The sequence below is a fragment of the Empidonax traillii genome, unplaced genomic scaffold (genome assembly GCF_003031625.1).
Source record: "Empidonax traillii isolate 1590-97213 ecotype Southwest subspecies unplaced genomic scaffold, ASM303162v1 scaffold479:size629863, whole genome shotgun sequence".
NCBI lineage: Eukaryota > Metazoa > Chordata > Aves > Passeriformes > Tyrannidae > Empidonax > Empidonax traillii.
In genome coordinates this window covers 115,371-259,549 of record NW_020955672.1, presented here as the reverse complement: position 1 = coordinate 259,549, position 144,179 = coordinate 115,371, and the positions used below count along the sequence as shown (strand labels likewise).

The following is a 144,179-nucleotide window of genomic DNA, read 5'->3' as shown; positions in this document are numbered from 1 at the left end:
GTCTAGTAGTTACCAGTCTGGATGCCCTTTGAAAATAAGTAAACTTTGATAATTCATGTGAACAGTTTAGGATAAGGGCATTCTGCAGTCCTCATAAAATATCTCTATTCTATTTCTTTAAATTTACAGGGAGAAAAAAAAAAAAAAAAAGAGAGACCTCTTTTCTTGCTTTCATTTTCCCAAGCTTTTGTCAGTGCTTTCAGAATGCATCAGCACTCTAAGACAACACCCTGTCCTCATTTCTACACATTGTTTGTGTACCAGGCTCAGAACTGCCATTTCAAATCACAGTACATTGATTTTTAATGTTCCTTTAATTTAGGCTAAAGATGCAGAAATCTTAGTTCAGTCAGGCTGTATGCTGACCTGCATTTGAACTTCTTACCAGCTGCTTTTAGGTCTCTGACAACAATTCTGTTTTTAAAACCACAATTAAAAACCATGAAATGATATTATAGGCTGTTTTTAATTATGTTTTTACATTATTTTTGTTCAGTGACTTACAAATATGTGCTTTCAGAATGGTTGTAAGGGACACAGGATTTAAACAGATGTAATAATCTCACTTACTTCTGTCTCATTCGCTCTTTAGATCTATTGCTGTTATCTGATTTACTAAGACATAGCAGCTGGTATCGCCTTTTTGAGCTTGTTTTGCAAGATTAAATTCTACCACCTTGACCTAGCATAAATATTGAGAAGTGGCACAGCCCAGGTTCATCATGGGATCTGGTGCATGAAATTAATACTGGAAAGTAGGATAACAGAATGACAGTGACAGGGATGTGTTGGTCTGGATAATCCTGGAGTTCTGGAAGAGGACAAAAGTTCAGTAAGAGAGCATTACCTTACTGAGTAGTGAAACAGAAAATAACACGTTCCCACATAAGCTGTTTGGGGTAGAGAAGAGTAGCAGGAATAGTATATTACCATATTTAGAAATTATTGATATACTCTGAAAAAGCACACTTAGGAAGTTTCTGCAGTCCTTTTTTCACCCTGATGCAACAGTTTGCAATTAGTTAGCAGATAGCAAAAGAAAATAAATGCTCCTGAAAAAGCTGGAACAGTGAAACTGGAAGCTCGTCCTGCAATATCAATAAATGAAGCTCCCTTCACTGGATATTTTAAGCAAGCATAGATTGCAGAAATAACTCAATCTTTCTTTTTTTTTTTAATTCCCTTTTTAACAGAAAGTATGACTAAAAATAAGGGTATTTTTAGAATACTTTTATTATTCTTTCTGAGCCAATTTTAGCTTAACCTTCTCTTTCTAAGGCACGTTGGAAAGCTGCAAAAACTGTTGTATTCTTGGTTTCATTCCCAACGGCATACTGGCATACTACTTTCACAAGACTGCCTTGAGCAGTATTCTGTAAACTAAATGATGATTATGCGTATATGAACACTGGGCCAATAAAGCGGAGAATTTGCTATTCACTTTTATAACTGCTGTGTGGCATCTCTTTCTGTTAAGGCAAGGAAAGCTTCCTTATATGTTAACATGCTGAAGAAAATAAAAATCTACTTGAAAACCTCTGTGCAAGAATATGCACACAAACAGAGTTTAAATCAATCATATATTCTTTGGTGGATGCAAGCAAAATAAATGATTTGGCTGGTTTGTTACTATAAATTTTAAGATACTAATTTATTTTCAAACTGGAATTTCTCTGTTTGTTCAAACTAGACACTGAAGCTCCTAATAAAATAATAATTTGGTCTGCAGTAAATGTCATTCTGTAGTAATGTTCAAAGCGTAGGCTTCTAAAGGGCAAAATCAACTCAATTTTAAAAAAGAAAATTTACAAAAAAACCCACCTATAACAGATGCTCTAGCATATGGTTAGGTTTTAAGTGAGTGCATAGTTGAGCACAGAAAATAAATAAGGGCATGACAAGACCCCCCCTCCTTCTTTTGCCCCATAGATACACTAATCACATGGTCACCAGATGGTATATACAGAACTTTGAATGCTGTACAATATTTATAGCCACCAATTTGCAGCCTTAAAGTCAGAATATTAAACTGTTTGTTTTATATGGCAGAAAAGAGGTACTTTAATGCTGTTTATTTTTTTTTGTCATTACTATTCAGAGCCCAGGAAAGAACTGCTTTGTGCAACTGCAGTGGGCAATCATGCCTTGCAATCGTCTCGGTGGTCTTGTGGTCTAGTGAAGATAGAAAAATTAGTCAGTAACCTCTACCACCTTGAGTAGAAAAACACTGGATTAATTCTGTTGGAAAGCTGGGCAAAGGTGATCAGGTCCCCACAGTGCCATAGGATCCCTGTAGGCAAGTATGGCAAGGCGGCTTTGCTCCTGACCCTGCCATCACCATTATCCCCCTCTCCCTCTCTGGTAGAGGGGATCCCATTGCACAGATGCCCCTCCAGTGCCAGCATAATGTCTGGATCCTATGACACTTTCCCCTGAAGTCTGGTTTTCTCCCTAATTATTACAGGAGCAACAGACGTGCTGGATGTCAAAACAATATCCTTTTTGCTCTTACTATCAGAGGCCACAAGAGGGAGAAGAAGATAACGAAGCCACAGCGTGAGTGGTTCCATGCTCCAAATCATCTTTCAGCTTCACAAAGTCAGTCTGCTCTTCCAGTTTCCTGGGTTCAAGTAAATAATCATTAAGCTTTCAAAAGCTGAACATCCAAAAATCACAACTTAAAGGTAAATGAAAATGACACTCGAGGAAGGTTCGCCTTCGTGCTGTACCATACCCTGACCAACAAGGACTGGATATTTCTACAAGAAATAATACTAAATACCTCATGGAAAAAAAAAATACTTTAGTACAAATAGAAATCCAATCAACTAGAACACATTTTCTTCCTTGAACACGTTTACAGCAAAATAGTGTGTAGGCTTTTCCTTGGTGGAAGAAGGTACTGCAGAAGCTTGCACTGACTTTGGGGGTTTTGAGCATTTATGAATTTAAAGATAAATATTCAGCTTCATTTGTGGATGTTGTTTTATCTCTCAAGAAACTGATGAATACTCTGCCTATTTTAAGGAAAATACTCATTAAAACAAGGAAAATACTCATTACTACAAAAATTTCTTAGATGCAGTTGTATTAAAAAAATAAATTATTGTTATGAATATATAGATTAGGAAAGCAAAATGTAGGAAATAGTGTTTCTACTAGACACTAAATCAGCACTGCTAGTATTAAGACATCCAAAATTATATAGATGTATTATCATCTTTGAGAGTGTTTACGTAACCATTCTTATGATTTCACACTGTCACACAGGGACCTTTAGTGAACATACTAGTGGTGAGCACACAGTAGTTTAACAGCATTACTGAAGAAAGTATGTAAAGATGATGGATAAAACATATTGTCCTGGGCTATAAAAGACCCTTTTCCTTTCTTCCTTTTGGTTTATGATTTGAATACTTTGTTGTTAATGTTATTTGAAGACCACCAGCAGACTGTGGCAATTCATAATATTGCAACACTGAAAATAATGTGTTTGATTTATTTTTAATGTGAACACAGTACTGATTTAGTTTGTCAGAAGCCATGGGGAACAAAGTTGAATATTATAAACTATCAGCTTCCACTTAATGCAATAGGAAGTAAAATTAGATCATAAGCAGAGGTATGATTTAAAAATGCACTCTTTTATGTTTAGTGAAACAATATTACAATATTCTGCTGTTATAAACCGAATCTGCATTTCTAGTAAAATTGTAAAGCTTCCATTTCAAAAAAAAAAAAAAAAAAAGAGTATGGAGAGGAGAGACAACAATTAGCATAAGCTACATTTTTTCACAGTAAATTTTACTCTGTTTCTGAACTGATTTTTTTTTTTTTCAATTAATTTATTTTCTCCACTTTCTTTTGCTGATAGAAAAAGAATGAGTGGCAAAAAGAAGAGAAAATAAATGGACAGAATAGCTTAATGATTTCAAAAGTTGTGCCTAATCTTGTGCAAGTACTAATGAAAGACCCCTTAAATTATATATGCAGATTTTTGTTAGAGGAAATCTAACCAGTTTAGTATTTAGTTGTGAACGACAGCATGCTCTTAAACTATATATTTTTCTCTTCTCTTTTTTCTGTTTTTGTTTTGTTTTGGTTTTGAAAATTTAATTTAATGTTACAAATTCCATTTATGACTTACAGAAGACAAAATATATACTTTCATCATTAAACTGTAGTTTTCTTTTCACCTCTTACTATGTCAATCCCATACTTTTCCTGTCATGTCCCCAGTGCGGATGGCTTAGAAGTTAGACAGTCAATTTCAAGAAAACAAGATAAAAATAACCTTGCTTTAATGCAACCAGAGCAGTAATTTTGTTTAAATTTGCTTGGACTTCAGAGTTTTTCTCTAAGTATGTTTTTGCTATTTGCTTTTTAGATTCAGACATCTTTTACAGATCTAGGAATTAAAGTTTTCAAACTCATACATTACATTTTATAATTAGCTATTGAGATAAACAAATAAAGAGTCCTCTTCCTTCAGTTTTCCCACTTCTTATGTCTTCAGGTCATGGTGCAGTTCACCATTTTGCTATAGCCGTTATTTCAGCTTTCTTAGTAGCCCTATCATGGTGAGATTTATTCAAAAACTATACAGAGCAGGTGTACAGAAATGTGCCTTTTGTTGATGTTGTTGCTTTGGTTTTAGGTTTGGGATTTTTGTTGGTTTGGTTTTGGTGGGTTGTGTTTGTTTGTTTTGTTATTTGTTTTGCTTAGTTTCATGTTTTTTCTTTTACTGCAGGGGTTACAAAACCGTGCTGGAAACTCTAAACCAATCCCAGGGTACAACAAACAGTAAGTGTCACTGCTTACTGACTGACAGATGCTTCACTGTTGTGACAGAAGTCGTTGTGTGGGCCACCTGCAAGACTAAAGACCACCACTAACTTGCAAGCCACTGTCATAAAATATCCTTGATTTACCATCTGCTTTTATGAAATGTCCCTGAAATTAAATATCTTAATGGAAACAAGGAATGGGGTGGTTCCGTGTGAAACTTTGTCTGTTTGTGAGTTCAGTGAAGGAATAAACTATAGCTGCTCTGTGTATGTTATGCTTTTATGGTTTTTAAAACCTGTACTCTGCCTTTTTGCCTGTAACAAATTCAATTTACAGTGGATGTCATCTTTTATAGTATCATGATGCATTTTTATGCACTATTATTTTTTCTTAACAAAATAGGTTTTAGCTCTCAGAAATTACAAATATATTGCTCAAAATGTTAGTCTTCATATAATGTCAAATAATACAATTTTATTATATAAATCTACAGGAAAATAAGCTATTAATTTGAGTACAGACACGTGTGTGTTTCCTAGATCAGATTTATATTACTGTAATAGGTTTCTCTATATAGAACTTGTTTTATATCAATTTATAGAGACAGTTGTTTACACGCAAGTCTTCTGTAAGGAGTTATGTAGGAGAAGCTTAAACTAAAAAAATATATTTCCAGAGAATTCTTAAATGAACAAGAAAGAAGTTGGCAAGAATATTTTTATGCATATGTCATTACGAAAAGGTTTTAAATTATGTAAGGGAAATATTCACTTTTTTATTAAATTTTATGATTTATAAACTCCATGGATTTGCTCTATGACCAACAAAAGTGTGTTTCATTCATAATATAGATGATAGGATCTTCCAAAGAGTACTCATGTGAACAAAGATTTGAAAGACAGCAGTGAATAGATTTGCTAAATGCTAAGGGTAGCAAGACAGATGTGAACATTATAGTATTGGTAACTGCAATGTGTGCAGGTGAGGTCCATTTTTATGCATCATCTGAGCTTGTCGCTTGTCTTTATAGACACAGTTAATATTTAGAAAGTTTTTTATTTGCTTGTCATTATCAAAATCTTTCCATTCTATCTGTTGTTGGATTTGTCGTTATTTGTCTTTTGTGGTTTTGTTTGTTTATTTTGGTTTGGTTTGTTGAGGTGGTAGTTGGTTTTTTTCTTCTTTTCCCTTTTTTTTTTTTTTTAAACACTTAAATTCTATGCAAAGAGATATACAATGTTTTGTATATGTATTTGTGTGAGCATTTGTGGAGAATTTCTATCTGCAGTGGATGAAGCAGGATCTATAGGGAGAAAGAGTTGGTGACCAAAAAATTCGTTTGCAAAGAATACTGGCTGGAAGCAGTTCCCAGTCTGATGTGCCTGAGCTGGTTGAAGACTGGAAAGGCAGAGATGCTCTTGCTAGAGTTCAGCAGCAGACACAAAGCCACATCCAAGAGGCATACCCAGGAGTTGAAAAGTTCAGGGTAGGTCTTAAGCATTCCAGTATTTTTGCAGAGGAAAGATTATTCGTGTAAAAGAGTCACTGTAAAAAATATGACTGCTATGGAGAATATAATGACAACGGATGCTGATTTTCCTTTCTCAGTTGGTTTTTTTGCTTCTCAGATTTTTTCATATGTTTTAATTCTATTCCAAGTTCATTTATACAATGTAGTTAGGGAAAGACCTACACTTTTAAAAGCCACAACTTTACCTGGGTTGTGGAAATTAGAAGGAAAGCTTTGTGTGAGATAAAAGACTGTTTTTGCACAATCACAGAGTAAGAAATAAGGTAATTTTTTTTTTCTTTATAGAATGGCTTATTTGTGTAAACTATCACAAGGGATACCACACAGAAATATTCTTTCAATTATTAAATAAAGGGCTTCATAACATTATATAGAAAATCATGTAATGCTTTTTATTTTAACTCAATCCTTAAGTGGTGAAAACAGCTATGCCTTTTCCTGCTTCAGTTTGTAAGAGAATATTAAACTCATGACATGGCCACCTACTTTTATGTGGGATTTTTTTCCCTTTTCCATTTAATAATTTATCTTTTTTAAGATAATTCCTATTACTATAAAGCTTTATAGAAAGAATTTTTTTCTATTAATATTTTGTGTGCTAGACATTTATGTAGGTTAAAATGCCTTAAATCTGTACCCTCAATAACATCTAATTAAGGAATAGATGGAGGGTTGTGTTTGTGAGTGTATCAGAACTAAGCCCAAAGGTGGTACAACTTCTAAATGCCATTCAGTGTAATTTTAAAACAGCATTTTACAAATGTGATGATGTGATAGTATGTGGCTAAATATGAGTGAAAACAAAACCCAAAGAACAGTAAAAACTTGTAATTGCTAGCAAAATAGGAATAAACTGCTTTTGTTTATAGTTTCTCCAGAACAAAAACTAACAACTGTAAGTTATTCACAGTTACATCCCGGATTCCTGTGAAAATGGAAAGCATTCTGTAGGGTATAAAACACCTGCTATTACACACACATCGACAGACACAAATATATACATTTAAAGAAACTTTGATTCAGACTTCCCATTCTTCAAGTAAACTAAATTTAAAAATAATATTCTCTCTTTAGACAGTGACAATAATGAATCAAGTTAAATATGGTAATGGAAGGAATTATAAGATGTGATATATTTAGTCCCATCATGGAGACTGAGAAAAATAGAGGAGGAAAAGAAGTATTGTCCTTTTCATATAAAATTTTGTTGGACAAAATGTTGGTAAAGTTCCACAGAAGACTAAGGGATCTTTCCCTACATGTAAAATCAACTTTTCTATTGCAGAAAGATACACTCACCTCTGAGACCACTGTGGTCACAAAGAGTGCAATAGGGGTTGGCAGAACATGAACTTATTATGGAAATGGCAAAGAGCCTTGGCCTTTCATTTTCCTGAGGTCTTGACATGTTTAGCAAGGTTTGCAGTCCCACGTTAAGTAACATAGACACACATGCACATCTAATTAGATATTTAATAGAGTCATCTTTGGGCTTGGCTCTGCTTTGTAGCCCCAAAGTACATAAGCAGTGTTTTTTTTCCCAGTTCACTTTGTGGCTCTCACTTACAGTATGTTTTTAGAGTCAGTCGACAGCCCTTGAACAACCCTCTGAATGATGTACGTCCAAGTGGAATTTTGATGAGATGATGGTGTAGAAATTAGATGGACCATTTTTTATTTCTAAAGTGGTCTGCAAATATTAAAGGTCATTAAAATGAAATAAAAATAAATTTGTCTTTACAGATTGCAGCTCCTTTATGTCCCATCTTGCAAACAGCTGAAGGTAGATAGACAATTTCGGTTAAGTACAGATTGTTTGCTGACTTCTTGCAAGATTATAGATTTCAACAATGTGAAAATGTCAATACACAGATCTTGCTTTTACTTTGGAAATTATTTTTTTTCAGTCAAAGCAATTATTTACTTTTTTTTTTTTTTTTTTTTTTAACAGAAGCGTAAAACTGACTCTTTGTGCTCATAAGTGGAGTTGTCAAATTATGCTACTTACTTTGGTGAAACTTCTACATGAAGAGAAAGACATATGAAGCACTCCCCAAGAGTACTATGATGAGTACTATGAGTGGAGTCAGAGGACACTGTACCAGATCACTTTTTTCTCTACTGTTGTTTTCAGTGAAAAATGCAGAGACATTTCACTATTCACTTTTTACTTTCAATAAAATATTTATTCAAGGAAGACAAGGGGAAAAGTGAAGTATTTTGCTACCACATTCCTAAGGGAACCTTTCATGGTTTGAAATTATTTGTGGCTATACCATTCCTAAAAAAATTTCTGTTCAGTGCCCATCATCTAAACCCACCCATAAATAGAATAAAGACCCATAGTACTCCCTGATACTCCTCTGACTTCAGAAGTTCCAGGGCCCACAGAACTATTTGGTTTTTATAAGTTTGGTAGATATACATGGCTGAAATTTTCTTGCTCACTGTCTACTGCCAATAATATTTCGTAAAAGTTTCATAGATTTTCATTTTACGTATTTATCCTACTATGAATGAGAAACAGAATATATATAGTCTTTAAATATAATGAGGGAGATAAAGTTCACTGTCTGCATATAATTAAAGTCAGCTTTATTTTTGCTCAAATATTTCCATCCCAAGGAAAAGAAATTTGTTTTTATTAGGTGGTGTTTATAATTCAAAGCAGTTTGTTAAGAAGTGAGTATAGAAGAAGAGAGAAGGAGACAGAGGAGAGATAACACATTGATATATTTTTTTATGTATTTTGATATATATACATATAAAAATATATACATTCATATATTTGACTCAGCAGAAATTCAGCCTGTTATTCCAAACAATTTTTTGTCTGGTGAATGAGTTTACTTATCTGAATGGCAGGCACTCCAACTAGTGCCAAAGGTTTGAGGCGAACACTTGTGTTTCACTCCATTAGTGAATGCTGACATTTTTAATGGCAGTGTTCTGCCATTTCTGTTCAACAGGGAGTACTTCAGTACCTCCTCTCCAGTGCTAACAGCCCTCAGCAACTCCTCAGTACTTGTGTGCCGAAATGGTCTCTGCCCTCTTCCCATGAGCAGAAGGGAAAGCACTGAAAGTGAGCCTTATAAATCATCCACTGTTTAGCCTATTAACACCCATGCTGGTGTATTCCTATATGTTAACTATATATAGTAAATTCTATTTAAAATTTATTTACCAAATCTCTTAAAATCATTTCTATTAGTGTTTATGTCAGCACATCAGACTCTCCCTTGCTAGGAAGCTAATAGGTTTTACCAGTATAATATCCTTGGCTTCCTGACTGTACTGTTCAACATCTCTTTTTTTTTTTTTCTTTTTTTTTTTTTTTTTTTTTTTTTTTTTTTTTTTTTTTTTTTTTTTTTTATGTTTTACAGAGCTGACAGAACATAGAAATAGTTCAGATTAATCAAAGAAACTTAATGCATCTCTATGGCTTAAAAGAATGTTTAAGACTTCAGCACTTTCCTTCTTATGTTTAGGAAATGAAGACTTATATTTATTTTTCTTTAAAAGTTAGATGAAGTTCTTCAGTTTCTGTCTCGGTTTTCCACATAGGATTTTTTGTTTGTTTGTTTTCTACCCTTCTGAAGCATAGTGAAATCTAGCCCTTAGGAAATTAGCTTCTTTCTCACAGTCTTCTACACAGAGTATATTTTGTCTTAAAAATCTGACTTTACTATTACTCCAGTAAGTAGAGGTTTATATCCACACTTTCAACTGAATAAAATCAGTTTAAAAAGCAATTGTCTTTAATAATTTTATTTCTGGAGGAGTTGTACAAAACCATAATGGTAATTTGTGTTACATATGTTCAATTTTACTATGACAGAACTATTTATTGTATGTCTGTGAAAGCTTTAGAAATGTACAGTAGTGTGTTAAGTGTTTAAAAAGCTACTTTAATCCAACCTATTCTATTAACAAAATGGATTCTCTTTAGATTTCAACTCTTAAAAATTAAGGAAAAAAAAAAAAAGCAGCTCATTGTTGGTACCCACTTTCCCAAACTTTTCAAATGGGAATTTTTTTATAGTTTTCATACTGAATCAAATTCTCTGTAGATAGTCATGAGTTTCCAGGGAAATAAATGCATATCATTCTTGAGACTCATCAAATATTTTTTTCTCCTTCACCATCTCAGGTTCCAAAAATGTTTTAGAAGCATGTATCGCATTATGTCAGCTTCCAACTACATAGTAATTTTGGTTTCTATGGTTGTTATTTCTGAAATTATGAGAAGGAAAAAGGACTTCAAATCAGTCAGTAGCCTGATCTAAAATGTTTTAAACAAGTAGAAAACCTTGCAGTTTCTGAAAACAGTTTTGAAACAAACCAGGACTGAATGTTTTTTTCTTTTAGAGTTTAATTTAACTATGTGTACTTCTTGTCTCTTTTCCATTTAATTTCAACTTGTCTATGCAGGTTTTTTATATGAAAAATAGAGATGGGAATTGCTGGAACAATATCCAGGAGCTGTTGTCTTGGATTTAAAAAAAAAAATCCAACAAAACAAATTTCTTCCAAGCTTAGCAATTATTAACAGTTATTTAATGTTAATGTTTAGAAGTAAATGGTATATTGCCAATAGTGGAGGAAGTCAGGGAATGCTGTTGTATTTAATCCCATAGTTATTAGGAAAAATAAGGATACTACCACTGAGTAAAAGGACCAATGATCCAAGCTGTTGTCCTCTCTGACTTCCTTTTGTGTCCAAGTGATTTTTGAACTCTAGAGCACAGTTAAACTGTTTCTACAATACGATGCTATTTAAACTCTTAGTCTTCATATTTTTATTGCATCTCATTCAAATGATCTTTTGCACCTGGATTTTTAATTTGATAAGCCATGACTAGCAGGAAGATTTTTTACTGTGTTTAAAGACATTTACCCCCTCTTAACATGATTAAGAATAAGACATTTTGCCTTTGCCCTCTCCAAGTTGTGCTGGAAGCAGATGTTAATATTTTATATACAATTTTCCTTAACCCATAATTGGCAATAAAGACAAAATAATGTTATGTTTCAAGATTCCTCAGTATTAACTAATTAAACCAGCAGCAGGCCTCGAGCATGGGACAATGGCAAACTTTCAGATGAATTAATTTTATGGAAGACCAGCTGAGTAATTGGACTCCAATTACAGGCTGTTTAGCTCCCTCATCACCTTCACATATAATTAAATTCAATTGGTTGATACAGCTTCTATTTTTATGAGGCCACTTACAAGCTTTTTGAACCCCACTGTGACTTTGGATCTAGGCCAATCAATTATTACTCATTTCTCTTTCAAATGGAAATTCTCTAGATTAGTCATATCTTCTGTAATGTATTACTCGCATTTAAAAGGTACATTGCAGCTGAGACAGGGATGAAGAGAAAGCTTTATAGACATTTTTGTTCTACAAAAATATATAGTATGCAATTGTATGTTTTTAATGGGTATTGATGAACGGAGGTGTTTTTATGACTTGTCTTGAGAGCTGCGATGAGGTACACAGTGGGTTTTATTTACTGTATGGTATTTGCAAATGCCATTCTTGTTGATGTTGAAAATTATTACTGAAATTGCTTATTAGACCTAAAATTGTCTTTCTTTACATGTAAAAAGTAAGTCATTATGTATAGCTAGCTGAGAATTCCTTAGTTGTCCAGTTTTCCTTCTTTAAATTATTTTCAAATTAAATTAAACCATTGTTATTAATATTTTAAAAAACAATGAAACAACTAAACCCCCTAAATTACTGTTTATTGAAAGAAAAAATTAACACCCCCTGACTTTTGAACAGATTCATAGGTTAAGTAGTTTGAACTAAAAGAAACAAAATACATTTTTATTTTGAGAATGCTAGAACAATTTCTATTTTAAAGCACTTGGCTTTCAATTAGTACATTTCCAAGCGCGAACAGAAAATGAATTCATTAGTGTGATTATAACATTTCACACATAACTAGTCTATAAGGAGATTAAACAAATGACTAGAACTATTACTGCACTTTTGCCTGCTTTTAGTATATTGGTTCCAGTGTATTTATTTCCAAAGAAAGCAATATATCATTGCTGATGAAAGAGGAAGCAGAGAAGCAGTAGTGAAATCAGTGATCTTTTCCAGCTCTACTGAGTGATCAATAAAGAAAAAGGCATTGTCAAATATGAAATATTACTTTTCTTTAGACCTTTCAGTTAGGGAAATATCAAACCTATTTGTTTGATCCTTAAACTCTTGAATTTGAATGCAAGCCATTGATTAGCTATGTAAAAAGATGACATTGAGACATAACCAAATTACAGAAAAGTTTCAATGAAACTGTATTACTACTGATTGACTAGCAAAACAAAACATTAATGATTAATGGTGTCATAATAAATACCAGAAAAGTAGTGTTCACTGCCTTCTATTTTGAAGTACTGCCATCACAGAATGCAGATAGTATACAAGAGAAGGTGGCTACTTCAGATCTTGGTAAATTCTGCCTTTTTTAAATTACAGAATGTAACTAAAAAAAAAAATCCATATACTGAACAAAACCCCTCACCTTTTCTGTAGGCACATGATATATGAGGGGAAAAATAATATAAAAGATTCCTGAGGAAAATACTTCTTATTGTTTAACATGTGATGATCATATTAGATGTTATCAAAATACATTATTGATACTAGTTATTATTATTTTAGAATAAAATGATTGAAATGTCTGAATCACATCAAGTCCAGGTTTGTGGTTTGTTTGTTTGTTTCTTTGATTGTTTTTATTTCTTACTTGCTTTTCTTTCTGAATATTTAAGGAGAAACTTTAAAAGAAACTAAGGAAGTAATATTTTGACTTTTCTTATAAGAATGATGGCTTCATTACTACCGCTATTAATGTTGTAAGGAAGGATAGAAACCAATTTTTTCATAAATACCTTCTATTTCAGATCACAGATCCTTTCAGTCAGATTACAGAGGCTCTGATGATATATTCGGTTCCTGAGTTTAACATGTCCATCGTCCATTAATCCAGTTGCCCCTCTTGATGTCATCACATGTTTATTAATACTCACTTATTGCTAATAAGACACAACATTTATGCTATAAACAGCATAACTAATAAGATAGCACAAACCATTGCACTTCCAAGGGAGTGCAGAAAATTAGTAGTGCCATCACAGACCTAATATCAACTCAGTTGAGGAGGCAGTCAGGAAAGAACTCCCTCTAGGTATTATTTTTTTCCAAAGGTTAGATGCATTAAATCACAGCACTCATTAGACTTTGTCATCATTTTATCATTTTGCTTCATCAAGCCTCTAGTACCACATGTGTTTTCTTGAAGTCTTTTTTTTCTCCCTAGACAGGTTAAATGAGATCAGAAGGCACAACTGGCATTTCTTGTAGGGACATAGTCAGAATTGATTTAGTTTAGAAGACAAACTACACAGAGGGAAAAAAAGGAAAGACCTCATTCAGGGTATAATTTTACAAGATTTGTTATTCACAAGTGAATAGCCACCTTTTCATGGATTTTTTTCTGAATAATGACAAGAATTAAAAAGGAGTAAGTGTATTCACCGGTATTACACCTACTTAGGAAGGATAAACAGTTTTAATGAAAACACCATCAATCCCACCAGGAGAGAAAAGAAAAAAACAACCAACCAACCAACCAACAACAACAAAAAAACCCACAACTAACCAATCAAAAAAAAACCAAACCCAAACCAAAACCAAAACAAAAACCAAACAAAAAAACCCACCAAGATGAGAATTTTCCACTATTTTTAGAAAACTAGATTTCTGCTCTTGTGTGAAATGAAACCCAAAATGTTCATGATCAGTCTCTGGCATGTATTGGTCAAACCATAATTTTGTTAATGGTCCTCCTGCCAGAGTTTTTGTGTCCCATTTTTTTCCCTTCTTTCTATGATTCCTGACTGAGAACATATGCTGCATCTTGGGAAACACCTTCAAAAACAAGACAAAAAAAGTCAAATCAGAAAGGCAAATTCCTTGCCTCCACATTTGGTTTCTTTGGTGGTCAATAGGCAATACTTTGTTCCCTTAACAGTATTGCTGATCTTAAACGTTGACTCCCAATTCTGCACAGCTTTGAACAATGCTAAACTTAGAGGGTTAGAGAAGAAAATCAACACGTGACTGAAGCATGCACAATCTGTTTGTTTAGAAGCCAGTAGCTTTCTGTTATGTAAATAAAATGTACTTAGGTATGCGGGAAAAATGACCTTTTGTATTTTTTAATAGAATAGCTTTTAAGTCTAATCCCTGCAATACAGTGTGTTGGCAATGCAACATGTTGCTTCTGTGGCTTCGAAGACACTTAAACTCCTAATCGTTGATACTATCAGTGTTCCCCTCCAAAAACATTCCTCATACACAGTACAACAAAGAACAGTGTGTGCCCATGGCCTGAGCTTAACAAAGTGTATTGAGAAAGACGGCTTCCTGGGCAGAAAAGCACATCAATAACACAGTGGGAAGTGGCACCAACAGAAGGTAAACACGGGTCAGTCAGGGAAGGCTTAGTAGGTGGTGGGTCACAGATCTTCACATACAATGAAGGGAATGACATCAGAGAGATTCATCTTTGTGCTTGAATTCTCTGTTATTAACTAAGGCATAACATCATACAGGACAACAAAGGCACAGAATCAGCCAGTTTTTGACTGCCTCACAGATGGCACTTAAATGTAGGTTTCAGTGCTGCTGAGAGAATGACTGTGGCAATTGTGTTAGCTGAACTGTTCAGCTCTGGGAATACACAACAAAAAAAAAAAAAAAAAGTGATGCATTAATGTTCTGGTTAAGTAAATATTATTCAGACATGTAAGCCACTAGGCTTACCCAGTTCTCTGTCATTATTTATTAGGTATATGTGAATGGTGTGTAAGAGTTTCAAATTTCCAAGCATAATTTTTCTGTCAAGGATTGGCAAAAGAATAATTAAAAATGGCTGCTCAAAGTATGTAGCTCTTATATTTTTTAGTTGAGCAGGACATTTTTTTTGTTGTTATTTTTATTTTTGCTAAATTTAGCAAGAGATGAGTCTTTATTACAAAAGTGGCTTTTCTTCCCCGTGCTGCATTAAAGTGTATTCATCTCTAACCCTTTTTATTTCTGACCTTTTTCCTAGTAGAAAAATAATTAAGGAATAGGGAAAAATTTACATGCCACTCATATCAGGCAGGAAGATGATTTTTACAAACTGTTTGGATTATGGAGAGTGTTTATTTATGGAATTGTTCACAGATTTTCAACACACTATCTTGATTAGTGCTTTATATTTTATTGCAATTGTTAATTTGGCTCATAAAGTTTAGACAAAAGATTCCTATACATGAAACTCTTTGTACTTTTAAAACTTAGAATGGTTTTGTAAATGTCATGGATTCTTTATTTCAGTGGTCTCTAAACTTTTTGACTGTTTAATCCTATCAATAAAAAAATTAGGAGCATACACTCTCAAAATACTCACATTTATGTTTTTTTATAATTTATATACATGAACAATTCTACTAGCGTATTATGTACATTATAAAGCATGCATAAAATTGAGTGCACACACACCACTTTGGGGACCACTTCTTTGTTAACAATTTACCATCTAATAACTATCAGTTATAAAAATTTAAAACTCACTGTAGAAGGAATATTTTAGTAAAAATATGTAGAAGCTTTATAATTTTTATCTATATTTAAGTATTTTTCCAATTTTTTAAGTACTAGTTAAGTGAAAATTCCTGCAGAATCTAATTGACTTTGCAATGAGACCTTTGACCAAGTCAGGTATCCATAACTGCAAAAGGTTATGATTTTACAAGAACGGAAGAATGACATGGAAGAAATGGGGAAGTACATGCTGGAAAATGTGTTACTTAATTCTCAGCTTTGTAATAGTTCCAGTCAAGTAGTAAAAAGAGAAGTCAAAGTAGATTTCCAGACCTGGATTGTAAATCTAAAATTAGGTCACCTACATAAGTAATCATAGCTAGTCAGTCTTTTGCTCAGACAAGCAACATATGCTTTTCTAAGTGCCTTCACTTATCAGAATAAATTAGTTTGTTTATCCAAAAAGAGTTCAGGAAACCAACTGTTTTATTTTATATGGATTTTCAGATGACCACAATCTGGGACTGAAACTGGAGATCTGAGATATTTGATGAAGCAGACAAATGGGTAGAAATCTACTTCATAACTGCCTTTATGGAGTCTGTAATCCACTGTAGTGATGGCCTTTGCCAAATGAACAAAGTCCATGACTGAATGTTTCTGAAAAAGAATTGCATTTATCAAAACTTATCTTTAAAAAATGAGAATACAGTCCTACTGGTACTTATATTTATTTTGTGTATCTATTAAGTGTATATGACCATTATTTAAACAAACAAGCCAAATGACTCTATATAGAGAGGGTGCAATGAGAAACCATCACAAACAAAGCATCTAAAGGTTAGAAATCAATCTCTGGAGGATCCAGAGATTGTTATCTTTGATCCTCGTTTAGGTTGACCATGATGAGTAACTTTATAAAACTGTTGGTTTCTCATTTCAAAATACTACATTTCCTAGAATATTTCATTATTCATGGATGATATCCGGTGAAGGGTAAGGAGGAACTGGGATTAAAAGTAAAATACTCCGCCTAAGGAAAGTTAATGCAGCTAAAATGGCAGTAACTTTCCTAGAGATACTGTGTTCTGAGCATCTCCTTTGAGAATTATATAAGAATTTTTAAGTCATTGTATTTTCATGCCTTCAGATTCAGATGACTCAAAACTGGTTCACATTGGAAGAGAGTTTTTGTTATTTGTTTGCTGAGGAATTATTTCAGATGTGAAAAGTAAGCCAAGGAAAGGGTCTTTTGCTGCATATTAGAAGAAATGAATCCTACAAAATTCAAGAAAAGATGAAAAATGTTTATCTAAATCAGCCTCAGTAGCACAAGAAATGATGGCTATTCAAATACACCATTGTCTGTAATTTTTACTTGAAATGTCTATGGGAACAACATGTAGATATGCTGACTTAGTAAGGACATAAAGTGGAGACATAGAATTACCATCTTCATGAGATTCTGCGTGAACTACAATCAATCAGGAACACGTCAAAGCTACAGCATGTTCTCTTTGTCTATGCAAAGATATATATATTCCTGTTGCTGTCACTCTTCTCCATCTATGCATTTATTTTATCCTTATGTTTCAACTAGTCATTGTCAGCATAAAATTTCTGCAGAATGGAGACTGGTGGGGTTTTTTTAACTAAAAGTCGGGATTCAGCCTTGAGGGCTGAATAGGGCCACAGGTTGTTCTTGTGATACATGCCAAGAGAAAAAAAGCCCAACATGCTTTCTCAAGGTTAAGCTGTAAGTTTCCATAATCATAATTTGCATATATAGGTGGGGACATTTTAGAATCTATTGGTTTTACAAGACAGAGACCACTGGGGGAAACTCAAATGCCACCTAATGTTTCCATGATAAAGCACTGCCACCATTATTAGCTTAATCACATTTCTGTCTCCTCAGGGAAGCAGACAATACAAGTTGAATCCTTTTGTCAAGAAAATCATAAAACATTCATACCAAAGCACAGAAAACTCACGTTGGCTGCATAAATTGCTGTAAATAAAATAATATCTTATTTCTATTAAGTGGAAGCTATACTTTTATGGACTAACTAGCAATTCTGCCCAAGCAAAATATATGACTGACGGAAGAAAAAAATGTTAATAGGTTTTTCCCTTATGAACAAAAGGATAAGGTTGCCTGGAGAAGTATAAACCACTTGAAGAAAAATGCTGGATTTTTTTCCACTTTATTTCTCTCCCCTTTTTTTCTTCTCCCATTCCCACTTTCACCATGGGAACTTGCTCATGACGTGATTGCTCAAATACTTTTCAAAGAAAGAATTTTTATTTATCAGTTTTGATAAAACGTGGCAAAAAAGTGGATTTAAAACAACAAATACCCTTTTGTAATCTCAACCTCTTGTTTTGCTATAAAACTTTAACTTGCGGGAACACATAGCAAAGTCTGCTTAATGACAGAAGGTTGTTGAGAATAGTTGAATCTAAGTCTAGCTACAAATAGCTGTGGAAAGTTCAGACAGCACTGAATGAGGTAGTGATCAAATGAAGAGGTGATAAATTTGTAAATGCAATTACTTCCATGTGAAGTCATAATGAAATATAATGTTAACAGTATATGGACAATAGGAGACTCTAAATTAGTTCTAATTACAGATTAGAAAGTAGTTCTATGAGTCCTTGCAGATCTCCAAAATCATCAGCAATGGTCAGGAAAAGACTCTGTATAAATGTGTGCAGAGGAATGGCAAGTATGATTAGCTAGGAAACATTAAATAGATTAAGACTTTTTGTTTAGACAAGAACAACCAAGGAAAGGAAGCAATGCAATAACAGCTTCTTTTAAAAAAATGATACTTCTTTTTTTTTTATGAAGAATTGAAATCTGGAACTCACTGCCACAAGGTGACATAAGGGATGTTAAGGATAGTGCAGTATCATTAGATAGATTCACTCATCTGTCCAATAAAATGCTGAGATCCATATTCAGTTCAAATCTTTTACCTTTTGGGATTGAAAGGGTCTGTTAGGGAAGCAATCATCCTATTATTTTGTCCTCTCTCTCCCTTTCTCTCTTAGATGCTTGTTTGAGTTTTTTGGTTTGTAATTCTTTCCTTATATATCTGTTACTCATCACTGATATCAGAGATATGAGGTTGCTTAGGGGGATCCTTGTTCTGACCGAGTATTTCTATTGAAATTTTTGTGCATTTTGGTTTAGTTTTCTAAATATTTAAAAATTTCAAAAATTATTGCTGGTTTACTGTTGGTAGTAAATTTTGTACAAAATATTGCAGATCCTGTAGGGGAAGAAGGAATTTGTACAGACAAATATATTTTACTAGTACAGTTTATATCAGGTGTGTCTTCATCTATTTTGAATGAAATCAGCTAAAAATATGTAAAATACATTCTCTCTATACTGGTTCATCCTTAACTGCCCCTGCTATGCCTACAAAAATACTTAAGTTTAGACTGACTCTCAGCATCTGCTATTTTTTGTTCAAACTAGACTGATTTCATAATCACTTTAATGTATAAATACATATGTATGCACTTTGTACAGAATGTGTGTATGAATGTGTATTTAAGGAACACATGAACGTGTATATGTAAAATAAATGTTCTTTTACTGTAAGCGAAATATCTCTTTAATTGGCAGATTGTGCTGGTTTAAAAGTAAACCGGTGGGAGAAATGAACCCAACTGGAAAGATTATAAGTCAGAGTTACAATTTACTGAAAAGATTACAGTAAATACAATGATACAGAAAACATTAGTTTTAACCCCCTATACATCTGTTTTAAGATAGATGTATAAGCCAGCACTCTGGGACAAGAAGAGAACAGTGTTCGTGTGCCCCTGTGCCAAGGGGCCCTGTTTACTTTCCCTGGGGGCAAAGTTAAAGGAAAGGAAACCTGCTGGTCTGGGTGTTACTCGCAGTTCTGTTGAAGTGATGATTTGAGTTCTGTCAAGAGTGGCAGTCGCAGTCCTATTGGAGTTCTGATCCTCCTCTGGATCCGATGAGTGGTATCAGAAGTTCCAAAATCCCAAGATTATATACGCTCAGGTTCAGGTGGGAATGCCCAGTACCTCCCCTTCCCAGCTTGTAGGTGTCAGGTGTGCCCTGGGCAGCTGCTGCAAACAATCCATTATTAACAGTCCATCAGAAATAACATAGAGGGTGTAGAAGACACAGTTTTGGTTACACCCACATAGGTGTAACCAAATTACCAGGGTCCTGGCCCTTGTAACTAGGACACAGAGATAGGAGAAAAAACCCAAACATATTGATATCATGTTTAGTCAAAATAAACCTGTAACACTAGTAAAAAAGTTCTCAATTTGAAAGGTGATCATCAGAAACTTAGGCTTATGTTTATGAATAAGAATAAAACTGAGCTATTACTTCATATTAAATATTTAAAAAAAAACCAAAAAAATCCATGTGCCACTAATTGCATTATATTTCCAGTTAGACTTGCTGATACTTTGCATTAAAGATTTCTGGAACTCCTTGTCTAAGGAGCTCCAAGCCAGAAATTCTTTGGATTCAACACATCCCAGTTCTTTTCTGGAATCTGAAACATGGTTTGACTTTAATATTTGCTGTTAACATTTCAAATTTAGTGTTTTGGAAAAATCCAAACTAGTTTTGTTTTCCAGTGCACAATGCACTTGCCTCTCAGACTTTCAGCATCTCAGAAATATCAACCTCTCCGACAGTGGTTCATTGAAATTTCAACTAATGCAATTTTCAGAATACTATTGCACCAATAGTGTAGCTTTTCAGGAAGTGTTTTCTTTTTAAAGTGATATTTCTGGAACTCTTACAGTATTTTATTGCAGTAATTGCAGGTTAAGATTGTGAGACAAGGAGGGAAGTACCATATAGAGAGAAAATAATAAAGAAGAAAGAAAAATACTACAATATATTTTCCCAAAAAACTTTACCACAGGTGCATTTACATCCAAATTAAAACCATACTATTTTCTTGCATCCATAAAATTATACTTGTTAGTCTTGGCATCTATGGTCTTAAAGAAAATATGCTTCTCAGAAATACTATAGAGTAGCTAGTGGTTCTGGAAAAAGTAAAACATCAAGGGAACTTTCAACTTAATATATATTGGCACCTCATGACATTTTAGTCGGTACTGCTTATTCAAGGAGGTAAGGAGATTTTGAACGACCATTTAGCAAAAATCAGTCTGGTAGTGGATTTATAAACACAGTACCGTATAACTGTCTGACAGAAAGATAGAAATAATATCCCATTTGCCATCAAAGTTGCTCCAAGAAACAGAAGAGGAACAATTTTCTCTGGGTATGGCCAGTTTAAATTTGACAAATTCTCAGAGCTCATCAAATTGCCAAACGACACTGAGAAAGAACAGATACACCCCCTTCCTACCCCTCCTTTCTTTTCTTGATTCCTTAATATGTTGGACCTTTTTCATCTGTCAATTACACTGCAAAACATTGTTGCCATTGGCAATGCTCTCAAAGAGAAAGATTAAACAATTTGGGTTCAGAAGCACATTGCACTGTAAAAGTCAGACTTCCATGAAATAGTGTGTCTTTAAATATTTAGGGTGCTCACAGACCACTGGTGATTGAGCTCAATAATTTCATTCACTAATAAGTGTATATGGAGACAGACCTAACTGGACAGACATCTTTTGCAGCATCAATTTGGAATTCTTTCTACATATAAAGTAGTTCAGGGAAAATAAAATGAATGTTTGTTGGGATCTGAGAGCTGAAATAACTATAAGTGAGTTCTGTCTTCTCTTTATTGGTTAAATTTATCTAATGTGTTACTTTCTACTTACTGTACTTTGCACTTTGATTGTCATGGAGATGATGAAACTATTAGCCAGAAAGAAGAATAAGCATTAACATTTTACCAGATATTGAATCATTAGTTAGTAAATCAAAATGCAATTTCATTAGCAGAGATATTTCACCAAATCTAGTGTCATAGAGAAAAGCTCCATGTTCATGTGATGTTAATTTTTTTTCAATTTCTTTTTCCTAGATGACAATTTTTTTTTCAGTTCATTTTAATTTGTTTTGTAAATATCATCTTTCCCCTTCTTTCACAAAAATAGGCAAATAATTCGCTTGAAAACACATTTAGAGTTGAGACAAATATGATAACATTTTTTCTCTTTTTTTACGGTTTTAGAAAACTATAAATAACAACTCCATGTAATAGCATTAGAAAAATCAGGTATTAAAAGTTATATTTCCACAGACATTGTCACACATTTGATTTTATGCCTTGTTCATTTTACAGCAGTGTTTTTCAGAACTCTTATTCAGAAGTCGCCTCAAAGTTTCAGTTCATGGCTTTTAATCGCAAGGACTAAAAGATGCAAAGAATTCAGCCAGAGTTGAAACCTGGGAGGATCTATAAGTTCAGAGCAGACTTTCAAGAGACAGTCTCCTCTGGTTGTGCCAAAATTCCTCTCCCAGCAGTGGATTGATTATGCCCTGCTGAATAAGAGTTTCTCTTTTTATTGTCAGATCCATGAGAAGCAGCAACAGCATTTCAAAACCAGGGGAAAAAAAGACAAGAAAGACAAAAAAGAAGGAAGAGTCCTGGTCAGACTTCATATTCAATATTTCCAAGACTTTTGCGTTTTTTTTCATCATGTATTATAAAATTAAGTTATTTCTATTTATTTTTATGGAATTTTAAGGAATAAATATGAAGGGGTAAAGGGAAAAGGTGTGAAAAATTGAAAATCCAGGCTATAATGCATTAGTCTCTAGAATGGTAACACTAAGTGAAGTACATCTCCATTTTGCCTTGATAGCATAAGAAACAAGTCCTTGTACTAAAGGAAGCTTTGCAAACTATTGTCGAGACAAATAACAAAATAGGAATTTTTAAACGGATCACTGAAATGACTTCTATGTTGTGTAGCACTTATAGGTAATGGCATCCTTTGAGAAATTCAAGGTTTTTTTTGTTTTAATTTAACTATACTGTATTATGGGGTTTTTTTGGTTGGTTGTTTCGGTCCATTTGAGTGGTTCGGGAGGTTTTGTTTGTTTTTCTTACAAAGAAGCAAAATACCTTTTTTGAACTGCTCATTCATTTATATTCAGAGTGTCTCTTTTCTGGATGGTTATATGATTCAGCATCTCTTTTCTGAAGTTTTTTCTGGAATCTTCTGCTAAAATTTTCTCGTGTATGTAAAAGAATAAAGAAGATAAATGGGGAGAGGTTTGTAGATTACAGCTAACTTTTGCCTTAAATAATGGAGAAGGACAAAAATTTGAAATAAGTAGCATCTTCTTGTTTTTTAACCAAAGTAGCTAGTATGATTAGAAAACATACAGTACTTCTTGGCCACATAATCCCTTGTTCAGGGAATCAGACAAATATAATTGACAATGAAACAAAAAAGAATAGAATCTCATCCACTACTCAGAGAGCATATTTTATACTTGACCATAAAACCTTATTACAATAAATTAGGATCAATGCCCCATGGGATATGATCTTCATTCAAAATAATTTTTCTGATGGCATGCCTGTGCTGTTACATTGAGCATGCCTTTCTAAACCATGTTGCAATTGCTGAAAAGCAGTAGGAAGACAAGATCACAGTCAGTGTGACAATGCAGTTACATTTGTGAAGATGGATTTTTTCTTTTAATTTTCCCATCAGTTTGATTTCATTGTGTAGTAATTCTTATTCCAATATTATCACTTACTAAAAAGTTCTTTACTCCAATCTGTGTTAGGACATAGCTAAAAAGATTGGGTGGAATTCACCCCTGAGGCAACTCCATTAATTTCAACAGATATAAATTACAAGTTTGTCTAATGAAGATTTACTTAGCATAAGTGAATGAAACTGAAATATTTCCACAATTATAAATGCTGTTATCTTTGAAAAAATATTCTTAATGATACAGAAAAATCTTAACATATTTAGAAAAAACCTCCCCCACATATAAGTAACATATACACACATTCTTTCCAATAACGCTATATTCTTTAATTTTTACTTATATTAATTTTCATCAGATTTTAGGATTAGTCTTGTAGCTTGGAGCTGTGTTGCTCATTAATCAGGCTAAGAGAATGGCCCCTGATGGGCCACAAGCTACTCTACTACTTAATTCCTCCTTGCTTTTTGTCTGTTTTGGCCTGAAGAAAGCAAGGTCAGGCATTGTCCTCTGCAGACTGTGTGGGCCAGATCCCTCCACTCTGAGACAAGGAAAGAGACTGCCTTCAGAAACAGAGAAAAGACTCCCTTGTCCATTTTTCATGTTAGTACATACGTGATGTTTGTGGCCACTGAGAACCACACTTGGTAGAAGCCTGGTCATCATTAGCAAGGGCCAGTTTAGTGCTGCCATGATGTTAAATAAGCTTAAATTTAATGAATTTTACTCGGACCATAATGTGTTCAGGAACGTCCACAAACCTTTCCTTTCTGTCATCAAGTAAAGTGTTCCATGCTGCCTCTTGCCAACTGCAGAGGTGGAAGAAGCTACCCCTCCCATTTCAGTACAGAAATGAAGTTTAATGCAGCATTTGTGAAACTGGATATATTATAAAGATAAGATCTAGTGAAGATCTTGGGTTGTCTTCCTGTTGATTTTATAAAACTCTCATTTCAGTGAGGCTGTTCTTTGAGTGCTACCTACTGCTTTTTATCATTTACATTTGAAGTTGAGTGGCCTTTTATATGCAGATCCCTTCAGCATAAATTTTTATCACAATGGTTTATTGAATGGTTACCCTGTGTGTCTGTTTACCTATATTTTGCAGGTTTTTCCCACTCCTTTTACTCTGGAGACAGATTGGAAGGGAACTTAAGAGATCATCTAGATCCAACTCCCTGCCGTGGACACTCTAGTTGTTGTTAACTATTATATTTAGGACAGGGAAACAGAACTAGAGACCTGAAATGCAGGATATAACAAAATATAAGAAGTTAGGTCTTCTGTATTTTAATTTTTTTTGTACAATTTTTCTACAAATTTTTCTACATTAGATTCTTACAAGAAAAAATATGTATTTGAAACTGTCACATGAACAATGTCGACAGACAGAACTATTTAATTTAATTTAATTTAATTGTTGGAGGATGCAGCAAGGCTGTGGTGCCTAGCAGCATGGAAAAGAACGTAAATAAGAGGTGAACATCCAATCATACGTGAAGGCTAGTGGTAAATATAGATAGTAGAGCTAAGAATAGTGTTAGTATGTAAGATTCTAGGGAGACAGTGTGTGTGTGCAGCTGCCTAAAGACAAGATGTAATATTCTGGATGAAGAGAATAAAGCTGAATTTAGGCCATCATCATCAAGTGCCCAGTATTATTTACATGGCCATCCTCGTATTTAATACAACATTTAATTATTTTTATTTTAATTATTTTAATTTTCATTTTTATTTTTCAGGTTTGAAGTAGCTGTAAGAATTTGAAACATATTTGAGTAGGATGTCCTGAATGCTGTGAAATTCTGCCATAAGAAAAAACATGCTTTGACAAATGTTGAGGGTGGATATGGAGGGGAACTCCAGGCTAGAGGCTTTCCTTTTACCTCTAGTCCGGGAGAGGAACGGTGCTCCCTCCCCGCACCACGAGGCATCCCATGGCTCTTGCAGAGACCACAAGACAGCAGTGGGGAGAGAAGGCAGAGGGAGTTTATTGTTCTGGGTAATGACTTAAATACCTCCTGGGGGGATTACAAGGTAACCAGTGGGGGTTCCGAAGGTCTTATAACCAACCAATGACAATAAGGGGTTAACAAACCAATAGATGAGCTCTCAGTTATCTCTTAGACATTCCAAAAGTAGAGGTAAGAGTAAGGAAGGAACCTTGGGAAGAAGAAAAGGGGGGTTTACACAAAGAGTTACAAAGCCATTTTGGAAGCATGTTCACTTTAAACAACCTTAAAACTTCTACATCCTTTTATACATTGCATATACCCCAACAATGCTTAAAATTATATTTTAAAAAAATATTCTCTTCTCCATCATTTGCTGATGGAGGTTGTGAAAACTCACTTGATTCTTTACAGTTTGCCTTCTTTTTCCTTTCTGTTACAGAATTTTGATGGACTAGTAGCGAAGTTTGAGCTCACAGCTATTTGTTTGACTTTCTGAGAGTGATTGCCCATTGTTGAAAAAAGTATCTTAATTGATGATATAATACATACCTACAATGCGTTCTCATTCTGTTCACACATAACAGTGTATATATCCTGGAGAAATGTAAATGACAGAACCTCTGTTTCAGTGAAGTAATTACTGTTTTCACAGAGACTGGTAAATGTACAACTCTGTGCAAATGATAATAGTTATTGCTACTATTATTTGCTTCCAAAGCACATATGGTATAGGTCCTTAGGTGCTAAGAGAGACAGTTCAGATTAAGAAGCAAAATCTCCTTTTGCCTCTCTATTGACTACCCTTAAATTCAGATGTGCATTAGTGGATATTTTCTGGTTGGTTATATGTTGGCTGAAAGGGGAAGGTGGACAGGAACATGCCTGGAATTAAGATTCTACTTCTCAGCTAATATAATTGAGATGGTTTGATCAACAAATCTCCGTATTCACTTTTAAAGGATTGAGAGAGGAAAAAAAAGTTGTCTCAGAAAACTACCTTCCTCTTTCAGTTGATCTGCTACTTAGATTGCTTATGAACTTTTCCTAAGAAATTTTTCTTGCTGGTTAAAAAAAAAAAAAAAGTGTGAGCTTTGGTTAATGTCTGTTATCTTTTTTCTTCTGTACATCTTTATAGTTATTCTGATCATATAATAGTTTGTCTAAATCAGTCATCTGGTGGAAAATGCAGATAGGTAATGTATTTCAGGATTATATTTCTAATGTACTGATCGAAACAAATGAGCTCTCTCAGATCTGGTCATTGAGGCATAAAGCTTTATTAAAAATTACTGTTTGCCACTTTGTACTTTCCTTGTCTCTGCTCTCTTATGTTGTTGCCTCTAATTTTATGACATTGATCTCAGAGGTGTGTGGCCCTTTTCACTGAATCATAGAACCCCAGGTAAGAAAAGACCCTTAAGATCATTGAGTCCAACTGTAAGCCTCACACTGCCAAGTTCACCACTAAACCTTGTCCCTATTTTTAATTTCATTTTCCCCATTGCTCTTCCTGGAGAGGCATACTTTCTAGGACTGTTGTCATTCATTTGTGCACTACTGTCATGTACACAAAACAATGATCTCAAATATGCCATAAAAGTCGCAGTTCTATGGAAGTAAAACTAGCAGTAGCAATACTTTCATAATGAAATATGCTTAATCTTTTAATCTTGCACATCATCTATGAATTATTATTTTAATTCCTCACTGGAGAAAGTATTGCAGTAGTTTTATATTGATAGCACTGGCAACCTCTCTTCATTCAATGATGGTTAAAGGTAAGTGCAACAACTGCTATAGAAATTCTGTAAAATTTAGTCAGATTTCACAGAAAATTCTATTGCTTTACTGCGCAAAATGAAACTATAGACATGATGGTTCCAGTGTGATCGTGGTATGGAGTTTTATACCTCTATCTCACCCCAAATAAAAAGCTGTCAAATATTTTCCTGTGTCTGGATAATTCTCAGACACAGATGAGAGCAAGCTAGCTGAGTCTCATACAATTCAGACTTAAATGATTATTGTGGGATGTGGAAAGCAACAGGAGGCTTTGGATGAGGTTATATCATCTCCTCTGCTTTGAGTGTATGTGCCTGGTTTTTGTTCATGAAGTTCTCAACATAGGGATCTGATTAGATTTGCAGTTGCTTCTAGATGATCAAACAGTACAATAGTACTAAGCCTTCTTGCTTCACCTGCATCTGGTTAAGAGCTTGTGTGATTTCCTCCCTAAGCAGAGTCCTCCTCTGGTGACTTATAATTTTACTACCATAATGGTGGAGTACAGCAAAAAACAGGAGGACACCTTAAAGTCATGCTGAGGATATAAATGACAGAATACAGCTGCCCGTTTGATAGAAAGGAGTAATTTATAGTGAGCACAGTGATGGTTGCATGTAAGCATATATACTGATGGCCATTTGGCTTCTTTGTGGAATTCTGAGGTCCATTTTGACTCAAAAAATGTCCAGGTAACTTGGCAATAATCCATATGGGACACATTTTTCTCTCAGTAAAATGTGCAACCAAATGAAAGACAGAAGTACAGTCTGGAGTTCAAGGATATTTTTCCCTGGATTGCCCTGAAATAATTTGATATCTTTCTTTTCAGTTTTACAACTATAAGGATTGCAATACATATTTATAATCTAATGCACTTGTATGGATTTTGTCTGAGATAGAGCTAATCTTTTTCCTAGGAGCTTGTATGGTGTTATATTTTGAAGTTGTGATGAGGAGTGTGTTGATAACATAGGGACATTTTAGCTGCTGCTGCGTAGTGCTTACACAGAGTCAGGAGCTTTTCTGCCTCTCACCCCACCCCACTAGTGAGCAGACTGTGAGTGCACAATGAGCTGGGAAGGGGGCGCAGCTGGGACAGCTGATGCCAAATGGCCAAAGGATGTTGTTCATCATCCCATGCCGTATGGTGACATGCTCAGCATATAGCACTGAGGGAAGGTGAAGGAAAGGGGGGACATTCAGAGTGACGGCATTTGTCTTCCCAAGTCACTATTAGGTGTGCTGGATCCCCGCTTTCCTGGAGGTGGCTGAACACATGTTCGTCCATGGCAAATGGCGAATCAATTCCTTCTTTTGCTTTGCCTCTAGCTGTCTGCAAAAGCAGCTGTTGCTTTACCTATTAAACTGTCAACCTACAAATTTTCTCACTTTTACCCTTCTGATTTTTTTCCACTCCTAGCAGGGAGGAGTGAGTGAGCAGTTGTGTGGGGCTGAGTTGCCAGCTGGGATTAAATCATGACAGCACTCTACATATGATAGTAAATGTGTCACTTCTCTGGCTTCTTAAGTGTGTTCACACTGTATTTTTTTAACCTGTACTACTTTATTAAGAGTGAATATAGAAGAATATAATAACTTGTGTGAAATTTCTTTTGCTTTTAAGTCTGAGTGAAACTATGCTAAGTTACCACATTATTATCTTCCTCTATGTCTTCCTCCTATGTCTAAGAGTTGATTAATATTGGAAAATGATAAATTTCTTTATAGTACCTACACATTTGGTATCAACAGATAAATCTACACTGGAGTCAGGGGGACAAGAGTATTCACAGGCAGATTTAGGTCTATCAAACTGCAAACCACTGGCAAATTCAGCCAAATCTTGCCTCTAACGCGAGTTTTACATTATATAAGCACAAGCTTAACAAAAATAGATGATCCTTAGAGTTAATTGAATTCAGAAATGTGCCCTAGGAGATGTCCCTTAAATATCACACACAGAGTAGTGCTTCTTTTATACTTACTCTCTGCACACATAGATGTTGATTTTATTTCTATGGAGTTTTCAATTTTTAGAAAAGTCATCTGTCTACTTTTGTGTAGTCTGAAGTCCAGTGACTCTGGTGTGCCACAGTACCTGTGGCTAAGGCCTAGCTAAAATATAGATTTTTTTTTTTTTTACATTTGGTCATTGTATCATAGCTAAACTGTGGATCTATCTACTCTTTTGTCCTTTTAGAAAAGATAAAACCTGTTCCTAATGCAGTTGTGGAGCATCCCAATAACTGTGGCTTACTGGGCACCAATCAAACTTGAGAGCCCTTTGGAAATTATCTTTGGGTTCTTCATTCATTATATTTGAGCCAAATATGGATCTTCTACACATGAGTTCAGCAATGAAATTGCAGGCACATAGAGAAATTTCATGCAATATGAGGGCAACTTAACGTTATGTCTCACTCTTCTTTTCGATATGGCCTTCGATAATTTGTATTTACTTTGTTCAGCAGTTCAACACAATTTAAAGCCCATAGTATTTTGTGGCTTCAGTTACATATTCTCATTAATATTAGCTTAAAATTGTGTTGAGATGATATTTCTTCTTCTTTAAGGAATTATTTATGACCTTTCAGGGTTTTATTTTTTATTTTTATTGACCTTCTCATATAGAAAGCTAAACTGAACTTTTCTGCTTAGTAGAGCATAAAAATTGGGTCGTTCTGCCATTTTGCCTACTGGTTAGCAGCTGTGCACTCACTACTCAGTTTGAGGATGGTACCTTGGCATTGAAAACTGCAATTTGGGGCAAAAAAAATTAACCATTGAATGGTTTTGTGAGAATGCTTTTGATAACAAAATACTTTTGGAAATTTTGACTAATTAAGCAGCAATGTAATGATGTGGTCCTTATAGGAGGTATCAGGACCAAGCCACCCAAACCAGTAATGAATGCAGTAGTTTTATGGCTTTGTTTTGGTGTGGGTTTCTTTGTTGTTGGTTTGTTGTTGGTTTTGGTTTTTTTTTTTTTTTTCCATTCAGGGAACAGACACTTGAGAAACAGTTGCTGATTTATTCAATTTAAAGAATAATAAGCATCAGGTACTGGAAATAAGAAATGTGTTGCAGCTGAAAATATAAGACTAATAATTCACATAAGTATTGCTACTTAGACAGAGGGCTTTCTTTATGTTGGATAGGAGATGGTTTTGTTTTTGTAACTTTTTTGCGAAGAGTTAAATTGTAATTGTCATCAGATGGGTGGTCTCAGGTGAGTTTAAATTAAGCAACCTTTAAGCAACACTTTATTATTCTGACCTTCTCATTGGGAAAATTCCATTTATAGGCCCTGTTACACTCTGAATTTTAACCACTGCCCAGAGTGGTTACATTTTATTTAGGACCTTTTAAAAGCCTTTTGGTTCTTTATAACCTCAAATTAACTTCCTGTGAAGGGGTCACACACTCTTCTCTAATAGAAATTATTTGAACTTAGTGAAAAAAACAAGATATTTTGGCAAAAGGTTTTACAGGAGTAAAATACAACCAAGAAAAAAAAAAATAAAACATTTCACTATAACATTCAGCAAAAAGACCCATTCAACAGAAAACACCCACTAAAAACAATCAGTCTACCAGCTTTATTGAAACACAATTCATTGGTTTTAAGTTACAAGAGAAGAAAAAGACTAAAAGAAGAAAAAGATTAAAGGGTAAACAAAGAAAGAAAAGAGAAGCAGAGAGTAGAGAAAAAAATGGTTACCAGACAAGATCTGATGGCTCAAATGGTTCAGGTTGCAGAAGAGAGAAAAGAAAAGAGAGAGAAGAGGAGAAATGGTTATCAGTTCACATGGTTCAGGCTGCAGGAGAAAAAAAAGGAAGAAGCAGAGAGGGACTCACACGGAGTCTCACGTTACGCAGTTTAGTTTTCTCTCCCTGGCAGGATATCCGGTCACTGGCCACTTAGTGCCTTCCAGGCCAGAGTGATGGACTTCCCGGTCAGTCACAGGCTTGGTTGGCTGTGTGTGGGCTACCAGGCAGGTCTGCCCTGACCTTACATCTGCTACTCTGAAATATTTAGGGTCATTTGCACAACAGAATTTCTATTTACCCTCTTCATGTAATCTGTCTGTCTAGCATAGCTGCAGAGCAGGAACTGCAGTGATCTCCTTAATTCCTTCTGTAGTGGATTGCTACCAGTCAAAACCATCCCATCTTACCAGCATAGGCAAGTTCACTTCTTGGACTTTGAAACAGCTATGGTTTCATATGAAAAAGGTCAATCTTTAATTATTTTAGGGAGCATAAGTTTCAAACGAACTAAAGAAATATTATCTACACATTTGAGCTACCTCAGATGTGTGTAACCAGCTGCATGGCTACACAGTCATTATGATTTCTTCCATACTAAATCACAGTACCAAGCACAGAATCTGGTTCTTTATGCTAGCTAGTGGATTTGTGACTTCCCTGGAATAGCTGGAGCTGTAAACCACCGAATGGATAAATGATGCATAGTGGTAGTTTCCTCATCTGTGACAGATGTAATAATGGCCTGGGCATATTTTGCAGGAAATGTAAGTGAAAACTTTGTCCATTCTTCTTATCCCAGAAATCTTACATTTTGGACTTTTGTGCTAGAAGTAGCATGTACTCTCTGCTTTTAAAAAAATTTAAAAACATATCTGTAATGGATATAACAAAAAACATAAAATTCACCTTATTTATCTTCATGATAATATTAGGATCATTCTTATTTTCAGTTTTTCTTAGCATGTTATGCATATTGTTTATATTATATCCGAAGACTAAAATTCCTTTAGAAATTTCTCTAGGAGAATCTCTCTTTTCAAAGTTTACAGCGTTTATTATGCTAACAATGTTTTGAGCTTTTTATGGTTTTGCACTTAATTTATATGACAGACATATAAAGCCTTTTATCTATGACTGAAATATCTTCTGCTATTGTGAAAAGAACTAGTCGTATTGCCAAGTTTCGAATTAGGACTTGAGGAAAGAGTTTTCAGTTTTCATTGGTTATTGCCTTTGAGTTACTTGTTTCCATATAACATTTCTCTTGAAATTATCAAAAATTGAAGATTATTTGCACAGATTATTTTGTAGAGTATTGTAGCCTGCTTGTTACTTTTGATTTTTTGTTGCTTTTTTTTGTTGTTGTTGTTGTTTTTGTGTTTTTTTTTTNTAAAATAAAGGTGCTTTGTACGTTGAAGAGGTTTCATTTCTTTAGGCAACTTAGAAGGTCTTCCCAGACATAAATTCATACCTGCTTGTGTCCCAATTCCATAAAGAGGCAAGGTTTTCATGTAGAACAACCTCTTCCCCATACCTAGGGAAAGGAAATCCAGGGAGAAATCTGGAAGGATTTAGACAAAGTCTTGGCTGTCGCAGTATCTTTGTTCAGTGGTCTTAATCCTTGCAGCTAGATTTGACATAAATTCATTCTCATATTTGCTTTAAAATTGATGATTATCTGGCACTGACCTTATTTGTTGCATTTGGTACAGAGTGTAAGGAAAAAAATAGGTAACATTTAATTTAACTTTAAATGCCTGTTGACATTAAATGCTGTCACACACTGACTCTTTTACCGGCAGGAAATACAAAAAGGAGTATAACCTCATGACATTTTCCTTCTCTTGTCTACATATAGAGACTAAGAAAGTGGATTTCTAACATATCCAAAGGGGTCATACTTACCCAACTATTGAAAATTGTTTTACTTGAAAAAAAATTAGTTTTTCTGCAAATCAGGCTATTCCGATTCAAATTAGTTGTTTCAATATACTATTTTTGGTGCTTTCATTTTTTTTCAATATACATTGAAAGAAAAAAATAAAACTATGATAAGAAAGGGACACCTAATGGTAGAGAATGCTAGAGCACTAAAAATACTAGAGTAGCATCATCTGCTGCTGTCCATACTTAGCTAATGCCTAGGAATCCAAATAGTGAGTTATGACCCCTCTCAGCCATGAGGTGTGAGGCAGAGCTAAAGTATTTTCTTGCTTCAGTTGAGACGACAGCCTATGCACTGAATGCAGGATGAAAACAGAGCACTGCAAAGAGATCATGAGACAAACATTGCTTAGCAATATAGACTATGTTTTAGTTCACCAATTGCTTAGGGGCTTTGGTTTCTTTTATGCATCATGGCCAATAACAGTTTTAGGAAGAGAATTGATGGCGGATTACAAGATAGCTCTAGGGGGCTTTTAAAGGAGATCCTCCCAGGCATGAAAGGCAGTATAAGAGTGAGCCTGAAATTGCTTTCTGCAAAATGTAGCAAGAGTGATGAAGGCAGGCAGGCTTGGGCTCATAGAAAACAGAAGTGTAGGTACATAGCGTGAGGATTGGCCACTAGGGTACCTGCTAATAAAGACAAATAGTATATATTTGATGAGATAGAAAAACCAGTGGAAAGGCATAAAGGGAAAAGAAGTGAACTAGGAAAATATTCCTTACAGTAGCATTTTGAATAGATTTGCATGAGACAAGATCATCTCTCAAAGCTGAAAAATAAGACTTTCCAATAAGCAAGATATGAGATGATGAGGATCTAGGGAGAGATTTAACTGCAGAGACAGAGAGGAGTATGGTATCTTATAGCTATTATGCAGAATGAATCAACAAAAATTAGAATTAGCTGAGTTATGAGGCTCTGGAGAGCACGCTGAGTCAAAGATAATGCCTAGGTTATGGTCCTTGATCTTATACTGAGTCTGATAGGTTCTTTCACATTAAGTTTGTTGTTCATAATATTTTTTAGAGTAACTGCAAGAATATTTTAGTAGAATAAGGAAATGACAAATGTCTTTTTCAAAGTAGAAGTGGAAAATTGTCTAGAAAGGTGGAGGGAGTAGGGAAAACCTCTTACAATACCGGCCTTAAGTAACATATATAACCAGCTTCCACCATTTGTGACAATGGAGTTCTGAGACAACTAAGGTGAAGGGAAAGCATGAACAATAATTTAACTTCACAAGCTCAGTTCAGCAGTACAGGGCTGAATTGCAGATGCTTGTTCTCTATCATGTTCACTACCAGTGACATTTTATTAATTCCCTGCTCACAGTGTGCCTACCCATCCCAAGCTGGAAAGCATCTTGCCTGTTCTCAAGCACCAGTTCACCTGGGTCTTTTACAGATCCTGAAATATGGAACACCACACAAACTTCTGTGCTTGCTTTTTGCGCTGACAGTCTGGAATGCCTGTGTCATGTCGTCATTGTAGGTCACGCTACTGGAAGGCTGATTGAAGGTTGTCATCTATGAGGGTAAGACAATTCTGATTGTGGACAAAAATGAATGCAGTTATTTTTAGATATGAGCAAATGATACCCTTTTTTTTTTTTTGTTCCACAACTCTTTTCAATCACAGTTTCATTTCTTATATTTTATTTTTATCTATGTGTCTTATTTCTCATTGATTTGGGTTGTCTTGCTAACATGTATCTTTACACTTGGAGCCATGAATCCTCTTTCTCAATGCACAGAAATGAAAAAGGAATCCTTTTTTGATATAAATCTGGCAATATCTACACCTATTTTTCAGACTGGTATATTTTAAAACACTGTTGCTGTTAGGGATTACATCTCTTTTTATCTCTTGATATTACACTACATAACCTTCATTTAACCAGGATATATGTCTATGGTAGAACTTGTTTAGGCATTTCATTAATTTATTTATTTGTAGAACTTTTCTAGGGAGCAAACACACAGCTAAAACTCTGAAAAGACAGTTCTAAACCATGTACTAGGTACAGATTCTTGGTCAAAAGGAGATTTTGAGTTAATAAAATTCTCATAATGGGCTTTGTATAGCCTTTTGGGGTAAAAAAACTCAAACAAACGCCCAAACTAAACCAAAACAAAAAAGCTCAAACAAACAATCTAAAGCACGACACAGTAACAGAAATCCATTATCTGATTTGATTTATTCACTTTGACTGGTATAGTGCACAGTTCTGTGTGTACAATATGATTCCAGATACTTCTTGATTTGATTTTCTATCCTTTTTCCTTATTGTTTTGTGTTAGAAATAAGGTTACAAGGCTCACATATAAAAAATAGTTTTCAATCAAGTCAACCAAAATATTAAAATAACAATTAAACACCAAAATCCTTCTGGATACACCAGGACCAGGGTGTATTGATTTTTATTGTTTATTCACTGCTTATTTAAAATATTCTCAATATGCTGCTTGTACTTATTCCTGAAAATAATGAACTGTCACATGCATTTTACATGTTGGCCCTCCCATGAGAGCTTTTAGCAAGCTCTGCCCTTTGAGCAGCCTGTATAGTTTTAATGGAGATTGAGGCAGTGGAGAGAGGAAAGCTACAGAAAAAGATTACGAGTTAGGAAAAAAGGCTGTGATTAACTAGCTTGACATTCACGATCACTTTGGTACAAGGTGGAGAAAAAATGTTTCCTGTGAAATAGCTGCAGCATTTAGAACTGTTCATATTTCTTGTAAGCTATTCATCTTTAAATTTTTTCTATATACTATTTTTGTAGTTAATACTACAATGCCAAATATAATTCATAACAATTTACTAATATTTTAAGTAGGAAATTACTATTTTTCTAAAGTTCTTTGAGTTGAGACCATTTCCTTCAGATTTTTTTTCATTCTGTTTTTCACAATTCCAATTCTATACTCACTCCAAATAAACTTTAGAAAGGATAACTTCTCTTCTCATATGCTGTGGATAGAGAAAATGACTTATCATTGAATGTAATTCATAAAGTAATCATACAGATAAATACTAAGCTAGCTGCTGTGGTGTAAACTTATGAGAAAAGGCTGTGATTTAAGTCACCTGATTTAAATAGAGTGACATTTAACCTCAAGCTGTAAGGGAGGAATTTCTTTTTACAGATGTAAATCTAAATTTGTAATCTTAATTAGCTATATTTAGCACACAACAGTTGAAGAAAATCTGACTGAAATTAAGTCTGACTAGTTTTTAGCAGGAACATTTAGGGGTTACTGTTATTGTTGAGGATGTTCATTAACCACCAGTCCCCACATTATTAGAGCATGGAAACTTTCATTTTACCTGATTAACTCTAGAGACAAAAACATTAACAGAAGGAAGAGCTTAAACTGGTACTTCTCTTTTCCTAAAGGTGTTACTATAATCCTAAATAACTTCTCACTTCCTTCTCTACATCTCTCCAATGAGTATTGACATATTCAGTACTCACGCTTAAACACATCAAAAAATATAAAATTAACTTCATAGGACTTATGAGCATTCTGTAAATTACACTATCCCTTCTAAAAGACCTCTTTGCCACCACTTACCCTTTCCCTTATTCAAGCTAAGCAAAGAAACTATTTCTGCTTTAGAAACCTGAAAATACTTGTTTTCTATGTGGTGGTGTGTTGACTCTGTCAAGCATCTAAAAGTTACACAGCAGTTTGCTTCCTCCCCTCTGCTCCAGCTGGACAAGGCAGTGAGAAGGAAGACTAAAAGTGAGAAAAATCATGGGTCAAGATGAAGACAGTTGAAAGGGTAGGAGAAAGGGAAAAAAAACCCAAACAAGCAAGTGATGCAAAGGTAATCCTTGACTACCTCCCTCAAGTATGTCCAGCTAGTCTCTGAGCAATGGCTACATCCCCACAGTTTTTAATGATGAACATAATTATATGTTGCTTGGAATATCCTTTTTAGGTCAGTTTGGGTCAAATTCCAGGGCTGTGTCCCCTCACAGCTTCTTTTGCATCCTCAGCCTACTCACTGCAGAGAGCAGACTGGAAAACAAAAAAAAAACCAAAAAAACCAAAATGAAGACAAAATCCCAAAAACCTTAATGTTGTGCAAACACTGCTCAGAAATAGCCAAAAGACTGGTGTTATCAACACTGTTTTAGGGACAAATCCAAGACACAGTACTATACTGACTACTATCAAGAAAATTAACTCCATTCCAGCCATACGCTTACAGTGAATATATTAATACATACATTTAAGTTATATACATTATTTGTACTTTTCTACAGCTCTTCCATGAACATTTAAGTTCAGCCATATTAACTGAACGAGAGAGAGACACATATTCAACTATTTCCCTTCATTTTTCCTAACCTTTCCCCTTCTTTCTTCCTAACCTTTCCTCTTCCTTTTTCGTAACCTTTCCTCTTTCTTCATTCCTTGCCCCATTCCTTTCTCCTTCCCTTCCCTTCCCAAACCTTCCCTTCTGAAACCTTCCCTTCCCTTCCCAAGCCTTCCCTTCCCAAACATTCCCAAGCCTTCCTTTCCCCTTTCCCACTATCAAGCTGGAAAGTGTGGTACAGCACACACACTGAACAACTGGCAGTGTGTTATTCCTATCAGTACATTCAATGCAGAACTTGTACCAAGTTCAAGAGCAGCAGAAAATTTGTCTGTGGGTGATTAAATGTACTGTGGGAATGTTGTGGCGGGTTTGTTTGTTTGTTTGTTTTGTTTGGGGGGGGTTTGTTTGTTTGTTTGTTTGTTTAGTTTTTTAAACTGTGCCTTCTCCTGTGGGAGATAAAGCAAGTTCTGGGTAGATGGATCATGAAAGTATAATAAAATTCTCGCCTTTTCTGTCTATCAGGAAAGAGTAATACTTTGGGAACTTTAAAATAGTCATAAAAACATCATCCTGAAGAACTGAATCTCAATGCTTAACACTTTCTCTAATGGCATTTCACCTTTCATTTCCATTTAACTGAAAGCTTTTCTTGTAGTAAAACAAACTGTGATACTGATGAACACTGACATTTGTTAACAGTATTAAGCAGTAAAACAGAGGCTGAGAAGACAATAGACCCAACGGGAGAGTACCCATAGATTAGAAGAGAAAGAATACCAACAGCTCTTAATTGTCAATTCAGCCTACTAATCTTGGATTAAAAAATAAAACTGAGGATCAGTTTATTATAATTTTCTTTTGAAGTTGGCATCTCTGGCCAAAAAAGGAGCCAGAAAAAGAGCAGCAGAAGTAGCTTGGGAATTGTAAGACAGAGAGAATACATGGCCAAGTGATAGGGAACAACAGCAAGAAAGACAGCTCAGTTTTAAGAAGCCCTTCTTGATATATTACAGTTTTAAACCCTGGACTATGCTGTAAAAGCAGTCATAAGTAAACTAAAAATTTTAAATTGAAAAACAAATAAAACCCATAATATATGGGGAAGAAAAGAATAATTTCTGTACAATTAAAATTTTGCAGTAATTTTTACCTGATCTATGTTGAGACCATATCTTTTCATCTGTTAACAAAAGGGGAGTAGCAGAGCTGTGTAAAAAATTTGTCAGAAGCTATTAAGTATAGAGCACATATGACTCTTTTAAGTGTCAAGTTGTATTCATAAATGTCAACTTCAGCATTTTTTTTTAATTAAAGTTAAAATTATGGTTTCTGCATATTACTTTATGCAAAAACTTTATTTTTTGAGCAACTAATTGATATTAACTATATTTGCCATAGTAGATACGTGCTCCAAAAGTCTATGTGTACCCATGTGTGTACTAGTACAATGGAAGCAGAACACATTTATGTGGAAAGGACTGTTTTCTTTGAAATGTCAGTGACTTTTTTTAATGCACAATATTGTATAAAAAACTCATGTGTCAAGCACTTAAAAAAAAAAAAAAAAAAAAAGACCAACTCCCCCCAAAAAAACCAGAAAAGAATAAAAGGACACATCTAAAAGAAAGTGTTGGAGATACAAATATTTGTTATAGAGAGCCCAGGAAAAATGACGTTTTAAGTTTCTGTTCTTCTAGCTTCTTAAACTCAGCTCTCAATTTTCTATGTTCTGATGTTATGCTCTAGCAATAAAGCGAATCTGTTCAAGGAGGGATGCACTTGAGTTTTATCCTTATATTGAATTCTAAGTTATTTCATTAAAAAGAAGTATTTAGCATGATTTTTAAGATTGCTGCATAAGGAAATGGAAATAAATATGTAAACACAAACATTTTCCCTAGTACTTCATTTGTAGGAAGTTTAGCTGGGGACAATCTGAAAACTAACAGGAAGAAACATTTTAACTTGAAATGAAACTTTATTGCTGTAGAGATATTGTGTGAAGATGCAGTTGAGAGGACTAAGCTAGATTATGTTGAGCTATAGATATCATAAGGAAGAGCATGTGGGAGAAAGGACACAAAAAGAGAAGGCAGAGATAACAAACATCAAGAAAGTTGTGCTGTTATAAGTGTGAAGACAAGAAATCTGTGTGTGAGATAGAGAGGTGAGAAAAAAATAGAAAGACAAAGGACCAACTGACCCAGAGCTTGAAGTCCCCAGTTCCCTCTAACAGCAGTGGAGAGAGGGGGTGTCATTCTCTGAGTGAGGCACACCACTTACTGAACCTACTGCTGCCTCATGGGAAATGGCAGCTACTTTTTTCTGCTGACTGTTGGAAGATGATAAGTAATGCTTACCTCAGAATACAGAAAAGTGATGCATAGACTGATAACCAGAGCCAATGAACGGTATGAAATCCACTCGTGTAGGAAAAATGGATACTAATTTTGCCATATATTATTTCAAAATGTACATTCTTCATTATTTAGATGGTAAATAATCATGGAAGAAGTGAGAAAAATACATATTATGCAAGTTATCTCACATGACCCTTTGAAAGACTTTTACATCAAATATGTTCATCTGAGGTTTTTCTTCAATGTACTCTGAATGAAGATGCTAGGGAGTAATTATTTAATTAAGAATACGAGTGATCTTTTGCAGTGAAAGATAAAAGTGCACTTCTAGTCTAATGATCTTGAGTATTTTAAAAAGCAGCACATTACACTGACTGTTGCAAGACTTCAACTTTCTGATCAAACTTAACAATCAATTACATTTAATCAGATGGCTGTAGTATAGTATGTTCTTTTGCCTTTATTCTTTTGTCTTTTATTTTTGTTTGTTCTTTCTGCCAGAAGGAGGAAGCGATTGTCTAGTTGCAACAGTATTCCCATTAGGATTGGACTGGAATTCCAGCGGCCTCTTGCAATAATTTACAATTAAGCCTTCAGGATTCAATGCCTTTGCATACTGGACATCACAAAGAATTCACATGCATATGCCTAAACACAGTCTGATTTCTCTGTGAAATGGACAGACTGTTTGAAGCAAAACACAATTCCTGCTTAGAACAATGTTTCTCAGAATCTCCTTCACCTCATGCCCTAGTCATTCTTTATTGAAAACAAAACCAGTACTTCATAGATGACAAGCATTTTTATGTAATTAGTGGTGCTCACCATTTCAATATACTATATAATTTGCAATGCCAGCTAAAATGTGTGCTTGCATAAGCAGTGCCCACATATAATTATTAGAGGTATTTGCACCCTCAAGTTCTGCTAAGGCATTCAAGAACAAATTACTGTAAGAAAGATTATTAATTTGTACCTTATTTATACATTCAGGCTGCAATGTTGTAACAGAAGAATTGCCCTTACATTGCAATTTGTACCCCAGTCACTTTCACAATCACAAAGCTTCTGTGATTTCAATTTCCAGTGAAAATCCTATAATTGCCAACATATAAACAAGACTTTAATGTGTAGATGGTCTTCTCCTTCCCATGATTATAAATTCATATGCTCTGAATGTTGATTTGGTCTAATATTTTTTATTGTAATATATTTGTGCATTTTGGAAAATGAGTGGAAGTCATGTGGGTTAAGTAAACCACAGCCTTTTTTTTCCTGTTGTTTTGCTTCTGTTCTCATATCCAAGGAGCAGTAGTGCACATGTCATAATGGAGTGGGGAGACCTTGAAGAGCTGTGCTATTAAACAGTGCATTAAGCAAAGCCTCTTCAGACAGTCCATTCTGAGAAGAGGTCTGCTCCATACAAACAAAGCTCTTGAGATGCACTTTGTTGTGTTCCTACCATTCAGAAAAGCACTATTATCCTGTGCCTGTGACTCTGTGCACAATATTTCAATTGGTTCCATTTCATTGGTTTTACAGGGAACAATAAAAGAGGCCTCTTGTTCCCAACCATCCAGCATGAGAATAGACCATGCTGAATCTCTATCATCAAGCATTTAAAAGCCTTGTAAAATATTTAATGTAGTCATTACTTTTAGAAGTCACAGACAAACAGCCTTGTTCCATGAAATCAAATTTTTTTTTTTTTAATTACAGCAGTACTAGTCATTTATTACAAACCTAAGCAGAAGGTTTTAGGAATTAATGCTCTTAAAATTACATATAAAACAGCAGAGGAAAATCTCTGATGTTTTCTCGAAGTTGTTTCTGTTGCAAGCATAAGCAGTTGCTTTCTGACCAATATGAGAAACTAGGAAAGTAAGTTCCTTAATCTCTTTTCAAGGAAAGTTGTCTTTACAGTATGGAAAAAGCTCTCTGCTGTAGGGTTAACACTCTCACTACTTTCAGCTGTAATTAGAAAAGCCAATTATTCTCATTAGTGTGATGCAAAATAATAGATGAGTGGGGCTTTTTTATTACTCCAGTGTTTTTCAGATTTCCTTATGGTCATTAGGCTGAAAATCCCCAGGTATGTAGCATTAAGTTTGGAAAGACATGTCAAGGGTAAGCTCAGGTGATGAGGTCTGCTTTTGGTACTCAAAATGTCCTCAGTGCAATGTGGGGTGCATCTGGACAAACATGTATTTACAGCCTGGGGTGATGGGGCAAGACTGACCTCTGCAGCGCTGGCTGATTTGCTTCCTCCCACAGCTGGAGGCTGAGATTTTTCAGTGGCCTTCCTGCCGGACATATGCCTCTCTCTCAGCATGCAGCGGTACTGGAAATGTTTAAGAACCACATGCTGCTCAAAAGACACTTGTTGACGATCTTGCTTCAATGATTATCTATATTTAGCTTCAAATGTAACATGTCCAGTCAGGAGGAAGGCTCTCTGTCTTGCTTTTGTTTTTATAGACTTTTCTGCTTTTTAATGGATAAAGGAAGTATGTTTTTAAGAGCAAGTACACTCTTACAAAAAATTAAAATAAATTTAAAAAAAGAGAAGAAAAAGGCAAGAAAGCAACATGTGCTATGCCTTCTTCCATCCTCACAGTATTATCTCTCTAAACTGCTACATGTCAGAACAGGTTTCCATGTGTGTGCGGGATTGTTTTATTTAGTCATTAGTATTATTGTCAATGCTTTTAAATTATGGAACATAAATATCAAATAGATCATCTAGTTTCATGTAATTGCATAGTGACTATCAAACTGTTACAGAACACAATTATTTTTGTCTCTCAACAAAAGTGCAGGCTGGGCTGTTTTCACTGAGGTCTGCTAAATGCAGCATCTAAGTTAAATGCCTGAACTTTCTGTAATTATAGAGCTGAAACAATTTTTTTTTTTTTTTTTTTTTTTTTTTTTTTGTAAATCTGTGTGGTTATTAGCATTGAGAAAATCTCAGCCTTTTAGGAGTTGAGCTTGAATACAAATTCAAAATACCTACAGTAAGTTTGACTTTATTTTGCCAAGATCTTATTTTTCAACTCACCTCTGATCTTGAACTGATCTGTAAAAATCCCATTCAGTAAACTAACATCACACCTACCTCTAGCAAGTCCAGTCATGTCAAAGCTTTTCCAATGTCCTGAATTCTTGTCAAGTAACCAGTGACAAGGCTAATGAGATACTGGGAAACACATTGTTTGAGGAGTGGGATTGTGTATTTACCTTAATTTTGTTCCGCTATAGCAGGCTTCTGACAGTGCAAAGTGGTTAACCTGTCATTTTTTTCAACTTCAATTAAGGCAAACAGGATGTGATTCTTTAGAGATCTGGCAAAAGGTTGTATTTTAATTTGTCAAGTAACAATGTTTCCATTGTGTGGTTTGGTGATCAGGGTTAATTACTACTAGTAGCTGAACAGGTTACGTCAGAAATATATAAGGTGTTTATAAGAGGTATATGTGTACCTCTTTAAACATTATCCCTCACACTGGGAGGTGTAAGCACAGGTCTGATATGAAGAGTGCTATTCTGGACCACCACTTCTGTAGAACAAAGTAACCTCCTGGTCTCTCCTGCCTATGACAGGGATAGTTTCTAAAATGCTTATGTTTGTCTTCAGATTGTTCTTTCAGAGTCACAGGACTGTTACTTGTTTGTTTTTCACTGAACTTTTCTTATCGGGCAGAACTTTATGAACAAAGCAGCCTGCTTAAGCTCATCAGTGGAAAAACCAAGGGAAGGATTTATCTGCCTGGATTTAGATGCATATACCCAAACTCAATATCATCAGCTCTCTAAATTTATAGTACAGAGATGAGATGGGGAAAAAAGAATAAATTTTTAAGGTGGAGTTCTTCTCCAATCTAGTTCACAAGGACTGTCCTCTAAGCATGCTCATTTGTTCCCTGACTGTAGAGGAAGCCTTGGGTGACTGAATTCTCTTCCCATGCAGCAGAATCATTGCTGATGCTGACTTTGGAAACACAAGGACATAGTATATATGAGATAGTATATATCAGAAATACTGCTGACAGGAATACTCTTACACAGAGAACTTAAAGAACTGAATTAAACCCTGATTACTCCTATAACGGTGACTTTCCTCACTCACTGGTCACGCATCCCACCATCTCAATTCCCCCTCTCCCTGCCCGGCAAAAAAAACACCAGTAAAACAAAAGCCCCTAACAGGAAAAGTGACTCAGTGAATTTTGTGCAATGTTACAATGCTGACAGAATTTAAAAAAAAAAAAAAATATATTCTTGAGTATGTTGAAAATAAACTTTTCTTTCCTCATGGAAAGATTATACCCTAAGGCATCTCCATTTTCAGCTGTTATGGTATAGGAATAAATAAAAGCTTAAACTTTCAAGTGAATAAGGCACTTACAGATGTAAGTGGCTTTTTTGTGAATCTGGAAGGACTAATCCTGAAGATAGTCAAAACTGGAGAACAGGTCCTCAAAACAAAATGGGGTTTACTCTTAATTGGAAAGTAATGGGTTTCAGAGTTTTCAACGTATGTCTACACCTATCTATATGCATAATTGGGTTGATTCCATACAGAAAGATCTACGCTGACTTGAAAAAGATTCTATTCCAGTCACGGAGCCACTGGTTTTATATCATCGGTTAACTTTTGCATGAAAATGGTGTATGGTGCCTCTAAACAAGACCATTATCCCTACCTTCACTGTAGGGAGTATTTTGCATAATAATCAATCCATAACAAGTGAAGGCCATCTTGTAACTTCATTAAATACAGTGGTTGCCCAGACACTCGTATCTCCCTTAGGAATAGATCTTTCCATTTTAAAAGAACAGAGAAATCCTTCCCTCCTTATAAAATAAAATAAAATTAAAAACATCTGACATTGTAGAGCTAGAAATAGTAAAGTGTTTTGGTGGTTTTTTCCATTTTCTTTGATGTAATAATTAGTTCCACAGCTCTAAGTACATGCAGAAAGAAAGTAATTCTATACAAGTATTTTCTCATTTCACAAAATAGTTGTATTTGTATAAGGATAGTACTTATGTCTGGAATATTTCATGGCTATATTTAGTAGGCCAGAATAAGACTCAGCATGCTGATATTTCTGAAAGATTGGGGATTTTGGGGGAAAACCAAAAAAACAGTTAAAGAACTAAAATATGTGCTGTCTCTTACCTCTTATTTTGCCTTTTATACTTTGTTTGACCCACATACCATGACAACTATTTGGTCTTCTAACACAGAGGGTAATACAGCTAGCTGGAGACATGCAAAGATAGTCTCTTCTTTCTGACACAGCCCAGAAATGCTTCAAGCAGGACTTGGGGTACAGCTGGAAGTAATCAAGGTGGATTGGTGGGTTTTGAATCATTCTGTGAATGCCTGAAACAGGTCACCTTCCCTACATGACATGCTCCAAAGTGCTTAGGGCAAGCTGATACTTCTGAATTCAATGAGAGCATGGCAATACAGAGGAAAATTTTGAGTGCTCAGATTAGATTTATTCAGAGAAAGCGATCATCTTTAACACACAAACAGAAAAAAAACAAAAAAAAACAAACACCAAAACCAAACCAACAAACCCCCAAAACTAAGATATAAACTGACCCAAACAGCGGAAGAACAATTCTGGTTGTAAAAGAAGTAACCAGTATTTTTCACAGGAGAATGATGTAATTTAGTCAAGGTCTAATCAAAAGCTCTGAAAGTCAAGGACTTAGCATGGGTAATATCTCTGTGCTAAGCTGTATATACAGTGTATAAATCCTTCAGAAATATGCGAGGAATACCTGGTCTAAAGGCTTTGAACTCCATCTATATCACTCCTTAACAAAAGCTAGCCAGTCATTTTATTAGTCTGTCCTGTTCTTCTCATTATGTTGTCTGGTTTGTAAACTAAATTTCCAAAGTCCTGAGTAGTGATGTGTAAAGATTTATATCTAAACTAAGGGATATCAGGTACAGACCAGATTCACCAGGATGCTTCTGCTGCTTTGTGTCATGCTGGCAGCAAAAGGCAGTTGCAAATCCAACCAGTGCAGAGAACTTACAGCTGCTTCCCCCGTGCCACAGAGACACAAAGCAGCAACAACTTGCTGATGGTTCCTTCATATAATCTCCAAATACTATTTGCTATCATAAATATAATGGTTTAAGTTAATCTTTGGAATAATTCCATGGTCTCAAGAGAAAAAAAAATGCGTAGAAATAAGGCTGCTGTTTCCATTATGACCATTTATACATGGAAATCCTGCGGAGAATGTCAAATAATAAAAATGCTATATAGCATAGTCAGTCTTGTAGCCATTTTAGGGCTGCACTGAGACTTAGAGATGAAATGAGAACGAAAATAATTATAATTTAAATGAAGTTTTATGGAGACCTCTTACGACAGAATAAAGTTACAAAGGCCAAGGGAAAGGGGAAAAGATAATAATTCTATTACTCTAGCAAATACAAACAGATTTTCAATTTTGAAAAGATTTCCTTTGGAATTACACTTTTTATCTTATAACTAATATCAAAACCAAAGCAAACCAAAACATGACTTACACAGAAAAAATGCAGGAAATACTATGAAAACTTAAGAAAAGGCATTCCTACTGTACTGCAGTCTGTTTTATTTACCAATCAAAGATGCATGTGAATGTTCTCTTTCCTCCTCTCTACATTTTAGGTAATAATTTAGATTGATATTTTGGAAACATGAACTTTCTGGCACTTCTCTTGTGGTACTTTTTATGAGTATACCATCTCATAAATTTGTGCCCTGTGGAAGGTGGTAACTTACGTTCAGATTTTACAGTTATGTGTGACACCAACAAATTATTAACTCAGAAGAAGGTCTTAGTTTAGAGTTAGAGTATTGTTCTTCCTAATCTATTTCTCATTCAGCATTGAAACCATTTCAGAACCTACATCTAAGTACTTTAATTCCTAATTTTATAATAGTAACTTAATTATCAGAGTTTCTATTACAAATTAGAAACATTTAGAGAACCCTTTAGAGACAGAAAAAATATATGCATATCTTTAGGACATGAACCTGTGTTTAAGGGTATGAACTGGGCCATTCCAATCCATATTTGTGCTAACTTTTCCAACTAATAATTTTAAAATGTAATGGTTTAAATACAATTTTGGTGTAAAGGATTTACTGATCAAGTTTGTAGCCTCAATGCACTCTTGAGTCTGATACAGATATTATTTACAATTAAAAAGACTAAAGCAAACAAAACAAACAAACAAACAAAAAAAACCCAAACCCACAAACCCCAAAATCTATAACCTCCAAAACGGTTAAAACTTGTTCTTCTTAGCTCATTCCATTAATTTCTTTTATTTATAAGAATTCATTAGATGTTTACCTTTAGGTGCAACAATACAATTAAAAACATCACAAATTCTAACATTGTCTTAAAGGAAGAAAACTGTTGTTCTCTTGAATGGATTGCTTAAACAACCACACTTCAGCAAGACTGGACACAGAGACAGATGCATGAAGAAATTCCAGGAGAGCATAGAGGAGTGCGTTTCTCTGAGAAAGTTGATCTTAGACATCCCTTAAACCTACATCATTCAGCTCAGCTTTCCATGCCCAATCAGTCCAAACAAAAGGATTGTGTTGAAACCTAATTAAAATACAGCTAGGACTTCTGGATGTTAATCATTCCTGTAGCATATTCACTCTGTTTGAAGAAAAACTTCAGCATGGAACTGCTTTCTCTTTCACCATCCTTTATTCTTCTATTGCCCTTATTAAAAACTGCACCAAAAAGAAAAATGAGGAAGATTCTGGTAAAGGACCCAGAAGTGCAAAAGTTACATTGCCTACGGTGGGTTCCCAGGTGGGCCAGAACAACTCTGGTTCAGTTGTGGAGAGGTGTTCGGTCACCTGGGAAGCCAGCAGAATGCTCAATTTCTTTGTCACCTATGAATCCAGGCTACATTGGTGGAAATTAGTGGGTGGGCCCAAGTCTCATAATTTTCTTGTTTTACCTAAGTTTATAATCTGCTGGTCTGCCAGAAGCAAGCCATACAAAAGTGTTTGATGCCAATCTGCAAGATGAAACAACAGAGTTCTTTCATTCCTGGCCCCACCCTCCCCCCACTAACATGGCAGTCACCTCTAACATTTCTTCACGAAAGTGTTCCAGTTGATATAATTCTGGATTACACTCAGTGTGTCACAATATGACAGCAGAAAAATATAATGACTCTTGCTATTTCTTGACCCTTTTCAAGAAAAGAAGAATGAAAAGTAATATCGTGGGAGCTGAGTGACCTTAACAAAGCAAACAGCAAGGTTATATTAAAATTCAAAGATGAAGAGCTACCAAATTTTCCAGAGCAGCTGCATTAATTTGCAGATATCTGATCTACAGTGAAGTCTATGCTCCTGTTGCTGTATAGAAAATACCTGGTCTAGCTACTTTTAAGTGCTCTGTAGCCCCTTCTCTAGTATGAGAATGATTTAGTTTAGTGAGAATGATATTTTCAAAAAAGTCATATAAGATATATGGAGAACTAAATTCCACTTCTCCATAATAAGAACTGTGGTGATCAAAGCAATATAACTTATGATGACTTTTAATTCCATTCTTCCTAGTTAAGTATAATAAATATTTGCAGGAATAAATCTATAAGATTTGCCTTCAAGGTTTTTTGTCATTTCAGGATATGAATATGCTGAGAGTAAAAAAAAATCATTTCTTTTCAGGTGGATAAAGATGTTTAAGTTAATTGTTTCTATACCTGTGCATACATTGAAAGTGGTTAGGTCCATCAATTTTTTTGCATCTTCATTGTCTTATTTATGTAGGAGCTTCCTCGAGAAGATGGTAATACTAGTGGTTAGGGAAAATTAAAAAAAAATAAATAATGAAAAAAGATAATTATTTTATAAAGATATTCAAAATGTAAACACATTTGAAGCTTATTTGAAATATAGTTGGGCAGTATAAAAATAACCCACATTAACATCCAGCTCTCAGTGATAAAAATGCCTGAATAATAATTCCCTGGGCTCACTTTCATAATATTGTAATAATTAACACAAAAGAACATCAAAACAAACACAATTTTGTTGCACTTATTAGCAGGAGGCCATTGTGTGTATTCTCAGGAGTTATATTTGAATAGCATTAGTGTATCCATATCCATGATGTCTCTCCCTGAGATAAAATATCTCTCCTGTAAACACTTACAAAGAAAGGACTCAGATAGTAGTTTTAAATGTGTTTTAAATCAGCTAAAACTAAGATCTCAAATAATTAAATGACAGTTCACTTATTGCTCTGTCTGCAGAAGTACACAATGTATCATTAATATTTCTACGAGTTTTTATATTGCTGTCTTTAGGTCGTTGAATACTTTTCTGTATTCCTGATAAGTTTTAATAAATATTCTTCCTGATATTTGCATATGGCAAATGTGAATGATGGACTTTGTGAACAATTTAGATAATTTTTTAATACAACCTTGAATGTTCCTCATACTTCTAGTCAGAAATACAGTTAAGGCCTAGCAATGGACAAGATCACAACAACAAATGCTCATCTGCATTAAAAAGTAATATTAGGTAGTAGAATTACTGAAGAAAGCATGTCCTAAAATAAGGGTTGATAATAATGAAAACCAACTTTTGTATTAATAAATCTGACATCACTAGACGATTGACAAACATCACTAAATTTATGTCTTGTTATAGATGTTAACTTGATTTATGTACATGGTTTTAAATTAATTATAATAGAAAATATTTTAAAGGTTTAAAAACAAGACCATTACTGTTTGTAATTATAAGTCATAATAGCTTCCAATGAGGATGAGGCTTATTATCAAAGGCTAAATAAGTGTAATCTATTATTAATGTGAATAACTGTGAGCTTAGAAATGTTAGAAACCTAATTTGCTCAGGTTTGACGTATCTGTCAAATGGTTATGTAACATTTAAAGCTGCTACAGTTATATGCTGACCTGCTTCCTGCATCCATCCTGAATTTCTATTTTTTAACAGTAACAATAGCTTTTTTCCTACCAAAGAGCTTTTTCTCCCTATAGTGTGCCAATACTACCTTACTTGTCAAACGGAATTGGTAAAATTTTATTGTCAATGACATACTGCATATGGCTTGGGGCTAAAACATTCAAGTACTTCAGACACAACTCTGTTAGAGAGAAGAATCCTGAAAACAAGATATTTGCTTGAATTCTTTAGATCACTGTAAACAAACAGCCATGGTGAATTACAGAGTTAGCACATTTCTGCAGTAATAGGATGGAACATTGAATTCAGAAAGTTGATTTTTTTAATTATTATTATTATTTGTCTGTTTCAATTAATGGAAGAACACTCATAAGGTGCAATTCCAGAAGTAAAGCTAAATGTAGCTGCCTGGTTTTGTTATGATTCAAGGGACACCCTCAAGGTTAGTAGTATGAAATGCTGATAAGTCTTATGTGTGTTTTCAAAGTTCATGCAGACAGTAATCCAACAACAGAATCTTTAGGAACAGGACATCTAAGGCACTGAAGTTGTTACAGTATGATGAGTTGCATGAGGGTGTTTTTTTATAATAGACTTCAATGGAGTTGTAGATTGGAACATAATAGCTTTGTGCTAGAAAAAGGCACAAAATAGAACGATTCTCTGAAAGAGTCTTGTACTTGCCATGTTGACTAATTTGTCACCATTAGCTCCCTTTATTGATGGTTAGGATAGATTTTTTTTTCCTTGTGGTTTAAGTGTTTGAAAAAAATGTGGTCCCAAGGGAATTTATCAGGTCAGAATGGAGTATAAGGAATATGTGACAGTTGATGTCTATATAACCCTTTATAACTCCAAGTTGCTGAATTCAAATTTAATCTCATTTTATTTATCAAGGCAGATGATTTTACTGAAAAATGCACCCAATTACCAATGTAGGTAAGTGAGTGAGATCACAGACAAAATCCCTCTGAAGCCAGGACCTCTAGATGAAGGTGCAGCAACATGATGCTGTCTTATTTCCAGTTGAATACTGTGCATAAAATGTTAGACAAGCACAGTCAGCACTTTCAAGTCTGCTGTATTGTGTTAATGGAAATTTGGCTTGTTATGTTCCAATCTTCAATAGCTCTCTGTATCTTTATAACTGAAAGTTCATTCTTTATTCAATTCACCAGAGATATATGCCTGAATGGTAACAGCATTTTAATTTCTTCTTCCTGTGACAGTCTGTAATATTTCAGCAAGGAGGTAGTGGCTGGGATGAGGGACTGGGTCCCTTGCCCAGAGTAGAGCATGCCTTTCAATGTGAACAGATGCTCCCAAATTTGCAGCAGTGGCAGGCTATCTGCACAAGCAGCAGCATACCCCCCTTCCCCAGGAAAGCCTTGGCTCTTGTAGAAGCAGTTGTATCTTTTCAGCCATCCTGCAAAACAGCTGTTTCTTTCTATTTTTCCCTCAGCAGCCTTCATACAGTGCTTGGCATGTTGCTGAGTAGGAAGGTCAGGCAGCAAAACAGGGTGGACCAAGGCATGGCTGCTGGAGCCAAGTACACCAGGTTCCCTGTGGGTGCTGAGAGTAACAAAGAAAGTGGTGGCACTTGCAGCTGTCCCGCTCCCTTCTCACCCTTCTTCCAGTAACATCAGATGGTTAAATAGTTATCTTCTGGTCTTGCTCTTTTTTCTATCTCTTCAAGACTGATCCCATAGGTAAAGTTCAGCATGTACTTTCAGGCTGAAACACTTCCTATGACAATAGCTACAGCTATACTACAGGGTCCAGAACGTGCTGTTATTGTTCATTTCGTTGGCAGAATAAAATTGAAAGCAGTTTAGTCCTAGATCCACAAAGGTATGTAAATACCTAATACCTGCTTAATTTGCTTGAAGTTAGGTACATAAGTGCCTTTTGGAGACTGAATCCTAGTATTTGCTTTCTTCCAAGTATGTGTGATTTTCTGTAATTGCATTACAGGGAAAATGGAGTTTCAAGATCTTTAGACATCAGAACGAGACATTTTGTGGTTGGCTTTGAATGCTGATATGCTATACTAATGTAGGGACTATTATCCATATGATTAGGAATTCAGAGGTTTATTTGATATCTCTATACTCCGAATATACACAATATAATCACAGACAGAGTAAACTAAATAAAACCCTTAACTGCCAATTTACTGGTAAGACTTTATTACCATAAATTGATTAATGTTTACATTTTATTTGAAGTTTTGGCTCTTACTATTAAAATAGCTGTGGATGGTTTAAAGTTCTGATTAGCTCAATGAAAAATTATAATACTGTAGAAATGTTAGTCAGTCTTACCTTAGAAATCTGGAAAATGAAACATTTTTATGATTTGATATGTGACCTTAATAACTAAACAGATTACCAATTAACTTCTAAGATAATTAAACAGGATCAGACAAATGTTATAACAACATACTTTTTATTTAATTAGGTCTTCACATCTTGGAGAAAATCAGTTATTCGATTTTAGTTTGTTTTAATTATTTCTCAAGAGACACTGATTCTTACTATTAAATAACTAAAAGTTCAGGTTTTTACTCACTCTGCTGAATGATATGGCTGCAGAGGAGACCAGTGTTGTGATAACTAATGGCAGTATGGTAAATAAATTGGCAATATAAGATGTATTTTAGAATAGGTACTGTGCAACACTAGTTGCTTTAAAAATAATCTTCCTCCAGTTGCTATGACTGAAGATTTCATATACTTCTCAAAAAAGAAAAAGAGTGGGAGAGAAACCACAGGGGTCCTTTTTTTCAGGCCACCTTCCTCTCACTCTCATGCCTCCTATCTGCACACTGATCAGAATGCAAGATGGATTGATTTTAAGACGACTGTTCTCTATTTCTCCAGTTTTAGCAACACCTAAGGCTCAACCAACTTGGTACATACCATTATTTAGGGATATCACTTCTAGGATTGAGACATTTCTGTGTAAATCTGAACCTGTGACTGCTGCTTGGAAGTTGTTACTTTGAAGAGATACCTAATGTAGGCTTTAGAATTGACAGAAAATCAGAATTACTCAAGGATTGTCATTGTAATTTTTATATGCTGTGCATATAAAAAGACTGAGACTCAAATCTTGGGGAGATCACCCAAGAAATGTGAAGCTTTTTGTGGCTGTGGTATGTGGTAACATATGACTTCAATATTCTGTCCACCCATTTGAATTAAACCTCCACCCCTTTTTTAATTGTAATTGTAGTAGGTTGAATGTGGTTCTCAAGTTATCCTTTTCCTGTCTTTTAATCCAATTTGCATATGTAGACATTTACATGCCAGTCAAGAATGCATAAGGACTTTCAGCAGCATGAAACTTTCACTCCCAGGTGAACTGTGCAGTGAGGCGCTGGAAATAAATTTTGCCATTTAAATGTGTGGTAAAAAGCATGTTATTAACTTTATTCAAGTTTAATTTCAGGTGACTTTGGGAAAAAGACCAATAATTGCATTCCAGTGTGCATTTGGCCCAAAACCAGGCAGCTTAATTAGTAAACAGACAGCAGCCGTGCTTCACAACACAGATTTTCTGCTTTCAGTAGTTGAAGAAAGACATTGAAAGATCATGTCCTTTGTTTTTTGACTCCACTGATTGGGCTATTTTGAATCCATCATGTCATAATTACTTAATTTGATAGATTAGGTGAATAGATGAATGTGCTGATATTCATGAGGTTAATTTGGAAAATGGTTAAGTATGATCCTTAGTAATCAACTATGGTTTAACTTGCTCACTTATGCTGACAAGAAGGGTGTGATAGGAAGTAAAAACTGAGTGGACAAGACCTATTTGAATGCATTTATGAGTTCTCCAGGTCTTTTCTGGGAAAAGAGAGTCCTTTGTCACATATGAAAATATGAAGCAATGGCAAACTGTTGGGATAACACTGGATTGGCCTAATGAGATACAGTCGCCAAGGACAAAGGTTTGATGTGCTTAGGTGACCTTGGAGCTGATGAAGCCATGTGATTACAGGCTCTGTGGTTCTCAAAACCCTAACTTTAGGCAGAATAGAATCTTGGTGCTGCACTTGATCTGGGACCCAGACTGCAATCTGGGTCCCCATCACCATGGGTGGCCCAGATTAGAAAAATGTTGAGGCAGTCATGTTGGTGCCCTGCTATGATCCCCTTGGCATGCCTTTTCCAGTACCAGTGTCCCTGGAGCTGTAGGCTCTGTGGCTCTCTGAACCCTAACCCTCACCCTAATGGGATTGTGGTGCTGCAGCTGATTTCCTAATCTCCATGGGAGTCTCAGATTTGAAAGGTATGGATGCAGCAGTATTGGTGCCCTGAAATAACAAACTAGGCATACATCTTCCACCCCAGTGTTCCTGGAACTGTGGTCTTTCTGGCTGTCAGAACCTTTTCCCTAACAATAAACAAGTCTGGGTACTGTGCACAAGTTCCCTATCACCATGTGTGTTCCTGATTAGATAGATGTGCATGCAGCCATGTTGATGTCCTTACATGAACCTTTTCACACACCTATTCCAGCCCCAGTGTACCTGTACCACAGGCTCTGTGACTCTCTAAATTCTAACCCTAATCCTAACCAAATCCTGGAGCTGCAGTTGAGTTCCCTATCTCCATGGGTGTGGTGCCCAATAGGCTTGTTCCAGTAGAAAGCCTGATATATAATTTTAACATTAATTTTCAAAGAACCAGATGGAGAAGCACATCAGTGTCTTTGACCCTGTGCTTTCCTCCTCAAACAAACACATAAAGTATATAAATGTAATTTCTGATCACATTCTACTGATACATTCAATAATGTATTTATATATATATATATATATATATATACTCTCTTTCAAAAGAGTAATTATCTACAATGGTTAGATATTTTGAGAAGTGACTCATTTAAACATATACAGATACTGTTGTGCACTGTTAGAGCTCAGTGAATATTTTGGAAGCACAAGGAATGCTTTTTGATATTCTTTGTTCCTGTAAATGCCAAATATAGAGAATAATGCCTGACACAGTTCGGTAAGGAAGAGCACAAGATCAGCAAGGTTTGCCAACAGGACTGCAGATCTTCTCTGAGCAGTGCTCAAGGCTGATCTGGTTTATTTCAAAATGGAGGGATTTATAAAGGGTAGGCCGGGGAGGATTCTAGAAACTGGGAGGGATATGCAAAACTGGGAGATCTGGTAGGTAGAGAGAAAATGCATAGGCATAAGAGAGAAGGGTAGTAACAATGATGTAACCGGGGAAAACAAGATTGGTTAGGGCAGACAGAGCTCTCTGTAAGCTGCCCAATGAAAACACACCAACTAGTTCCAGGAAGCAAAGACCATGGTAACAAATGTAACACTTAAAATGGGGGCCCCAACCTAGCAATAGGTTTAAGCCCAAAAGTCTCTGTAAAAAGAAAGTCCCTCACACAAATGCAATTTCCATGTCTTTTCCATTGATAAACTCTTCTTTCCACTGTTGGTATGACTCCACTGTTGTCATCTCCTACAAACACCTGTGTTTGTACTGGTATACAGTCTTAAGCTCAATAAAATTTATTCTTCATAACATGGCTTTCAAAGTATTAGGCAGAAAAAAATAGGGTGCAAAATAGCCTCTTGTTCCAAGTTCACTGGATTACAGTGAAGTGTAAAGCTCTATTTAATTATGAGTAACTCATGACCTAAGCTATTTAAATTGAACTGATTTAGATCAGGAAATGCTAGTGAGTTTATAACTGAAACAAAACAAAACAAAAAGCAAATTGAGAGAAACCACAAAACCCCACAAAAAACAAACCACATAGATATGGGCACTGTGGTGGCTGAGCTGATCTTTTCTTCTGGCCAGAAAAACTCTATAATCATGTCTATGCAATGTTAGGGCTGGTCTTAAGGTCCTCCTATAGGACAGATCACAGTGTGCAAGCACAGCTGTAGATATGCTGTGAATGTATTAACTAAAAGTGTTAGATGCTGTAAGTCTCTGTGCCCCGTAGGAAAGAAAACGCAAAGCACGCTAAGGAAATACCAAGGGAATTAAAGGGGAAATGAAAATTCTGGAAAGCTTGTAGTAGTTCATGAAATCAATCTTTTAGACTTGTAAATAAAGATAGAATATGACCCATCTGTATTGTTTTATGAATATTTAAAACTCATCACTCAGCAGTCACCATTTTTGCTCACAATATGATGAAAATTCATCTGCGATATTTGATAGTATTGTTCATATTGAAGATCTAGTCTAGCTATTTTTTGCTGATAAAAATTAGAATTTCAAGAGGGAATAAAAAAAAAAAATCAATATTCCGCTCTAAAGCCATCTATCTTCTGAATTTTGTCTTAAATTTTCAAAGACCTTGTCATACACCTGATTTTGCAGCTATACTCACTCAGCTATACTCATATATAGCTTATACTCACTTCCCTTCTTCTTCCCCTTTTTTGAGTCATCATTTATTTTAATATCTCTTTGGCAGAGGCTTAAAATTTTAATATTGTCATATTCAAGTATATTACACTTCATTGATAAATAAAAATAAATTATATAATAGTTGTCTTTTTTTTACTCTGAATATATTCCACAAAATGCGTGTATTGTTACATAATATTCTGTATCGATATTTTTTATTATTTTAAAAGTTATTGATCAGTTACTAGTCATACTACACTGAAAGGATCAAACATTGGATGCTAGAAGAGGAAACTGCAAATAGAGCTTTGTGAAAAACACAACAAAAAATTATATCAGGCAAAACTAATTAATATGTATTTACTAAAACCCAGAGAAAGTACTGGAGATACAATAAAATAAACGCCTGTAATAATTTTTACATTTTCTTATTCAATCCAGGTCATTATCTGAATGCATTTTGGTGAAAATATTACATACTATCGTGGTATATTAATAGTGTGCAGACACATACAAGTCTGTCTAATTAGTACATAGAATCACAGAATAGTTTGGGTTAGAAAACACCTTTAAAGGTCCTCTAGTCCAACTCTCCTGTATTGAACAGGGACATCTCTGGCGAGATCAGGCTGCTCAGAGCACTGTCTAACCTGACCTTGAATCTTTCCAAGCATTGGGAATCCACCACCTCTCTGGGCAACCTATTCCAGTGTTTCACCTCCCTCATAGTAAAAAAGTTCTTCCTTATATCTAAATTGATTCTCTTCTAGTTTAAAGCCATTAGCCCTTGTCCTATTGCAACTGCTAAAAGCTTTGTCTTTCCTTTCAGGTATTGGAAGGAATTTCTATAATGAATCTTCAAGACCTTCAATCACAATTATGAATAAAGGGAAACAATGCTACTTTTTTATAGAACACTTTTAAGTACTGGAAGGCTGCTGTAAGGTCTCCCTGAAACCTTCTCTTCTCCAGTCTGAACAAATCAACTCTCTCAAATTGCCTTCATAGGAGAGATGCCCCGTTCTTCTGGTCATTACTGGAGCCTTCCTCTGGACTCAGGCAATAAGGGAGTTGAACATCTTTCCTTGCTGATATAATTGTAGGGAGATGGATTTTAGAATATGGTGTGTAGGGAGAGTGGATTTATACTGCAGATGGAGGACGTCATGTAGAATAAAGGCAGTTACAGTGGTAGGCTTGTTTCAACCAGTTTCTTGCGCAGCTGTTTCTGGGTTGGTACAGACAAATTTGATTTTAAGGCTCAGTTCAAGCTCAAGAGATGTATGTTATGCTTTTTCTACCTTCTTGATTTGAGAAAGAATGTGGAGGACTCTCTGCAGGCAGAATCTTAACAAGGGTCTCAGACAGACACCATGTAGGAAGGAAATAAAGGAAATATTGTATGGCTGTAGAGGACAAAGGTTTATTAAAGAAAATAATTAAAGAAAATATTTTAATTTTTTTTTTTAAATTTAATAACCAGAAAAAGGAGAAGAGATACTTTTGGGTTTTTCACTTTCAAGATAAAAACTAAAATATTGTTCAAAACCTGAGATTTAAGGTCCTGGGATTTTTACATCAGTGTTCCATGATGTCAGAAGTGCTTTTACTTTTGCTCTTAATAAGTCACACTACCTTACCTTTTCAGGATAGGATTGACTCAGATGAGCGAGGTGAAGCATAAAATGTAGTCTAACCAGGATCTCCAACTTACTGAGTTGAGAGGAAGCATATGGGATCACTAAGCTGACAGCAGTTGCTCATTGTATCATTTTTTTGTTTCAGCTTTTAGCAAAGGAATTTTTTTCAAAAGCACATCTCATTTACTGACCAGAATGACCTAACAGGTGTACATTCAGGTGGTCTCTTTTGGAAGACACAGGAAAGTACATTTATACATTTGTTTTCTTTATCTTATGATAACTTTTGGGAGGATATATCAGAGGAATGTTTGGTCTAGCTTATGAGACACTGTAGTTTTTTGATCTCTCTTGAATCAGATTAGAGTAAAAGCAAACAAATGTGGGCAATTTCTCTTTAAACCTGTTCCAAGAATTTACCGTTCCAATGGCTCACTTCTAGCATTATATAAACACTTTGATGGCTCGATTTCTCTTTAATTAAAGTTTAATTATCTTCCATTCAGTTGTTACAGATGAAAGTCCATATGCAGAGTTTTTAGGATGTTCATATGAAAAGGTTTGAGGCATGTGCCCACATAGACATTAGGGGAAACACTCAAAGAGCTGGAAAGCAATCTGTAGAAGCAGAAAAATAGGCAGTAGTGGCCAGTTTGAGGATACAAGGAAAAGACTAAAGCTTGAGTAGAAAAGAAAGACAAAAATGAACCGCAAATAGTCAATGTTTTGAGAGGAGTACAAGCAATGTAATTCCAATGCTATGTTGCTGTGGATAGAAGTAAAATACCCTCCAGGGAAAGAAAATATTTTTGAACTAGCGGAAGAAAATGTTATCTTGGGTGTTATCTTTGAAGTGAAGGATTTGAAAGCAGTATAAGAGAACAGAGGAAGAAACTAACAATATGACAATAATGAAGACATCCTTAGTGTTAGCTCCTTTATTTTTTGTTTTACTTACTTATTTTTTTGCAGTCTTGTGGAGGAATAGCTAACAAATTTGAATAAGGTCTGTATATCCAGGAGAAGAGACAGTAAGGCTTTCTTTAAATAAGAACAATTTTTTATAATGAAAGAGATTACTGAGAATTTACTGCCTGGAAAACATGACTTCATGTCTTTGTAAACTACGATAATAAATATTAAAAGAGAGGAAACAAAATGCGCATGTTTCTAAACAGAAAATAGGAAATTACACAGAATAAGTATTGGCTTAATGTGTTTGTTGTTGTTGTTTTTTTTTTTTCTGCAGTGTAAATACAATCAAATTCAATAATAGTTTATGAGTAGTGTGTTGACCGGGGAAATGTGGGATAAATATCGTGAATGAGTTATGATCAGTTTCCAAATTTTCAAATGAAGCAAAAGTTAAGTGAAATAAGTGACTTCTAGGAGTTATGCCTGCTAGAAACTACATTATGATCAACCAAGAGGAAACATAATGTCCGTTTCAACTGTTAATTGCAGAAAAGTAACAAACTAGGTGTGTAGATCCAAAGTTTGCAAACAAAGTACTTCCAGTAGTGATAGGAGAATTATAAAAAATAAGAATGGAGAAGTCTTAAATTATAGTATCAAATTATTCAAAGTGGAACAGAAGTTATGTGGCCCAAACCAGTACCATGGGCCTTCCCGGGTAATAAAGGCATCCTGGGAGCGTGACTGTCTACCAGGGCTGATCAATCCTGTTTCCTAATCCAGCAAGTGGTTTGAGCCCAGCATGGCACAACAAAGCTATAGCACCCCCTATTCCAAAGTAAGCCTTTTGATGCAAATTTTTGGTTCTCTGATGCATACAGTAACACACAGAATAAATGGGTCATGAAGGAGGGTGAGTTAGCTTGCAAAACCCTGTGGTGCCTGGGATAGGAAACAGCCACTATCAACAAATACATGCTCTGCATAAAGAACCAGGAAGGAAAATAACTGTACTAGATAGCAGACAGTGCTGGCACAGGAAAAAATTCATTTACTCACTCTGGGGACATTGCTAGCATTGAAGGACTTTGAATTCTTTGAAGTGTTGAGGAAGAAAGAATCACAACTAACTTTTGCAGGATATTTTCTTACTATGGAAAGACAGCAAGCTTAGTTATGTTCCCTAAATCTATTCCATTTTTCTCTAAAAATTCCTGAGTAAATCCTGTATTGAAATAGCTTGTAATTTCATTTAATTTGGTTCTGTTCCTACTCCTAAAATCCCATTCTCAGCCTCTGCCTTTTCCATACTGCTTTCTTTATAATCTGCTTCAGGAAGACACTGCTTTGTAACAAGGAGAAATTGTATAGTGGGAGTCAGATTTGGACCCCAATGAAGAAGAATAAACATTACTTATACAAAAAGGAAATAGAAGGCCACTTCCATCAGGCATCACAGCATAGATCATTGAATACCCAAACACCCTGTAACATGGTTTTGAGAAAAAGTAGGATTTTGGAGACAAGAAAGGGCTAGAGAATGAAACTATATTAAAGGGGAAACAGAGATTTGGCAACTGAATTTCAGCTATTCTGTTTGCAGCTAATCTTTGGCAGAAGCATAGATTAAGTCAAATGATGCCATTCCTTTCAAAAGAAGATTATTTTCTTAAGAGTTTCTCTCCAAATCGTAGTTAGAAACTGTTGTTATCCTGTTCATGCTATCATTTACCTGATGTGCATGCAGAAATATTACTCTGTTTGATTTCAGAAAATTTGGTCAGTGAAATAAAGCTATGACAGTTGTCTAAACAAAGCAACTGTCAGCTCATATCACAAGCTCCTTCTAAATAAAGAGCTGTACTGCTCCAAATTTGTTTTTCTTTAATGAACTCAAGCCTTCCCACTGTCATTATTCATTCTTTCTAAAAACACTGGAAAATGCAATACATTACTCAACTGTGACCTAACATGTCCTAAGGTGCATATTTTATTGATGTAAATAAATGAGATTCTAGTCTACCCAAATGCTGGTGTTTTGATTTAATAGAAACATTGTTTACCTTAAAAGTTGTCATTAGTGCAATGATTATTTTCCCTGGAGGCTTGGACGATAGTCTGGAGGACCACTGCTAGCAGCCTGCTTAGTATCTGCAGATTCATTGAGCAATTAAACTGTTGGATTATGGAGTATCAGGAGGAAATAGTTAAAATGTTTGCTGCTTTCTGTGGTCTACTCAAATATATATTTTTTTCTTACACTGAAAGATAAATGTTTGAAAGTGCATTGGTTTCATGCTTGCATAAATGAAAAACTGTTTTGATAAAATTACAGTGTTAAACTCCATTATTACTAGGTATGAAACTTAAATTAACCAGACACTGAGAATTTGCTATTATTCCAAACTAAACTAAAATAAAAATGCATAGATTACAGTGCTCAGAGCTAGAGGAACTGTTGTGGATGCTTTCCTGTGCTTTTGATGTAAGCTGTCCCTCTGCTTTTCTTTGTGGATGTCAATCTTGGAAACCAATACGCATCTAAATTCTATTTCCTCTCTTTCTGCCTTTAGGTGGTATCCAGTTTTATCAACAGGAATTAATTTTAAAAAGGTCAATGACTTAATGAAATAGTTTTCAATGTTTATACCCATACCTTCCTTTGAAAAATAGGTTTACCTTAACTTGGTATTCATCAGTACAAATTAATTGGAAATATTAAATGCCGTAATATTGCATGAGAAAAAGAAATGAAAAATGTGCTGTTACTGCTCTGGGAAAAAAAAAAAAAAGAAAAAAAAAAAAAAGAACGGTGACTGTGCTGAATCAAGGAGAAGGAAAAACCAAAATCATTTATGAGTCTTATTCAGGGAGCCTAGGTGACTTCTAGTGATTGATCCTCCCTGCGGTTGTTGGAAGCTAAGCAGGTGGGACAGACTTTGACAGAAGTTCCCTTTCTCTCTAAAAGATGTACTCCAATTACTTTTTAAGGCTAATAATTCTATAATGTTTGAGTTAAATTAAAAACAAAACAAAACAAAACCAAACCATGACACCATCAGCTTTCTCCACTGTTAAATCCATCTTGGAAAGAATTGCAGGCAACACTGGGCTTCTAGCAAAGATATAAAGTAGGACATTAAAGGGAGTTGATTTCTGAAATTATTACCCATTCAAAAGTGGAAAGTCTACAGTCCATGGCTGTTTCCTTGTTTTTTTGTGGTTTAGATAGGAAATAAACACATAGGCCATTCAAGCTGTCATTGAGAAAACAAATGAAACAAACAGAGCAAAACCTCTTTTTACCTATTGTCTCCTGTCTTATTACTGTACATCACTGAAAAGAATCTGACTCCATCCTCTCTGCAGCTGTCTTTCAGTTATTTATGTACATTAATAAGGTCCCTCTGAGCCTTTGCTTTTCCGGGCTAAACAGTCCCAACCCTCTCCATCAGCAGGTGAGACTGATTGACAGGTAATTCCCTCGGTCCTTCCTCTTTCTTTTCTTGAAAAGACTGCATTCCTCCAGTCTTTGGGCACTTCTTGCTATTGCCATGATCAGTCAAAGGTTATTGAGAAAAGACTGGAAATGACATTTTTCAGCTCCTTCAGCAGTTGCGGGAGCATACATCAGGGCCTGCATACTTCTGTAAGTCCAGTTTTCTTAAGTGTTACCTGACTATCTTCCTTGCTCCAGTGTATCCCACTGGTATCTGGAATTCGTGCTTCCTGAAGGCTGGACTTGCTAGTACAGAGTGAAAGAAGGCATTCAATATTTCAGCCACATATTCACATCCTTCTGTCCCATCAGGGCCTGTCTAACTCAGGAGATATTCATACTCTTTGAATTAACTCAGGGAGAACCATTTACTCCACCAGCTGAGCCATGCAAATGACACAGGTGTTTATGTAAAGCAAAGGCTAACCTCTGGTCCCCTTTGTGTTGAGATGAAGTCAGCTTCTATGCAACAGCTGTGGTCTGTCACACATGGAGTTATTCTCTGAGCTTCACAGGCACATCAACTTTGCCCATCTCTGCTGAGCTGTGTTCCATTTTTGGAGTTTATTGCTCAGTAACAAAAGAATGAAGCAGTTTCTATTAATTTGTAATATAGAAAGAAATCTTTGCTAGATTACAGGCTTAAAAATTGCCAGATTACATACATTACCAAAAAAAAAGAAAGAAAAAAGTTGAAATTGTCAGTAAAGGCTCTGATACTTTAAAACTTTATACTTCTAGAGTAAAAGCTGCTCCTTGAAAATGTTACCACAGTAACAGAACAAGAAAACAGATATTTCTGCTGACTTTACCTAAAATGTGAAATCATTGCTACTGCACAGCGGTTGTTGAGATATAAAACACACCTAATTTGCAGGTGACACAAAATGCTTTCAACAAATTTACTACTCTGAAGTTTATGCTACAACTGGGATATGGATTTCAAATGGGAGAAATGGATGGAAAACATACACAGATTAGAGCTAAGATACTTATTTAATTAAACCCTCATCACAAACACACACACAGGAAAAAAAAAAAAAAAGGAGAAAAAAAAAGCCAACACAAGCCTCAAAAAACCTCCAATACCAAACCAACCAACAAAACAAAAACTACCCAGAAAAAAAACCCCTAATTTGTACTCAAATTGAGAAAAGAATTCCTATGAATTTAAGTTCTGGTCACAGCGGCAAGTAGGGAGATAACTAAGCATGAAACTTATGCCATTCTGTGGCATTCAATTGCATAAATTTAGTAAATCTCCTTAGCTGGTTTTAATTATTTTGACCCTAGGTCAAGAAAGAGGAATTAGATAATTGATCCTGTGCTCATTTGCAGCTTGATTAGTCTACTGACTAAAGCTGCCATACAACTGTGGATCACTATATAGGCTGGGACTGCTACAATGGTAGAAGCTAAGCCTGACAAAGTAAACTTATCTCTTGCACTTCTGTTATTGCTCAACCTAGAGAATTAGGCATAATCTGACCTCTGGAGATAATTAAGCAAGGAGATTTAAGTGTATCATATAGTTTCAGTAATTTTCCAAACAATTTTTTTTAATTATTTTTTTTTTAAACACCTGACCAGAATAATTACCATATTTCCTCGTGGTATGGAAGCAGAATGAAGTCTAAATTGATTTGGGTGTAGAAAAATGATCTTCCTGCAGAAGACTGAGCATGGCTAGCTTTGACTTACTATCTGTTGCCAGCAATATGTTTGTCACCTCATTTTGCATGGTAAATTTCTGTTTTCACTTGGCCATACAGCTAAGATTGTAGAACAAACATGTTGCCATGAGTCTCACTTTTGGCTGTGACACTATCAGCTCAAACAGTGTTTGTTTTTTTAATCATGCTGTCTAAAACAATTGGTTTGGGAATGTCTAAACGGTAATTGAAGCACATCAAGGTTCAATGCCAAGGCTGATAAAGGACTCTCCTAAAGTTATGGTTGATTAATCAATCTGTTCCCAAAACAGGCTTAAAATTCCACTGGATTTCTCTTCTTTTAATGTTGCAAACAATATAAGTTGATGCAATATATTTGATTCTTCCTTATGAATTGCTGAAACTGTTTTGTATTTCTGAATACCTTTCTTCTTACTCTAGGACAAAATTGAAGACTTTTCCAGATCACGAGAGACAAAAGCTGATCATTAAAGATCAGGAAAAGGCTTATTAAATAACAAAACCATCGATATTTTTTAGATATAGCTAACTCTTTCCAGTGTGAAAAGGAAACAAATTATTATTATTCAGATATTTTTTTTCCTGCTTACCTCATTCTCTTTCAATTCATAGCCTGTAAAATATATGTTTTAATCTTGGAAAAATATCTCATCAACCTTATGCAACTGCATGACTAACATCATTTAGACTCCTGTGTTTAGAGTAAAATAAGTGCTAAAAATACTGGGCTTCAATTTAGTAAAAGTTCTGAGAAAGTAGCATTCTCCTGGCTGCAATGAAATGAGAGTTTTGAAAAATAAATAAGTTGATGAAAAAATGCATAGCAAGCTACAGACTGATTGTATGATTTAAGCTTTCAAAAATTAAAATTTTAAAAAAAATATATAAATTCAGTTAACCCCTGCTTTAAGAAGGATTATAACAAACTGATGTTTATTTCTAACTTCCTTAGACTAACATAGACATATTCACACACAATCATATTAAATACATTCAAATTATAAAAAGGACATTCAGAAATATATTTTTAATTTAACTTTTCCTCTTGTTGCTTTTTATGTAAGAATCGTGTTTGGTTCTCACCTTGTGAGCATTTATGCATTGTTAAAGCTGGGTTGTGTAGTAAGTATCACCTTAGTAATTCCAGGAAATTTTACAACTTCCAGCTGTTAGTCCAAAATTTAGTAGCAAAGATTTCCCCAAGGTTTTACATCATATGTCACAGTCTGATGCAGATGTCTCAGATACTTGAACATCTCAGATGGAACTAACTGCCTCTGTTTAGGCTCTTGAAATCCCTCCTGACAAATCACAGCAGATGAAATCTTAGCTGCAATGTGTGAGTTCAGGATTCACTGCATAACTTAATATCCCTAAACAATTAGAGTATGCAACCTCAAATGGGAAGAAGGGTGTCCGATTCTTCTCAGAGAAAAAATACTTTTAAAGATGAGAAATAGAACAACAGATGAGAATTTGGACCAGGTGATAGGAAAGAATAAAAGATTCTGGGGCAGGAGCCAAAAATCATTTACTGGTTATTAATATTCTTAGATATGAAATTCAACACAAGTGTGCCTATTTCTTCTGCAAATGTTATAATTAAGAATGAGTTAGAGAGATCTTTGGCAGAGAAGACAAAAAACTTGGCAGAGGAAAGGATTAAGATGGAAACTAAAGGTCTCTCAATTTCTTTCTTCTATTTTCCAAAAATATAGTTTTAATTTCGAGGATTTTTTTTTTTATATGTGAGGTTATTTATTACTTTTTTTTTTTTTTAATTTTGTAACAGGATTTGTCCTACACTTCTAAGTTACATTTTTTTCTATATGTCTATTGAGATAGCAGTTCATATTTTATATCATGAATCTGGTCTGTAAGAGTTATTTCACAAAAGATGCTAGTATTTCCTGAGTCTCAGCCATGTGTTTTGTACACAATTCCTGCCCAGAGGAGTCTAGAGACTGGCTGGGCTCAAACAAAACAATTTGAAGATCAAAGTAAAAAACCTGATTGCAGCAGAAGCCTGGGGGTCTGGAAGAATTTGTCAGCATCAGTAATGCAAATGTCCAGGGGTGATTTGAAGACAAAAGAAGAAAAGGTTTATAAAGATGCAGATGTAGTTTACTCACCAAGAAAAAAAAAAAAAAAAAGCAAGGAATAGAAAAAACATTTTAAAGTGTGCCAGCCTTACTGATTATTTTACATTTGTAAAACACTCCCAACAGTCTTCCATCAGCTGAGCTGTTTAACTGCACAATTGTTGAATTTTTCACCATTACATTTTCCATCATGTGCAAAAGCAGTTATTAATTCTTCTGTTCTTCTTTGAAATCTCTTAAAAATGTTTATAGAAACTTTGACCACCTGTAGATAGAGGTGTGATAATGATTAATGTAGTGCTCAGACCATGGCCTCTGTACTCCCTATAACATTCTTGCTATGATCGTGTGGTCTGCACATCTGGTTTCAGTAGCTATAGGTTGGCTGTACCTCTTTAAGGCAAAAACTCGTCATCTTTCTTTAAAAAGAAAAAAAGTCAGTTCGTTAATTCATGACATGGCCTATCAGGTTTTCTGTACTATAAAAAGCCAGTGATAATAGTCAAAATGGACTAAAAGCAAAATATTTTGATTGTGGACTTTTACCCAGAAGAGGAAGTAACAGGTAGTATTAAAATAAAACCTAAAATATCAGCAGATCAAAAGAATAAAGCTGATTATTTTACTGGAAAAAAATAGGAGGAGGATTTTTTTATTTTTTCTTTATTTATTTTTCAAGAGCAGAGGCAGAACAGAAGAATGGCAATAACAATTTCAGATGCTTTTTAATATATTCCTGTTTCTTATTATGCTAGTAGTATGTAACAAAACTTTATTTTAAACATTGTCTAAATTATCCATGTTGAATATTTATATTCAATGCAATTTATATTGTACAGAAGAAAAAACACTATACAAATTGTTTCCCAGCGTGTAAAATATTTTGGGGACAAAGATGAATCACAGTAGCATGACTTTCATTTAATGAGATAAAAGGAAAGGGAAAGGGAAAGGTTAGGGAAGGGAAAGTTTGGGAAGGGAAGGTTTGGGAAGGGAAGGGAAGAGAAATTCTATTCCGAAGCTGAGTGATATATAGGAAATAAGAAGTAAAGAAATAGATTTCTTTACTAGAATAATAAAACAAATGTAATAAGCAATGTCTGTTCATGTATCTTTTCTTGCTGTTGTCTGTTATATCATACAGATTAGATTACTCTCAACCATGGTTAATAAAATCAAAATTGAATTGGAAAAAATGGGGTACATGGGAGTAGATGTTATTAACTCTACTTCTATGCATCACTTTTGGTCCAGACATGTCAAAGCAATTTAAAAAGCTGAGAAACATCAAGAATTCAATTATACATATGGTAATTTGACTCTCAGTGCAGGGAAGTAATTTGCCCAAGATCAGTTTATAATCCCATATACAAATTGCAAGTCAAACTCAGGTGTCTCGACCTTCCTCTATGGGCATATGATCACATATCTTGGATTATTAGCTAGACTGCAAAATCATCCTGTGCCAATTAGTATCTTCTAAGGGAGGAACTGTCATCTGATTCTTATTTGGGAAAAGATTATTCCAGATGCCTTTGTATAATTGACTAATGTAAATCTATACTGAAGTAGCTGCACAAGATGTCTGTATTTTGCCACCACTGTTTGATGACTGCATTCTCTGAAAACACTTACAGAAGACCAGTTCAAACAGTGAAACAAGCTGACACTTCCACATGAACCAGTACCAATGGAATCCTAGTTCAGAAAGGATATTGAGGTGCTGGAGTAGATCCAGAGAAGAGCAACAAGGCTAGTGAAGGGACTCAAACACAAGTCCTGTGAGGAAAGGCTGAGGGAGCTGAGGTTGTTTGGCCTGGAGGAGGTTTAAAGGGAGACCTAATCACTCTCTACAACTCCCTGAAAGGAGGTTGTAGCCAGGTGGGGGTCGGTCTCTTCTCCCAGGCAACTATCAGTAAGACAAGAGGGCATGGTCTTAAGCTCTGACAGAGGAGGTTTAGATTGGGTATTAGGAAGAAATTTTTTACAGAGAGGGTAATCAGGCATTGGAATGGGCTGCCCAGTGAAGTGGTGGATTCTCCATCCCTGGAGGTTTTTAAGGTGAGAGTGGATGTGGCACTGAGTGCCATGGTCTAGTAACCACAGTGGTAGTGGATCAAGGGTTGGACTTGATGATCTCAGAGGTCCTTTTCAACCCACCTGATTCTATGATATGATTCTAGCAGATTTTTTTAAATGGTTTTACAAAAACACTCATGCAGGATAAAAATGTCCTCACACAAATTCAGTATACAGAAATTAAATTGTACTGTATAACAGAGAGGTCATGCTACAGTAATTTTTAAGGGGTTTTAGCCATTGCAAATATGTGCTGACATGTAGCTATACTGGCCTGAGGTTTCATAGGTACCAGCTGAAGGACCTGTATGCCAAAAGAGTCAGCTTATTTGAACAGAGACTTTTAGATCACTGTGGACATATTCATCTTTTGTGATGGAAAACCAGTGTTGCCAAGAGATAACTGAACAAATTAATTTGTCCTTTTCAGTTTATAAATTTGTCTAGCAATTGCTCCAAGACCTTCACACATTATGCAAAATAATAATTCTGGATCAAACTAATAGTAAAATTTTCATTTAAAGGTAGTAGATTTATACAAAGATTTGGCTTCTCTCAGGCAAAGACAAGAGACTCAAACTGCAGCAGGGAAGGTTCACGTTGGACATAAGGAAGAATTTCTTCATTCAAAGGGTGGTCAAGCACTGGAACAGATTGTGCAGATTGGTTGAGTCACCACCCCTGGAAGTGTTCAGGGAACAACTAAATGTAACACTTAGTGCTATGGTTCAGTTTAAGTTATTGTTCAGTCAAAGAGCTGAACTTGATGATCTTGGAGCCTTTTTAAACCTTAATAATTCTATGATTCTATTCTATGATTATTGGCAATGTGTCTAGCAAGCCATTTCGATTAAATCCTTCCCTCAGTTGTATTGCTGCAATTGTGATTCTACTGTCATCAGCCCAATTGACTTACACGAGATGTCGTATGAAAACAGGAGATTTCCTTGACCCTTAGTGTGGGGAGACTTTCTCAACCCTTAGTGTATGATTTGTCTGTCAATGCCCCAGGAAAACCAATACCCTTGTGCCCGACCAGTCTGTCTTGTTGTTGGGACTGACTGGTCTTACTGGAGGATGGTTTGACTGACTTACACAGGGACACACACTAACAGCATAAGGTAGACCCCTCAGCAGGTCTTCCCATTTTATTTGAATGTGTTTCCCCCTGCCAGAAACTGCTGATGCCTTTGAAGGTCTCACACTGACAGTTTACAGTGTAACACTCTTAATTAATATAAAATTGTGAGAGATTAAGGTTCGAGGATTGCCGGTGACAGTATCTGACTGCAAAAACGTATTTAAAGAAATACAGACAAGCTCTAATCCCAGTAAAAGTATTCAGCATTCATAGAGTGTAGTTCTTACCCAATAAGGGTGGGGGGTGGGGGAAGGAAAAGTTTGGCCTGTTGACTGATCCTAGTAGTTACAATGGAGTCTTCTCTAAATATTCCCCCATTCTTGACTTACTTTTGTACCATTTCTTTATATTTAGGTGCAGTTTGAGTGGCTTTAGTCATAAATACCTTTGTCCTTTAGTCATAAATACCTTTGTTCTGATTAGTGAAAAATTCTCTCGCTTCACTTTTAAAGATACAGTCAAAAAAATATAAAGCTCATGACCAGTGATGGGTGGTCATACCGTGGAGGTGGGTAACTTTGAGATGGAGGTATGAGTTAATATTACAGTTAGGCTTTAATGAGCCAAGTTCACCCAAGGAGAGAGAATTCGCCACAGTTGTTGGCTCAGAAGTAGGACATCTTCTGCCATCTTCCTTGGCTGACATGCTATGTGGTTTTATCAGCTGCAAAGTACCATTAAGTTCCCCTCCCTGCAAGGATTTCTACACAGCCTGGCTATGGAGTCTCCACTCTGCTCAACCCTCCATTCTATCCTCCTTAGCAGGTGCTTTCTGTTATGTGGAGAATCACTGTGGAGCTGCCAGCTGCATTCCATCCAGGGAGCAACAGCTGCATTTTACCCTGTAATTTCTGTACTGTTATAAATTCTGTTAAGATGTAAATATAACTTCTCAGTTTCCTCTAATTTTTAACCCCAGCCATCTTCCTACCAGAATTGACTGTTAGACTCAGGCTCACACCCTGTTAAAAAACTATTTACACCCTTTTATGTATTACCATGAAATTGCCATTAGAAATCTGATGCAGTGTAATTTAGAAACTGAAATGTCAGAAAAGAGATGCACGACAGTTAAAGAAACTAAAAAAAAAGCAGTGTGACTATTTGAATGGAAAAGAGGCATAGCCTTAATTTAATTCCAGTTCCCTCTAAAAGAACAGAATGTACCTGACCAATGTAGAAATCATTATACTTAGGTGTCGGTGAAGAGGTCAGAGAGAGTCTGCAAGTCATGAAGCACACATGAATGTAATAGTGGTTAATTATGCACCTTTTCCGAGTCTCTCAGAAGAATTTTGTGGTATTTTTGTTTTGTCTAATGCACAAGGTATAAAGTGCAGATGTATTTACATTTCCTTTCAAGTGCTGCTTTGTGCAGCAAAAAAGCTTTTTTTTTTTACCTTTGCACATACTGCTTGCTTATATTTCTGATAACCGAGCACCCATGTTCTCAACCCTTGTTCTTCTCTCAGTTGTCACATAGCACACTTGTTCAGTGTCCTAGAAAATCCACTACCATGTGTTATACAAGAGAAATGTTAATGGGAAGAACCATAGATTTTAAAGTAACTGAGTATCTATTTGGATAATGGGGTTTAAGCAGGAGAATGGGAACTTAAGAATTCTGCAATTGGCTTCTCTGGGTTACGAGGCCATGAAAAAGCTGCACAAGAGCAGTGCTGGCAGTCTCTGCTATTTTTACCTGGAGTGAACGGAAGACATGACCTTTCTATTGAAGAAAATGCCATTTTTGTGATGTGCTCCGGTTACTACTGCACATCTCCAAGGTGAGTTTTAATGCAGTCCCTCACAGAGCTAGGTTATGCACTGAAAAGAGAAGCTCCTTACAACATGCTTAATGAGTGGGGCAGTATTTTCTCACCTGATGGGAGGGGGTTACATGGAGTCTTTTTTAACCTACAGCCATAATATGAGAAGTCTCCTGTAACAGAACTCATGCTATGTGTGAATCTGGTTAGCAGAAACACTTTTCTCTCTTATTTTTTGCACTCAGGATGAAAAGTGAAATATGAGCTAATAAAACCTACTGGTAGCTTAACTGGAAAATCTGAGGACTGATTCAGGTCAGGAATCAGGATTCATTACCTCAGAGTTTGCAGTTCAGCAGAGTCTGAAGTTTTGATTCAGATACAGATTTAGCCAAGTTTATGTGTTGCTTTGATAAATGTATAATAGCTAAAGACACAAAGTAATGGATGTGGGGCTATTTTTTTATTATTTGTCTACTCTTGGGGTTGTGTATAGCACTTTAGAAGATACACCTGAAGTATATGCATTTCACTTAGATATAATACTGAAAAAAATAACCATAAAATAATGTCATGCCGTATAGGTTGGCTCTCTTAGAATATTTTATTTATTTTTCCTTCTATTTCCAGAGCACTAAGGGTTTTGTACTTAAGTTGTCATATTATTTCACATCGGTATACTAAAATAACCTACAGTACAGATTAGGTGAGGCAGGTTTTTAAGAAAAGGAGGTTTTGGTCAAGCAAGTAAATAAGAAGTGTAGATTTAGTGACCTCAAGAGGCTTCTTATTTCACTGAAATCCCTAACCATTTTCTCCATTGACCCACTTTAATCCTCCCCCCTAGCACTAGACCCTGCTTTTTGGAGTTAGCTGCCGACAAATATGGGTTCATGAAGTTGCGGACTAGTTAGTAGGAAGCACCTCATCAAGTCATTACAAAAGGATTAGTAAGGGAGGAGAAAAATAAACAGTAAAATCCTGGAATACACTAAGTTATGATTTTTTCCATCAGTAGATTCCCAAATAATTTACAGCTTGGAGACATATGGGGAAATTGGTGAAGGGCAATAACTACTCCAAACCACCTTTTCTATACTTTGGTCTGTTGCTCCCTTTGTTAGCTTGCAAGTACTTCATTGGGAATAGAAAATGAAGGAAAACCAGAATTGAAACCTTAGACAAATATCTGAAGAATGAAAGAGAAAAGGAGATCCCAGAGGAAAAAATAGGCCTTCAGTTGTTTACAGTGAACTCCTATAAACTGTGCAGCAGTGTCTTAGGCCAGTAGTGAAACTCTTCTTAAACCATGAAAAAGAAACAAGTTTCAGGAAAGTAAGTGGGAAATGAAAAATTCCACCTCATGGAAAACAGATAAAAGTGTATTTGTAATAAACAAAGAACTATTGAAATCCTCAACAAGAAAAGTAAGGGGAAGTATCTAAAATAAGAATAACATCAAAGTTTACTGTAAAAGAGACAGTGTTTATTTAATTTAGCTTCTTTTCTTATCTGTAAATATCAAATTTAATGATTCTTTTAGAAAAATTTAGAAGGCATTTCTATTCTGTCACTACTTGACTCATTACTTATAGGTTTTGTCATTATCAGGCAAACAAAAGTTAGGGTAGAAGAGAAATTTTGTTAACAGCCAGACATTCCAATTTCACTATTAATCATTAACACAATGTTTATGTGTTTTGAGTCCTGTGAACAGTTAGTACCTTTCAGTCATTAGGACAAACTGACTGCTTAGGAGTCCCTTTTGACTTCAGTGGACAGCAGGATCCACAGTCAGGCTAACAACATTCAAATTCATCACAAACATACAAAAGACAAACAAATCCCCTTAAAACTGTGGCAGCATTGAAAGGTTCTACAAGTAGTGCAACTTCTCTTATGAATTAGGAAAGAAGAAAAACTCCCAGCTAACAGAAAATAGGAGATTGGTGGCATATCAAGCTAAAACTGTCCATAAAGACATGGTGTCTGTGTTGTAAACCATAAAAAGCTACTAGTCTATATGCTGCCAAAAGCCTAAAGCCATTTAACCTACTGTTTTCAGATACCTAGATAGCATAATAAAAAAAAAAAACCTGAATGTGTTGGTTTTTGGAAGTGAATTTTTGTCTGCTGCCTACCAAGCTGCCTTAGTGTATATTCTGCATCCTGCAGAATAAAACACAACAATAATCAGTAAAATCAATAAAAAAATTGAAATAATATAAAATAAAATAATAATAAAAATTTTACAGATCCAAACCCCAAGGCTTTCACATGTACTAAAAAGAGATTTAAAACTTTGAAAAACATTAATTTCATTAATTTGGTAATGGTAATTTCAATTCTTATTGACTCTGCTTTGCTTAACTTAGTGGAAAAAGGACTGTGGAAAAAAAGAGTGTAGCCTAGATGAATGGTCCCAGCTCATAGTAAACTAAGTGGTTTACCTGCATGTGGCAAATTAGCCATGAAAGCAAAAAGCTCCTTTCAGGCTAATGTTGATTACTTCTTGTTAACCCTGTAAAACACATGATCCTGGGATAAGGAACCATTTTACACTTCTTTGTTTGCAGAGAACAGGAGTTTGGCTGAAGGTTGGTGTTAAGGCAGTGCAAATAAGAAGTCCCACAGCTGTTGTGTTTACTCAGCAAACAATGAACTTAGTTGATGCCATTAGCTCAGAACTTGTAAGAACACAAAGTTGAATTTTGTGCAGAAAGTTGGAAAATGGAAGACTGAGTGTTAGAGAGAAAGGGACCTGGAAAAATGATTATTTTGGCTTCTGTTGAATGGTGGATGGGGAGAAATTTCTGTATGTTAGCATGCCCCCAAAAATATCAATAACCCAAACTCTCTTCTCTGATGGTATACAGGATTTTGCTGAAATCTGATATAAGGCAGGGAGAGTGGGGAGTAAAAGGACCATCGTTGTCTTGGTGTCCTTAGGAATCTGCTTATTCAGTAACTTCCTACACTGCCTGCTGTCACATCAGATCTGACTGATCATCCATGTGTCTGTGGATAATAAAGAAAAGAAATTTAATAGAAAAATGGTCAGTGTTTGTGGTTTCTCCTCTAAAGACAGCCTTCTAGAAGTCTATTAAACATGCAGAAATGGTTATTACTTCTTCAGCAATCAGCCTAAATGTCTGGGACATTACACAGGACAGGTTGAAGAAACCTGCACCAGAATTTCTTAGATCAACTAAATATAGGGACTTTGTGCACAATTATTGTTCACCCAACACTTAGAATCTTTCTTTCCAAAGTAATTTGTGAGTTTTCTGCATTAGATTGTCTTTTCAGTGCAATTAAAAGCTTTTATAATTTTTAATATTCACTCTGAAAACTCACTTGCAACACATAGCCTAAGAACAGTAAATGAAAGGTAAGCAAGTAAAAAGACAGAAGTTTTAGGAAGAAAGGCTCTTTTAGTAGGTTTTTTTGATAATGTACTAGTAATAACAATAAAAATAGCAATGCAAATTGCTTTCAAATATTAAAAAAAAACCCAGATTTTCTGGCATGGAGACATTATTCTTTCAACTTCATAATTTCTTCTAACTACTGATAGATTTGAGCAACTTATTGAAGACCGTGTCAGTCTAGGAAAAGGACAATGCACAATCACTTAATTCCTACATTAGCAGAAGAAATGTGTCTTCACACCTAGTAGAATAGGCAGGCAACCAGCTCTATCAAGTTGTTCTTAACTGATGCAATCCTGTTCAAATCACTGAAATTATTTCAATTTCTTCAGGAAATCATCCCTTTTCTGAACTGCACAGAAGTGAAGTGAGGCTTAGGTTGTTTATTAGTCTCAAGGTGTGCAGATATTACAGAAGAGGAGGATAGTTAGTCCTGTTAGGACTCCATTAGCCCTGCAATTAGGTAAATGATGTCTTGCCCCAAAATATTCCTCAATATTTGCAGAATTCTTGTCTGCTATTTCTATGCAAACCATTTTATTAGGTCTAACTAACCTCATAGGTCTTACAGCCAGAAGAACCAAGCACTTTTTTTTCCCCATCTAACCTTCCTTTTCTTTATATTTTGGCTCATTTTCCAAATTTCTTTCTACAGAGAAAACAAAAGCTCAAGTCCTAAGGCAGATACTTCATACATCTCTTAAATTCAGTCCCAAATCTCAGGTTCTGCATTTTGTTACCAAACCAATCTATATTTTAGTCTACCATAACCACTATTTTATGAGCAAAGATTTAGTTTGAAATATGTTCCTTATTAAAAAAAAGGTTTAATGTGAGTCAATCAAGCCATGTGTGACATATACGAGATTGGTCTAGGTAATCTAATGGCCTAATGGTTTGATCTCTATCAAACACCAAAACAATATTGAATATTTCAGGATATAATGGTATTCTGATCATCATATGGTTCACCAAGAATTAATGCCATATTTACTTACAGTCATAGAATCGTAGAGTCTTTAAGGTTTGAACAGACCTGTAAGATCATCCAGTTCAACTATTAATGCCGCACTGCCATATTCACCACTTAACAATATCCCCACATCCACAAGTTTTCTGAACGCTTCCAGGGATGGTGATTCAACCACTTCCCCAGGCAATCAGTTCCAATGCTCAGTTCAAGAGCAACAACTGTTTCAGTATAAAAAGTTTTCCTAGTATCCAGTCTAAAAATCCCCTGGTTCAGCTTGTCATCCCATCACTTGTTACTTGGGAGATGAGACCAACATCCATCTCGCTACAACCTCCTCTCAGGTAGGTGTAGAAAGTGATGTCTCGCCTGAGCCTCCTTTTCTCCAGGCTAAACGTCTGCTCCCTCAGCTGTTCCTCATAAAACTTATGCGCCAGACCCTTCACCATCAACATTGCTCTTCTCTGGGTGCACTCCAGCACCTCAATGTCTTGTAGTGAGGGGACAAAACTGAGGTGCAACCTCATCAGTGCTGAGTACAGGGCAAACAATCACTGCCCTAGTCCTGCTGGCCAAAATATGTCTGATATAAGCCAGGATGCTATTGGCCTTCTTGGCCATCTGAGAAATTTTTTTTTTTCACAATGAGAAAACATTTTGAAAAGCTATGAAGAATTTTATCTGTCATCACTGCTGCTTAGTCATGTACCCTGCAGCTGAAAGGCCAGCTCATGCCCAAATGAATTGTTTCTTTACCACTGTCACCTCTGGTTCTGTGCATGGGAAACAACCTTCGTGACTTTGTAACAGTTTCATGGAAATACTTATGCAGGGATTTTATCTGCAGAGATGCTTCAGAGTCTAGCTTTTTACAAAATTCAGCTCCAGATATCATTCTGGTCAACAGCATTTTTTGTTCAGTCAGATCAGATTAGACTAAACAGGGTTCTATTTCTACTTTTTATCTTAGCTAGTTATATGAACAAGTCATACTAAAATTGTTGCTTCATGTAATTAATTTTCTTAGACAAAAATCAAGAACAGTTAACAGTCTTCATTGCTAAACTGAACTTTTATCTTTTGCATTACTTGATAGAAAGCATGTGCCTTAAGTGTGATCTTACTGTTTAATTGGAATTAAAAATAAAATCATATTATTTGAAATTATAACATTTTTAGTATGTTAAGAGTTTATTAGCATTATTGCTTGATTATGCAGAATTATATAAGTCAATTGTAGTAATGTTGTTTTTTATGCAAGCTTGGTAAAATGCTACATTCTGGTATAAGTTTAACAAAGCTACAGAAATTAGCCTTCCTACATAAGGCTGGAGAAATATTTAGAAAATAAACTGAGAAAAAATCCACATAAAGGAGGTAGAAGACACACTGCTCCTTCGAGCTCTTCCAAAAAGTCCCACTATTGGACATTGTTTTTTGAAAGATATTAATATATAAACAGAGTTTAATTTATTAATGTCAAGCTTAATTTCTCCGCCCTTCACTTTTCTGATTGAATTTCTGAAAAATTAAATTATCCTACATGTCAATACAATATTTTCAAAAATCATGGCTCCTGTGTCTGCTAAAAACCCCAAAATATCTAAATCCCACAAGTATCGTAAATCCTCTATTTTAAGTTTCTTTCTCTACCTTTAGACATCTATCCAAGTGACCAATTTTTTCTACACATCTTGCATGAGAATTCCTTGCTACTCTTTTCAAAATTAGTCTGCTACTTATTGCCTGTATATAGAAAATCAAGAAAAAAAAAGTCTGTCGTTAGATACTACTACTGTTTAGCCTGTCTCCCTTCTGTTTTCTATGGATCCATTCAAATGTGATATTAATCATCTAGGTACCTTTGTGTCTAGAAAGGCAGACAGTTCATTGCTATAAGTACCTGTTAATGTCATTCTTTGTTGGTGACCTTTCAGAACCATGAAGATAAATAAAACGTCTGAAAATCTTTCTGTGGAGTCCTTTTATTATCTGAACTGCACACCCACAATTATATATTTAGTGCTTATTTTTAGCATTGCTAAGCATATTATAATTGTTAACAATAACATTTTACTGCAGAGTGACTTTATGAAAATAAAGCAAATGCAAGCCCCAGCTTTACATGAAACAGAGAATAATGTTTTTGAAGAGTAAGACATTCTAGCCAAAGAATTTTAATAAATCGTTGTAAATCCTTTTTAGTTCTGTAATCAGTTGTACTGAATTGGCTGGAGTTACTTTATGCTTTGTGATTTCCATCACAAAAAATGAAAATGTGAGAGATACTGATACACACCATATTTTTTTGAGTCATTTTCTTCCATCTTATTCATAGTTATGGGCATATATTAGAGAAGTAAACTTCTCCATGTCCCTTGAAAATAGTACAGCTTCATGGTAAGCTTTACTTTCCTTTTGTTTACAAGGAAGTTCATATGCACAGAAAGAAACATTCATTCATTTGGGAAGTTCCTTCAAGCACAAGGGCCTTGTGCCTCAGCAAGGTCTCAAGCTTTTAATAGAATATTTCCAGCACAAGCTTGACCTGTAACACGTCTTTTGTTTTTAATATAAATCTTACTGTTGTATTTTGGTAAACTAAGCATATAAAATGGTAAAGATTCAAGCTTAATTTTCCTATTATCTTGCATATTTCCAGATTTTATCATGGAAGTTCACAGAAAGACTTAGTCTACAAATATATGTTTAAAGTTAAGTGCTGGGGTAATTTCACTAAAGGTAATAAATAGGAATATCAAGATACTTGAGTAAGAACAAAGAAAAATGACATTCAGTTTCTAAGTGTAAAAGAGGAAATGTAAGTAAAGTAAACCTCATACATTGCCTTTGGGTGTAAATATGGCTTATGAAGGAAGTTCCTGGCTTCAGTCAGGAGAGAGACATTACTGAGCTGAGATTTGCAATCCTTTAAGTTTTTCTAAAAAACACAAGATGCACTGTAAACAACAAATTTCTTTTTTTAAATGTGTACTAATGCACAGACTATTTCAATGTTAGGATTATTTTAAACTTGCATCATTTTTATGTAGCTTTTGCTCAAAGAGTTTTATCACCACAAGTGTAACGTCAGGAGCATTTGAAAAAAATGCCTGGAGTGTATGGAATGGGAGTGTGTTAAACTGGCTTTCCCACCAACCAAAACAAAGATAATATATTAGTCTCAGAAGAATAGAATGTGCATTGATCATGAAGGCTAACCTGTCAGCTAAGGTTACAGCTGACATTTTTGTTTCTTTGTGAGTTTTTGTTCTAGAGTCAATCCCAGCAATCAAATTTACCAGTTATGAATTGCTCTAAGAGCCAATGAAAAGAAAGGAAATACCAAGTCTACTATTAGTTGTTGATCTCATCATATGCAGCTTTACATGCCTAGGTTCAGATAAGTATTTTTTAAAACATACAGATTTCATTTTTCCTTTCATCCCTTTTCCTCTTTGTCTGTTTCTTTATAGTCTATCCCTCTAGATACTCAAATCAAATGATCATTGTCATCTCCTTCTCTCAAAACAACACCGTTGGACATAGTCAGTCGTATATACCGTCAGGAAAGAAAAAAACTTAATAAAGTTTCTGTGTGACCACATAATGTCAAACATTTGCAATGCCAACATTGTGTAATGAATTCTCCATCATAAAAGTTCAACTGAAAAGCACTGCTAAAGATAACAAGGTATGCTGAAACTGAAATAAATGTAGAAACTCTCTCTCCACATTTTCAAATGTTGGGAGGAGTGTACTTAGTTGGAAAATGAGTGTTTAGATGGAGACGGCAAAACAATATGAAAGAGAAATCCCCGAAGCTCAATTCAGTGCTCCAGGTGGGGTCTCACAAGAACAGAGGAGAGGGGCAGAATCACTTCTCTCGACCTGCTGGCCACAATGCTTTTGATGCAACCCAAGACACAATTGGCTTTCAGGGCTGCAAGTGCACATTGCTGGCTCACGTCCAGCCTCTTATCCATGAGCACCCCAGGTACTTCTCAGCAGGGCCACTCATGATCTGTCCATCCCCCAGCCTGTATTGATTCTGGGGGTTGTCCCAGTGCAGGTGCAGCACCTTGTGCTTGGTCTTGTTAAACCTCGTGAGATTCCTGTGGCCCATTAAGGCTTGTCCAGGTCCTTCTGGATGGCATCCCATCCTTCAGATGTGTCATCAACCCTCTGAAAGGGTGCACTTGATCCCTTCATTTATGTCTTTAATGAAGATATCACACGACACTGGTTTCAATATGGACCCCTGAGGGATGCCACTTGGCACTGATGTCTGCAGGGACTCTGAGCCACAAAGATGTGTTTGTAATTGTAATTTTATGGCTGGAATGCCAGATTGAATTATTTTATATTTTTAACTTATGTTTGTACATTAGCTATTTAGTATTTTTTTTTTTAAATATACTAACCACTTAGTCACTTAGCCTTATTCTATCCCTAATATGAAAAATGACTTTAAAGAGAAGATGTGTATATGCATGGCCACCTTAGTGTAGAATGGGAATACAGAAGTTAAATTAACCTAAGACTTAAATGCATGGCTTATTTATTAGTAAAAATTGTTTTCAGACATATACATTGATCACGTATTTATAACTTTCTCAAAAGTTTATTTTTTTTTATTATACAACAGACTTGTGAGAAATGTCATTTTTTTATCCTGAAACAGCACATATCCACTTTTAATGCTAATTAATAATGGTAAATATATGTCAAGAACCACAATTCAATGTCTTTTCTAAGATTATAATAGAGCCTTAAACCTCTCATTTCTTCTACTCTTACAGTGAAACTTCAGAAAACAATTAAACAATGGAAGGCACTTTATGAAGTATGGTCATGTCTTGGACAAATAGAACAATATGTGACTGGAGAAAAATGATTAGGAGGAAAAAGAAGTCATACACCAGCTGCAGAAGCTGATGTGTCGATATACATACTAAATGAGGAGCAACATATGGCACAGGTTGTGCTGCTTTTATGATGTGCAGAAGTTCTTTACTCCCTAGCTCTTTTTTCTTTTTTTCCAAAATAACTTCAAAATCGAAAGCTTAATTAATAATCTTACTTATGCACCATAAAGGAAATTTCTTGAGTTGGAGTTTAAGTAAAAATGAAAAGCTATAACAGTTGTTTATTGTTATAAAATAACTTGCTCAACTCTTCTAATTCAATGTGTCATGTGAATTGTGGTTAAATAACCATAGCTTATTTTGAAACACAAATTAATTATCTATTACAAGCATGCTATTGCTTATCTCTTTCAAAGTCGCATTAGTATGCAAATGACTCTAATTAGGTCACTGTCAGACAATATTTGTGTAGAGTCACTTTCCAAGGTTTAATGTGATGGTTTTGGTTTCTAAATATTCATAAACAGTTCTCCTAAAATCAGCTTTACTTAATAGGGATCATTCTGAAAGTCTCATTATTTCAGTGGAATTAATCTCAGATGGCAAAGAAGAAAAAAGTATGATTTTCTTTTTTCTTCCAAAAGATGATATCTTCCAATTTCCACACACAGTATTAGGAGATTAGAGAAACACTATTATATTTTTAATAGGAATTAAATTTTAAAAGTCTTGCAATATAAAACTGGATATGTTGTCTTTGATCTCTTGTTTTTCAAGTATGCCTTGATAAAGAAGTCAAGACAAGAAATGGAAAACTTTATGTGTCATGAAGAAACTCTGATGCACTTAAAAATACATACTGCAGACAAGAATTATCATGTGCAGTTTTAAATATATACTTATTCATTGCATTACTGTATATAACCTTTAGCATATGGCATTTTCATGACATTTTAAAATCTTGTACAAAGACAAGGAGACCAAATGGAAAATATTTATGAATAAAAGAAAAATACCACCAGAAAAAAGATGTTTGAGAGTTAAAATTTTGTGATAATACCTTGCAAAATAGAAAGGAAATATTTTTCCTCTCTTTCTATAAGGGAAAGGAAGAAGGCAAGGGGAAGATACAGAATGAATTTCTTTTACAAATCAGTCTCTAGGTTTACTATAATTTAGAATAAAGTAAAAATTAATTTATAAAAACATCAAATGAAAAAGAATTTTTCATCATCTGTAAAATTTTGGTTTAATGGTCTACATGTATACATCATAGTTATTTTTCAAACTAATAGAATGGATATCTTGATGCCAGAATTTTTACTTAAAAAGAAGTAAGAAAACTGTGATGGGTTTTGCTGGGGTAGAGTTAACTTTCTTCACAGTGGCTGGTATGGGATTCTGTTTTGGAATTGTACTGAACACGGGGTTGATAACAGAGAGATGTTTTTGTTATTGCTGCACAGTGCTAGCACAGAGCCAAGCAGTTTTTCACTTATCTTACTGCTATGCTGGGGGAGGGAGTTGGGGGTGCATGGGAGGCTAAGAGGGAGACAAAGCCAGGACGGGTGATCCAAACTGACCAACAGGATATTCCAGATCATATGACATCATGCTCAGCATATAAACCTGGGAGGAAGAGGAAGGAAGGGGGGAACAGGGCATTTGAAGTGGTGGTGTTTGTCTTTCCAAGTCACCCTTACACATCACAGGGCCCTGCTTTCCTGGAGGTGGCTAAACACCTGCCTGCACGCTAGAAATGGTGAAGCAGTTCTTTGTTTTGCTTTGCTTGTGTGTGTTGCTTTTCCTATTGAAATGTTTTTATTTCAACTCACGAGTTTTCTAGCTTTTACCCTTCCATATCTCTTGTTTTGCTGGTGGAGGAGTGAACAAGCACCTGTGTGGTGCTTGGGTGGGGTGAAACCTGGACAAAACCAAAGAAGTAATAACCATAAATTCACTGCTACCATGTAAAGCCTAATTAAAGGTCTTATTTCAGATTAGTTCTCCAAATATTTTGAATTCAGTATCATCTGGGAACAAAACCCTTCTTCCTATAAATTATATGGGTGGCATCTACCATCCCTACAGGGTTCACAACAGGATTAGGTACACAGATATCAAATTTATATTGAGATAGTACAGTCCTCAACTTCTCTTACTTTTTTTAGGTAATTTGAAGAAATTTAGTTAAAATTATCTTTTAAGCTAAGTGTCACGGTAAAAGAAAGCATATCAAATAGTATTTGAAGGAGAATGCTTTTTCCTTAGAAAGTTGTAAAACCTTAAATATAAGTTATGATTTGAAATATCTTGCAGTATTAATCATAATAATTGTTATTTAGATAACATAATCATGAAATCATAAGACAGTTACAGTTGTGTTATAATTTGTATGATGATGATATTATTTTTCTCAGTAATTTTCTTTTTATAGGTAGATAATGAAAACCTTCAGGACCTTGCTGATAAACAATTGGGTGGTTTCAACCAAAACAAACAGCTGTCATTCCTCACTTTCCTTTTGCCTCAAAATTCACACCACATCAGTGGTCATACTGAAGACCCAGTGAAGTTTGACCTAGCAGAAGGAGGTTGCAGTTATGCTCCTTGGTAAGGACCAGGGGCTGACCAAACCCAACAGTAAGGGTTAGAATGACAAGGGTGTGAGAGGCAGCCTTTGTCAACATCATGGGGAGAGAAACACACAGGAACAATTAACTGTCTAATTAGATGACGTGTCAAATATCACCTAACAGGTCAGGTAAAAGTATATTAGCTGTGAAGTGTTTCATAAAATGGTAGGAAGTCCTGGAAATTATTATTTACTATTTTACTCTCAGATCTGCTTCTGATCGTTGGGCACAGTGAAAACTTACTGCATAGCTTGTGCACAGTCACACGACCCTGTGAAGGGTGATCTCTCTCTCTCCCTCTCTTACCTAAGTAGTACTTTGGTGTTTCCCTAAGAGATTGATGCATCCCTTTGAAAATAAAACCAATGTTTATGCAGGAAAGTGAGATTTGAGCAACATTGTATTAGTGCCTCATTATTAACAAAAATAGAGTTTGGACACTGTGGAAGTACAGTCTGTCATTGAAGCTGAGATTCCAAAGGGAAAAGCTTAGAGGATTAACACGGAAAGAAATTTAATCTTAAAACCCTTCTTGAAATCTTACATCAAGTCTCAGAAGGGAGAATGAAAGATAAAGGCAAAGAAACCATGAAGGAGATGTGGGCAAGAGAACAACTTTATTTCAATGTTGTTTTGTTTATTTTTGTTTGGTCTTTGGGTTTTGTTTGTTTGGTTGGTTGGTTTTTTAAATTAACTAGCTTTTGTTATAATTTGGTCCTTATGCCAGGAAAGTATACTTTTTAGTATGTTACATGTCCATGGATTCTGGGAACCACCAGCCCTTAATGATGTGTAGCATTTAGAAGCATCTATGTGATATTTCTACAACATCCATAGCCAGGATTTTCCCATAAAGTGAAAAATTATTTGCAGGTTTTGTTTAGTCCATTTGTTAGACACTTTTACATTTGTCCATTTTGGAAAGATGTTACAATTATATTTTTTTGGAGTCAGTGTTTTTATACGTGAAAGTTACACACACTTGTTACTAGGTGACTTGTTACTTCCCATATTAGCGCCATGTTTGAGATGAGGTCTCCTTCATACCACTCATTCAATATTTTATGCTCTTTTGACATTCTTCCTTCTTTGAGATCTTGCTTGAATTATGTGATTTGCTTTCTGAATTATCCTAATTTTCCCAGAGAGCCATTTTAGAAGTCTTACAGTCTTTTTATTTTATTTAAGCTGAAAATGTGAAAGCAGATAATTGTATCTTTGAAAGATGTAAGTTTCGCATCATATAAGTCTTCACACAAGAACTTATTTCAAAGTAGAACAGATTTAATATGTTTTCTTTTTTTTTTTTTTCCTTTCCCATGGTGGCATTTATTTTAGACAGTGTTCCAGTCTAAACAGTCTAGGCATTATTGTGGGAAGGAACAGTAATCTATCTATCTGCTTTTTTTTTGGACAAAAATGGAATTTGGAAATAATATTAATCATTATTATAAAGGAAAGCAATTAAATTGGGAGGTTTTCAAAGTCAGACAACACCCCATTTTGGTATGACATGAAACTACGAAGTATTTCTGTCTTTCATCTGCCTGAAATGAGTCTAACCAGAAATCTTATTTTATACTTGCAATGTTGATTACAGAAATAAATTTCTCTTCCTGAGTTGCCTTCTTTTCTTTTACCCTTTCATTCTTCCTGTCTTCTCTCCTCTCTTCCCCTTTTTTTTTCTTGAGATATTTACACAGAACATAATATTTCTGGATTGGGACCTGTGAAAAGACTTTAGGAACGTTGAAATACTTTCCAGGTCTCCCTAAATAGTTTTTTAATGTAATATTCTCATCTATTAAAAGAAGCAGTTTGAAGACACAGTCAAATGCCTACCAAATTGTGCATTCACAAACTAAATAGTTTTGACATTGAGTTTGAAGGGTTTAGGATTCACATATGCCTTCTCAGACATTCTTGTGATACCTGGCATGGTAATATTACTTCTCTTAGAAGTGGTGATGTTGCAAACTTTACTGTATTAACAATAGCTACTGTACATTAGCTGTCTCAGATTTTTTCTTACAGAAAATATATTCCATATGGGAATTCTGTAGAAAAATCACAGAGCACCTTACATGAGTATAAATTGTTCATGTTAAATCAGGGCAAAGTGAGAGTCACTTTACATTTCGCTTGAAACTTGAGAAATTCCCTCCCTGAAGGAACAAAGAAGACAGAGGAGGAAGACTATATGAATAGCACATCTGAGGGTGTTGCAAAGCATTTGCAAAATCTGTGACCTTAACTAGAAGTGCCTGATATTGTGATTTAAATATTAAGAAATCAAAAAATATTGAAAATGTACATATTTCTATTCAATGCCTTGTTTTTTAGAAAGCAATTAGACTAATACGTAGAAATCAAGTAGGTAAGCCCTTTCTACTGAGAGTGCTAAAAAATTTTTATGTTCATAGTATGTGGTCGATCTAACCGCAAGCAAAATTAGGGTGATGTTCTCCATTTGGTCTCCTGAAACACATCTATCTCTGCTTCTTGCACATTTTTCTGTCACTTTTTGCTCACAGGCTCTAAAGAGCTGCACTTCAACTCTTTATTCAGTATGTCTGGACACAATAAAATCACTTTACTTTTCAGGGCACAAAAGACTGTTTCCTTAGTCAAGAAATCCTCAGTAACTATTGCTTCTATTCGTAAAATTATAGTATTATTTAATATGTAAATTTGTAATAGGTAATAAATATTCTTATATATTGGTGTATTTAAAAAATTTCATTTAGTTTAAAATAATCAAGATTTATTCAGTGTAAATAATGTGAAGACTACTATGCAGCAATAGACTGGTTTCTGTCTTTGAAAGAAAAATTCTTATTCTCCTAAAATTTAATTGCAAGATCACTTTAATCTCTGTAGCTAATTGACTCATCTGTTCAGACTGCCCTACTTGTTCTCTCAAAAATAAATCTTCTCTCCCTCTAAAAACTGTTTTCCTATATACTTGCTTGCCTATTTTGTACTGGATAATGAACTCACCATAAGGTGTCAACATGCTTTTAAACTGCTCCATTGTTCACAGTACACATATCCCATATGTCAGTATCGTACATTACTTACGTTAACTTGTTGCCTGTCCATTAAGTCTTTAGGTCAGAGCTGTTGCTCAACCAAAGCCAGGGGTAGGCACATACGAGCAAGAGGAGAAAAGACAAGGAAAAATGTGCCATTTCACTTTCAAAAGAGGTTTTTACCAGTCCAACTAAATCATCACAAAGATACTAGTTGTTGAGAAAAATATATCTGCCCCAGTAGGTATTAACACTTGGCAAACATTTATATGCGTATGAAAAACAGAGGTGGAAATCACTTGTAAATGGCAAAAACTAGCAGCAACATTTTTTATATTGGCCATTAAAGTATTTTTGTAGTTTGTGTAAGCAATTTTATTGTGTTTTTAATTGTTTTATACTGTAGTTCATTTTGAGAAAGCATACTCCTTTCTTAAACTGCTAATACATGCGGAGTATGAGAGTGTGGTATTGTATACAAGTGCACAGTATAGACTACTTAATTTTAGAACATAATACACACATAAATTTTAGTTACCTCTGGAGACACTGGTCACTTGCATTCAATTGCTAGTCAGTGAAGACCAGTGGAAGCCACACAAAGCCTCCAGCAGGAGACACTGTTTGTGAACGAGGTCTCCCTGAGAGCTAGGTTACAAGCATTTTGGTTTGGCTTGCTCAGACCAGAAAACCATGCCTTGTGTTCAGTCCTCATCATCATCCCGCTCTCTTTAATAGCAAAAAGGGCTTGGCTTGGTTTGGAGGACTGCTTTTTTTCGTTCTCGTCTCTTGTCTCCTCAGCTTGGATTCAGAAATGTTTTCTGGAAAAGCCATTTTGGGGATGTTATGAAAGAGAAGGAGAAAAATCCCTTTCCAATGAGCATATTTTAGCTGATAATAGAGAGTCAACTCCTAGGTTCCATACACAGAGCTAAACAAAACAAACAAGATACAATACTTACATCACTACAGCATGTTTCATAGAAGAGAGACCAGAAAAAAATAAAAACAGATAATAAAGTAATATTTTTGACTACCCAGGGCTTTTACTTGGAATAACTTTACTTTTGTATGTGATGCTAAATGCTTTACCTTCATGGCAGTGCTTTCAGTTTCATGGAAGAGGACTCAAAGAGAATTATAAAAATCTGTTAAAATTATAGATACTCTTTCAGTACATAAAAATGTCACAATTTATAGTCCATTATCTCTAGTCCTCTAGGACTAGAAGTGAGAACTAGTTCTTATTTGGAAAATGTTTTTCCTGTTACAGTCATATTGCTCTTCATAGTTGGGAAAATCTAAAATGTCTTTTTGAATATGCTGTGCTCAGATTTTTGTATGACTTTTTTTAAAAAAAACACTACCAAACAATAATAAAATATTTTATATACATCTTTAAAAAATAAACAAATTATGGGTTACAGTGATCTACTTCCGTACAAAGTGTCATAAAACTCCATCTTTCTAATTTTGTTGTCTTTTATAGCCATTCTGCAGTCTTGCAACAGTCCATGATTGTACACAGGGCAGTGTAGAAATAAGCACTAGTGTCTGAAGAGGAGGATTTAGGACTTGATAAAGATTTTGTGGAAGTCAAGAAATATTATTCTGGAAAAAGGAAAGATAAATATTTTGTAACTAAATCACAGACTAGAAACAAAACCCTGTTTGAAATGGTCTTCTGATAACAAAAGAAAAAGAAAACTAAATTATTAATATAGAGGGACATAAATTAATCAAAATAAGAAAAAAAATTGGAAAAAACTGAATATTGGGTAAAATAAACTCAGGATAAGTTCTATTTCCTCACAGAACAAAATCTCGATGATAATTCATGAACACATCAAAATCAAGTGTAAATAGTAGGGATGTCTACATTATTGATCAGTTTTTCAATAGTAGAAAAATGAGTCAGTGATTTAATAGGTATTTTCCATCACCAATTTTTTTACTATGAAAAGTCAATTAAGTAATGGAACCATTCTGTATAATGAAATAACCTTTATGTTACTTTATTTTTTTCAATGATTACCAGGGCAAACAGTCTTTTCAGTGTGTTAGGAGGGCTGATGGCATGCAGTAGAGTAATACACATCTTGTGCCTTACCAAAATTATGTTAAATATGAGAAATCATATTACGTGTTTGAGTCTCTTTTCTATTCTTCCACTTCACCTCCTGCCTTTTGTGGTTGCCTTGATGTTTCTGAAGGCTTTGTATGGAACATGTCGTTTCCTACTATTTGCTTCTTATTCTGTTTTTTATCCAGCTACCCTTTGGAAGGTGGCCCTCCCACTGAACTTGGAAACTGTACCATCTGTCTAAGAAAGGCAAAGACTTTTGATCTCTAGCAGAAGCCACTGAACCTACAAAACCAATCAAAACCAAAGAACGAACACAAATAAAAGTACCTCTGTAGACTTAAATATTAACCCTGCAGTGATAATAATAGTCATAACTGACAAAAGAACAGCAAATACAGCAGTTTCTAAAGATAAGAGAATGAAACCAACATTCAAATTCAATAATCCAGAATACTCACTGAGTTATAGAATTTGGTTTGGGTTGGAAGGGAGCTTAAAGAGCATCTAGTTCCAAACCCCTGTCTGTGGGCAGGAACACAGACTCATGATATATAAATAAATTAAAAAAATATATAATCTATATTATTTTCTGTAAAGATTTGTTACAAGATTGTTCTAAAATTCTTGTAACTTACTTTTAATTTTTTTTTTAATTTTAATGAGCATAATGGGAGGAGAGTATTTGTAGTTAGTTTGCATTTTGGGACAGATTTTTTAGTGAACAAAGATTAAACGTTTTGTATAAATAAATCTGATTTTAAGAGATACATATAATTAAGAAATGTGTATTTGCATTAGAAAAGTAGTAAGGTATGCAAACTTACTGCTATCATTCATAAAACTTCTAGGCTCTAACTGTATAGCTATAGCTATAGATATTTTATATTTAATTTAGAATGTGGTTATATACACATATATACAAGTAAAGATATTTTGGTCAGATGAACTGTTACAGAAAACTCCTCTATATCTATTTTCCTTGCCTTCAATGATTTGTATAAATTTTTAGTGTTTTTTTTATAATAATTTCACAAACTATCTTAACGTGGAAGCATGTTTCCACTTTCGTAATGTTTTTAATTGATAACTTTTTGATCATTTAGCTATACTACACTCTGATTGGATGAGTTAGTTTTTAGGCTGAAGGGAGGAATGCCTAATTAATTAGCCACTGCATTCTTTCAATGGAAGTTTATTTCTCTTTTGTTCTTTAAAAGCAACAAGGACATAAATCTGATTCAGAGAATCAAATCTCTCACTCAATTACAATGTATATGTAGATGTGAGGACAATTTGCACAATAAGTCTGCCACAGTTTTTGGTGGAAAATCCTACTTTTGCTGTCATAGAGTTCTCTAGGAGTTTAATAGACACATTAAGCAGGAGAAAAGTTGTATTATTTCGATGGGAATTACTGTTCAAGAATTATTTGCAAGTACTTGGGTATGCTTGGGTTTTTCATTACTTTTCATAAATATTGTCCATAGGCTCTGTTTGCAATTCTTGTGCTATCCATTAAACTTTACTAGACTCCGTAGAGTGATATGCAAATCTGCAAAATGTTTTCTTTACCCCATGACTCCTGTAAAGGAGTTCAGAGCTGCTGCATTTTACCCGTTGACAAGTACTTACATTCTATTCATGCAAATAGATACAGAAAGTTGTGTGAAAGTTTTAAAGAAAAGTTAATGAAAGCCTAAGAAATGTAACTGTTTAAGTGAATCAGCTGATGGTTGGTTGGTTTTAAAGGTGACTCTACATATTTACCACAAATTTTACGGATGTAGAATATAAGCTATTGACCCAATGTATAAACATGATAAATCTTTCTACTGGAACATGTGTCTCTCAACACAGCTATATGGTTAGCTAAAGTGGTGGTACCTCCTTCCTGTTACAGAGTAATCAGAGCTGAACAGATTTAAACAAATTTGACCTTGAGAAATATAAAGCTCATTTATTCTAGGGAGTGAATGAAGCATATTTAGTTTAAGTTAGTTGACAGATGTGTATAAATTATCTTCAGACAGAAATCCTGGCTGTGCTGAAGTCAGTGTAAAATTCAGTGACTTCAATGGAACCAGGATTTTGTCCGAAGTGTTGGAAGCAAATGGTCTGGTGACACCCAGCTCTGTGATACAGTTGTGTAGATTTGCCAGTGTGTTTGATTTCCATTGCTCTTGTAGCACCGTAAATAATCTGTCATCTACTTCATTAACAGTCCTTTTGTAAACAGTGTTTACAGAAATTATTCTAAAAGAATTTCTTCTTTGATATGGAGGAGAACAGTGCTCAAAGTACAGTTTGATAGCTAATTAGACACCTTTATTCCTCCAAGATGTATCTGCCCTTCCCTGTCTCAAAAAAATTAAAAAGCATACCAGCACCACAGAAAATAACAGGGTCATATGATTCAGTTCTTCCTGTCAACCTGCAATTTTTACTGATGGGCATATTGTCCTGGGGTTTCTTTCAATTGTGATGTAGCAGCAAAATACATTTTAGCAGTAATTTCTAACTGAGAACAAGATTCTGCTGTGTCTGACATCCAACCAGCCATGAAGAGAGCTAAATACAGTGGCTGCCCTGGAGAGAATCCAGCAGCCACCCCACATGAGAGCAGTATATAACAGATGGGACTAGGATGACTGATTTAATTAGAATATTTTAATAGAAGAATGGAGAAACATTGCACAGCTCTATCAGTTAGTGAAAAACTCCATTAAATTCCCCAAATTAATTGTTCCATAGGGAGAATATGTCAAATAAAGCACATCTCACTGTAATCTTTCTCTCTTTTTCTCTTCTCTCTCTCCACCTCCCCCCCGCCCTCCTTGTTTTTCTGTGTTTGTTTTTTGATGTTTTTTTTTTTTTTTTTTTTTTTTTTTTTTTTTTTTTTTTTTTTTTTTTTTTGTTTTTTGTTTTTTGTTTTTTGTTTTTTTTTTTCTCATTTGGGGAAATTCCAGATGATCATCATGGAAATAAATCTGTTAAGTTCCATTTTTAATGCACCCAAACTCTAAAAGAGAAATAAGCTTTTGGATATACTTCAGTATTTATCTAGATCTATTAATTTAAATGCTGAATGTCTTAAAGCATTTGAATTTATCTGATACCTTGAGTTCTATAGATTTCTTCTTGCAGAAATATCTTTCCCAATCATAAACCCAGAAAAAATTATTTCTTATATTTCATATACTATATAACCTTTGTCCAAAAAAAATTCCATTGTTTGGGGTTTTTGGGGGTGGAGTTTTTTTAACAGGCAATAGGTTGTACCATTTATTTTATTGCCTATTAGGACCATGGGAAATAAAATAGATTTTTATTTATTTTTTTTTTTCTTTTTAAATCTTAAAATAATTTCATGTAAAAGCCTTTCAGTTCTCCCAGTAATATCTAATTGTATCATAGGACAGAGAATTCTTTAAACTATCTTTCCAGTTCTTAATAAAATCTGTATTAAATAATTTAAACCATATAATAATTTCATATTTGGGCTTGAAAAAAAATGTTACATATTACGAAATAAAGTAAGCCTACTGATATTAGTGAAAGAATGACATACCATAAAGCTTAGCAACACAGTGCTTAATGATAATTCAGTTGTTGGAATAATGGAATCTATATCAATTAAGCATGACAGAATCTCCTATTCAGTAACTGTTCAAGTGCTAAGAAGAACAAATAGTCTAGTTAACAGCACAAGAAGAGAATCTCAGTATTATTTTATAGGAACTTCCTATTAAATCAAATTATAAAGGACTGGAAACTAATTTAAAGAATATTTAAAGAAGACAAAGAGAATACTTAACAATAATCGTCATTATCTTCCTAAGTGGGATGGAATTATTTTTATTTAAAGAAAGGGCTTGATTGTTGACAATAATTCATCACCACGGGTCATATTTTCATCTCTCCTATTGCAAAGTGAGGATGTTGCATTATTTGAATGTGAAACTTAGCAAATCCAGATTTTTTTAAAGAAAATAAGGATGGCATATTTGGTTGTGGGGTTTTTTTTGTATATGCTACACAGATATTTTAATTTTCATTATGATTTCACTGAAACGACAATCTTCAGGTTGTTTGGTTGTTTGTTTTTTTCCCTAGAGGGTTTTTATAAAGAATTTAATTCCACATTTTTGTAGCTTTTTAGTCTACAGTACTCTTTTTTAGCCTTCAAGAACTGTACCTCACAAAATCACGTACAGTCACTCCCCATTCAGGAGTAGCTCATAAGTGAACTTGAATTTGCTTTTTCTATAGAATATATGGAAGGATACTTATTAAAAAGAAAAAAAGCAAACAAATAAAAAAAACAAACTACCAGACCAAACCTAACCCAAACCAGGAAAAAACATACATTTTTTCCTATTATGTGGGGAGTAAATTTGAGCTCCTGCATTGTTCATTGGTGAGTGATTCAATGTGACATATATTACTATATTTTCTCTTCTCTGCAGCTACTATTTCAGCAGCAGAGTAGATTAGAATCCTGCAGACCTTAAAATCTGCACCTCTGCCATGTCATTCTGACATTGAGAGTGTCCTAATAGAGAAATTATTGTAGCATGCAGAATGCAATTAGGGTACAATTAATGCCTCAGTCAGAAGAGCAGTTCAGGTTAGAATTCACATCCTCTGATTCATCACTAAGTCCAAGTTGTTCCTTAAATTTTCCAAGTTTTGAGCAGGAATTAACTTTGCCTTAGTTATGTATTAGTAACACTATGTTCTGGCTTTTCTTGTACATACTCAAGCTCAGCAACACTATTTCTGGCCTGGTTGTCATAAGATTGCTTGTCAAATTTGATAAAACCACTGAACATAGGTCCTTTACTTCTTGAGGTATATTGTTCTTCTTGGAGAGATCATTTCCTCTTCATATACCTATTAATTTAGTATTAATCCATTGCTACCCGCCTGCTACTGGACTCAGAAGGCCAACATTGCTCAAAGTTCAAGGAGAATAAGTGGCATAAGGTAAATTTTCAGAAAATTTGGCAGTGATTGTTACTGAGATCAAGTAAAATGAGCTTATGCAGAACTGTCAAACATACATGATGGGTAAGAAGTGATAACATGAAGCGTGGCATTGGTTGACTGGTCATCTTCTTTTCTTGGAGTTAATTTTTGATTAACACTTCAACATCACCTTTTACTGTAGGATGTAGAAATATTATGAGGCTAAAAAATGCAGAATAACTTCTGAAAGATATGTATATTTCATCACAGATTTGGAACTGCAGACATTTTATTAAGAAAATATACATGAAGAATCCTACAAGTATTGGACACCTATTGTCTAGATGATGTCCCTTCGCTGCTTTTCCATCACTTAGGAATCTTACAGTTTGAAGGTAAAAAAAAAAAAAAAGATAAAAGAGGAAAGGAGGAAGTGATCAGAGAAAAGGGGGTTTTGGTTTTGTTTGGTTTGAGGGGATTTTAATGTCTATGGAGAATAATTAGGGTCACAGATGTGATAACATATTTTGAGAATGTTTTTATATACTTGAATTCATGTATTTCTGATTAAAAATAATATTTTTTTTATAATTCAAAATTAAAGAAAAATGTCATTGAACAGTGAAAATTTGAGGAATGAAACAACATAAACTTTATGAAACAAAAGCAGAGGTTCAAGTTTTCTTTAAACCCCAACAACTGGCTATCATTTCTATGATTTCTCAGTTCTTGCTCTTGTTCTGAATAACTAGAAAAAAAAAAGTAATTTTGCTCAAATTGTACACAAAAATGTTATATTTAAAATAAAATTAGGCAAGTATATCTTTACATGAGATATATATGTGAAACTACACTGAATATTTCAACTATCTAATTACAAAAATCAGTTACTGATAACCCAGAACATATTTTGGATGGAACCCTCAAAGCATTAAATGCTGAAGTTTGATATTTGACATTAGCATAGGATCATAGGATCATTCAGGGGTGAAGGGGTCTTGACATGTTTTCATTCCAAACTCGTGCACAAACAAGATCAGCTCAGAGATCAAACCAGGTTGCTCAGGGCTTTTTTGTGACATATCATGAGAAACCCCGGGGATGGAGACTGCCCAACCACTACGGGCAAATCTGTTTGGATGCCTGACTTTCCTCACAGTGGCAAAAGTTGCTTCAGCTTGCATTTATTTCTTTTCTTGCCCCAATTCATGCTGCACTGTGAAAAGCCCAGCTCTGCTCTCCTTGTTCAGAATTTCTTAGGTGACCCTGAAGCCATTTCTACTCCTGGTTGGACAAGTCCCTCTTCCCCAATCTCTTCTCATGGTTCAATTGCTCCAGCCCTGCCTGTCTCTGTAGCACCAGCTGAAATGGCTGCAGTTATTGGTGATCTACCATGTTAAGACGTCAGTTTAAAAACAATGGAATGGGGGAAATAATCAGTCCTTTAGTTTTTTGGGAAAAAAATCCCGGATGTTGTTGGCCTCATTTGTGCTGTTAGGCTCATGTTTAGTTTGGTGTCAACCAAAGCCTCCAACTGTTATATAGTAACTGTACTAATGTAGATCTCTGTAGTATGTAACTTATTAATATCTGTAGGTGCAATGTGATGGATTAACCATGACCATCAGACTCCATCCATCTAGCTATCTTTCCTATAAAGTTCCTATAAAGTTCCATGCATCTGGAAAGAAATGTCCCAAATTGGATGCAAGAATATTGTGGGAGACAGTGTCAAATCCTTTGCCCTCCTTTTTTCTTTTTTTTTTTTTTTTAAACGCTGAACCGGTCTTCTGATAAATCTATTTGCTTTCCTGACTATCATGATGTACTGTTCTTGTTGTCCTTAACAACAAGAACAAACTTTACTGTTCTCCTTTGCACTTTAGAGCTGATTAACACATTCACAAGGTGTTTTCTTGTTTATGAGTAGCAGATCCAACTGTTTTTGACCTCAATTCAAGCACCATCAGAAAACTATCCTGGACAGTCTCCAGTTACCTGTCAGATTGCTTTCATCCCTGTAAATTTTCCTTCCAGTAGATGTCAGGAAAGTTAAACTCACCTGTGAGAATAAAGGTCTGTGATCCAGAAAGACTTCCTCTGGATTTTTAAAGAAGACTTCATCTGCTTTCTGATCCTGTTCAGGTGGTCTACAACAAAATCCCATTACCACATCACTCTTACAGGCCTCTCTGTATTCAACAAACTCTCAATCAATTTGTCATCTGTCCTATAGATCTTCAGACATCCGGTTTGCTTCTTCACACAGAGGGTAACCCCCCTCCTTATCTTCCCTGCCTGCTTTTACTGAAAAACTTGAATCTGTCCGTGGGAGTAATCTAATTGTATGAGCTGTTTGCTCAACATATCAGTTATTACAAAAATGCCACAAGTCTGGCATGCACCTGGATTTCTACTTCCTCTTGCTTGGTTCCCAGGTTGTGTGCATTTGAGCACATACATCTGTCATACTTCCCCCTCTCCCTTGCTATTTATTTCTAAGTAAAACACAGCCCCCCCAAAAAAGTAGAAAAAAGCATTCATGGAGTTTATTTGCCCTTTTTTTTTTTCTTTTTTAGCAATTTTTTGGTACTTCTACTGGAGCAGAATTAAGTTTTGACCAAAATTTCATTTGACATAGAGAAGGAGTCTTTGGTATTTTTTGAAATATTTGAAAATATTCTAATATTGGGCTTTTTAAAATTCTCTAAAATGTCTCTGAAAATTTCTACTTTATAGTTTTCAGCTTCACTGAATTTTCTTTCTCTCTGTTTTTAGGAGAGAATTAAAACAATTATTAATGTGTGATCAAGGAGAATTTCAAGAAATATACTATAATGAAAAAAAAGCCAAACCAAACCAAACAAACGATATTTAAAAGCCCCAACAACCAACCACATTTTGGGCTTCTGTGATCATGATGAAATCCATGCTAATGTGTTCCTCTACAATTTTTAAATATACCTATGTTTTCCTATGCATATGCACAGTCACTTTGTCAGTATTGGCATTTGGAATGGAAGATTTAGATATTATTTAAATAATGCTTGTAACTGCAGGACTGCATGTACTTTCTCTCAACCAGTATCTTAACTATACACCTTCTTCAAAAAACACAGTTTATGACTGGAACTTTTGCAGTGAGAGAGAGAATTTGAATTTCTCTTTAGTTGGCTTTGTATCTGTTCAGATGCCAAAGTAAAATGCTACCTAAAGAGAAGTGAGTAAGTGTCCTATGTTCCAGGATCATAGCTACTTTACAAGTTATTCCTGAATATCTTTATACTTGGTTGTAGAGTTCTTTGATTCAAGTCAGCTTTCATGAAGTGGAAATTTCAGGTTTTTAGTTAAAAAAACCCGCTTTTATCCAAAGCAGTTTGAAAGCATGAGTTGATTTCAAGTGACTACTAGGTTTGAAAAACAGAAAAACAACCCACCCTGCAACTGTGTTTTACTTCTGCAAAAGGGACTTTGGGAGATCTAAAGAGATCCAGAAAAAAATCAAGACATCTTTTTTTTTTTAAAGAAAAGCATCTGAAATACCTGTTTCAGAAAACTTTCCTAAAATCTGTAAAACCCCCCTTTTTAGAGATATGATAATGGAGGATTTGAAGTTTTAGGGAAAAGTGTAAATAGTTACTTGACAGACCTGTCCCAGAAGTTATGCAGTGGCTATAATATATGATTGTCTCTCTCTCTCTGAAAGCATGATTGTTTTTCTTGGGATTACCCTTGGGTGAGTATCAAGATACCATAATGAGAGCTGCTGGGCAGAGCTGCACACAGCAAGTCATTGGTTCATTTTTGTCTGTTTTGCTGTTACTTTTTTGGTCACCAAGACATGACCTGGAAAATGTAATTTAAAGACCAACCCCTTCTTTTCTACTAATATAGTTTAGCTATATTAGTGAAGACAGGCATGGTTAACCTTGACTTAAGAGATTTCATGCAATATGCATAGAGTTGCATTTTCACCATGTTTATATACCTTCATAAGCAAATCAAAACTAAGACCCTCTTGAAGCAGAAGGTGTCAAAATATCTACAGTTTGCTTCTATTAACGTTTTTCTGTGTAGCTCAGAACAATTTTGTCTGGCTCTCTTAATAATGAAGATAAAATTTGCTAAGGAAAGAAACCTCCTAATGAAAAGCAAGCTTTATTAACAAATTTCATGTGATGCTGCCCGATATATAAATGGCAAGATCTCCTGTGAAACAGTCTATTTAAACTGATCAAAGTTTTAAATAAGATATATAAATTCAATAAAAGCTATACATGTATTATGAACCTCTCTAGAGAGAAGGGAGAACTCTGTTAATCTTGTAGGTAACTCTTTTAACACCTGGTATTGTGTTATTCTACATCTCACTCCATACTCAACTTCCCATGAATACAGATGATGGAGATGGCATTTAGATGTTCATTAAACACAGATTATTTATTACTCACCATGTTTTAAATTTTTGTAACAAATGTAACAAATGCATGCAGGTATACTTAAGTACACTATGCTGAGCAGCAGTAAAGGTAATTAAACAGAAGCAGCAAGAAAGAACGTTAACTGGCTAACTCAAATTTTCAGTAGTCTCCTTGCTACCTACACAATTTTTGAGGAAACTAGGTGACAGTCTTATTTCTAATATTTGCTAGTTGGAAGGTTCATAGCTCTGTTCTTGGTTTCTATGCAATATATAAAAATAAACTGGTGAAGACCTCTCCCTGAAGCACAGAATGTGCTGAAAATCATAATTGAAAAGAATTTCTTTCATTTTTTTTTTCTTTGAGATTGATTGTTCATTTACACACATTACTTAACTTCAGTGAAACATGCTGGCAGTAAATTCACTGGCACGATATATTCAAGTGTGTTTAGTCTGAGGCACTGGAAGAAGTTCAAGCCCACAGTATTCTGTAAAAATCTCTCATTGTCTTCTATTAATCAAAAGACAAAGAACTTTGTCAGTAATATGTGGCAACAGAAAACATGCATGTTAAACAATACCACTCTTACTATCTTTCTTTATTTCTCTGTTAATATACCCTTTAAATTCACCAGACACATCTTCTAAGGCTGATCACTCCATATAGTGTATGGATGTATACATCTAATGAAAAACGTAACAACGTAACACTTTCTTTTTTCTCCAGGTATATCATACAAACTCAATTCCATTTCATATTTTACACATTGTATTGAAAAAAATCTCATAATTTGATTTATATACACTTTAGTGCTAGGCCTTGATTTCCATATCTCCTCAAAACAAATGACAAATGTTTACCTTTTCACAAAAAGGTCAGACAATTCACAATAGGAAAATATAGATAGTGACCTAATTTAAAGTTTGAACTTTTCAGGAGTCGTAATGTCTAGTGTGGTCATGACTGTAGAGGTCTAGAGAAGAAAGGGTTTATTGTGTCTGAGTAGACTGTGAAGTACTTACGAGCAGGGAATGCAGAATTATTATGATTAATTAATTTATCTGGTGATTTATAATTTAGCCTTTGTTCTCACTTTGAATTATGCATGAGCTAGTGATATTTTTGAAAAAAATTGTTTATTTATATCTTTACTGATTTTAACAGATAGTTCAGTCATTGTTAGCTGCATTTACCTATCTCTGTTTATGGAGTAGGAAAATAGCTCTACAGGAAAACTTTTTTGGGGTATTTTACTCCTATTTTTTTCCAGTTTAGGAGAGTTTATTTTGAGAGTGATTTTACACTGTCAGTGCTGTTCAATGAGAATAGAATTACTGACAGTGACAATCTTGGCAACGAAAAATACAGGGTTTTTCAAATGCCTAGTAAGGAGCAGCTTCCTTCATATTAGGTATTTTAAATCACAAAAGTGACTTTATAAAATTAATACAGAAAATATTGCCTTTATTGCATAAGATGAAACATTTCTGACCATGCTGTGGCTTTTACTATTACTTTTCTTTGCACTGTGATATCCTTCATTGATGACTTCCAAGACCCTTTCTTCTTGGTTCACAGTTAATAACTGCCAACAATAACAGTCAAAAAGGCATGCATTTGCAAATCAGATATATTTTAGTGCCAGTTTTAAGAGCTATTTCTAATTAGAATAATTATGTATTCCATCACAATATAATACACAAAACAGCATTTGAAAAGTGTGAATTTATGGTAGTATGGTATTATATATTTTTAATTTTACCTCTCAGCTTACACCCCTCTTCAGCAACATTCTAAAGTCTGGGTTTAAAACTAAATATTTGATAAACCTCACTCAAGTCAATCCTAAATTTGCTGTGCTTTCTCAGTTATTATACCTTAGACCTCAAAGTATTTATGTCAGCTCAACAAGGGATGTGTGACATTATAAGCTGCTAAAGTTACTAAAACATTTCTCTTAAAAATAAGTGTTTTTATAATGAATAAAATTACATTCCCGAGCTTTCTAATTTGAATGTTCAGGTAAGTGATGTGAATAGTGAATTGACAAGGTTTGGCACTGTTACAAATTACTAAAGATGGTTGAATAAAACAAGCCAAGTCACAGAAGAGCTGGACAATACTAAATGACTGGGCAAAAATTCTGCATGAAATTTAAGGCTGATAAAATCTAAATAATCTACACAAGGGAACATTGCTTTATATATAATGAAGGTTTCTAAAATATTTATTTCTGCTCAGAAATCTCATCAACACTGTGAATACAAGAAGCAATAGATCATATTAGAAGTTATTAGGGGAGCAGTAGTAATCAAAGCAGTAAGTTCATTATGCCAATAAATGTGTATTTGTCTTAGGGAAAGTGAGGAAACCAAACTTGTGAATTAGAGAAACAGGCAAAGACCATCCAGAGCTTGAGTGTTCTCCCTGTCCACTCCTAGGGGCAGGTTCATGTTCTAGAAATTCTGTACATTTTGTCTGTTCTCACATTCTTGTGCCTACTGATGAAACACAATAGGAGTTTAGATGCAAAGAAAAACATCACCAAAGTTGCACAACTTTTTATGTTGCCTGAAAGAGGACAGTTTTGGTAGTGTATACATAATGTTCTTGCTACGAATCTATGCAGAAAAAGTACCTTATTTTTGCTCTCGGGGATATTTTCAGATTTCAGTTTGAACAAAGAGCTCTTTTGTCTGGTCTTTTGGTAGGGAAAGTCTTTTTGCATAAATATATTGCTTTGGAAAACAGGTAGAAAGAACAGATAAGAGGTCTGTCAGGAATGGGATCAGTCAGACCAGTTTGGATACACTTCTAATGACTTTAAGGGTTTTAGCTTCAACCAGAAGTGGACAAAGGTGGTGGACTTAAAACATCCCTTTCCCGATGTCATGCTTCTCAGAGCACTCTGAGAGAGCACTGAGTTCATCCTTAAAGCTTGCTGTAGTTTAGAGCAGTCTTCAAAGTGCTGTAACATTATGCAGAGACACATCCATGAGCAGAGCAGCAGGAAAATCAGAAAATTCAAAACTGAAGTAAAAGTTGTACTGCACTTTGTATGCTTCCTTAAATGAACTGATCTTTTAATGTGGTGGGTTTGGGGGTTTTTTTACTTTCCTTATGTGCTAGTCTTTCCTCTACATTTTTAGTTTGTTTCTAAATTAATTTTTCAATGCATTCATTGTATTTTAATAGTCTTTTGAGTAATGAAAAAGAGAGGAATAAGCATGGTTTCCAGCAGTTACAAAAGCTTAATTAGACATGGTGCTGATATGAAAGTGGATAACAGCACTATGAGGATTTATGTTTTACTTGGTATTTTACTCTGGAGGCAGCTTGTTCTGAAGGCAGGCTATTTCCAGAAGAAAACACTATGCAAGAGTTGCACTCAAAGAAGACTAAAGTGCATTGGTATTTTCTATTATATTTTTAATTAAAATTATTATTATTATTTTAATTCCAGAAGTCCATGGCACAACAATGCAGAGTGTAGAAAATGTCAGTTTCTGGGTTCTGCTGGATGTGAATGAATTTTGCCTGTTTGTCTTTGCTGTGTTAAGGAGGAGTGATAACGTTTCGAATAGAAGTAAAACTGCAATGTGTATTTTAAATTAAGGACAGATTGAGGACTCTGGTTCGTGATGAAAAAAAAAGACTTTTTTCTATAGGTTTGTTTTGTTTTGTTTTGTTTTGTTTTGTTTTGTTTTGTTTATCACTTGTTTTGAGATATGCTGTTAAATACTTATCATCTGTTTCTTTTGCAGCAACTCTTGTTACCTTTCCAGTGTTCCAACTATGACATTTATTTTCCTATTTGTTAATTTTGAGTTTTTAAATGGAAGCTTTAGTAACATGTGAGTAGAACCATTCAAATCAATTTTGTGTCTTATTATATTCTACCTTACTGACCAATAATGACATGTGCATTCAGTGCAATTAAAAGAAAACACCATAATTATAAGTGACTAGCTCTTTGGCTTCTCCAGAGCTTGGCATCACAGTTGGACTGGAACTGCTTCCAACAAAAATACAATAAATTTATTAAAATTTAATATTAGTCTCTTGGATCAAGCTCCTTTCTAAAAGTCAGTTTTTCTGGTTAAAAAAAAAACTGCACATTGTTATTCTACTGTATCTCTTTTGCCTCTTTCTTATATTTTTTTAAGTTTTTACTCCTTGCTATTGATAAGTGAATAATTTCATCTACTGTTTCAAATAAGTATGTTAAGTAAGCAATAACTGTTTAGATTTAAAATATTTTCTGCCACATTTTTATAGCTGATCTATTTTCTGTGTACTTTTTGCTATATAGTAAAGTTCTTTACCACTTAGTTCAAATTCAATTTCTATTCAAAATGAAAAATGTTGTAGACTGTTGACAGCTACCTGCAAGAAATAATCCAAACTCACCCTTCATGCAGGTTTAAGAGTCCCCAAGAGTTTACCTGGAGATCCTTTCTACACTGGATTTACTAGAGTATCTTTCCCATTGTGTATAGTAATAAATCAGGGCAGGCTGTTTCAAATCAGAGGAAATCTGGTTCATAAATTGAACAAGGCAGTCAGTTAATAAAAAAAAAATACCAGAACCAGAAGACAATGGAAAATTTCAAGAACTGAGTAACAGCTCCTATAAAACATCTTTGAGTTTTCAGAGAACTTTTATTCCCTGGTTTAAAAAAAAATGCACAAATATGGGTTATTATACTGAAAATATTTTTCGACAGATTAAAATGGGCACATAATATCCATTTACCTATTTAAAAAAATCATGTTTTGTGAGATGTCTATTTATTTTAGTTAATAGGTCTAATATATAAAATAGCAGACCATATTTTCTAGTCCTATGCATTGTTATTACTGTTATCATATGTATTGTTAATTTTCTCGAGTTATAAAATCATCCAAATATTTCACTAGACAAAATCTCATGGATACTCAATTTCCTCTCTAAAAGGAGAATTAAAGTAATCAGGAAACTTAACATGTGGAAGTACATGCTATCAATTGAAAAAACAGTTCCCAGACCATCTAAACAGAAGTCCCACTGGGATTTCAATAACACACTCTTCTCTATAGTTAAAATGTTTAATGTATTTGGCAGCTAAACAAAATCCATTTCATTCTAACAGCCATGATTTTGTGTGGTTTTATTTTTTTTTTATTTTTTTTTATTTATTTTTTTTTTTTTATTTTAACTCCATGATGTAGCTCATACTCTCCTCACATAGAGGGCGGCTTAAACTTCTCTGTAGCAGATCCATATGCTGTTTGAATCAATCTTTCCCCAGACAGACAAAACTGACTAATGTCCAAACCATTATAATAACATTTGTAGCTGTAGTTGAGGAGGGACAGCACATATTAATTTGTCATTTGGTGCATATTTATCAAAGAGATTGTGCACTGTTGCCAAACCAAATCCCTTATTAAAGCTAGTGCTGCTGAAATCAAACGACCTTAATTATTTTTATTCTAAGTATATAGATATTTTTATTAAAAGTTTATTATATATGCTGTAGTGTGATTATTTCTAAAAGACAGAAGGTTTTGAAAAACTAATAAAAAAATTCAGCACAGTGTGATCAAGGAAGTATTTTCCTTTTGTTTTTTGCATTATAACTCCAGCGTACCCTTAGTGAAAGTACCACTGGTGGAACTGGTACTACAGCAGCTGGGAGTTATCATGACAATCATAACTTGAAAATATTTTTTGCCGATAATCTTTCTGATACTTTACTATTGATCTAAGTGCATTGAAGGCAATGTATTCAACATCAGGCAGGCTTATAGTTTAATAAATGTTTTCATAGTCCTTTGCAATCGACTCCATCTAGAAAAATAGAGGAAGCATGAACATTGTATTATCTTCATCTTTGTGACAATTCTTACTTGATGACAATGAGTCTGTACCCATTCAGAGAATAAATGTTTGTGCCCATGGGGAAAAATTTTAATATAAATATTAAAGGGCCTACTATGCTGTAGCTAGACGTAATATGTCCGCGCTACATTTTATCACACTTACTTTTACATACCATTAGGGTAACTTGTCTTGAACATATGGTTAGGGAATACCTAAAGACTTTTAAAAGGTAAACAGAAATGTTTTCAGTATGATTCAGATTGTTGTATACGAATTTCAAACTACACTGTACTTCTTCACTGTATCTCACCCAAAATAGCTCCAGAGTGAAATATAAATTTGGTAAATATTAGAAAAAGTTTATTTGCAAATCAGTTTAACTTCCCCCCCCCCCACCCCCTTCCTGTTGTTCTTTATTTATGAGTGCTTCGGTATTGACAAGAAGAAAATTTAGAGCAGAAAAAAGGCATCAATCGCCCCAAAAGTTTACAGTGAGAATTCTAATGGAACAAAACTGTGGGGCTTGTATATTTGAATGAATAATGGTCAATGAATCAAAAGCCATCATATTCACATGCATGGTTCTACTCATTGTGTATACAGTCTGTTTTTCATGTTGGTGCAATTCTGTTATGTAAATATTTTTCTCCATACAACCAATAACTATAAAAAGCCCTAATGCTTTTACAGATATTATTTAAAAAAAAAAAAAATCTTTGAATACATGGATACGTTAAACTGGTTATGAAATTATTATTTAAAATTATCAATTAAATATGTGGTCAGATTATAATATTTGAAACATTCTCAAGCTGTGCTGGAACAAATGCTTTGAGAGTGAGTGGTAGATAGTACATGGTGAGTGATCTAAATCAAGGGATTTTGATGTTACCAAATTGACTGGAAGACAAATATAAAGTGTCACATCATTTGCAGATTTAGTGTAGTTTTCATAAAAATTTTTTTTCGCAAATGTTAATGAAAAAAAATTATAACTCTTCAATGCTAAAAGAATTTAATAACTTTTGATCAAATAAGATATTGGATTATTTTTCATCTATACACTATCAGGAAGGTTATGTTGTATAGGTTCTCAACACTACTCCAGATAAATTACTTTTGGGAAGTTTATCAGTTCAATTTGCTGCTCAGGTCTCTCCTGTATACCATCCTTCTTAATATCCATACTGAAAGTTAAAAGTCATGAACAGTGATTTCAGTGACATATAGGCCAAGATATGGATAGCTCTCATGACAAACATATTTTCTAAGCAAAGAAAGTTCACCTCTAGATTTTTCTAGAGTATCAGGATTCTCCTTAAACTCTCACATAGCCTCAGATTATGAGAAGGATATTTTGAAAATTTTTATGAAAGTCATTTAGTTGCCTTTTTGTACATGATGACTTCATGCTTGCTAAGACTTAAGATCTTCATGTAGACTGTATCTAGTACACTACTAACAACAGGGGAGGGAATTATAGTATACATAAAGTATCACAGTATTAGAATAAAGTAGGATTAATGTGATCTCTGAGGACTTATCTACCCTGCAGCTCAAAGCAGTTAGACCAAGTAGCTCAGGGCCTTGTCCAGTCGCATTCTATCTCCAAGGATGGAAATTCCATAACCTCCTTGAGCAACCTGTGCTAGTATTTCACCAGCCTACGTCTAAAAATTAGATGCTAGCTAGCTAACTAGCTAATACATCTAGCGCCTCTGTTTCCATAATTCCTTTTACATGTATGAAAGAAATAATTTATCGAATATCAGGCAGTCATTTTCAAATATCAGACAGTCATTTTGGAATTACAACAGTCTGACTATTCAAACACTACCTGAGAAACTGACAGGTTAGATTACTCCTTTGCCTGTCTGCAGGTGTTTTAGTTGTGGCTGAATAACAGATACTATGACTACCATTTGACATCTGACATAAAATGTGCCCTGTATCTTGAAACTTCTTATTTTAGACTGATACGTACTTTTTATTTCATTATAGGCCAAGGACTCTGCAATGGAAACAGGTATTACCCCACAGACTCTTGAGTTGTAAAAACCTCATTCTTATCTGATCTGGGACACATGTATCAAAGATCTCAAGTAATAACCAAAACTACCCAATGAACTGCTGTTAAAAAAAAACAAACAAAACCAAACAAAACAAAATGCTCTGAAAACTTCTCTGAAAACAAAATAATAACTTATGTGATATGAAAAGTCTGTTTCATACTTGAATAAATACAAATAAGTTACAGAATTCAAAATTAAAGCAGTGGTTAGTTATCCTGTTCATGATAAGAAAAATAAATGGAGGACTCTCTCAAACAATAATATATATTGTTGGTGTTAATGTACCTGCAAATTTTATACAATCGAGGCAGTTATCAGAAAAGTAAATGAAAAACAGCATGAATGTTGCTCAGGAGGAGAGTAGACAATATGATACGATTTCATGTTGAAAAAAAATTTTTACTAAATTTTTTAACTAAATTTTCATATGTGTATAGTGCAAAAAGTACTGACACAAAACTGTGACTTCTTCTGGAAGGCGAAATTTATGTTCCTCTGGAAACTTTTATTTTATTAGGATGACATTATCTGACATTACATGAGAGATGCACTACCTAGTAAATACTGAGAAAGATCATAGAAAAACACTGACTGGAAACAATAAGATGACTGTTGTAGTGTTTCCTAATTCATAAACTAGTCTCTCTACTTTTATCATTGCCTAATTTTTTATCATTTATAGGTATAGGGTTAAATAATATACATTTCTAGAAGATCTTAAACAGCTTCCTAGTGACACTAGGATTTTTACAGCTAAAGTAAGGGCCTCTTATAGCTAAAATGATGATACGTTTTTGCATCACTTTCATCTTTGGCATAATTTTATGGTGTAGAAATGAATTCTGACATAAAATGACTCTTTAGCGTAAGTTGTTCAGCACAGAATGGTGCTGAGAGTTTTCAAGCTGCTTAAGGGAACCTGTACTGATCTCCAAAGCTGTTTGCACTACCAGTGGAGTCTCAGTATATATCCTCAGAAAGGCTTTCAGTATTTACTGGAGATAAAGGCCTGTTTAGAAATACAGAGGATAAGCCTGTATGTGGATCCTATCTTCCCTTATTTGTCAAAGCCAAAGTTATTTCTACTCTGCATTTCAATCTCAGGCATGTTAAATATCTTTCTGCTGTGTAGAAACCAAACATGAAAGATCAGAGATATTTGCCTTGACTTCTGAGAGGTCAGCATGCCATTTCTTCTTGGAAGAAAAATGAAAGGATGAAGACATATAATGCTTTACTGAGTCTACTTTAATGTAAAATATACGCACCTTCCCTGATGACTATGTTTTTATACAGAGGTATGAAATAATCAGAACAGACTTCAGAAATCATTTGTTTTTCAATTCCCAGTGAGACTCTCTGTAGAGAAGCTGTGACAAAACAGCATTCTATGGCCTAATGTACTGAGCCTTTTTTTTTAATAACTAGATGATTTTGTTTCAGTAAATAATGGTTGAGCTGGTAAGCTGCGTGTGAGCCTCAGTTAAAGCTCATCTTCATGGATTTAGAATTGTATTTCTATGTGTCTTTTGCATCTTCTACAACTACAGTTTTCAGTAAATAATTTGAAGTAAATATTTTCAGATAAATACAGAAAACAATTTTCTACAAGCATGTGGCACTCATGTTACTTATACTCCATCATGATATTCCGAAGTGTGTTCTGCATAAAAATATTATGCACAACTTGATGTACAGCAAATTCATTATTTGAATAATTTGATAAGTCAAATGAAAGCATTTCCTAGCAATTTCTGTATGAACAATGATAAAAGAATTTTCTCTTTTTTCTTATAAGGGATTGTACTGATTTAAAAGTAAACCAGCAGGAAAAATGAACCCAGCTCAAGAGAGGTTACAAGTCAGAGTTACAATTTACTAAAAAGATCGCAATGAATTCAATGATACAGACAAAAAAAATGGTTTTGACCCCCAAAGACAGATGTATAACCCAGCATCCTGGACAAGAACAGAAAACATCATTGGCCCCTGTGCTGAGCACCACATGGTTCCCCTGGATGCAAAGTAAAAGGAAAAGGAAATCCTGTTAGTCCAGGTGATGGTCGCAGTCCTGTTGAAGTGATGATATCAGTCTTGTCGAGAGCGGCAGTCCCAGCCCTGTTGGAGTTCTGGTCCTCCTCGGGATCTGATTGGTACCAGAAGTCCCAAAATCCCAAGGTTATATGCGCTCAGGTTCAGGTGGGAATGCCTGGTACCTCCCCTGGGACCGGGAGTTTCAGGGTGGGTGATTTAACTCTGTGAGTCATGGGATGTTTTGGGAATCTTTGATGTCTAGGTGTTGCAGCTGCCTATTATGCCAGTCCAGTATGGCCCATTAGCAGAAATGACCCCTCAGGCTGGGTGTGAAGGTGCTGATGCCTCCACAGAGGGGAGTTACCACAGATGAATCATTGGTGTGAAGATAAAGAAACACTTCCCTCCTTTTCATGGTTCTTTCAACACCCAGCTTGTAGCCTGAGGTGTCAGGTAGGGCCTGGGCACCTTCTGAAAACAATCCATTTATTAACAGTCCATCAGAAATGGTATAGACAGTGTAGAATACACAGTTTTGGTTATACCCACATAGTGATAAACTGGTCCTGGCCCCTGTAACTAGGAGAGGAATAAAGATTTTCTCAAATAATTGTCAGACTTTTTAAATAAAACTATTTCTATTGTCTTTGTGGGTTTATGTTGTTTTTTGAATATTAATTTTTAAAAAAGTATATTTTGGGCAATTGAAATAGTTAATATTAAATTAAACTTACTTGCTTAAATATTTTTACACTAGGAAGGTAGTATATGTGGGTTGATCTTGAGGCACTTAAATTGTACAGGATGATTTATTCATTCAATCAAAAGAAATTGAATTCCAAATATGAAAGGTTTATTATGAAACCACAACAGCTCCATACCATAATGGTTTTAATAAATTTTGTAGTAAATTATATAAGCAATAAATGAATTAAAAAGTTTCATTTACTGACAATATATGTCTAAATATGCTTTTTTTGCTCAAAAATTTTTCTACAGTTCTAATCTATACTATATTGAGTACATTTTATTTTCACTAGTATAAATTTAACATTTTATTTTATGGAACAACCTGGATACTTTCAGCCCCATTCAGGGAAAAAAATATTTTTTCACTTGCTGGGATTTCTTAGCAAACATCTGAAAGAAATATGTTTCATATATTACTGAATTAACATGATTATACTTTAACTGTGTGTCCTGACTTTAACTGACATTTTGCTTTACTTTACTACACCCACCGCTGCTAAGTCGATCTTAGAATTACATTAAATGCAGGCATATGGATCTACTTAACATGGTTTCACACTAAATTTGTACAGTGCTTGATCTTCCCACTATGTAATGGCACTCTTTTTGTTAGCAACACATTCATGGTCTACATCTGACTGCTTTTATAGCTTTTAATTAAAATCTGAAGTGGTAAGTGTCTATTAGTGTGTGAAACCAGTCATAAAGAAGAGGTTGTACAAACCCTGCATAAGATGGATAGCAGTTACATCACTTTTCCCACCTTTGTCTTCATGACGAAGAGAAGCTCATTCAAGTTAATTATATCAAAGTGGGAGGTCTTGGAGGCAGAGCCTATTTTGACAAGTGCCCTCTATTGTTAAGGATCTACAAATAAATTAGCAAGCCAGGAGTTTTATCAAGACTTTACTGGTTTTCACAGACTAGTTAGAGAATGTCACCTACACTTTGTGGAATCAGCTTATTCATGTGGTTCAATTTTCTTTTGGATTGGCAGCTGTCCTTGTATATCATGTTGCATCTTTGAATATTATTTTTTTCTCTAAAATATATGTTTTCAAAATGCCTGGAATCTATACACACATCTCCATTCGTGAACTTGAAGAACGTTAATTTATCACACACTCTCTAATACATTTCCAAGAGCTTCTTTATCTTATACAAGTGTTTGACCACTACATAGGGAGTTTCAGAGCCTCTTTTCTTGGGCAGTCCTGTCTCAGTAAATGAGACTGAAATTTGTATCATTCTCTTGTAAACATCTCCTCTTCCTATTCATAAGCACACTGCTAAAACACCCACAACATATTTGAAACAATGTAAGAAAAATATTAATGCACTGCCTTTGCTTTGTTATGGCCCATTCTGACAATTGCTTTGACTTTCTGATTAATACTTATCTCTTTCTTTCCATCTCCTTAATCTGGAAATAACTTTCTGCTTTCTAAATGCCTTTCACCTTTTTTTCCAGAAATAGTTTTTGCTGCCTTCCCTCTGCTATGTTGAGTCCCCTGCATGTCCTTTCATCAATGACAATATTTTGTTAGCTTTTCTTCTCCTTGTTCTCTGCATATATTTCTCATTAATGTAGCTGTTGTTTTTGGTGCCCCTGGCAACAGGCTGATTTTTTAAGAAAGCTTTTTGATTCCTTATGGAATTTGTTTTTTTTCTTTGTAGTAAAAGAAATGGTTGTCAAGAAAGTAATCAATATCATGTGGTGAATTCCTTAAAAATGTTGGAAATTTTTTTAAAAGTCTTAAAGAAGAGGGTCATATAAACCGAAGTGACTTCGTTACTGTGCTCCTAACTTTAAATATTATATTTAAATCAAAATCCCATCATATTATATCAAAGTAAATAATATATGTTATTAAGATAATTTAACCTTACTATGAAATTATTAGCGTATTACATTGCATGACACATGAATATAAATATATGACTGTATTTTACCATTTTTAATTGAATAAAACAAAAATGTGAACTAACTTTCTATTCCAATCAAAAGACACTTTTTTATTCTTTTGAAGTTATCATCACAGACCCCATCTTAAGGATTTTAGGCAATGAATGCCAAAAGGCACGGTCTGTGGTAGTGAGTACCGAAGAACTGCCAAAGTAAGATGTGGAGAGATCATTACACTAAAAATGTCACATGAGATTTAACTCAATGTTTTTAGGCTTGACATAGATGATGAACTCTCTCTTACTTAATTCAAAGAAACAGAAAAAATTTGGGAATTAGAACTTCTGTATAAAAACTGATATTTAATTTCTTTTTTTTTTCTTTTTCTCTGCTTATTCCTAAGGTTTTAGTTGTTCCCCATCTTCAGGTAGGGAATTAAAAAAAGAAAATTAAGGAAATACATAAGCCTTCCACTGCTTTGCATCTGGCACAAAAGCAGATCTCAATGTATAGCAGGAGGAATGAGACTATACTTATAACAAGAGTTAAGTAGAGTTAGTCCCTCTGTGAGGTCAAAATGGGGGTGTGTAAAATATCTTAAGAGACTGAAGATTCAGCACAGACCAGGACTGTTATGTCTGCAAGTCAAAGGAGGCTACTGTGCTGGTAACTTGAAGGGATTTGAGGACTGAACCTTTTCAAATAGCTGGGTTTTTTATCAACTACCTTCTATACACTGCATATTTCAAAGGAGTGTGTTTTATAGAAGGTGCTACAGTGACTGATAAGTGAGTACTTCATACGTTCTCACAGAATATAGTCTTAAAACAAGTAGTTGCTGCATTCAGACATTCCTCAAATTACAGACTATCACCAGCAATTGTAGCAGAGAAGGCCAGAGAACAAAAAGGGATGATAGCAATGTGTATTTGACAAAAAAAAAAAAAAAAAAAGGAGTCAGGGACAGCTTTTCTAAGAAAACAATGTTTCTCTATAAATGTTATCTTTTTTTTCAACTGGATGGGATGGTAGAAGGGCAAGTCATGGCTAGGCTTCGCGAATGAAGATTTGAGAAGGGCTCTACCCATGCTTGCTACAAGTGCGCTGATGGCTAAAAAGGTCAATGTGAGATAGACAAGTCCGGTTGCAGAAGGTACAACAGAAAGACTCCCCAGGTGATATCGACGAGATGCGATTCTTTCTGCGTTGACTTTTCTCCTCTAGAGTGATCCTGCGTGTGTTCTCAAAAGCAGCAGCAGCGTTATAGATGGTGTGTCTCCAGGCCTCCCGATTGGAGGCCAGGGCAGACCAGTGGTGGTGATCAATATGGCCAAGGCTGAGGGATTGTTTCAGGCAGTCCTTGTATCTCCTCTTCAGGCCTCCTCTCTTGCGGCAGCCAGTGGCAAGTTCCCCATAAGCATGATCTTAGGGAGGCGATGGTCCTGCATCCTGGAGACGTGCCTTGCCCAACGCAGCTGAGTTCTCAGCAGCATGACCTCAATGCTTGTGACTGCTGCCTGTTCAAGGACAGACGTGTTGGTCACATAGTCAGTCCAGTGGATGTTAAGGATTGTACAGAGGCAGCGCTGATGGAAGTGTTCTAAGAGACGCAAGTGGTGGTGGTAAATGACCCATGATTCAGATCCATATAAAAGAGTAAACAGTACAACAGCTTTGTAAACACTGATCTTAGTACTTTTCTTCAGGTGTTTGTTTTGCCGCACTCTTTTATGGAGTTTACCAAAAGCTCTGTATGCCTTTGCTAACCTATTGTCTATTTCAGCATCAATCTTACCGTCTGAGATGATGCTTCCCAGGTAATTAAACTACTGGACAGATTTGAGCTCTGTTTTGCCAATGGTGATATGGGGATGATGGGAGACTTCCTGAGGTGCAGGCTGATATAAAACTTCTGTCTTCTTCAAGCTGACTTCCAGACCAAAAAGCTCAGCAGCCTCTGCAAAGCAGGATGTTAAACGCTGCAGAGCTACTTCTGTGTGGGTGACGAGGGTGGCATCATCAGCGTAAAGCAGCTCATGGACAAGACGGTTTAAGGTCTTAGTGTGGGCCTTCAGTCGCCTTAGGCTGAAAAGGCTCCCATCAGTACGTTATCAAATGTAGATACCGTTTTCATCATCAAGGTCTGCCGTGGCCCTTTGGAGCATCATGCTAAAAGAAGGGCAAGTAAATTATTTTTTAATGACTTACTAAAAAGAAACATATTATCTATACAGTCCTTTAAACAGTATGTTCTATTTATGTTATTAGTTTCTTAAAAATGTGTTTCCCAATTAATAGCTTTAACCAACTACAGGACTAGGTTTGTATCAGAAAAACTGAAACCTGCTATGCTGTCACACTCAGACTTAACTCTCTGATACAATGAGAAGATATTTATTTCCCTCTAATTTCTTTCAGTTGTAGTTTTGTTGTTGGTATATGAGATATTCTAATCTCAACATTTTCAGACAGAAGCATAACATTAGCTGACAGTGTCCCTTTATATTTTGAAATGGGATCCACAGGTAAAGGGCAAAAGAAAATTGTTTCTGTGGAACAGACAGCCCATTTACCAGCAACAGCTTTCATTTCATATGTTTCATGTATGATGTGCTGTGGAAAATCACTTTTTTCTCTGAAACATCTGTGGTATATTGATGAGGAAAGATGGATTGTTGTGCTATTATTTTTCTATTACTGTTTTTTCACCCCATGTGGGTTTAATGACAAACAACAAAATTTAGGAACAGACAGGGGACAAATCCAGTCACTATGACTCTACTTTCTCCTCCTCCATCTTCTCACAGAGTATCATTCAGTACCAAAAAAGCAGCAAAATTTCCTCCCTATTGAGCCACCAGTTCCTTCTTTTTTTAAGATAACACAACAAAGAACAAGTTGCAGAAAATAAACACAACACATTCCCAGTTTTCTATACCTCGTTATATGACAGTTTATATGATAGCTTTATTTGTAACATATTTCAAAGGAGCTTTATTTGATTCTCTTATATAATGGATACTTCCAGGCCTCTGGTGACAAATGGATATCAATGGGCTTGCCACAGGAGTGCTGGAGATTTTGGGATCTATCATACACAAGGTTTGAGAAAACAACCATCCCTCTGCTTCACTTTATGAAGTGTCACTGTGAGCCCTAGAGCTGAATGGAACCAAATATATTTTGTATTTGTCACCTTCCAGCAGTAGACACTACAGTTAAGTAATACAGGCAGCTTTGTCATGCAGCAGAAGTATCCAGGCAGGCCTTAGAAGGGAGCGTTGACTGGGGCACTTGTGACAGCACATCATCCAGACCCTTTGTTGAACTTGGCCTGGGATCAGTGCTGCATGAAGCAGATCTACTGCAAATGGAATTGGCATGTGTCCAACAGGCTGATTGATCTGCCCACTACTGTTTCTATGGGATTACTTGGGAGGGGAGGAGGGGAGGGAGTTGCGCGTTTTCTTTCTTTCTTTTTTTTTTTTTTTTTGTTTGTTTGTTTGTTTGTGTGTGTGTGTGTTTTGGGTTATTGGTTATTTTTTGTTAATATCCCCTTACAACTAATACGTTTTTACCAGTCTTCTCTGAGAGGTAGGTTGGCTAGTTTAGTGGTTTTTTTTTCTGTTATGAAAATTTCAACTTGTCATTTTAATTACTAATCTATGGGGCACATATATACATAGCAAATTGTGTCCAAAACTGCCTGGAGTGCTCCATAATCCATGCGTAATGCATAGATTATGTTATGCATTACACAGTCAGTCACTGGTGCTGACTATTCATGGAGATGGAAATTAAATACAATTTGTTGTTCCTTCACTTAAACATTGTTCTAATATTCTCTTGTAAGCCTTACCATCAACTGAAAATGAATGATAATTTACATCAATGCATACTAATGCATTGTATTGTCATGGAAACATTGGCATAAACATTATCTGTGGCATCAGATGGTCATATGACACTTGGACCCTGAATAATTATGTCTCTTAATAAACCAGTAGTATAGCTATCCAGACCTTTGTCCTTTCCATTCCATGAGCAGATTTGCAATTATAGGCATTGTGTGCATACGAAGCATTTCCTGGTAGACAGTGAGGTTTTAGAAACAGTGTAAAACCCAAGTCTGAATATCATATTGAATGATAAAGATTTAAAATACAATTTTCCTTTAAAAAGTACATATGCAATTGTGGGATCTTAATCTATGCAAATAGTATCCAGAAGTAGCAGCCAAAGTTCTGTCACTCTCTTTCACTCCTGTGGCATTAAAACTGTGACAGAAAATATGTGTCCTTTGCACTTTCCCAGTTTAAGATTATGCCACCAAATTAGTATTCAACTTAATGTTTAGGGGCTTAGCCATTGTAATTAATCATGTTGTAACTGTAGAAAGATACTTAATACTCCGTCCCTATGCATTGTTTAGATTATTTCCTTAGTGAAAGGAACAGGCAAGAGATTAATTAAATCAAACACTTTGAGGTCTGTTTTCCCACTGATGAACAGAGGATTTATATGCAAAACTCAGGTTAGCATTAATGCAAGTTTGTTGCATAAATCACCTAGGCATTGATAGGAGTGGTAAGACTTCTAATGACTTCCTTAAACACTTTTTCCATCACTGCTGTTTAGATGGTCATTGTTATTAGTGAAGGAATATTAACATAATGTTTTATTAGACAATGCAATAAGTAATTTTAGTCATGAAGTGTAAGTGAAAACTCACAGGCAAACAATGCATACACTTGCAACAAATGCAGGAACAAACAAGATTTCAATGTCATTATAATGTTTTTGAAAAACAGCACTGGTTATTTTTTTGTGGGGTTTTCCTCTGAAACATGCTATCTTTTCATATTACTGTAGAAGGTAAAAATCAATTAAACATCTTATGAGCCTTGTTGATAGGTAGCCTTTCTTCATTTACTCAACTGCATAATTTGCAAGGGGTATCACAGTGAAATGAAATCCTAACCTATTTTTTCAGGTGTTTGAAAATTCTACTAATAGCAAAGCCATTGCTGAGTGTGAGTTGGTTACCGTAGCACGGTATTTTTTCTTTTTCTGAGAAGAAATTCTGCTCTGGGCTGTTATTGTTTGTTGGCTCCATTTAATAGAAGCTTTTTTTTACTGTTCTCCAGACTGCTAGTTTATTCACAATTCTCGGATTTTTCCTGGTTACTTCCAACAGGATTGATAACAGCATAAGTTTTCCTTTAGTACTGGTCGTAGCAGTATATTATCCAAGATGGATAAACAGTGTTTTTCCACTTACTACATCCTTCTATCTTTCCACTCATTAAAGAAAAGTCTCCTTAGTTTGCAGAGATCTTTCTCATGGGCTTTGTAAAAAAGTCATCTTTTCTTACATATCCAGGATGCCTGTCTCTGGGGGTGGGCCATATCCTTCATATTGAAAAACACTGGAAAGACAATGAAGTCATTGGTCACAGCATGACTTCACAAGAGGAAAGTCCTGCTTGTCCAACCTAATCTCCTTTTTTGACAAGGTAACCTACTTCGTTGATCAAGGAAAGCCATCTGATGTAATCTTTTTTGCATTTCAATAAAGCTTTTGATACTGTCTGTTACAGGATCCTTCTGGACAAAATGTCTTGCAAACAGCTGGATAAACACATTACGTGGTGGGTGAGAAATTGGCCATGGGTTTAGCTCATGGGTTGAGCACAGACTGGCGACCTGTCACTAGTGGGTTTCCACAGGGCTCCATCTTAGGCTCTGAGCTCTTCAACATCTTCATCAATGACTTGGATGCAGGACTGGAAGGGATACTAAGCAAGTTTGCAAATGATACAAAACTCAGAGGAGCTGCTGACTCCCTTGAAGGCAGGGAGGCCCTGCAAAGAGACCTCAACAAATTAGAGGACTGGGCAATCACCAATCATATGAAGTTCAACACGGACAAGTGCACCTGGGATGGTGCAACCCTGAATGTGTGTAGAGTCTAGGGAATGAGATGGTGGAAAGCAGTGTCATGCATTCTGATCAATTGCAAGTTGAATATGAGTCACCAGTGCCCTGGCAACCAGGAGGGCCAACCGTGTCCTGGAGGGCATCAGGCAAAGCATCACCAGCCAGTCAAGGGAGGAGATTGTCCTGCTCTGCTCTGCACTGGTGCACCCACACCTTGAATATTATGTGATGTTTTGGGCACCACAGTGTAAGATATTTAGCTCTTAGGGAGCATCCAAAGGAGAAAAAGAAAGATGGTGAAGGGCCTTGAGGGGAAGCCTTATGAGGAACAGCTGAGCTCACTTGATCTGTTCAGCCTGGAGAAAAGGAAACTGAGGCTGGACCTTATTGCAGTCTACAGCTTCCTTGTGAGGGGAAGAGAGGTGGCAGACAGTGGTCTTTTCTCTGTGATGACCACTGACAGGACCCAAGGGAATGGCCTGAAGTTGTGTCAGGGCAGGTTTAGGCTTGATATTAGAAAGAGGTTCTTCACCCAGAGGGTGGTTGGGCACTGGAACAGGCTCATCAGGAAAGTGGTCACAGCACCAAGACTGCCAGAGTTTAAGAAGTGTTTAGACAGTACCCTGAGCACATGGTGTGACTCTTGGAAATGGGTGCAAGGCTAAGAGTTGGACTCAATGATCCTTATTGGTCCTTTCCAACTCTGTGATTCTATGATATTCTCAATAGTGAACACAAAGTTTACAGTTTGACATTGAATTTTGAGAAAGTTTGCATTAAAAAAATAATTCTTATGAAAGATTAATTGATTTGATAATCAGATGTGAGGTTTTATGTTTTGTCAACTGCAGTAAATCACCTTACTCAACTTCATAATGCCATTATTTAAAAAAGTAATTTTATTTTTTTAAATGTTGAAGTTAAATATATTGGGATCTCAATCTTGGGCTAACTGACTGTCAGATATACATTTTTCAGTGTTCTTCAACCCATTCTTTAACTGTATATCTAAAATATTATAAATTATGCTATTCAGTATAAACCTCATGTTTTTGTGTAGTTTTAGACAACAAATCTCACGTTCCAGTTCACTCTTTATTTTTCCTCATAAAGCAGGAAAAAAAGTAAAGACTAATACTATAGAGAGTCTCTTCACTAGGTGGAGTTGCTAATGCATAAGCGGGCATTGTATAGCTAGCATTATTCTAGGGAGGAGATGTTCTGTCTTTACTTAGATAGTTTTTTGCTTTGTAATCATTATTTATTTGAATATGTGTTGGTATCCAGAGAAACAATCTGTACAAGGAAAACTTACCTATTAGAAGCTTTTCCAATGCCAGCATAAGGTTATTCCCAAGTCTATAGTCATGACCATATGTCACGGTTTTGCCCACCAGCCAGCCCCTGGGGCTGAGGATGGTTTTGTCCAAGTGGACTTCTGGAAAAAAGGCCAATCAAAACTTTCAGTAACGCCTTTGCTAATTACATATTTAAGAAAACGGAAGAGAAGGATGTTGTGCAGTGGCCAGATCAAACCACGACACCATATTCTTAACCTTCAGTGTGGTTCCTTCTGTTGCAACACAGATGAAAAATAGCTACTTAAACAATCATGAAACCAGCATCACTCAGTTCCTATGGCTCATTGCTGTGTATGCATATGATGTTGGAAATTCACTTGCAAGTAATTCATTCATTAGCACCAGTAGTTTCATCTCCTGATTGTCAGCTGTATATTTTCAGGATATTTTAAAGATAAGTACCATTCTTTAATGAAAACGCACAAGTGGGATATCATAAGCTATTAAAACAAAAGTGATTATTATGCAAAGTGAAACAAATTACCTAGGATTGGAGGTGTACAGTTCTGAATCCTGAATTGGTTGGGGACTTGTGGGAATGAAGCAATGAATGCAAAATGTGGAAGCAGAAAAAACCCCTAGTGTTTTTAAAAGATGGATGACAGTAATTATCATGAGCAACGACTGACTGTTGGTCTCCACTTTGTCTCTCTGTATTTCTTCCTCTTTTTTTTTCCTCTTGTGAAACATTAACTCCAGACAGTCAGTTGCAAAATATTAGCATCTTTCTAAAAGACACAGTCTTTGCTAACACTTGCTAAAACTTGCTCTGTTTTCTGCATATCAGAGAACATAATGAATACATACTTAGTTTTTAAAATTGATAATTCTTCATACTTTAATTACCAACCAGTAAAGCATAGCTTACAAGTTTTGGGTTTTTGTTCTCATACATTAGAATTGTTTGAATCATTAGCTTTCCTGAGTTCTATTACTTGTTCAAAAGGAATGTTTACATAAATGTACTTAAAATGCTGAACAACGTTGTCCCTAAGTGATTAAGTCTACATAGCTGTGTTTTTTCTTATCATGTTTTCTTTCTTCTAGTCACATTTATGAACACAAGAACAATGTTGAAATTGGTCTTTTAATAAAGAAAAGAACAGCTAAAAATTAGTTGAAAAGGGGTAGTTTAGACAGAGGAATATGTCATGGAAGTTTCTGTGGGTGATACATAGCATGGGAAAAGTCTAGCAACAACTGTTTCAGAATCCATTACCAGGAAAAGTGCTAATTTCTCTGAACCAGCTTTGCATTGTAATGAGAGGGGGTGCGAAAAGAAAGGATATGGTGCAGAGAAGACATAGAATGATGGCAAGAACCACTGACCAGAGAAGCACTATCTGGAGGAGCAATAACTTAAACAAAACAAACAAAAACCCCCCAACATCCAACAACAAACCCCCACATTAGCCAGAACAACAGAAAACAAAACAAAAAAACAACCCACTGTTTTGGAGTTTGGAGTCAAAGAGAAAACTCAAGGAGGACAGCTAAAATAGGAGTTATAGCAAGAAGAGAGAAAACTTGATGAGAAAGAACTGGGAAGAAGGAAATTAGGATCTCAGGAAAAAAAAAGACGTAAGAAAAGAGAGCTAAATGGAGAAGTATGGCATCAGAAATGCATACAGAGAAGTAATAGAGTGGAAACAGATCAGCTTGGAAGAAACTAATCCCCTTCCAACCATGAGACACTTTTATGCAGAGCAGCATTTTCAGGCAAGCAGTGAGGAAAACACTGTTTTCTTTAGGAAAGTGTATAGACTATCTGGAAAAAAAAACAACCTAGAAGGCTAAGTTGAGAGATGGAGAAAACATTAAGTACAGAAAACAATTTGCTATTACACAGAAGACTGGATGTGAAGGGATGAGGGGGAAAACCTGATATGAAATATAAGAGTAAGGAGTTTAGCAAGACAGAGTAAGAGAAGAAAGGAATTAACTAATGCAAGCATTTTCAAGGAGGAGAAAACTAAATGAAGTTAGTTAGGAAAAGCATTTAAAATAATAAAAGTGTCATAAGGAAAAAGACAAAAATATCAAGGAAATAGGAAACAAATAGTAATAAAAAAAAGAAAAATGTAGAAAATGTGGTCTCACATACAGCTTCATATAATCTAATTGTTTTAGAATACGGCAAATCCACAAATTTCTATGTAGGTCTTAGAAATGCATGATTTAAGCCTATTGAAGCTTAGAGAGGGTTAATGCTCTGGCTATTCCCTGGACAGATGCAGAGATTGACATGACTAGGGAAGTTGTCCTTGATTAAACAGTTTCTCTGTCATCTCTAGTGTATGTGGCAGCAGGGATCTGTGAGTAGGTATGTTGGCAACCAGTCTCTCCATTGAGCAGTGGAAGGGAATTTTAGTGAGAAGCTGCTTTTTAGATTCAGTACCTACATCATGGGAGAGAATAGTTTGTTTTATTTCCTCTGAAGTATTTAGCCCACTTCTGAGTGCTGTAACTGAATTCAACTTATGGATGTCTATAAGCTACCTAACAAAATCAATCCTTGAATATCTAAAAATCTGTTTAGATGAGGCAGCAGATACATGCCAGATTGTCAAGTTGTCATTATGTTTAATGGACTAATTTCTAGAAATAATGAAGCATCTTTCAAATATTTCCTTCAATTTATCAGCCAATGAGAACAGAATGAAAATACAGTAAATTAAACAGTAGCAAGTTATTGATTCGGGTCTTATAGCTTAACTAATTCTAACAAGAAACAGACAAATGCAGAAGTCTGACACAGACTTTTTTTTCCCTCTTTGGGTTATTTTTTTTCCTTTTTTTTTTTTTTTTTTTTTTTTTTTTTTTTTTTTTTTTTTTTTTTTTTTTTTTTTTTTTTTTTTTTAATTCCAGGCCACAGATACTTTAGTAGTTACCTTTTTCCTCACTCACCAGAGTTTCTAATAGTCTCTTTATATATCTAAGATTATGAAATGGTAGCTGTAATTAGGAAGGCAGTGTGATATGCCTTCTAGTTGAAAATCATTGGTGTTTCTCTTCCTGGTTTCTTTTGCCAGGAAGAAAAGGATCAAATGTTACAGAGTGCAGTGTTTATAAAGATAACTGTTGTTTTTCTTTTAATTTAGCATTACTTTATTTTTTAGAGTTCCCCAAAATTGTTGAACATATTTTACAGAAATATTTCAAAGCTGTAAGAATCAAAGACATGGTGTTGTGTCTGGTTGGGACTAAGTTTCATAGAAGCTTCTATAGTGTTGTCTTAGATTTGTGACAAAAGCCATGTTAACTGCACACCAATATTTTAGATATTACTAAACAACATCAAGCCCTTTTCTGTTTCTCATTCTCAGTGAATAGTTTGGGGTGTGCAAGAGGATGGCGTTTAGGTTAGACATCTGGGAACAGGCTGGGCACTGGGACATGCATGGGAGGTTGTGAGTGATTTCTATTGCACTACTTTGATTTGTTTTCTCTTTGTCTTCTCCTTCACTTATCACAACTTGCAATTTGAGTTCTGCTTGGTCAAATAGACTTTTTTCTCCCATGCACTCCCAATGCATTTGATTACTGGGCTGCACTAATCTGCATGATCAGAATTTTTCCTTGTGCTTTGGTAAGTCAAAGTAAAAAGAGACACGACAAGAGGAAATGGCCTCAAATTTTATCTGAGGAGGCTTAGATTGGTTGCAGGTAATAAAAACTGGCTGCAGAGGGAAGTAGTGGAATCGCCACACACAGAAGTCTCTAAAAGGCATGCGGACATGGCACATGGGGACATGATTTAGTGATGAGCACAGTGACGCTAGCTAAATGCTTGGTGACCTTAGAGTCTTTTCCAAACTTTATGATTCTATGGTTCTATTACTTTATGTTTTGTTTTTTTCTGAAATACTGAGAGAGCTGACTTGTGCTGAATGTGCACAATTGGAGCAGATGACATTGTAGCCTTCTTGGAAAAGGAACAAGAATTGTTTTTCACAGCTGATTAAACTGAATTCATCTTCAAACTAAAATTTGTCTGGCTGCACTAAGTTTTCACTGGTCCAAAGCTCATATGCCAAGCCTCATTCCTACCTTAATTATTACTAGCAGAGTATTGTATAAGATGCATTTTCAAACCTTCTTGCACAGATCTGATTTGCGTATTACTGCTTCTTGAACACAGAGTAAGATCAGTCTAACTGGAAAAAGAAAATGCTATGCAGAACTACTCATAGTTGTCTGTCTGCATAGGTGTGTATTAGCTCACTTTATCTGCTGAAGAAAAAGTGATGGAAAAGGGAATTTTTAAAAGCAGGACCTGAAGATGTGGAAGTACTTTTTTTACTGTGGGGGTTACTTTTTTTACTGTGGGGGTTACTGAGCACAACAAGATGTCCAGTGAGGCAGTGGAATCTTCTCTGGAGATATTTAAAAACCTGTCTAGACACAATCCTGAGTCACCTCTAGGGAACACTGCTAAGCAGGATGGCTGAACTGGATGACCTTGAGTGATCTCTTCCAACCCTACCTATTCTGTGATTTTGTGGTTTGACTAAGTAGGTATCACATGGTACTTCTCCTTCTTGTCAGTAAGACAAGAATTGTCTACCTTTTCCCCTTTGTGATAAACTGTATTGCATTGTGGTGTGTTGTAGTTGTGGAGTCTAGACCACCAAGACATTATATCAGTGACTATTTGAATAATATTTTCAAATATTTTTTTGCACGTGGACACACATGGATTTTCCATAATCTGTATTCAGCTCATATAGCCTCAATTTCCTGTATACTAAATAGATAAGACTCTTCTTATAACCAATATTTTTGATGCAGTTGCTCTACAAATAGGAGGCTGGACTATTTTTTAGTAATTAAATCTGTTTCTTGTTCTATTTTGTTCTTTTGTGGACAGTGGTTTACAATATTACTTTGCTTTTACAGTTATGTTGAGCTCAGGACCTATTTTTTGAAAGTTTTATCATTACTTATGTACTTAGTATATTGTCTCAGCAGCATGAGGTGAAACTCAAGTCCAACAGGGCATACTATCACTCATGTTTTGTTCAGTACTTTACTGTGCAAAATGTGCAAGCTAATAACTAAGAATATAAGAAAGAAACAAGAATTAAATGAATTTAGTGAATTACATCATCTGACATAATCTAGTTCCTAGACTGCAATTATACACTCAGTCTTCTATGCCTATATTATTAAACATTATTAAAAAAACGAAGTGTGTTTTAAAAATTAAGAATTAAGGTTCTTATATGGATATTGTTTTCAACAGTCTACAATATGTACAGAGATGTATTTTTTCAGTATAATGAAACATCTAAATTTGGTGGTTACAGTGGCTGCAATGTTTGTATATTCCCCGAGCAGTACAATTAAGAAAACACTTACCCTTTGATGCAGCTGTATTGGTGGATTTTTCTATGGTGCAGGCTGTTCTTAGAGTTGAAAATAAGGTGCTGAATATAAGAGACTAGACATAAGTTGAATAATTCAGCTTAAATATTAACATGTATTTATAATTGCATAATTTTGAATTCTTCTTTGTTTAAAAAAAAAATCTTTAATTTAACTATGATACCATATCAAATACTCTGAGCACTGCATGTCATGGTCAAAAAACTCTCTATGCCTTTATTCTGTTCTTTCCTTCTCTTCCCCTTACTTTAAGTAGATGAGGAAGCCATTGTTCAAAGAAATACAGGATTGCACTCCTTCAGTATATTCTTTGTGTTATATTCATCTTAGTTTTTTTTTCCTTTGATACTTGATTTTTTCCAGTTTGTCATCCAGTAACTTAATTTACTCTGCCATTCTGTTCATCATCTGTTTGTATTGATTCAGTTTTTTTCCATATCTAAGATACTTCCATGTACCTCTGCAGTTGTAACACTCGCCTTCCCTAATCCATTTTATTTTCCAACATGCTAAATTTCAAGTACAGAATAGTATAGAATTAATGCTAATTTCTGTGACAATTTATTTGCCTGCCTATCTGGGAAGTAAGGAACTTATCTCGAACCTATCCTCTATCCAGTGAAAAGTCCATATGTATACACAAAGCAGGATGTCAGTGATACTCAAAACACATCTGTAAGGCACTTGTAGCCCAGAGGTTTTATCCTCCCAACTCAACTAAAAATTTGCAGATTTTATTCAATATGAAAAAATACTGAGACTTTTTAAAGGCTTTTGAAGTGTTTCATTGGGGTACCAGAGAGAATAAGATAGTATTGCAGTAGCTAATAAAATTTATTTTGGAGTTCTTTACAGTCAACTGATATAAACCAAATTATACATGTAACTGATTAATGTGGGGATGGTCACAAATGAATTACATAATTGGCTGACAGTGTGAGCAGCAAAATGGAGGCTTTATATATATTTCAAGATTGATATATAATTGAGTATAAGAATTGGCAGATGTACAATTGACTACAAATTTACAATTTATAACTTTATTGTTACTGGAAACAATTCACAATGTTTTTTTGTGTGTGCCAATATCAGGTCAGTGTTACAGCTACAATAGTTTGTCCTACATAAAAATAATAAGATTGTGAGAAGTGAACTGAATTCAAAGTAGGTTATTTTTGTTGGTTTTTAAATTGTTTGTTTTACCATCATAGAGACTGAATTTGAAATAAAAGGACTTAAACACTGACTGTTATCCCCGTTATAATTCTTGACAATGAAAACAGTGGTGGGATTTTAGGAAAATATTCTTCTGCAGGTGGAGGTACCGGAGGAAGCACTTTCCATTAAATGAGATTTTGGTCCAAACACTTGGTAAGAATCAGTACAGTTTATTGCAGTTTATCCACAGTCTTTGGAGTTTTCCTTTTACCTGGTTAGAGTTATGGGACAGATTACTTCTTCAAATGGAAAGTCTTGTGAGATACTCACTGCAGGACTGAAATTCTTTTTAACAGTGAGTAGTACAGTAAGCAGATCTGTCCTTAGGAAATGAAAGGAAATGAAAGAAGCAGCAGTTACATGAAACTAGCTGTGACCGAACTTATTTTCTCCTAGTGAATCAGTTTACACATACTTATTCAGAAACTACTGTGTTCATAGCTCACACCTATTCCTGGTGCCAGGAATGCTTGAACCTGATTGTGATTTATCCAGACAAATAATAGGGATATTAGGTTCTTCTTGAAAGTTATTACGACTTTGTCTAGACAAGTACTTAACCATGAAGTAATAAGCTGCCACTTTAAAGTCAAAGAGATTCCTTGTCTTTTTAAGGTTAACCAGGTGGTAAGGTGTCTGTGAAATCTAGAACCCTATGATTTCTTTTTCTCAGCACTTAAGCTGTCTTTTCAGCTTGAGGCAGCTTTGCAGAATTCCTTTGAACACATCCAAGGTAAGAAGGAGGATGTATTCCCAAAATCAAGACCTGATTATATACATTTCTCTGTTTCCAGAAAGAAACTTTATTAAACAAACAGAAAGAGCTTTTAAATTTTTTATTTGGAGTTTAGCGCTATTATCCTATTAATGGACTAGACAAAAAAGAGATTCAAGCAAAAATGAGAGGCAAAACCAGAGTTGTTTTCCTGTTCTTTTTCCCTTTAATTCAGAAAAGTATGAAAATGTATAAGATTACACTTTGTTCAGCAAACTTTTCTGTTTTGAGGTTTTTTTTTTGTTATAAATATGAGAGTACAATAGAAAGATTAGGTTTTAGTCCATTAGTTATTCATATTTGGCTGTCTACCCTTCCTATCTAGTCAATGGGAGTATATAAATACTTTTATAAGGATATTTTTCTCATTCATTCTATGACAGAGGTCTAAAATCAGAAGATTAACCATGATCTAAGTCTGCCTTCCTTTTGTCTTCACTAACTATGCAGCAGATACATGAAGTAAGCTGAGAGAAATCCAAACCAATATATATATATATGGTCTAAGGTCTTAATTTTTAAACCCAAAATAGAGTACATATCATTTAAAAAACAAAACAAAACAAAAACCAATATTTAAATGGGCTGTCTTAAGATAAATTAACTACCTTCCAATCACATTGTATGCCAGAAAATGGACCACTGAGGTGCTACCATGTTCCCTGTTAGCACAGGATTGGTTTCTCTGACTTCTTACACTGGTTTAATCATTGGTATTTGTTTCTCATGCTTCTCCATGAATGAAATATTTGAATTAGGCTTTGAATGTTTGTACTGGACTTAAATTTATTAAATTTATTTAATGTTTTACTTATAGATTTTTGATTTATTTTTGAATCAAATTCAACTATCAGCCAATGAATCAGGCATTATGGTTTTATAAAGCTTTGTGGAGTGCTCTGTAAATAATTATCCATACTTTTTATAGACCAAAATATATCCTACTCCTGTGGTCAGCCAGACATCGGGGGGGGGGGGGGAGCTTGTCTTCAGTGTATTAGTAGTTTTATATTTTGCATTTATAATTAAATATTTATATACATAATTCTTTATAATAACTGAAATTGAAGATTGGTTTGGTTCAGGTGATAAAAATAAATAATATTATGAAACTTTGGTAATTAGACCTTGAAAATATAATCTTTTCTGTTGAAGTTATATGAGTTTGAAATTATATCAAGAAATATTTTCCTTTTTTTAAAAAAAAGCCCCTTATCTTTCACTTTATTAGGAATAATACAATCTCAAGCATAAATCTTGTAAACAAACTTGTAGAAAATATGGGGCTGAGTTAAAAACTTCTGAATCATGTTAATGGAAATTCTATTGCAATCTAAATTTTAGAAAAGCTGAAGTTACTTCAGTAACTGTAGCTGTTTAAATCAAATAACTATTTAAGTTAAAGGAATGAAAAATATCCAGCTCTAAAACCTTTTCACAAAGGAACAGTAAAGGCAGTGACTGAAACACAACATTGCTGAAAGTCCCAGCAATTAATGTAAATCTCAGTTTCTCTCTCAGACACACACACAAACATGCTTACCTACACAGTCCCCAGCATTAGTTACTGCACTTATATTCTGAAGAACAGTAAGCCTCTCTACAGCTATTGATCTGCAGACTTTCTGAAATTAAACTGCCAGGTATCACTGTGTTCTTGATATGTTATTGATTTTCTTTGGAATGTTTTGGGAAGAAAAAAATATGACAGAGCTGTAGGACAAAGGGAAGGTCTCAGTTTTATTTAGTAGACAACTTGATTATGCAGCAGCTGAGCACAACATTTTTGTTTCTCTCCCCAGCTTTCCTTTGAGAATTGATGCTAAAATAATGGTATTTTTAGGGGGTTAAAGTGTCCTCCTGAATCATCAAATCTTTATTGATCTGATTCACAAAGGTTCTGAGCCCCTCAGGTGGCAAAACACTCACCTGCTGCTTTAAGGCAGATTTGACTTTGCTTTATATCCTTCAGAGACTGTGTTTGTGGAAAGAACATCTAACACATCATAGACCTGCCTCTTGTTTATAGGCACTGTTCAATTCACAGCCCTGATACTGCATTGTCGCACTCATCTGTGGCTTTAAGGGTCACCTTTATAAAAAGTTCGTTCACAGCCACTTTACTGATGCAGTAATGTTGATTCAGAATATGGAATAGGGAGTAAGAACAGGACATTTTTACAGTATATTAAACTGTTTTTTGCAATTATACTAAAGAATATTTTTTTTTTGCCTTCTTATCAATAATTCCTGACCAAACAACTCTTTGTTGCTTTCAAACTTCACAGCATTAGCTTCTTATGTTCACCGTCAGAGTTGACATCTACGCTTCTGTACTGCCTCTGGCTGGGACAGAGTAAATTTTCTTCATAGTTTCTTGTATGAGGCAATGTCTTGCTTTTGTGACGAAAACAGTGTTGACAACACACTGATGTTTTTTATTTGAGCAGTGTTTGCACAGAGTCAAGGCCTTTTCTGCTTCTCGCACTGCTCTTCCAGTGAGCAGGGAGTGCACAAGGAATTGGGAGAGAACACAGCCCGGACAGCTGACTCTTGTGGACCAGAGGAATATCCCACATCATATGGTGTCATACCCAATAATAAAATTTTCAGGAAAGATGGAGGAAGGAGGGGATGTTTGGAGTTGTAATGTTTCTCTTCCCAAGTAAAGCAACCATTACGCATGATATAGCGTGGCTTTCCTGGAGATAGCTGAACACCTGGCTGCCCATGGAAGTGGTGAATGAATTCCTGCTTTTGTTTCGGTGATGTGCACAGCTTTTGCTTTACCTGTTAACCTGTCTTTATCTCAACTCATGGATGTTCACACTTTTCCTATTGTCTCCCCATTCCACTGTGAGCAGAGGACTGTGTGACTCAGCAGAGGCTGAGTCACCTGATGGGGTCAAACTACCACAGCTTGTTAAACTATCTATAAATCGCTTCTCCTGTTGATCTGCTTGCTGCTAATAGTAAAGTTTTCTCTGCTTTGTCTCCCTCTCCAACTCCCCCCACCCCCCCGCATTTTTTTTATAATACTATATCCTTTATTATTTGGTCTGTGGATTTCTTGCTTCCACCTGATGTATTAGCAGCCATAGGCATTTCATCTGCTGAAAGTGTCTCTCTTCTTGACTTTTTATCCTGCCTAGAGTTATCTAAGGTGGCATTCATCCTTTTAAAATTCCAGTATCAACAAGGAGAATGATTCCACGAAGGAGGAATACTGTGGTAGGTACTGTATCACTGGGGAAAATCACCTTCTGTAAATACCTTTTTTTCCATCAGTTACCATTAGAGCACAAAGTGACTAACTGCTTAACTTTACATAGATACATATCTAACATTTGGTAAAAAGGTAAAAGAGGTTAGATGATGTCCACTGACAGTGTCTAAAGAATACTGGTTATATAACCTACTAAACAACTTTTTTTTTTTTTTTTTTCCAAATTCCTCTCTCAGGTTGCTTTTTTTATTTTGTTTACAATTTGCCACAGAAGAATACTGAGCATAATTGTACTTCAAATGTTGTCTTAATTACTAGGTTCTTTCAATATAGTGCAATTTACCTGACCTAATTGCTACCATCTAAAGATTAAGAATTGTGAGGGAAAACAAGTCTCTTCAAACCTGTTCCAGCTCTCTGCAGTCCTCTATACCATAACTCATTTATGGCTCTCACCTTCCTGTATAGAAAATATAGGTTGAAGTTAGGTGATTAAGATGATCATTATATTTAACACCCCTTCCAACCCAGGACATTCTATGATGCTATGATCTATATTGTAGACAGAGGGGAGGTTTCTTTCCCTGAAAAACACCTGTGCAAGCCATTTAATATCTCCCTTTAATATTTTCCTAGAGTTAAAGAAGTGCTTAGCAGCTTCAAAGTCTTTGGATGGTGTTGAAGTACACAGTTTACTAAAACATGTATCAGTAAAATAGGACAATTTCCACTCCTTTGTCAGTACTATAAAAATCATTGGCTCATAATACATAAACTCAAATGTATCCGGCACCTTCAAACTGAATACATTTGTGCAATTTTTTTCAAAATATTTTTAATAAAAATTTTGGCCCAAAATAATATGTTTATCTCTTAGGTAAGAAAAACATAAAAAACAATTATGTTTCCATGTTGAGTAAACGTCAAGGAGAACACTGTCCTGTGAAACAACATATGATGTCATTGTTATTATACAGAAAGACTTACAACAAGTTATTGGTAGAAGAATAAGAAAATATACACTTAATATAATAAAAATTGCTGAAAAGGAAGAGATAAAATTTAATGCATACAGCTTAAAAGTTCTAGTAGATATATGTTTAGTAATATTTTTTTAAAAGTGATGTGACTTTTTTTGTTTTCTTTCTGCAAACATCTCTGTTTTGTGGCACTTTTAATAGCTGATGGTTAGTGCTTCAAAAGATTTTCCTTGAATTATGACCATGTAATGGTCATAATTTTTGGTTAATATTTTTTGCTTTAAAAAATTCTTATGTAGTTGAAGAAATTACTCTACTTTGCTGGGAAAAAAAATGAAATCCATATGGTAAATATTAAAATTCTTTCTTCAAAAGGCTGCATTACTTTGAGAATAAATAGCAGCTGTATGTACCTATTTTATAAGCATTCATTGGCATCACCGCCAACAGAAATGCTTTTTAATTTCCAGACCAAATTTGAGCTCTATCAAAAGTGCAGTTTCTTTTGGTTATTAGATAAGTCATTGATTGCTGATACAACCATGGAGTCCTGTGACTTCAAAGGGAAAGATACAATAGTGGAATGCAGCAGAACCCTCAGATTTAGGCATCAGAAGCAGTGATAAGTTTACACCTAGAGTAAAATCTTGGATATATTTGTTTCTGGCAGCAGTGAAAATGGTATTGTTTTCAGTACTGTCAGTGTATGACAGAGGTTTGTACTTTCTGAGGGTTTATACAGTGACAGAAAGAGCTAATGGAAAGTTTTCTAAATGGGAAGGAAAGTCTGTCTAAAGCGGCCTTGTATTTTCCACAGGAACAGTAAATCATTACATCTTGAACTTCTCCACCCACAGATCCCACATAAAGACCTAGGAAATCTGAAAGTGATAGCAGAGATGTGGTCAAGGAGAGGTTTTTAAGCTCCCTGAAGCAAAACTTAACCTTTAGCTTGGTAACTACCGTAGCACGCATCTGAATACCTATGAAAATCATAGTATTCAAAAAGCATGGAAAAAATTAAATAGGCATACTATAATTCTGGAAAAGTACTTGAAGTATTACATGTGGTTATAATCTCTTCTTTTTTCTTTTTCTCCTTTCGTGTTGAAAATCTTTGTTTGGAATATCTGTTCTTGTGTACAGAGAGACTTTTTTTTTGTTGGTATTTGTCTTTACCTCTCACTCTCATGGTAGGTACTTGCATACTGTGCTGTCTCCTGAAGATTATATTTTAATTTTACTTAAAGTGACTGATCAATCTATCTTATTACAATGTTTTTCTCATTGTAAACAGAGATTTCTGAAGACAAATCAAGAATACTAAGTAGCTATCTAGTGAAGTCACCTAGCTGATCAGACCCAGAAACAGCTTAGTCAAAATGATATGTCTAAATAGGATTTGTGAAGTTTCTGAATGTACTTAAAGATTTGAACTCTGATTGAATTTTTTTTTTATTATTTAAAAAGTTGTTCACATATTTGTATGTGAAATATTTCTATATAGAGGCAATGCCTTTCTGCCTTTTTTGCAAACTAAACACGATAGGTTGTTTGACCTGGCCTACTTTCCATCTTACTTCCCACTCTACACAATACAAGTTTATGAACTAATGTCAGATAAACTATTTTTGCACATAAGATTGAATGTTTCTAAGTACTATGTAGAACCAGAACAAGCTTTAGAATTTTAGAGATCATTAAAATTACTTGATTATATAAATCCATTCAACAAATTTGTATATTTTATTTCCTGTCTTTGATTGATGTCACTGATAATATTTTTAAAATTTTAGAAATTTGAAACATATTGGAAGTATACAATGTCACTTTTGAAACTATAGCTAATTCTTTAGCTGTCCAACATGAAAGAAGATGTCTCATGATCCAGCTGAGTTAGTGTTGAAATTGGTTTAAATACAAGCGTAGCTTAACTTTGTTACGGTTAGCCTTTGTATGTACAGTTAATTTATAACAGCTAAAACACATGCTCTTCCAATCCCTTCAATTCAGCCATTTAATCTCTCTCCCAAACTCATACTCTCTTGCTACAGGGCAATTAATCCTTATAATGCTTTTTTAAAAGGTCAGTTTATGAACTCAGATAAGGAAAAAAAAGTCAGTGAATTGTGGGTTTTTTCCTTTTTCTTTTAACATCAGCAGAAAGCAGAGCTACTGTTTTAGAACTGCAGATACATTTAGATAATTTCTACATGATCGCATCAAAGACATTCTGTTCTCTAATTACTGAAGTCTTCAAAGAAAAATATGGGAGAGAAAAAGCCCTGTCTTTCAACCATCATTGAACTCCTCATGCTAGTAAAAGTTGGGAGTATAATATGAGGGCAAAACCTACAAATGCAAATATTGAAACACAGAAGAAAAGTATGATCCCTTTGACCTTTAGTATTTGGATGATAAAAATCTAAAACATTGCCCAATATCCTGATATCCCACTTATTCTTTTTATTCTTTTGCTTTCTGGATCTGAAAGCTCTTTTCCAACCTAAATGATTTTATGATTCTATTCTTGAATTATTTTTAAAAGAGAAGAATAACTTCTTCTGACACTTGTTATATGTTACTAATTCAAGGATTTCATAAAGACTGAAGTATTTCTGTCAAAACTAAGAAGAAGTCGGATAAGTGCAATGAAGAGAGATGGGCCATGCAGGGAGATTACACCAGCTTTTAGTTTGGTTGTCAAGTTGTTAATAGAGTCAATATTGTGAAGAAATGAAGTTTAAAGTCTATACAATGAAAGTATATTCTACTCAGAAAAACAAATGTAACAACTGTTTGTGACTCTTGCAAAAGGCCACATTTTAAAAAAATATACAGAGATAGGAAAGGTTGGATGAAAAGTATCCCATCATATATTAAAGTGCCCAAGATTCTATGTAATGGCAGTCTGCCTTATATAGTATTAAAGTCAATTTAGCTCAATATTAAGATTTATTAAATTGATGTAATGGGTCTACTGTAACAGACAAGATGAATCAAATGATACAATGATTCTGATAGTTGTTTTATACATGTGTGGTTTCAACATTTTCATTTTTGTAAATATGTGGTAGAAATACCAGGGCAGTTTATTGATACACAATGCAAAATATTGTATTTCACACTAGTGTAGTGGGAAACCACCCCCCCACCCCCAGTCCCCTCTCCCCCTCAAGAACCACTCCCCAAGACCAAATACACACAAAAAACCTAAACAAACAAAACCACCAAAAACCCCAACCACAAACTAATAAAAACATCCAATCAAAAACCCCTTACTCCATTCCCCCAATAATTTGTTTCTTTGATATATAAGTGATTACTTAATTCTCCTTAATTACAAGAGTGCAAACTTCCTTTACCTGCATTTATTCCCATGGACCTTGCCATGCATAAATTAGTTGCAAAAAATAGTGTTATAGAAATGCATAATCCTCTTCAGAAACAGTAGTCAACATTTTGTTTTAATTAGTTTCAGGTCTATTCCTTTCCCCATCCACTTGAAACAGAAAATAATACTTTCTGTTGTGGAAGGCTAACACAAGTATAGCTGACCTAAATATAATTAATGAGCACTGAAGAGAAGGCGGCATTAAAGATGAAGCTTGTTGAGGACAAAAAACATTTGTTGCACATTAATAATCTTCCGTTGATTGGGTTACTGATGCTATTCCCAAGATGAGAGCATGGCAATTTAAAAGAAAATGAATACTTTGTTTCCACTCTTAAATAGCAGTATGTTTTGAAATAACAAAAGAAGAGGTTGACATGCCACATAGGTAATTTAGTTGCAGCTCCATTCCTATGAATCACAGCCAAGTAATTAATCTTTTACCTAGGAGACAGTACTAGTGATATTAATAAAATGTGGGAACAATAATCATTTTTATATAAGGAAAAACAAGTACCTGGTTTACAGGAGATTGATACTTTGTACAAATGTGGAGACATTGAATTTTGATATCAGTGTGTCAAATGTCTAATTGATGGATATTACTAACATATAACGGTTTCACAGATTGAGGAACTGAACCTGGTTAAATGCATAAAATATTTATAAATGTTGCAACAATAAAATCTGTAGAAAGTTTTCTACTTTGTATGCAGCATGAACTGTTCTCAGTCTAATTGGTTTTTCATAGATTTAAAGACAGTTTCTACAAATAAGAGTGCATCTGTTTTCCCCAAGACACACATTATTCTGATTAAATATTTTAAATTAAGATGGAGTGATTTCATGTGTTAGTTTTGATTATGCTGGTTGGTTCAATGAAAAAAAAAATCTGGCAATCTCTTATAAATATTTCAAAAATCTGAAGTGGTATGACTTTGTGATTAAAATTGCTTAATTACCATTTCCTGAAATATTAGGAATTAACCAAAGAACAGAATTACCCTAAGAATTATCTGAAAGTTTTGCACCATAAAAATGGTGGCTTTTTTAATATTTGTGCTTGATTTTTTTTTTAATTGAATCAGTATGAGACCAAAGTAGTTAATTCTAGCTGTATAAGTGAGGTAAATTTTCTTATTAATTTGGAATGTGTGCTAAATTCCTAAAAAGTGGCCTTGTATTCTCTACAACCTCTCTACCTGAGAGATTTTGTTTAAACTATAGCTGCTGTCTACTACAGGATCTATTAAGATCTATTAAGAAAGCCAAAGCAGAAAATACTCAAATTCATCTATTTTCAAAAACAGATTAATAAAATAATTTGGATTGGAAGGGACATTTAAAGATCATTTTGTACGACCTCCCTGCAATGAACTGGGACATCTCACCAGATTGCTCAGAGCCTTGCCCAATCCGATCTTGAATGTTTCCATGGTTGGGGCACCCACATTCTTCCTGGGAAACCTGCTACAGTGTTTCATCATTGCCATTGCAAAAAAATAAATAAAAAAATAAAAAAATTTTCCCCATATCCAGTCTGATTTTACTTTCTTTTAGTTTAAAGCCATTACCCCTTGTCCTTTCACAGCAGACCCTCTTTGAAAATCTGTCCCCTTCTTTCTTGTAAATTCTCTATTAAGTATTGAAAGGCTGCTATAAGGTGTCCCCAGAGTCTTCTCTTCTTCAGGCTGAACAGTCCCAACTCTCCCAACCTGTCCTCACAGCAGAGGTGCTCCAATCCTCTGATCACTTCCATGGCCTCCCTCTGGACTTGCTCCAACAGGATCATGATTTTCCTATGCTTAGGACTCCAGAGCTGGATGGATTATGCCAGCTCGGGTCTCATGAGAATGGAGTAGAAGAACAGAATCATCTCCCTCAACCTGCTGGCCATATAGAGATTAAAAAAACCACATTATTATGCCTATTAGAAAAATCAATAACAAAAAGAGCTTATCGACTTTGCAATTGAGCGGTGCTAGAACTCCCATACTTGAAAGCAGGAAATTTGACATTTTCCAGTTATTATTCTTACATGGTGTACGTGTTTTATTACTCTTATCAAAATCTAAAAAAATATTGGCCAAATGAAAAGATGATATAAAATGAGTTTGCTGAAGCTCTCTTAGACTATCATATCAAAAATCTCCAAAGACTGCAATGAGATGAGCTGGATTTTCACCAGCTATTTCCTGATGCTTCAAGGTACATAGCATAAAAACACTGAAAAGAAGTAAAATGTATTTACTTGCATCCTTCAATATCTTCTGAATCCGAGGAGCAAAAGCTAGTTTGAGTTCACAGAAGAAAGAAGCCAGCATTGAAATAAAGCATTGGCTGAATGAGGATCTGGCATGGGTGATCAAGTACAGGAAGATGAGGGAGAATACTCGAAAAAGTAACCTAAGAAGTAACAGAAGCATTGAATAAGAAAATAGCAACTGAAAGATATGTGTGGAAAAAGGAAACAGAGGGCATTGGGCACCGAGTTGGTGGTAGGAACACAAGCAGATTTTTGAGAAGCCAAAATGCTAGTCCTTTCCCATGATGTCTTTCAGACAGTCCAGACACATTAAGCAAAGGTCTTATTAGGTGAAGACCTCTGTGTCTGTGTTCTGCTTGGTGCTTTCTAAATTTTTATCAGATAATATGGCTCACTGTTCAGTTGGCAGGTAATTTCATTTCAAAACTGATACTTTTTCTTCTTGTCAATTAAAATATCTCCATGCCATTTTGAATAATTTTGTTATTAAACACTTAAATATTTTTATTGTGAATTTGCAGTACTGTCTCACATCTGAAAAATAAAAATGGTGTAATAAAATGTTTCAGAAAGAGCACATGACTTTTGAGATTTCAAACCTTGAGGAATTTTAGAAGTCTTTTCTCCTTGCTTCCTATCTAGATGATACTCTTCATGTTTTGGATGGGAGATTTGGGGAAACAAAAAACCAAACAAACTGTTAGATTGCTTGTTTAATATTTCAACTAGCATCAGAAGCAGCCTGCTGTTGAAATTCCATAGTATATTCTGACTGGTTTACATGGCTGGCTAGTATTAAACTTTACTAAACTATGAGCTTTTCTGAGAGAGGAAGCCTGGAGGAAGATATGAATATGTCATGAATCCTAGTTTAAAATATTTTATTAAAAATAAAAATCATATTATTATTATTCTATAAATTCATGTTAGAGCTACTTTTGCTAATACCTGTCTTGGTGATTCTTTGAGCGATCCTAAACCATTCGCTTTCAATAGAATAGAATGGTAAGATTTATCTCACCTATCTTTAGGTGATTGTTAAGAATCTTGTTTGCTCTTTCATTAGTTAATAGTAGGGAAGAAGCATTTTTCCAAAGCAAACTATTCAGTACAAAGTCCATCATTCACTTTAATCTAATATTTCATGAATCATTTCTTGGATGTGATTTGAACATTTCCCTCTCTGTTGAAATGAGAATCAGCATAGAGTATATTAGCATAAGGTAAAATATTCATTAGGAAAAGCACATCTAATGCTAGCTGTGCTAACTGCTTCCAGAGGAATTTACATTTTGAAAGATGCTATTTTGCTGATTAAAATACAAGAAAATCAAATGTCTTACAGCAGCAGTAAAAGTATTAACATCAATTACATTGTACACACTACACAGCAAACTCTTGAAATGAGTTAATGAAAAAGAGGCAGAGGTCAGCACTCTTATCTGCTAATTCAGGATTATGCATTTTGGCAAAAGATGGATAACATAATTCAACAGAAACTTCAAACTTTACAATAAGTAGAAATAGGTGCTTCTTCAACAGAAGTTCTTTATAGTTGTAATACTTTCTCCAGAGGGTCAAATCACACTCCTTTATTCTTAACTATATGTACATGAAAAACAAAGCACTGCATGTGCTATGTTTGCTAAAAGAAATATAGTTTGTCTGGTTTGTTGGGGTTTTTTTAATTCTAATTTTTGATCACTATTAATGATACAGTGACCCAAGCCATTCCATTCATAACACATGAATGAATTCTTTTGTTGAGAGAGATAAAGGAATTTGAACTACACTTCAAATATTCCTCTTTTTTTTTCACTATACACATTAATTTTAAACTGTAATTATTAATTTTATTTTTTCAAATAAAGGTATTTACAAGTTTCTAGCTGATCATAATCAAAACTCTTTGGGGCAAGGCAGTGGGGTCACCAGGGGATAATCAAGATATTAAATGTTTGCTTACTTAGAAATCCTACAATAATGAAAAAAAACCAAAAAACTAACAAAATTTATGATAATTGTATTCATTGATGGTAGTGTCATGCTTTTTTACCATAAACAGGAAAAGCCAATCCACTTATGAAAACATTCACAGCATAAAATTCTGACTTTAAATTTCATTAACGGCATACTGTAAGAAGTATTTCATTGTTTGCTTCCTATTTAATACCTATCTTATCACAAAATCAAAGAATAATTAAGGTTGGAAAAGGCCTCCAAGGACATCAAGTCTAATTTTCGACTACATACCACCTCATCAACTAAACCATAGAACTAAGTACCACATCCAGTTGTTTCTTGAACACTTCCAAGAATGTTCTCGAGAAGTCTGTTCCACTGCTTGACAACCCTTTCAGTGAAGAAATTCTTCCTGATGTCCAACCTGAACTCCCCTGGTGCAGCACCTGGTTAATTTTAAGTGATTAACTGGAAGTCAATGCACATGATGTTAAGCAGCTGATGCATGTGTCAGTGTGGGTGAGAGGGGAAGGAACAATGAGGCTGGAATATGCAAAGCACCTTGAGCATGTGGGCATTGATAGGAGAACTTTCAGAATTTTCACTAAAAAAAGAAAAATAAACAAACAAAAATTTTTAAAAAGGTGTGAGCTTGGCGGTACAGTTGTTAAGTGTATATTTTAATTAAATTTTGTATTATTATATTTCTTTTAAAAATCAAAAATTGCATTCTTGTCTTTGTTATCTCTGATTTTATTACTTAATTTGTATCCACAATTAGTTAAGACCTTTTCTTTTTAATTCTTTCTGTGAATATCCTCCCACAGTGAAATAGCAATTCAAAGCAGAAAAACTCAGAAAAACACTAATTTCTTAGACTAGGTCTGTGCATTTTCAGCCTTCATGCCAGCAGAGAGCAGCAAGGAACCCACATGTGCAGGGATTCCTGGTAAAAATGAGCTGTGAAGGTGTTCAGAGATCTGGCTTCACAGTCTGATGATGTGATAGCCCGTAGACCACAGATGGGTTGAATTGAGCATCCAGGTGGACTACAGCCACCTGGTGATGGGGTGGTCTGGCTCTCAGACAGACCTACCAAAGGGAAATCTCAAGTCCAAGTAACTCTAAATTTGAGGTTTTCATTATATCTTACTGGATTGTTGGCAGAACCAGCCTGATTTTATGATTCAGTATTTCTGCCTCTCAGACCCTAGTGACATAATTACATCTTCCATTTGTCTTGTTAAACTATTTAGAGTTTTTTCTCTTGATTTGTCTTTTGCTGTTGAGTATCAAGTAGGATGAACTCAATTGTAGGTATGTTTGGTAACTACTTAGTCAACCTTGAAAATATCATCTTCACTTATATTTTATAGAACAATACATACACAAGGAGAATTAACCTATACGGGACTTCCCTGTCTTCCTAGACTTTCCCCCTTTCATGTCTCAGAAAATAAGACCAAGGAACTAAACTTTGTCTCTGCCCAAGTTACAGAGAATGCAGTCAAAGCAATTTTAATGTAAATGGTTTCAAAGTATGTCTTTACACATTCCAGTTCATAGTCATCCCACTGGAACACATGGAGGTCAGTTCTAATTTATGTCAAGCTGCTGCAGTCACAGAGAGCTGAAAATAAAACACAGCACTTATTGCTAACAGAAAAAGCTTTTTTTTTACTTTTATGAGGAAAAAAATTAGAAGGAAAAAAAGTGAGAGTGATTGTGGGAGGTCTATGCAGTGGATATTTTTCCTTGATCTAGTATGATCTTCCTTAGCAACTCAATGTCCATCTAAGTATAAAATATGCTTATTAATCTTCAAAATGTTTTTCTACTGAAACTCCCTACCAAAACCCTCTCTAAAATGGCAGATAATATACTTCTTTGAATATTTTTTCTAGAATACTAGTCATAAAAATATAATATCCTGTACCCTACACATTAAATTGGACTGCTAATTGTTTCATGACAGAGAAAATATGATAAAAGTAGCTCACAGAGAGACCAGCTAATATAAAACTTTATGGAAGATACAGTATTTTTTTTTCAAATGAAATTTACTTTTATAAAATTTGACAGTGGATTCAAAGTGCTTGAGCATCAGTGGATAAGTGAATGCATTAATTTTGTAGAGGTGGTAATGTCCACTCTGCCTTTAGCATGTAGATTTTCTTCATTCTGCATTACATTTACTGGTCAGGGCCCCTCCCCGGGCAGATGGAGCTCGTTAGCCCTGTAAGGCAATCCATCTACATCCTGAGGACCTCGCTGCCACCGTCCAAGTGTGCTTGGCCCCAGCAGATAAACCTTAGGATTAAAGGGTGGGCTCAGTTCCGCGCACACTGTGTCTCACCTAAAAAATCCAATGCGCAGGCTGGAAGGTGGAAAGACCTTCCCCGGTTCTTCCTTCGCGAAGAGACTGGCCATATTATACAAAACTGTCTTATCTTTATTATTAGCCTGTATATAGTAGTTGTAGGTCTATTCATCATTGTTCAGTACAATTCTCCATTGATTAAAATCACAGTGGAAAATTAAAGCCTTTCTTGAAACTTAGACAAAAATATCTTCAGTTCCTGAAAAGTCTTTTCACCATGGCAGGAGGTTTTAAGAAATAATTCATATTTATGTTCCTTTCAGACAAAATTTCTTGAGAAATGACATGTACTACGGTACTGGAAACTTTATCTTCCTGTCAAAGCTGATGCAGTAAAGTCAACTGAACAAGATAATAACATATCTCTGATAAAGGTGGAAGGTGAGTCAGTGCACAGGGGAAGAAAGATGAAAGAAGCTTTCAATCTCAAAATATTTTGGAGCAAACAGTGATGTGCTAGCGAGTCTTAGCTGGCTAACATGATGAGTGCCAGGTTGAAGAATGTTGGATGTGTTATAAGTTGAAACTGAAACACAGAAAAGTTCCCCCAAAGACATTGAAATTATGGTGCTTTGCTGCTGAAAGCACCATTTTGAGAATGGCGCTTGATTATTGTTAAGGTATATTTTCCATGGGATACACTTGAAAATAATTTTAAAAGAAATGTGTAAAAGTGATTTTTTTTTTGTTTGTTTTTATTAGTAAATGGGAAAAATCATTAAATACATTGGGGACATTTAAAAATATCTTAAATAATTAAAACTATCACTGTAGGCATACTACATGTCACATACGTTTTGCAAGGAAAAGTTTGTCTTGGAAAGCTAATATGTAAGTTTAGTAAGCATTCTGAACAAGTGATTTCCTTAATGTTTCCTGACTATTGTGTATAAAATGTAGAGAAAATTGCTGTGGTTAAAGTGGAACAGTATAGGAAATTGGATGAACTTATTGCACTCTGCTGTGCATTTTCTTAAGCAAGCATGTACTTCTCCAGCGACCTCATTACTCAAAAGCTGTGAGTAGGTTGGTCTCTGAGAATTTACCCCAGAAGTCTAGAGTTGATTTTTAATTTCTTTTTCCTGTGTGTTAATCTCCACTAAATAGAATTCTCTTCAGAAGTTGAGGATCTACTCTACCCATTCAGATAAACCTGTTGTTCATTTTCTTAAATGTGACCTTGAACTCATTCAAGGGAACAAGTCATTCAAAACAGCGCCTTCAATTTTTAAATAATCAAGAGATAAGTTCCATATGAGTTCTTATAACCTATATGGATAATAAAAAGCACTGTTTTTCAGTCAACAGCATGAGTTTACATTTGCGAAAACTAATGAACAAAATGAAATATCAACTGCTTGTATTAGCTGTCTATAAAATGTACTTGTTGCAGTTAAAGTAAAAAGCTGTATGATACTTATACACTGAGAAAGCATATAATAAATGTTGCCATGATTAATTCCTTCTTCTACTGTCATTTGAAAGACAAAATTTCATATGTGTGTGATTATTTTCTCTCTCCTCAGCAACTATGTCTTTTGCTATGATGGTAGTTTTTATATTTCCAAATGTCTAGAGTTTTTTGGTGGTTTGGGTTAGGTTTCTTTTTCCCCTGTTTCTCTCTAAATGATCTGTGGTGTAGGAGAAATTATTAAAGTTTTGTTATTTTTTTCCCTCCATGTGAATAATTTTATAAAAATGTTCCTCTATCTGAAGCTGCAGAGCTTCCCTTGTTGCTTGTAATGCAAAGTGAAATCTGACAGTCTTCTTCAAAGCAGCTAATCCAAACCATCTCCACTGACACAGACCAGAGGGGAATCCTGGAAAAACAGCAGCCAGGATAATTCCAGATGAAACTATGGCAGGAACAAACTTTTTAGAGTTATGCCTTTTCATAAGGGAGCCAATCAGGAAAAGGCAGGAATTGGTTTATGAAGCAGAAGACATGATAAAAAATTACATATTCTATACACTTTCTATATATCTTCTTTGCAATCATGTTTTGGAAAGAAAGTGCTGAGGCACAACCTTTGGATTCCAAAAGTCACTAAAAGAAGTTGCATTGTCTTTGATCTATATAGAGAAAATTATATTTGTATGGTTTGTGTGAAAACTAACATTTTATCTTTGAGTGGAAAAGGGAAAGTATATTACAAAGTAGAAACATTATTGTTTTTTTCTTTTTTAAGTTCTCCCTATATCTTTGTGAGGTGTTTTACACAGTAAGTGGAGTATTAGACATCTGTGAAAATCTGCATGTGGTAAAGGTTCAAAGAGTTTCTCTGGATATGTTACTTTATTCTTATTCAAATGGTAGAAAAAAAAGAAAAATTACATTTTCTCACTGTCTTGTTTTTAGATGTCTACAGTGAATGGGAACAGAAGATGGCATAGGCTGTTAGCAGAAATTAAAACAAGGAATGTGTCTGTTCATAAATTTGATGATGTGGAATTTCAGCTACACATAATGTGATAGATGAGCACCTTGAAGAACATTTTATTTTCTTATTTGAAAGAAACATTTTGGAAGAAGATTTTATATTGTTCTCTATAATGTCTCTGTCTATCTATACCTAAATATTTATATTTCATTCTTTGCATCTGTGTAGGGTCAAGACTTATTTCACATTTGAGACTTTCCCTGTATTTTTTGGCTGTTTTCATCTTTAAGCAGGCTTATCTGAAGATATGACATTCTAGAAAACTCTAGGACAATCTACAATGGCAAAATTGACATTTTTGCTTAAGTATGTGGTTAATTTGGATTGATATTTGAACTAATCCACCAAGTTTCCGTGTTCAAAGGACTCAGATGTGAAACACATGATTTTCCTTGGTCTATCTGATGCCGAAAAAAATCTTGAATTTCTCTCTGCCGTATCTCATCTGAGACTCCCAGCTGCTAGATAAACTAATGTTACTCGGGGGGCAGGGTTATATGTGTCAGTTTTACTGAAGAACTTGGATATGAGGGGGAAATTTTGGTGCCAGAACCTGACTTTTTTAGGCAAGTGGTCAGTTCAAAGCTCCTAAGAACTCTGGTTTCTAACATAGCACTTTGTTTATTTTATTTTATTTTGAAACATTATACTGGAGTAGTGGACCTATTTAATAACGGTAATAATTACATAATTTGGTCTTTGAATTAGATATATGTTCCCATTTCAATGTGACAGTTCTATTCCATATTTTTATTTCATTCTGCAAGGGAGGTTATGGCTGGCCATTTAGATGACATGGTTTTTGTCATCTATTGGATCAGTGACTTAATCATAGGATTTCATTTTAAAGAGGACTAACAGGTCTACTAATGCCAACAATAAGATGACCTGGTAATATTCAGAGTTCAAAGTTTAATCACAGTAGATCAATCATCACAAAGTTCAAAGAGCATTATTAAGCAAGCTGCATATTCTAGGTCTTGAGGCAATATAGAATTAATTGTCAGGAAAACAGTGGAAAAGGAAAGCACTTTAATCTTCTTGTCCTCGGTGTGACACATGTCAAGTTTCAAAATATGCAACATGATGTCATAGTTGCAGAAAGAGAGTCAAATTTAGCCAAGGAGAAGGTGCAAAGTGACCCGGTAAAGCTTTTTTTATTATTATTATTTTGAAGTTAATAAACCAAGTGATATTTAAAGGTGTAGTACCCAAATTTTGTTTCCAAATTTTTGCTACTAACTCTGAAGATATTTACTGATACTGATTCTTTTATTTTTTCCTCATGGATGGATAGAATATTTCAGAATATTAGTTCTCTTTGAAAGTTCATATTAATGAGTTCATATTAAGGAATTCAGGTTGAATTGATCTCAGTATTAAAAAAGAAACAATGGTATTTCTTACAATGGAGCACATCTCCAACACCTGTGGATCTCCAGATGTGTGTCTAAGCAAACTTTTAAACTGACTATGCTGTCTATATGCATGAAACAAAGCTAGCCAATAAAACAGATGAAAGCTTAAAAAGTTTTGAATTTGGTAATATAGTGATGTGTCTTTGGAGTCTTGAAAGGAGAAAAATCTGAGAAAAAAATGTGATGATAATTTAATCACACTTTCATATATTTTTGCTTTGTTTTGTTTTCTTCATGACATCTGGGATTATCCATTGTGTGTCAAACAACCAGTATGGTTTTCTAAGATGAAACTGTGTGAATGACATTCACACAAAATGAAAATGAGGCGAAAATTTCAGATTCTTGCATAAAAGTAAAATAAAAAAGGTAAAAATTATGCACAGTTGTTTCTATGTCATATGTAATTATGTATAGAAATATGTATAATTTTCCAGTTTACTAACAAAGTTTCAGCAGCTCTAATATTATTGACTTTCAAAAAATGATGGAGACAGTTCAGAAGAAATTAATATGAAAAATCTCTGATACAGAACAACTCATACTTGTGGTGTACTTGAAAAAACAAATGTTTTAATATTTTAAGTGAAATATAACTAAATTTAATAATTAACCATCATTGGAATTCAGTTGAGTGCCTGCATGAATATTCTATTTTGCAGAAACACGTTTGTCACTCCAGTATGTGCTAAACCCAGTATAGACGGAAGCTGGGGCAGGGAAAAAGGGGAAACAATGCTTTACTCTTAATACACCAAACATGCTTATTGTTCATGTACATAAAATTCAGTGGTCTTTTACTAGTTTTGGTTTCTTAACCAAGAACCTATGTAATCACGTTATGAACACTTTTAAGCATGGAGTAGAATAATATCTCACAGTAAAGTCAAACCGGACTGGTGTAAAACGTCTGTGGGTTTGGTTTCCACTAGCATATTTGCCTTGACACTAAAATGGTTTTTCGTCATGCATTACAGCTGAGAAACAAGTTTAAGAAACAAATAAGTCAAGTTGTTGATTGCTTCCTTTCAGATTAAATGGGGCATCACACTTCGTATGTATTTTTAGTCCTCTGAGAGTGGTTTAAATGAAATGTTTAAAGTGGTTTATTTAAATTTACTTAGAGGCTAACTATAAGCACTCAGAGGAGAATACCCATTCTCAGGAGGTTATAACAAACTGCTGCTAAGTGTTAGCTTCTTAGACTTAGTCTTAAGAGAAAATTACTTAGGTCTGCTGGGTTATAAAGAAGGGTGAACTCAAGGGTGAGAAGTTTATAGACAGCCTGGAAGACAGAAGAAACACTCCTAAGTAGCAATGGACAAACCATGAAACCTAGTGTGGAAATGATAACAGTGTTTTGGTTACAACATTTGATTTCAGGATCAAGAATTTACCA

General features: G+C 34.9%; 2 long non-coding RNA genes across 3 annotated transcripts; both read left to right on the top strand.

Moving 5' to 3' along the window:
* Positions 1-41,131: 41,131 nt before the first annotated feature.
* LOC114063672 lies at positions 41,132-51,295 on the top strand. Its single transcript, XR_003572591.1, has 3 exons — positions 41,132-41,161; positions 45,001-45,104; positions 51,211-51,295. It is a non-coding gene; the product is annotated as an uncharacterized LOC114063672 (long non-coding RNA).
* Positions 51,296-51,483: 188 nt separating this feature from the next.
* LOC114063671 lies at positions 51,484-141,448 on the top strand. Of its 2 annotated transcripts, none has more exons than XR_003572590.1 (3): positions 51,484-51,596; positions 139,185-139,302; positions 141,281-141,448. It is a non-coding gene; the product is annotated as an uncharacterized LOC114063671 (long non-coding RNA). The 2 variants fall into 2 exon arrangements; XR_003572589.1 differs by lacking the exon at positions 51,484-51,596 and adding an exon at positions 131,522-131,682.
* Positions 141,449-144,179: the final 2,731 nt, after the last annotated feature.